The 125888-nt window shown below is 43.6% G+C and overlaps 9 protein-coding genes and 1 non-coding gene across 14 annotated transcripts in view; 7 read left to right on the top strand and 3 right to left on the bottom strand.

Annotated features, from left to right (window-relative positions):
- kif3cb (kinesin family member 3Cb) overlaps window positions 1–2104 on the bottom strand; it is a 4697-nt gene extending 2593 nt beyond the window's left edge. The window contains exons 1-4 of the mRNA XM_076300152.1: window positions 851–2104; window positions 635–802; window positions 396–497; window positions 121–243 (exon numbers count right to left, since the gene is read on the bottom strand). Coding sequence (XP_076156267.1) covers window positions 121–243; window positions 396–497; window positions 635–802; window positions 851–2083 — 1626 coding nt within the window. The 5' untranslated portion in view covers window positions 2084–2104. The remainder of the gene's footprint in view (window positions 1–120; window positions 244–395; window positions 498–634; window positions 803–850) is intronic.
- Window positions 2105–3737: 1633 nt separating this feature from the next.
- Window positions 3738–6596, top strand: LOC143139329 (proton-coupled zinc antiporter SLC30A1-like). Its single transcript, XM_076299935.1, has 2 exons — window positions 3738–4395; window positions 4559–6596. The coding sequence occupies exons 1-2, from the start codon at window positions 3831–3833 to the stop codon at window positions 5425–5427; spliced, it is 1434 nt and encodes a 477-aa protein (XP_076156050.1). The 5' UTR covers window positions 3738–3830; the 3' UTR covers window positions 5428–6596.
- A 1175-nt stretch (window positions 6597–7771) lies between these two features.
- rmnd1 (required for meiotic nuclear division 1 homolog) lies at window positions 7772–11727 on the top strand. The gene is made up of 12 exons (XM_076299936.1): window positions 7772–7896; window positions 8292–8726; window positions 8856–8964; window positions 9061–9136; window positions 9373–9412; window positions 9547–9647; window positions 10030–10136; window positions 10244–10308; window positions 10419–10495; window positions 10609–10729; window positions 10931–11047; window positions 11428–11727. Exons 2-12 carry the CDS (start codon window positions 8298–8300, stop codon window positions 11458–11460), a joined length of 1275 nt encoding a protein of 424 aa, XP_076156051.1. The 5' UTR covers window positions 7772–7896; window positions 8292–8297; the 3' UTR covers window positions 11461–11727.
- Window positions 11728–11969: 242 nt separating this feature from the next.
- zbtb2a (zinc finger and BTB domain containing 2a) lies at window positions 11970–14782 on the top strand. Its single transcript, XM_076299937.1, has 3 exons — window positions 11970–12081; window positions 13008–13201; window positions 13335–14782. Exons 2-3 carry the CDS (start codon window positions 13029–13031, stop codon window positions 14584–14586), a joined length of 1425 nt encoding a protein of 474 aa, XP_076156052.1. The 5' UTR covers window positions 11970–12081; window positions 13008–13028; the 3' UTR covers window positions 14587–14782.
- A 24632-nt stretch (window positions 14783–39414) lies between these two features.
- Window positions 39415–42366, top strand: stx11a (syntaxin 11a). The gene is made up of 2 exons (XM_076299225.1): window positions 39415–39619; window positions 40975–42366. The coding sequence occupies exon 2, from the start codon at window positions 40980–40982 to the stop codon at window positions 41844–41846; it is 867 nt and encodes a 288-aa protein (XP_076155340.1). The 5' UTR covers window positions 39415–39619; window positions 40975–40979; the 3' UTR covers window positions 41847–42366.
- A 686-nt stretch (window positions 42367–43052) lies between these two features.
- On the top strand, window positions 43053–43135 carry trnal-uaa (transfer RNA leucine (anticodon UAA)). Its single transcript has one exon. It is a non-coding gene; the product is annotated as a tRNA-Leu (tRNA).
- Window positions 43136–45626: 2491 nt separating this feature from the next.
- LOC143139579 (utrophin-like) lies at window positions 45627–76277 on the top strand. The gene is made up of 17 exons (XM_076300153.1): window positions 45627–45770; window positions 52439–52638; window positions 53077–53230; window positions 56921–57038; window positions 57270–57517; window positions 59077–59098; window positions 60198–60258; window positions 61660–61721; window positions 63781–63855; window positions 64966–65167; window positions 65839–65924; window positions 67239–67396; window positions 69939–70105; window positions 70526–70637; window positions 71013–71149; window positions 72658–72696; window positions 75884–76277. Exons 1-17 carry the CDS (start codon window positions 45627–45629, stop codon window positions 76077–76079), a joined length of 2181 nt encoding a protein of 726 aa, XP_076156268.1. The 3' UTR covers window positions 76080–76277.
- Window positions 76278–84507: 8230 nt separating this feature from the next.
- On the bottom strand, window positions 84508–91783 carry fbxo30a (F-box protein 30a). The gene is made up of 3 exons (XM_076299226.1): window positions 91593–91783; window positions 87340–89989; window positions 84508–86467 (listed from the first exon to the last, which is right to left on the bottom strand). The coding sequence occupies exons 2-3, from the start codon at window positions 89944–89946 to the stop codon at window positions 86264–86266; spliced, it is 2811 nt and encodes a 936-aa protein (XP_076155341.1). The 5' UTR covers window positions 89947–89989; window positions 91593–91783; the 3' UTR covers window positions 84508–86263.
- Window positions 91784–102264: 10481 nt separating this feature from the next.
- shprh (SNF2 histone linker PHD RING helicase) lies at window positions 102265–121462 on the bottom strand. Of its 5 annotated transcripts, none has more exons than XM_076299228.1 (30): window positions 120149–121462; window positions 119682–119811; window positions 119054–119272; window positions 118579–118660; window positions 118240–118390; window positions 118017–118119; window positions 117401–117660; window positions 116821–117195; window positions 116215–116436; window positions 115534–115785; window positions 114887–114965; window positions 114554–114717; window positions 113601–113857; window positions 112752–112873; window positions 110679–110767; window positions 110391–110483; window positions 110149–110256; window positions 109841–109983; window positions 109281–109454; window positions 108941–109003; window positions 108491–108716; window positions 107559–107696; window positions 106812–106913; window positions 106375–106446; window positions 104960–105148; window positions 104658–104750; window positions 104312–104398; window positions 103984–104162; window positions 103677–103757; window positions 102265–103518 (listed from the first exon to the last, which is right to left on the bottom strand). In XM_076299228.1, the coding sequence occupies exons 1-30, from the start codon at window positions 120830–120832 to the stop codon at window positions 103407–103409; spliced, it is 5049 nt and encodes a 1682-aa protein (XP_076155343.1). In that variant the 5' UTR covers window positions 120833–121462; the 3' UTR covers window positions 102265–103406. The 5 variants fall into 5 exon arrangements, with proteins under 5 accessions (XP_076155343.1, XP_076155344.1, XP_076155342.1 ...); XM_076299229.1 differs by having other exon boundaries at window positions 116821–117192; window positions 118579–118663; XM_076299227.1 differs by having other exon boundaries at window positions 118579–118663.
- A 3678-nt stretch (window positions 121463–125140) lies between these two features.
- Window positions 125141–125888, top strand: part of grm1b (glutamate receptor, metabotropic 1b) — a 25398-nt gene continuing 24650 nt past the window's right edge. Inside the window, exon 1 of the mRNA XM_076299938.1 lies at window positions 125141–125855. Coding sequence (XP_076156053.1) covers window positions 125141–125855 — 715 coding nt within the window. The remainder of the gene's footprint in view (window positions 125856–125888) is intronic.

The raw sequence follows: 125888 nt of genomic DNA on the forward strand, positions 1-125888 counted from the left end.
GTAGTTTATGGAATATTTTTTAATATGGTTATGGTACTGTAACTTAGCAGGTGCTTTTGTCCAAAGCGACTTATAGAATATGACAGTTTTTTTGTTTAATATCATAATTTCCTTCTCCACCTTTTTCAGTTTCTTGGTCTTAAGTTCAACCTCTTGCTGCAGAGTTGTGAAGGTTTCCATCAGCTCCACTGTTTCCTCATCCTGCTCAAACATCTGCTGTTGCATCTCCCTCTCCTGTCTCATCTGCCCCGATGAGGACACAAAAGAACACAGGGAGTGTGAGATGGAGGGAGGAAGGGAAGGAGGGAGGGCAAGAGTGACTCAGTCAGTCAATAAAACCTGCGTCATCAGCCATTTCAGCACCAATGTAACAAGCGTACAGCCTAGTTTCTTACCTGCTCTGTAATTTCTTGCCTTTTCAGTTCCAACATTTTCTGTTGCTCATTAGTGTGGTCCACAATATTCTTACCACCGACCAACAGCTTGCTTTCCATAGACTGGAGGAAAATAGAAAATAAGGTTGGGATAAACAGATTTCACTGATGGAGAAAAACTAACAACCAAACTTCTAACGCCTCACCCACAGGATTCATGAAATGTTTGGACTATGAATCCACATACCCAATTCTCTCACCTTATATTTCTCTATGATGAGTTCCATGGCCTCTTGCTCTTTCTGTAGCTCCTCTACAGTCTTCTCATTCTCTTCAGGAAGCCGGAACATCTCTAAGTTCCCATTTACACTTTTCCTGTACTTGAGTTTTTCCGCTTTCCTCTCCGTCTCATCTCCATCCCTCTCCTCCTGTACGGTCTCCACCACGTCCACGTAACCCCCTTGCGGCTTTTCCACCTCCCCGCTGCTCAGGCTTCTCTTCATCCTCATGCTGTCTCTCCTCTTCCTCCTCCTCACTTTAGCCAGCATCCCTCGCTCTTCAAGTTGTGCTTTCAGACGGGCAATCTCCTCCTGGAACTCCCTGAGCAGGGCCTCTTTGGGGTCCTCATTTATGTGCGGCTTGTTCTTGATGTTCTTGGCCCGGTTGGCGTACCGCAGGGTTGTGATGGTCTCCTCGTAGTTACAGGATGCGGGGCCAATGGTGGCCACCATTACTGTTTTGGAGTTGCCCCCGAGAGAGTCCTGCAGCAGCCGTGTGAGTTTGGAGTCTCTGTATGGGACATGGGTGCTTGTGCCATCCACCAGGGCTGATATGACATTGCCCAGAGCAGACAGGGACAGGTTGATCTTTGCAGCTTCCTTGAAGCGCTTTCCTTTGGCCCCGGTCTTACTTTGACGCTCGCTGCCTGCCAGATCCACCATGTTAAGTTTTCCTACACGGATGTGATCTTCACCATCCAAGCCTGTCTCACTGCATTCGATGGTGACAATGAAGATGGCGTGTGACCGAGAACTGCGCTCATTCATCTTAGTGAAACCTACAGACCGAGATTGATTCCCTAAGTCCATCACATGTTCAATTTCTTGTATGCTTTTGGTCACTACTGACAAGAGGTCTTTCACATACACCCCAGAATCAGGATTCTCTTTGAGTTCAAGTTTCTTGTTGTTGTCTTTGCACAACAGGTCCCGGATCTCTTCCTGATAAATTTCTATGTAGGAGACACGCACTAGATACCGTTGGTTTTGAGATCTGGATATGTGTGTGAAAATGTGATGAAATGAATTTGGAATGACTCCACGCTTTTCAGGCTCTGGCGAACCCTGCATTGTGTATGTTTTACCTGTCCCCGTCTGTCCATAGGCAAATATAGTTCCATTGAAACCAAGAAGAACCGAGTCCACAAGGGGTTTACATGTGTAGTCATACAGGTCAATTTGGGAGGAGGCCGTGTCATACACCGCATCGAATGTAAATGTTTTCATGATTGCACCGGGCTGCGCCCTCGGATTACGCACCCTAAGCTGTCCCAAATTGACATCTACCTCCACTATTTTCTCATGATTCATCGCCTCCTCTTTCTTTTGCATGGGGCGGCATCGAACTACCACCTTCACCGTTTCGCTGTTCTTAGCCATAGACATCCTCCGCAATCGAATCATAACGTTATCTGAACTCTTCCGCGACATGTCAAAATAGTATCCTATCACAATTCGCACAATAATATGATACCTCTGAGTCCGGCTTCCTCGCTGTCTTTAAGGAGATGTTAGATGCATTTCCCCAAAAATATTTTATGTTCAAGGGCGATGGTCTCCTCTGTGGCATGGTATCTTCGCTTATATTCCAGTGTGAACTGATGAAGGATTCTTGAGCATTTTGATTCTTGATGCTAATATCTTCAGCTGCCACGGTTATAATTGATAAGGAATATGGTACAATGAAAAGGATGCTACAGGAAGGACCCAACGCTGACAGCCCAGCCCACCTCTGTACCTCCGTGGTCCCCCTTGCTCCGCAGACAATGGATAGGCTGTGAGGCGTCTCATAGCCCACGCCCTAGGAATACTGCTATAATAAATCTAATGGAACCGTCATGTGAGATTAGCCTTTTGTAGCCTAGGCTACCCTTTGCATGTGTATTTTTGTCTATGAATTAGGCTCGCTATATGTAGACAAATAAGGGCATCCATGCGGATAGAGCAATATTGCAACTAATAGCTATATAAGCTATTAGTGCTAATAAGCGTGCTACTTTGGTATAATTTGTTCAACACCTTGATAGCAAGATATTTCAGATTTCCATTGCATTTATAATTCAGTTTAGGCTACAGCCATAATACTTAATTGGCTAAACTAGTTTAACACACTGCATGCAATGCTATTGGGTGTGTCATGGACGTGATGGTTTGGGTCCAATTGGCCTAGTAATAGGCTGGGTCTGTTGCTATTTCATACAAGTAATGGGACTGGCATTTGATAATCTGAATTTAGTCAGGCCATATGGAGTAAAGTTTATCGTTCTTTCACCTCAGCAGCACATTTGCTAGTTCAGTGTTTCATCCACTTGAGCTCATATAAAATAGGCCTATGTTATACCCACACAAAGAAAGCTGTGAGTAGGAATGCTTGTTCTCAGACCAGAAAATGAATCAAAAGGCTGTGTAATTTATTTTGAATTTATTTTGAATTTTATTTATTTAGACTTTCGACTTGCCAAATATCTATAGCAGTCCACCTCTTTGTTGTTGACTAATCACTCGTGATGAGTTTCTGAATTTTAGCCTAGGCCTACTGTCAATTTTAGACCAAAAATGTTAATTAGGCCAACGACTAATAAACAGGCAACATATTTTGAAACGTTTTGCTTAAACAAGTCACTATTTACAAGCTTCTTTTCGTTTATCTCTTTTTTACGTCAACAATAGCATATAGGCCTAGGCCTACATAGGCTATTACATTTACAAACAATTGCTTACTGATATCATAGGAGCCCAAGCTGTCCATAAAGTTACGCAATCTTTGACCAATAGAAATCCAGGAGGGTGTTTCTCGTGCTCCGTGTGTAGAACTTCATCGGATCCGAGTGCAAACTGCGACTTCTATCCCTGAACTCAATGAACTAGGACAACAACGTCTGAGTGGCATTGACTAATGCGTGTGTTTATTTGGTTGTGCCATAACTTTTAATATTGGCGTATTTCGTGTAATTTAGAAGAAAAATAGGTTGAAGAACTGCTGCGTCGTTTGAATGGCATGATTGTCAGTCTCGCGAGTTGCCAATAGCGACCGGATAGTTTACTTCTTACCACATCGTCTGTTTCCAAAGCTTAAAGCGAAAATCTATCCTTACCACCAATAACAACTTGCCAGGGTAAATTAGCTCGTTTTGAGGTTAAGTTTAGTTGCTGTCACAGGCCTATTTTCTGGTTTGAAATGGCATGGGAACCTAAACGCCGGCGGCTACTGTGCATGCTGTCGCTAACTTTTGGGTTTTTTATTGTCGAAGTTGTGGTCAGTCGAATGACAGCATCTCTTGCCATGCTTTCGGACTCGTTTCACATGCTTTCGGATGTGATAGCTTTAGCTGTGGCCCTGATATCGGTGCGCTTTGCAGAAATGACACAGTCCACTGCTACGAATACTTACGGCTGGATCAGGGCTGAAGTGATGGGAGCTTTGGTTAATGCGGTGTTCCTGACAGCTCTGTGTTTTACTATCCTGTTGGAGGCTGTGGAGCGCTACACAGTCCCTCATGAAATCGAAAATCCTCGGGCTGTCATCTGGGTCGGTGCCGCTGGTCTTCTTGTCAACCTGTTGGGTCTTTTTCTGTTTCACGAACACGCTGGACATGGGCACTCTCACTCTCATTCCCATTCTCACCGGACCAAGACGAACAAAGTATCAGAAAAATCCAGTAACACAAAATCCAGGCTGGATGGGTCATCAGAAGACCTGTCCTGTAATCTAGTGGTGAACCCCGGCAGCGAGAAGAAAAGTGGTTAGTAGTTTTGACAATTAAATAACCCAGCCAGTTTGTTACTTAATATTAGCCTACATGTCTGCTTTTGATTGTTAACTTCCTTAAGATATAGCCTAGCTACAGATTTTTTTAAAAACTTTAACATTTGATAAAATCTGTTATGTTTTTTCTTTCTTTGTAGCTGACATGCTCTGCAATGAGGAAGTAGAGGTGCGTCTTAATGGTGGGGTGCATCTGGAGGACCTTGAGGCCACTCAGGACTCTGCCTCTCAGCTCAATATGCGTGGTGTCTTCCTTCACGTGCTCGGTGATGCTCTGGGCTCTGTCATTGTGGTGGTAAATGCCCTTATCTTCACCTATGTGTGGCAGTCATGTCCTTCGAAAGGCCCTTGCAATAACCCCTGCTTCAGCCAACACTGCCCGCATCTGATGCCCCTTAACGGGACCTCTGACTCAGAGGTGCCCTCTGCTGGACCCTGCTGGGTGCTGTACCTTGACCCCACCCTGTGCGTGCTGATGGTGTTTATCCTGTTGTACACCACCTTTCCGCTGCTCCGGGAGTCAGCACTCATTCTGCTGCAGACGGTGCCCAAGGAGGTGGACGTGCGGTGTCTGCGCCAGCGTCTGCGCAGCCTGGAGGGTGTGCTGGCCGTGCACGAGCTGCACGTCTGGCAGCTGGCCGGCAGCCGCATCATCGCCACGGCTCACATCAAGTGCCATGACCCCGATGCGTACATGGACATCGCCAAGCGCATCAAGGGCATGTTCCATGACGAGGGAATCCACGCCACCACCATCCAGCCTGAATTTGGGGGTGCCGCCGCAGCAGAATCCGGTGATGCCTTGTGTGAGCTCCCATGCCGCATCCAGTGCGCCCCAAAGCAGTGCTGTGGGACTGGAACCATCATCGCGTCTGCAGGGTCCCCCACTTCCCGACGAACCTCAGACTCACAAGTCCAGTACCAATCCCACACTGGGACAGCAGTGACTTACACAGAGGGGCAGGGGGCTGAGGTCAAGTTGCAGAGAGACGTAGAGTCTGCTGTGTGAAACCACTGAGATGGACCTTCACATTGATTTTTAGACTCATACATGCTAAGTACAGATATGCTTCTTTTCTTTCTTATTTTGGTCTGTCATCCTCTCCCTGAGTATCAGATGCCTATCAGCTGGGATTTTCCTCTCCGAGCCTTCAGACTTATGACTCAGACAGGCTAGAACTCATGACTGGAACAACAGGTGACGTGAATGTGCCTTCCGGGCATCATGTGAGATGACAACAAGACAAGCCATGAACTGGGCTAGATAGATGAAAGAAAACTTTTAAAGATGAATACTCTTTCAGATTATCTAGTTACAAGCTACCTCTTTGGAGTTCATAAAGCTACTGTGCACTGATGTTTCATTAACAGCAATACTGTATCTGAAATCTAGCCTTAACTGCGTGATTGCAATCTGAGAAACTTAGTGTTTAATTCATATACAGCTGGAAATGCTCTTGTTTGCTCAGATATCTTCTTCTGTTATCCTTAACATTTTTATGCAAGATACTATCTAACAATAATAAGGATTATATATTTTCTGTCAGTAATATTTTCATTTTTATTTAGTTTAAAGCAAAGTGTAAAAAAAAGCAAGTGCCCATGAAAAATCAGAATGTCATCTAACTCTATAGACCTGAAGGAAGCATAGCCTACAACCTAATATTCAGAATTTTACCTGATTCAAGATCTAAAGAATATAACTTAATTTCTTGGAAATAATTTATTATACAACACTGTGGGACAGTGTGTTTAAAGTTACATTATTTAAAGGAAAACTATGCCACCATTTTGAGATTTATTTTTATGAGCAACTACTTTTGGTATTACCTTCAAATGAATCTTAATGATGATCATTATTCGTAGGCTATGCACTGTGTAGTTTCATTGTAGGTTGTTCTGGTGAGAACATGCACTAAAATGTAAGACAAGCCTTCACAGCCAATGCCAATGACCAGAAGGCACCAGCTCACCAGAAGGCACAAGTTAGCATGTTAGTGAGCTTTTATCAGTGCCAACTGGGCAGTCTGAGATGTTTGCAAAGTTTTTGCCTGCTTTTTAGATGAGTGGCTTGTCAGTTTTAGACCAAAATTCCATAATGATGCTTTAAGTCAGTTACCCACACCAAGAGTTTTCTCTTGGCAATTATGTGTAATCATTAAAAAAAATCACCATTGATTTATTTTTATAGTTTGAGTTGTTTATAAGTTCCTTTTAAATGTGAATGACTTTACAAGGACTAGTTTGCTAATTAAGAATGTTTTAATGAGTTGAGAAGTCAAATCTACGTCCGAAAACAGTTTGTTAGAACAGTTGCAATCTCTCCAGCCTTTTTACTTTATATTTGCTTTTGCTGAACAATAAAGAGATTTTATTTCATCGGAGTAATCTTGTAAGTGCAGAGAAGATTCAAGGCTGGCATGTATTGGTCTGGTCAGTGGTGTATTTTACAGCTGAGCAAACAAAGTGTTTTTTTTCTCCTTTTTTTTCACAGATGGACCTTGAGACCAGCACCATGTATTACTGTTTACACAGTTACCGAGTATATCCACTCAACAGTGTGATCACTATTACCGGCTGTGTCTCAATCTCTGTCCTGATTCATCTGCAGCCTTGCTGTGCTAGCATATGAGTGGCTGGATGCAATCAGTTGTGACATTTAGAAAGAAAAGGCTGGGGATCAAGCAAGAGCAATAGGTTTACCCAGTACAGTCTGATGCAATCACTTCAGTGGTCTGTAGCGCTCTGTGTGCTAAAACAATGGAGAAAGGCTTTCATTCAATCTACTTAAGTCCACAGTCCTCCAACCTCTCTGGGCCACAGTAGCCTCATATATTGCTCATAGTTAGACAGCAATAATTGTTTGTCACTGTTTAGTTATGTTTGTATAAACAGTGTTTTTGATATAGTGTTTCTAAACTTTTGAAAGCAAATGGGAACTTGATTAAACTCAGGAGGAGTTTATGTCTATGATTACTTCCCATTCTCAATGAATATCTCTTATCAATCGAATGTGAATAGGTACCCCACAGCCTAGAAAAAGGGATCTTTGAATAATCTTTGAATAATGCAATAATGGTGCTATGGTTGCAATGTAAAATAAATGTATTTTCATTGCATTAACCTATGAGCCAACAGAAAAACTAGATATCAAATGTGCAGTAGCCTATACTTCTCGGAGAACGGCTGTACAATAATGCAGAGCTGTATATCTTCGGTTCTGCAATAATAGATCAACTCTGCCACGCCGTGGTAAAAATGGCACATTCACAAAGATACAGCACCTCGCCTTCTCTCTCCGATACAGTAGGCGGCGGTATGAACCTTCCAGTTGGTAAAAAGAAAGAGAAAAACTAAATTGTTGGTGCTGTCTGGATGGATGCTGGTGTTGTAAACTGTCATTTATGCAGTTGAACCTGGCATTAATGCAGTCCATGAAGTATCACAACAGTTTACAGTGTCCTGAGGTGTTAGCCAGGTATGTCGCTCAGTCTGCATATGTTGGCAGCATTAGACACAACACTGACAGTTGTTTGCAGATGAATGAATGTTGGCAACTGACCTGACCTAGCTGGTCTGGCTAGCCATGTTGACGTTAGCCAATCAGACTGTTACCTTACTAACGTTATGTTATTTTAGTGTTTTCTTGTACTTCCTGGTTATCCATGTGTTCGGCTTCCAAAAAGGAGGGTTAGCCCCAAATTAATATTGTCTTTGACGACATGCTTTGCATTTCAGACTCGAAGCATGTAAGGTAGTTTAGCTAAAACAAGTCAAGGTCAGTTTACTGTGAACCAACCAGACAGACAGTCTTACTACGTACCGAGCACATTACCCTTTTCATAACGCTACCCTTTATTCGTCAACTTGCAGGTAGTGATGTCTGCTCGGTTTCTATGGACGTTTTTTACGCCTGTGGGCAGGAGAGGTTTGTGTACTCGTGCTCCAATTAGTTGGGGGACGTCACAACATATTCCTTGTGTTCGGCGCGAGACTACGCCGTACCCAGGATTGCCTAAATGCACCCGCCCCCTCTACGTACGCAATTACAGCCCATTTGGGACTACTGCACTTCAGACGTATGGATCGGTACTACAACCTCTGTTCTGCAAGGATAACATAAGCCACAGACCTTCAAAGTTGTCAGAAGAACCATGGAGGGCATGTCTGATGCAGATGCGTTTCAGATCAACTATTGCCACCAAATCGGTGCTGAAACAGGGAGGCCTGCCTGCTAAACGGACCGTCAAAGGTGCAAGAACGAAACAGCCTTCCAGAGTAAATCAACCATTGCCAGAAGAAGACCCGGTAGGACTCCACTTCTGCAGCGATTCTAAGCATTGCTCTGTAGTATTACCTCTTTTGAAAACCAACCACACTTGCATATATTGGTTGTACGTTTTACTGTCTGTCTGTGCCCTGATCATTTTCTTACAGGATGTAATGCAGTGCATTGCTTTTGCAACAGCGGACCAGTACCATTTGCCCACTCTCTGCCACGACTTAATAGCCAATGGTTTCTATGAAATTACAGATCTGCCAAGAGGTTGGTGTGTTAAAACACTTGACAATGTCATGTTTAACAACAGAGAAAATAGTTTTGGAGAGAGACTGAAATTAATTTAACATGTACTTACTTCAGATGCCTCCAATGTGCTGGTGATTGGAACGGACAACATATTGAAAGCTAATGACCATGCGATGATGTTCTTCTTCAGGTACAATAATAATTGTATGTACTTACATGTTGATAACAACCAAGGGTATCCATCATTACAATTTAACTTCCCATTACTATGACCAGGAACTGTCACTGCATGCTTCCACACAGTGTGGTCAAAACTTAAATTCAACTTATCAACAACAACAAAAAAACATAGCACTTGCATAGAGAATGGGGGAGTCCCATACAAGAAAATCTGGTATGAAAGTAACTGTTTATTTTGTTTTGTAGGGAAGGGTCTGTGGTTTTCTGGAATGTTGAGGAGAAAACTGTAAGTGTGTAACAATGTTATATATCTGAGGGTATGGGCTGCAATGTTATCAAATGAAAGTCCACCCTTGCAATGCATGCCAATACGTATAATAGTTTATAAGTTGTATCTCAAAATTGTTCTGACTTCTATAGATGAAAGCTGTGATGCGGATCTTGGAACAGCATGAAATTCAGCCATATGAGGTGGCTTTGGTTCACTGGGAAAATGAAGAGATCAACTACTCTATTGGGGAGTATGTAATATCAGTGTATCAATTAATCTATTGGATAGTATGTAATATCAGATCAACTACTCTGTTGGAGAGTATGTTATGTCAGTGTATTAACTAATCTATTGAATAGTATGTAATATCAGTGTATGAACCACTCTATTGGAGAGTATGTTATGTCAGTAATATGTAAGTAAATAGTTCAGTTCCAGTCACATTACATTATTTGTCATTTACACCACATTGTTGCACTCATGCATGGATATTTAGCAGAGAGTTTAATCCAGAGTGACACTGTACAGTTTAGTAATACACTTTCTGTGCTCCCAAGGACTCAAATACGTTTAGTGTACTTAGATCCAACCATGTTTCCTCATGTGACATGATCATATTTGCCTCATCCAAGGGGAAACTCCAAGCTTCATCGTGGGAGTTTTCACCTCAACGGTGAGATGGACTATGAGCAGTTGGTTCTGGAAAAGTTTGCCTTCTCCAATGCCCTGTCTCTATCTGGTAAGAGTTGAAAGATCCCTTGGTAATTTTTTAAATGTTCACAGATTCTCTTTGCATGGCCAACACCGGATGGGCAAATTATGTCTGACACTTCATCTCTATCCTAGTTAAGTTGGCCATATGGGAAGTCTCTTTGGACAATTTTGTGGAGTCAATCCAGTCGATCCCTGAGGTACTTTGTAGGCCAACTTGTATTGGTATTTGGTGGAAGAAAACAATAATTCATACTTTTGCAGACTTTTTTATCCTTTTCGTTTTAATCTGGGTGTTTGTTCTTCACAGATGCTGAAATCAGGCCAGAGGGTCAAACTGTCGAGGTCTGAGGTCCTGCAGAAGATTGGAGAACTTTTTGCTTTAAGGTATACGAAAGCCTTACCGTAATACCAGTCACTGAGTTAGCCTAACACAGGCCATACACTGACCAGGCAGAATCATTATTGTTTGTTTGAAATAGTTTGTTTACTCCTTGAAGGCACTGTATAAACCTAAGTTCTGACCTGCTGATCACCCCAGACTTCTACTGGGACAGAGAAAACCTTGAGCAGCTGTATGACAAAACCTGCCAGTTCCTCAGCATCAACCGTAGGGTCAAGGTAGGGTACCTGTGATGGGGGTGACTTTGTGGAAAACAAAGCACTTAGTTGAAAGTTCTTTGTTCACTGTTATATACATTACATTTAGGGCAGATTTACCAAGATTGTGAACTCAATACTAACACTTTATGATTCACACATTCATCTTGAGCTGTTGCTCTGTGTTAACTGACCTTTCTAACTGGTCCATGTTTGCTTTAGGTTGTGAATGAGAAGCTGCAGCACTGCACGGAGCTTACTGACCTGATGAGGAACCACTTGAGTGAGAAACACAGTCTGAGACTGGAGTGGATGATTGTCATCCTCATTACCATTGAGGTTAGACTTTCCTTTCTTCCAGATTCTATTGTACACAGGACCACATGTACAACATGCAGTAGTCTACCGTAGTGGAAATACAATTGTGACTGTTTGGCATACCCTACAGTTTTACGTTATGCAGTATTTAAAACGTCATACTGACTTTGGGGCGATAGTATGGCATAAACTCAATTTGATTATTGTGTAGATAAAGTTTCCAGATATGGTTGGAGGATGTACTGGTAGTGTTTTTCATCTGTTTGTTCCCTGTATTTCATCAGGATACAGGGCTTTCCCATTTTGAAAGTAAACCTGTAGAAATGAACATGTTCACCCAGATATATAAACTGTATTTAATAAACAGCTGGTGCATGACTGTTCCCATTTTTGTCTTTTAGGTGATGTTTGAACTTGCCAGAGTGATCTTCTGAAGAACACTTTGTGGCCTGGGCACAAGACTTTGTCATTTGCACAACCTTGTTTTTTTTTTGGGGGGGGGAGCTTTGGAAGAATAAATAACTAAACTATCTATTAATGTACTACATTTTTGTTTTTTTGTTTTTTAATCATTATGATGAATGAATGACATCCACAATGTTTGTTTTAACAGGTAATTAATTATCTGAGGTTTTCTCTTGTTTAGGTCTCTGTCACTACTACTAATAAAAATAAAAAACTAAGTTACAAAGTTCTGACTTAAAGCCGACAGGCTGATGTTATTCACCTTCGAAAATAATAAATACACATGTATAATAATCATGATAACACCATGGCCAAGCTAGTATGTTATTGTGAAATGGTGATTGTTATTATATAACTGGACCGTGCTTGGGAGCAGCCTGGGGCGCGCGCGCGCGAGAACAAGCGGTTTTTGAGGCGCCCTGAGCACACTCAAGACGCGCGAAAATAGTCATGTGATCACAACGTAAATGCTCCGGAAAGCCCAAACCTCCACCAGTACCTCCGTTTTACACAGGAAAAGAACAACTTGTTACAACTGCTCTGCTCTCCTGCCACAGTCATATCATCTACATTTGACGAACTATTATAAGGTATGTAGAAAATATTTAAGCAACTATTAAAACTGCACTGATAAGTGAACGCATCTCCCATTGTGAAACAAACGAGGCATGCCTCCCTTAACGTTTCCGTGCTATGTAAATTTCTTGTGTTTTGGACGTCTCTAACGTAGCTAAATAGATAACGTTTGGGTAACCTTAACTCAAACCTAATAACTTTACCAGAATGCAGTCTTGTCGCCTGACATTTCCAGTGAGTATCTGATGGTTAGTTTGGACATCATCAGTGACTTTGAATACATGACGTTAACATAATGTAACGTTACAGTGGCAACACTGTTGACGTAAACGTATGTTAACGTTAACCCTCCAGGGACATGATGTTTACATTATGTTACTTTTTAAACTTAAATTGTAACTGTGTGCCTGATGTTCTCGCAATATTTACATTCTTACAAGCTAGCCGTCCCATAGACAGTAAAATAAAGGAAAATACTGGAGTCCAGGGGGTGAACTGTAACTTACATTCGAGTGCATGGGGCTCCCTTGGACTAGGTTAGCAGAATTTAAAATGGTCCAAGTGATTCATTTACCCATCAAGACACTTCCAGAGAAGGGACAGCCCCTCTACAAGTACAGTCAGTGCATTCAGTGGAGGTGATGAAGTCCGAAAAAATCTAATTATTGCGATGAAGTCTATCGGAAGTTAGCAAGATCTGCTAGCAACATTATTAAAGCAGCCTCAACCTGTATGAAGCTACGTCAGAACATTTCCTGTGTATACAGTCGAGGTTAATAAAACGTAAATAAAAGGATTTTCCATGTGTTGAAATTAATACATACTTTATTCTCTGTATTCTCCTCAACCTCCCTTAAGTTAATGAGTACTCATTGAAGAATATTAGGTTGTTGAGTACAGACTGTTACATTTCCTGTGTGTGTGTGTGTGTTTCACTTAGTACATTTGCAGGGGTGCAAGGATGGAGCTGGCCCATCATGGTCTGGTTCTCCTACAAAGGCTGAATGCTCAAAGGGAGTTTGGCTTCCTGTGCGACTGCACCATCGTCATTGGAGATGTTTTCTTCAAAGCTCACAAAGCTGTCCTGGCTGCCTTCTCTAACTACTTCAGGATGCTTTTCATTCATCAGGACAGGTACTTTTCTGATAAGGACATAACCATTTGTGTACTGCTGACTTACAACAATTAACAACATAGATAGTTTGGAAAGGCTTTGTTAACTTGCCATGGAATGTTTAGTTATTAAGGATATTTTTCTCTCTTGAAGTGAGTGTGTACGTCTGAAGCCGGCAGACATCCACCCAGAGATCTTCAGCTACCTCCTGAACCTGATGTACACAGGGAAGCTGACCCCACAGCTTATCGACCCAATGCGACTGGAGCAGGGTGTCAAGTTCCTGCATGCTTACCCTCTTCTGCAGGAAGCCAGCCTGGACCTGCAGCCCAGCGTGCAGTCTGCTATGCTAACCAACTCCCTGTACGGCATCCAGATCTCAGAACAGCTCTCCAGTAACTCCTCGCCCCGCAAGCGAAAGCACCCCTCCTTCCTGTCCCCTGAAAATTCAGCCTGTGTTCCCAAACAGGAGCTTGGAGGTGTGGAGATGGCTGTTTGCGAGTCGCCCCAAGTGTCAGCGGAGAGGAAGGTGTCCTATAGTCCCACCGCCCCCTCTGCGTGCCCCCCACTACCATACGTGCAGGTGGGCCTGGCTCAGCGCAGCGCCTCCCGCAGAAAGCACTACACGTGCAGGCTCTGCAACAGCCTGTTCACCCAGCGCAGTCAGTTGAGGGAGCACATGGTCCTGCACTTGCAACAGGGCTCCCAGCAGGGGGAGCATGCGAGCTCACAGCCCCAGGAGCAGGAGCCGGTTGGAAATAGAAGTGGAGACGTGACGCCTGACAGCTCTCTCGCTGAGCCCGAAGCAGAGGAAGAGACGGCGCGCGCTGACAGCGATGTTGTCAACAGTGACGGGGAGTTGCCGGCCCTGGTGGTTCAGCAGGGTGGAGACTCTACACCCCCGCCCTCGGACATTGCCGATATCGACCGCCTCGAGGAAGGGTCTGCGGTGGACGCGGGTGGGGATGCCAAACGCCGGCGGTTCCAGTGCCCGACCTGCGGGCGCAAGTTCCTGCAGCGGAGCCACTGGCGCGAGCACATGTACACCCACACGGGAAAGCCTTACCGCTGCAGTGCGTGCCACAAGTCTTTCTGCCGTGCCAGTCAGGCGGCGCGCCACACCTGTCGCCTGCTCTCCCAGGACGCTTACACCATGGTGGACCCCCAGTGCCTGCTGTTGTGTGACGGGGTAGACGGCAGCCAGACAGAGGCCCTCTTCTTGCCCTCTAGCCGGCCATATAAGTGCCACTCCTGTGCCACCCCCTTCAGTAGCCCGGCTGAGGTCTTCAAACATCACTGCAGTCAGGCAGTGGCTGCGCAGGGTTTTGTACGCCCACAAGATGCAACCCAGAGCAATGGTTCAAGAGATACAAGCCCAGTACGTCCTGATGGTGATGAAAGCTGAAAGCCTTGGGTCAAAAATTATTTTGTTCTTGTGCCACAACATTAACAGGTTTTCATGTAAATTGATTTTATGTTCTCTTCATTCAACATAGTATTTAATTTTTGTATTTACATCTTTATATAGATTCTTTTTTTGTCTGAAAACTGTTAATATTTTTGATAAAGTTTGTTGATAATAAACAGATTTTTGTAAATAATATTCTATGTAACTGTGTTTGACTCTTCATCTTATATAGTGATGTGTAGCTCTATATTATGTAGCTCTAAGTTGCTCAAAAGTGCTCACCTTAGAGCAGAGCCATTCTTCATAAGCATCCACTGACTTTTATTAACCATGTTGACATAAAATAAAATTGTCTTAGCTTAGTCCTTACCATGCCCTTGTCAATTGTGTCCCAAACATGTTAGTAAATTATTATTACATTACATTTAGCAGACACTTCTTATGGCTAAATGGTTAACATAGCACATACATCTACTGTGTCATGTATGGGGGGATAAGGTCCATAAAGAAATGGCTGGGTGAGTTTGGTGTGGCCTGCACAGAGCCCTGACCTCAACCCCATCAAACCCTTTTGGGATGATTCCAATCCAGGCCTTCTCTTCCAACATCCGTGCTCAACCTCAGAAATACCCCTTTGGATGACTGGGCAAACAATCCCACAGAGACGCACTCCAAAATCTTGTGGAAAGCCTTCCCACAGGAGTGGAAGCTTTTAAAGCTTTCCTATGTCTACAGTTCGAATGGGATGTCAAATGTTCCTGTAGGTGTAGTGGGATCTAGTAGAGACATTTACCTATGACAGAGATTCTCAACATTGAGGTATGAAACCCAGGATTGGCGTTTCTAAGGCAACGGGACTACTGCTTCGCCATGCGATGTTGAATTAAAGCAGGACCTTCTATAGCACAGGATGCCTGATTCGGATAACCCCTGGGCCTGTTTTTTTGACCCATTAACTTTTTACTAGTTATGCTCACCATGCTTCAGATCTATATAATTAGGACAACACCTATTTTCTGTTTCTGCAAACCACTTGCCTCTTTTGTCCAAGTATATATATTTTTTAATTATAGGCACAAATATGCAAGGATCATTTTATTTAAATAAAACATACAGTAGTTTGAAGTTTATTAACAGCGTGGAATCTGAAAAGTTACAGGTACTGTTTTGTATAATATTTAGTTATTTGTTAATGTGTCATTTAGGATGCTTAGGTATACAATTTGTACAAATACCATATGATGGATACAATTTAGATGAGATACAAAATGATCAAGGAGAAAAAAATCAATCAATCCTTGGCCATACTCCCCTGATAAACCTGCCATTTCTGACAGATATAACCTCTTTTATGCACCCACATACACAGACACAGAGTGTCTTTGAATAAGGAGTCGACAGATATTACATATCGCTGCTCCCCTTCCTCATTCTCACCTATAAGTATGAGATATATGGTTCAGAGAAAGTCATATGTGAGATATGATCTCACAAAAATGTGAAGTAAATTTTTACACTTAGTTCAGCCAAATACATCTTTTGTATTTATCTCATTCAAATGTCATCAGTGTTTCAAAAGCAGTGGTCAAATAACTGTTATGAATTATTACGCAACATAAAAAACAATCATTATTAATGTAGAATTTGTTCACATTACATTATGTTGTAAAATAATACAAACTAAATGAATGCATTCTATATTTGAAGTAAGGACTCTTAAATGAAATTACCAATTAAACAACAGAATGCTTGTTATTATGAACTTTGGTTAGAAACAGACTACCCTGTTGGGTTGCTGAATGAAATACATAATTAATCCTCATTAGCGTGAGGACAAAATATATATATACTTGACACAAATTCCTGATTAAAGCATTTCTGAATTAAAAGAAACAATCATTCTCCTCGGTAGAGTAAAAATGACTTTCTAATTAAATTTGAAGTCAACAGAAATTGATACGATAACCAAACAGTGAAAACTCTTCATCGTAGTCATGTGCACTGCTGATAGTGCAGTTAGATAATCACATTGGCAAAACCAAAATGGCAAATCTGCACAATAGCTGCTTTCAGAATATTGTCCTCTGAGCTGAGATGAACTCTGTGCCAGGGTGTTAAGATGGAGTCCTTGGTCTATCTTGCGAAATTCAGCCAGGCAGTTCATCTGATGGTGTTCTGAAGAACATTGGGCGATTCACCTTCCTTTTCCTGCATTGAACCTGTGTCGGGGACAATTTAATTTGATTTAAATCTGTGGTTTCTATATCTCACATTAGCTGCATACAGTAACAGAGTAAATATGAAAAGAGGTACTCACCAGCTTGGCTGCATTGAAACAACTGCTTTTTAAGTTCCATTGAGGGTGGAATCTGAATTCTCAGCAGCATCTTGGAATTCAAACTCGGATGAGGTTTGCAGCTCAGCCGCCGGTCCTTCTTCGGCCTTAAGGCCAGCTGAATCTTCCTGGGGTCGGACTTCCGCTGTCACACTTCCCTCCTCTTTGGACTGAATTGGGTCACTGAATTCAGCTTCCTTACCACTGGTATCTTCTGCTTGCTCTTGAACACATTCAACGGTCTCAATTGAAGGTGTGGCAATAGCGTATGCCACTTCTATTTTAGGGATCATGTCATCCACTGCATCCTCCCATACATCATCCTCTGTTTCTGGTGTGTGAACTGTCTTTGTCTTTGGAATAGTCACTTGCTGTGGGATTTGGCCCATGACAGCTGGCTTCTCTGCTGTTGCGGCAGGAGGGGCAGTCTCAACAGGGGCAGGGGCAACAGGGGCAGTTACAACAGGGGCAGTTACAACAGGGGCAGCTATAACAGGGACAACAGGGGCAGTTATAACAGGGGCAACAGGGCTAATTACAACAGGGGCAGGGGCAACAGGGATGTCCACTTTAGGGGGCTCTGGGCTATGGGACTCTTTAGCTATTGTAGATGTCACAGTCACTGTCACTGTTACGTTCACTGGAGAGACTGGAGCAATTGGAGCAGGGGTGTTTGCCTCCACTATAGGTTTTTCTGTCTCCACAACTGCCATGGCCCGTACTTCTGGAGTTGTTACAACTGCTGTGTCCACTTTTGGGGGAGAAACAACTTCTGACTGTAATGAAGAAACAATAACAGCTGGATCTACCTCTACTTCGGGCACAACCACACTTGGCGTTTCTACCACAAGAGCATTTGCAACCACTGCTCTCACATCTGGGGCAGCTATAACAGCTGTCTGAAGTTCTGGCACAGGTACAACAGCTGCCTGTACCTCTGGAGCAACCGCTGGGATTACAGCAGCCGCAGCAGTAACCTCTGTGCTAACAACTGGGGCAACTGCAGCCACTGTGCTTGCTACTGGGGCAGGAGTAATGCTTGTCATTATAACAGGCGCAGGAGTAACTTCGGTGATGACAGCCTGGGCAGGAGTAATATCTGTGATTACCAATGGGGAAGCTGTGACATCTGCCCTTTCCTCTGGGGCAGAAGTAATGCTTGTCATTATAACAGGCGCAGGAGTAACTTCGGTGATGACAGCCTGGGCAGGAGTAACATCTGTGATTACCAATGGGGAGGCTGTGACTTCTGCCCTTTCCTCTGGGGCAGCAGCAACATGTATTGTTACCTCAGGGTATGCAGAAACTTCTGTGCTTACTTCTGGAGCAGGAGCGATCTCTGCACTTGCCACTGGTACACCAGCAACTTCTGCAATTACTTCAGGTGTAACAACAACTTCTGTGCTTACCTCTGGGGCAGCCATAGTCTGTCCTGTCTGTACTTCTGGAACAACAACAACAGCAACTTCTTCTGGTGTTGATACAACCTCTGTTGTTTCTTCCAGCTTAGGTGCTACTGATGTTTCTACAACTGCTGTTTCTACATCTGGAATGGCTGCAACTGCAATTTCTTCTTCTGGGGCATCAGTTATTGCTGTTTCTTTCTCCAGTGCAGTCTGCTGAATTGTCTCTATGGCCAGCTCATTTTCAATTGACATCTCAACTTCCATGGCTGCGACAGTTTCTGTTTCTTCCTCCATTTTTGTATTTACATTTGTTTCAATCTCTATTGCTGATTGCACTGGTGCCTCAATTTCCACCGCAGATAGCACTGGCATCTCCTTTGCCATTTCTTGCAATACAGGTATTTCCAATTCTGGCTCAGATACCACTGATGTTTCAACCTCCAGGGTTGTCACCACAGGTGTTTCTACTTCTGGGGTAGGTTCCACTGGAGTTTCTGCCTCTAGCTCTGTCACTGCTGTTGTTCCAACTACCAGCTCTGCTGCCAGTGTGGGTGCCTGAGTTTCCTGTGCAGTTTCAGTTATGGCTTCTTCTGGAGATGTTACAGATGTTATCTCCACCTCTGGTTCAGTGATAACAGGTGCTTCTACTTCCTGAGCTGTTACTTCTGATGTCTCTGTTTGCAGTGCAGCGACAGGTGTGTCCAACTCTGGTTCAATTAAAGATGATGTTTGTACTTCCACAGCAGTTAAAAGTGCTTCTTCAGCAACAGACTCAGAAGCTGCTGGTTCAGCTGGTATTGATGGCGCAGTTTCCTGTGTTTCCACCACTTCTTTAACTGCTTGGTTTTCTGTCTCAGTGGCCTCTGCTTCTGCAAATTCGGAGGTAGCTTTTTCTTCCTTTTCCACTGATTCTACTATGGCTTCGGGAATTGTGGAGTCTGGAATTGGCAGGTCTGCTTCTGTCTCTGTCATCTCATCTCCTTGAGTAGCTGGCTTTTCTTCTACAATAGCATCCTCTGGTGCCTTTTCAAATGGCAACGGAATGTCCTCTGGAGACATTGACTCATCTCCAATAGCAAATAGGTCTTCGACCTCCACATGCTGAATGATATCTGGAGCACTCAGGGGGGCTACCTCTTCAGCTGATTCTGCTTCTTCTTTCTCAGCCACTTCCAGTTTGGTAGCTTCCTCCACAACAGCAACCTCATCTGATGATCCTACTTCCAATGTTGACTCTTCAACAGGTTCTGATGACTGCAATTCTGTATCTTCTACTTTAACTTGGATTTCATGATCATCTGCAAAACATACTGCATGTACATTTTCCATTACAACTTCTTCAGTGACTGACTCTAGCACCACAGAAGTAACTGTATCTAGCACTGGCTCAACAACATCAACAGTCTCTTGGAACTCTGTAGATTGCACTGCTGGTGCCACAACTGGGATTAGAGCTTCAGGCATCTCTGAGCTTTCATCTGTTGAAATGCCTAATGTTGAAGAGACAACTTCTTGCATTTCACTTTCAACTAGTTCAGCAAGAGTGTCATGAAGAATATCAGCACCTGTTGTCTCAATAGCTGAGATCTCTTGCTCTTTCTCTCCTTGAATAGTCACTTCAGCTAGGATAACTGGCTCTACACATACAGCTTCCTCTACTGTTGAGTCCATGGGGCCTTCCATTGCAGGCCTTGGTGTGTCTTCAGCAATAACCTGCCCTTCCAGATACTGGACTTCTCCCTGCACTGCACTGGTAATGGCGACATGGATTGGTACAAGCTCTTCAAGGCCATTGACTAACTCTGTCTCCTGCTGATTCTCCGTCTGAATCACATAGGGCATCTCACCCATTTCCTCACCATCTTCTTTTTCCACATCAATGGCTTGACCTGCTTCAGCTTCTTCTTCCCTGTGGTCCTCTTCATGGAACTCAGTTCTTATTTCTTTCACCTCAGCTTCATGTAGTACATCCTCTGTAATTCCTGCTGCTTCAGGTTCCTCGGCCAAATCCTCTCCAGCGACACATTCAGTAGATACAGCTTCACTAACCTCAGATGGTGCCTCAACCACTGTCATGAGAGGCATTTCCTCAGTAACACCTATGTCTTCAGTTGAAAGACCTATGCAAATGTTGGTTGCCTCAAATTTCTTGTGTGCAATGAAAACCTTTGTCTCTTCACTAATAGATGTTCCTAACAACTGTGGGGTAAGAGACATAGCTGCCACTTCCTGTATCTTTTCATTATCTGTTACTGATAAGTTACTTGAAATTATGCTGACAGTTTCCACAGCTTCCTGCAGGACAATGTCTGTGTCCTTAATATCCCCCTCTGAGGCGACTGGTGTTGAGGCACCTGAGGATTTTGGAGACTCTGACAGGTGAGAGACTGCTGTCACAAAGGAAACTTCAGTCGGTGGCTCAGCAACTGTGAATGCTTCAGATGTCCACTCTGCAATGTCCTCTGCAATTGTGTCATCTTGAAAAGCCTCCTCACCAATAGGTGTTACAATGCTCTCCTCTGGTATGTCACTGAGCTGCTGATGCTTGGTTATGTAGTCTGTCAGGTCCTCAAAATCTTTCGGAACAGTTGCCACAATTGGAGGGCCAATGTCATGGTGAGGTGGGGGCAGTTTCTCTTCAGTTTCCTGGGTAATGTCTGTGGGCTCCTCATCTTTTGGTATTGTATGCACCATGCTTGGTTCGATCACATCAAATTCAGACAAAGGCACCACTGATGGTGTTTCATCATCTTCATCTTCTGATCCAGCATCTTTACCAGCCTCATCAGATGATGTCTGTTCCTGTCTTCCATCAGACCTTCGCTTCTTGCGTCCTGAGATTAGTTTCTTGACTGAAAATGAAGTTTCATCTTTTGTGGTTTCACCATCAGATGGGATTTGCTCACCTGATTCTCCTACTCTTAATTTCCTCTTTGGGGTTACAAGTTTCTTGAGGGACTTCCATGTCGATCCCCCATCACCTTCAGCGGGACTGCCGGACTGTTCTAGAGAGGAAGAAACATGTTCATCATCTCCTTCCAGAGAACTTCCCAGTGGAGATTCTGCAGTCTTTCCTTGGTCATCCTCAGGCCTGCTGTCCTTCTCTACTGCAACCTCATCCTCTGAGTTTGAACCTTTTCTGCTCCTTTTCTTTGTAGATCCTCCACATATCAGGGCCTCCCAGGAAACAGACAAATCAGACTTCTTTTTGGGCTCCTCCGGACAAGGTTCAATTTGCTCATGCTCTTCACTCGGTTTAACCTCCTCTTGAGCTTCAGGGGCTGGGGTATCTGCAGAGGGCTTTTCTGTTGCTTCATCTTCGCTCTCAGATAGACGCTTAGTCCGTTGCCTTTTAGGGGTGACAAGTTTTCTGAAGGAACTCCATGGCCTTTTCCTTTCCCCGTCTGAACCTCCTTCACCATCAGACTCATGTTTAGACTCATCCTTGCTTTTGTCCTCTGGAGGGGAGATGGAGGTTCCCTCTTTTTTTGAAGTGTCTGTGTCTGTTTTGACCTGTTCTTCGGCAGCATTCTCACTTGGCTCTGGTATTTTTAGTTTTCTTGAAGAGAGCCTTGAGAAAAGTCTCTTGAGAGGACTACTTTCAACCTTTGGTTTCTCTTGAGACCCTAACAGTTCAGCCTCACTTGTTTCAGCAGGGGCATCTTCCACTTTGCTTTCCTGGGCAGGCTCTGCTGCTTCTTGTTCCACAGCTTTTACGACCTCCTCTTTATCAATTGTTTGGAGCTCTTCGCCAGCAGCCTCGTCTTTTGATGGTTCCTCTTTCTTCTTTTTCTTCAAAGTGGAAAAAATCCCAGTGGTGAAGAATTTTTTAATTGGAGACAAATCCTCCTCCCCCTCCTCTGGGCTGGTTTCTTCCTGTGACTCAGAAACACCTTCTGCAGGTGTCACCTCTTCATTGAGAGATGATGTGTCTGTGGCCTGTTGTACTGTTGCTTCATCAGCTTGTAATGGTTCAACAGCAGCAGAATCAGCAGTCAAATCAACACAAACAGGTTCTTCCTCAGACTTCCCCTCTGCATCTTGCTCTGTGGTGATGGTGCTAGTGTCTTTGGAGTCATCAGATTTCACTAATGCCTCCCTCTCATTCTCATCTTTTGATTGATCTGGTTTGTTTTCTTCTGCCTTATCCTTAGTGACTGTGAATTTTAATTCAAAGAATTTGATTATTTTCTTGAAGCCGACTTCTTCTTCTTCAGTCACAGTTGTGTTTTCCTCTGCCTTGTTTTGTTCTGTTGATGGAACATCTTCAGAAAGCATAGACCCCTGTTCTTCATTTACGTTGATCACTGCAGGTTCGACGTCTTGGATTACAGATGGACTGTCTGCTTTCAGGTCTGAGGCAACTGAAATGAGCAAAAAGATATACAATATACATTATAACAGACCGATGAGCCTTAAACACATCTTACAATTTATGTTTATCTGATGATTTAATGCAGTTTATGCTTTAACTGTGATTTATTAATCGTCAGTAACCACTACTGCAGTGTCCATAAAAAGTGCAAACAAACACAGTGCAGGTGGCATTGTCCATCGTACTGGAGTGGTCAAGACCTGTTAACTGTTGTCTTTTAATTATATTTTTAGCATTTCACATCCAAAGTATTTCATACTCAACACTGCACTTGATCCTCAGCAACCACAAACACACACACACACACACACACACACACACACACACACACACACACACACAGTCATACAGATGCTAAAGGCATGTAATTTAATTCTTTAGTCACCTTCAGATGAAAATGAGGTGTGAATGGAAATTAGACCTAGGCTACCTACATGATGGCATTGGAGACTTTATTTAATTTACTATATTTAAATAATCTACACTAAGCAAGGTCCAGTGCTCACCCTCTGCCAGGTCCTTCTCCTCACAAAGACCATTTAACTCCTCAGCTTGGTCCTCTGGGGCTCCATTCAAGCGGGATATCTGTCCATTCTTCTGTAGTAACTGAATGAAATAGAAGAGAAGAAATATAACTGCCACTCCTCTGAAATAGTCACTATGGAGAAAAACAGGTACACTGTATCTGTCACTTTTTCCTCCAAGAGTGTTAACTGAGAAATAAAACCCACTTCATGCCATGAGCTTATTGCTGTTTGGCTATTCCCATCATCTTACCGTCTCGATAATTACAATGATAAAATTACAATGATACTTCATTGGCATGATGTCTTATTAACACCACAATGTCAAACCAAAAAACTCTGCAATTCCTGTGACTGACATGACAACTGGACCAGTCGTACTGCCCATCAGTACCACTTTGTTTCACCTAAAAAACTCTTGTAGAAGCACATTGAAAAGTAAGACTTCAAGATTTCAATGCACATTTCCCCACTATTGAAAGGTGTCAGGTCCATGCAGCAGTGTTGTAGTACTCGAGTCCAGGACTCGGACTCGAGTCCCAGTCATGAGCTAAATTTAGAGACTCGTGACTTGACTTGGACTTGAGCACTGAATGACTCGAACTTGGACTCGGACTAGCTATAACTGTAATATGTCATTAGAATATTATTTGGTATAGGATTTTAATATCCAAATTATTTTTAGTATTAATATTAGTGCAATGGAGTGTTACTGCTTCATGTCATACATCACGTCATGTTCCTACAAAACGGACGTTAACTTTAATGGCGCCAAATGCCTGGAGACATGAATGCCCCGAAGGTTGTCAGTTTTGCATTTAATAGTGTCTCGACTCGGACTTGACTTGAATGAGTTGTGGACTCGACTCGGACTTGACTTGGATTTTTTTTTTTTTTAATGATTGGACTTGACTCGGACTTGAACACAGGAGACTCGAACCTGGACTCGGACTCGAGGCATAGTGACTTGACTACAACACTGCCATGCAGTAGAAGAGGAATATAGGTCACTCTTTGGCTGTCAAGGCTACCACTGCCCCACTGACCTGAGTTCCAGTGCAGCAGATGTAGGAGTTCTTTTCCCTCCAGAGAAGCTCAATAGGGAGAAGAGAAAATTACCTTTCTTACTGACTTTAAGGCATGATAGTCATGCCTCCAATTATATGAGGAATAAAAATGATTGGTGACAATATATGAATCACCTATCATATTTTAGGGGTATAATTCATATATGTCATAATGCATACGGACATCAATTTAACAAGTTGGTAAAGAAATGACCTAATTAATGACTTATTGCTGTTGTAAATGCTCTTGGCCTTACTAGAAATCACTGAAACCACTGTTGGAAATCATAATGATGGGCAAAATAAGCTTAAGCAATCAGGCTCTCAAAAAGAATAGCATGGTGAGTTGCATGAATATTGCCAAAATAAGCACCTCGGCACAATGTTTCCAGCATTGTGACTTCATTGAAAGGGTATATATCACACCCTGTCAATATGCATGTAAGGTTTGTTGTCCACTTTTAGGTGGTCTGGTATGATGCAAGCCAGTCAACAATGACCAACTCATAGGATACTTTGTTTCAAAATCAGTTTAGAAGACTTAACTTCAAGCAAATATTTATTTTGTTAACCAGGTAGAAGCTATAGTGACCGTTGTTAAAATAGTTTGTGCCATTTCCACTAGGAACACCAGGTTTAAAGCAAAATATATCTAAAATAAGCATATCTATTACATATTTTGATATAAAGCTATGTTGTATATATAAAGTTGTATTTTTTTCTGTCCTCTCATAATAGTAATCCCAGAGCAACTCTTGCTGATTCAGCAAAAGAGGCTGCCTCTCAACCAAAGTCTGTGTCTATCAATAACAAAATCTGCAGCATTCCACAGAGTGACCCTCAGTTAACCATGGAGCTGTTCACTCTGAAAGATTAGACATTTTTTTTGATGCAGAACGTTTAAGCAGCAAATACTAACCAGAAAAGATGGAGTGCAAAAAAGGATAGGAGAAATGCAATGACGTACATTTTGTTGCACATTCACAGCCATTCCACAATGCAATAATTCACTGGAAATAATCTTAATCTGCTCACAGTAATAGTAAAGGTCATTGTGGGGAGTAAATACAATGAAATAGATGGTTATGATTATGGTTATAGAATTTGGCAGACACTTTTGTTCAAAGCGACTTACATAATAAGAATCTTACAATACTTAAAATTAACAGTAAACAGTTTTTAAAAGGATAAAATGTAAGTGTAAATCAAGACCACCTAACTTCCTACGGCTGAAATTCTACTTAACAGGCCTGTCACAATTAGATTGCCGCATTAGATTCAAATGACATGTCTAACACTGCATGTAGCATATTCCATCTGAAGATGCGATGAATCATTACCACCATCATAAACAACAAACACTGCAAATATTGCAAATTAATATTCCTTGGAAAGATTCACTCTCTAAAACAGCACCTACATGATTAACAGGCCATTCTGAGGTTCCATAGCCTATTTCCAGGCTTGATATGAAGGACTTGTAGCTAATTAAAGAAACTGAATAAATCAATAGAGCTGTGCTATCCAAACAACCCACAACATCCACTGAAAGCTCCTCCTGAAAGACTTCCTGCTAAGCCATAACCCATATCGCCTCTCATCGATAAGGTCCCTCTGCAGACTTGTGAGAAAAAAGATCTACCCTCTGTCACCAGGAAGGAGGGGAACGGGGGTCTTTCAGCAGTCGAACACGTCAGAATATAAATCCCAGCAGGGAAAATGTCCCCCTAGGACTTGTTTGCAGATGAACTCTTGTTGAAAATGAAACAGTCCCACAGTGACTATTCTTTGAAATTTGGGGAATGTTCTAAAAAGGGCTGTTATCTAACTAAAATTATTTTGGTCAGGGAATCTAATCTAATCTACTTGCTCAAAGCCTGTGTTTTACAAAGTATAATAGATTTATTGAATACAAATACTAACAAACAAGCATATTCACACTTTTTAAGGGCTCCAAATAAAAAAAGTGTATCACTGGGATCCTCAGTATGGCACAAGCTGACAGATCAATAGCATTAATGTCTTTTCTAGACCGGTGCCCTAAAATGTCTGAAAGCTTAAGTGCTGCTATATAGCAGACAATCTGTGAAAGTAAAAACAGTTCAAAGAGCACCACTTCAACATGCTCTTTAAGTCCACCCATACCCATCTCTGGTGAAAGGCACATTCAATAAACAAGCTTCATTTGCAACTGCATTTTAGGTTAGTGCTTCAGACACAGGCAACTGTGAGCCCCTAGTCTTACATTCTTATTAACAATGCAGGCTTTGTGAATATTATAATCTAAGCTGCTAACCATTTTAAATCACTGGTTATCCCCTCACTGACTGTCAACAATGATTTTGAGAAATATTTGAGAAATAGGCCTAATCAAACACAACAGAGGGACAGATGTAGGCCTGCTGCATCTGACACATTCTATCAGGCTACAGTGTCTTTCTTCACATTCCCAAATAACGAAAGCTGTCCGACTCCACTAAACACAGCAGTAGACGCAAAGTGAAATGAAACATTGCACTGCATAGTCCTTTAGACGAAAGGGGGCATTTTTGGCACCCTGTTCTTTTCTCACTTTGCGTAGCCACGCATACTCTCAGGCTGCTGCAGCATCAGCACCTACTGCCAAACCGCGCATCACCGCGGACTTCTGCCTGAAGCAGCCAAGCGATAGGCTATTTGTGTCCGGTGGGAAATACACGCATTATGAGTTCTTCTTCTAACATGGTATGCATTAAATATGTAGATATGTTGTTGAGACTGATCGCATTTCATTGGCTAATAGCCTAATGGATAGCACTGCAAATTCGAGGCTGAGTTAAAAACTTTCTAACCGAGCCCACAGCAAATAACAGACCAAAGACGTAATAATGTTACAGGCTGATGTCTACATATAGCCTGCATGATTATGCTTAATAATTACCAAAATGGCATGATGTATTCTGCCATGAATGAGAAATAGCCTAAACAAGCCAACAAACTAGACAAAATCATTCTCATACTAGCCTTGGTGTTCATAAAATACTACAGTCTACTGTCTTTTACATGCGATAAAAATATTATGTATCCCTCTATTTACCTTCACTTCGAGATTTTGCTCTGCCTGCTCCGCGTTCACCTCCACATTATGTTCCTGGACTTTCGCATCGTCCTCGGGCTTGCCGTCCCGCTGCGCAGATTCCGCCGCCCCCATGTTAAAAGCCCAATGCGTTTAGTCACCTTCGTCCAGTGAGCCGTCCAGTGGCGATGGCAACGGAAATCCAACAGCCCAGTTTAGGCAATGGCGCGCTCCAGGACAGTCGAACTCACAAGTGATGCTTGTGGTGGATCTGCGAACTCTTTTAGGAAAGAGCCTCCCCTGACTGTCATCACATGCACAGAACTCAGGCACGCCTTGCTGCATCACAAGGAGGCAAAAACAAGAAGCTGGGACGACAGCCGGAAGTCTACCGTGGACCATCCCACCTAAACTTATTTTCCTCTCCGAAAAATCTGTTTTTAAAAATATGGTTTTACCTCATCAACCTGACTTAAAACGCTGAACATGTATGTTTGTTGATCCAATGTCAAGAATTGTCAGTGCATAGAAAATCATACATTAGTTAGTTTTGATGGAATTTGTTTTCCCTACAGCCATTATGTATTAAACACAAGCATTACACATGGTGTGCTTAAAAGCAAGTGCTGTTGGTGAGACATTTTCTTTCCTATGTTGGTCAAGTCTACTTCTGATAAACTTTTGGTGAACATGTGTGATCTGTTGAATTGACCTCGGACATGTCAAAGTGCAAAGGCCAACAAAAAAGCAAGATACCTTAGTGAGTTTGCAAGACAAACTGTTGTTGCTTGTGAGAAGCAGATCTTATTAGAGTAACAGCTTACTCATGACTTGCTGGTCATTACATGGAGCTTGTGTCTCTTCAGAGATCCGACTGAATCGGCTGAAGTATATGCATCGTACCTTGAATTGACAGACATCAGACAAGATAACAAAGTTGGACGGTTTCAGTATATCCTGACAGTCTCACGGCATGTCCAGCTTGTCCTGCCTCAAGCTGAGACAGGCCATTGGAAACATTGGACCCCTCACATGCTTGACCCTTAAATATCACTTCCTGTTCAGATAGATAGCATCACCCACAGGCACCTGACCTGGGGTAAAGGCCTGGTTCCAGTGTTTGTGTGTGTGTGTGTGTGTGTGTGTGTGTGTGTGTGTGTGTGTGTGTTTATGTTGTATCAGAGACATCAGGTACTACCTTTGGCTACCTGTCCTCATATGTCCTTGCTACACCAGAGACTTTCTAATGAGGAGACACAGCACTCAAAAAATCCTCCATAGAAATGCATGGGGTTAGTTTGTAACGCCACTATGGTAGTTGTCTACACATATCCTGTCCCTTCCGTGGCAAAAAAGTAGACATGTGAATACATTGTGTCAATCATGTGGTGTGTTGTGAATACATCATGCCAATCATGTGTTGTGATCTCGCTGCTGGAGCAAGGTTGGTGTCGTGAAGCCTTAATTGCGCACGCACATTTCTGCCGAAATAGATGCCTGATAAGTTTCCAAAAAGTGTTACAATATGGCCACTGAGTGGAGGGACTTGCCTAAAAGGACTTTGGCTACACATGCCAGTTTCTTCCATTTTTGGATACAGGTTTGAGAAAGAGACAGAGAGAGAGAGACAGAGAGAGAGAGAGAGTAAGAACAGAGATGTTGAACATAACTAAAGCAGAGGAGGTCCTTTGATTTCTTCACTCAGTTGATGAGAGAAAAATAACACTGAAAATCTTTAAAAATCTCCATGAAAGATTAGCTATTGGGTTGATCAAGGTGTGCTGAGTTTTATGTAAATACAGTCAGGCAACCATGTAACTTAGATTCTACACAGATATGTTGCTTTATTCTTTATATGAGTCATTTTTTCTTTATTCTTTTAGGACATGTTTGACTTGTGGCTCCAGGTGGATGCAGTTTTTTAGCCACTGCAGGTCCTTTAGAAATTGTGCCGCCTTTCCGAAGTTCATTTTCATCATTTCATTGCTTTGTATAATGAAATTATTTCCAAATCGTCACAAAGAGAACCAGTGTATTTTTAATGAAGCTTCTTTAAATGGGCTAAGTAACTTGTAGCCTAAAACTTTACAGTGGCATTTATTGCAGTCTTGCATTCTTTGCTCATCATTTGGTGCTCATTGCAACGATGGGACAGATTCAGATGAATAGAACTCCTTGTGACAGAAATTGAGACTTAACACAAGACAAGAACTGGTTCAGGGCTTTCTGACAGACATGGTGTGGACTTAAAGTGTCCTTCGTAATGAGCTCAAATAGGAGTCAGCGCCCTGGTATGCCAGCCACGCCGATAATAAGCATGACGGCTGCATAGTCTAGGTCAGAGGCGCCAACAACTTTGCTGCACTATCACTCCTTGCAATCTTAAGAGCTTTCATGCATGTTGCAAAGCAGGAACCATCTCTGAGACCTGAAAACAAATGTCATTAGCAGACATATTGCGTCATGTTTAGTTATATTTGATCATGGAAATAAAATAGTTAAATATTTGCAATATCACATTATCAATTATATTGTGTAGTAATGAGTTATGAGTTAGTGAACAATAATCATTATTGTCATAAATATAATTTGTACCCCATAACTGACTAATGGCTCCAAAATGAATGGAGCCTGTAAAATCAAGTGAATGGTGCTGGACGTTGTATGTTTACAATGACTTGGCACAGTTTGTCTAGCCCCAAAAGAATGGCATCCTCTGTAAACAGGACAGAGCAGAAGTACTATAGAGATGTACTGTAGTCACATCCAGTGCATATCAGCCAATCACTACACTGTAAACAGTGATGGAGACAGTCCATCAACCTTTTCTGAGGAGTCTTTGCTGCAAATTAATGGAAAAAAGTGGTAGGTAATGCATGCAGGGACCTGACTAATTGGCTATCTGAATTACTGGGCCTCAACAGTAATTTCCAGTCTATTAGCCCCACTGTGTATAAACTCCATGGCAGTTTTGTATGCAAATAATAATTTAAAAAAAAAACTGACAGCTGACAGCACCTAATAGCCCAACATATCAGAATAAGACTGTGCTTTAATCAGAAATAAAAATAAAAATAAAACATTCCCATGCACAGCCTGCCCACATGTATTAACATCATAGCTGAAGAAATTCTGCCAAATCAAAGTATAAACCTTGTTTAGATTCTGTAAAAAGGGTGGGAAATCCTCAAAAAATGTAATTGTAATTTTCCTTGAATCAGTGGCTTTGATCACCTAAAGGCTTAACACATTCTTATGTCATTGCCAGTCTGAGTGTCTTACAATAGGTTCCCAGAACAAGTTTATTGTTGTGGTAAGGATGAGTAATCTTTTAAGTTTGAATTCTCTCAGCTGGGAAAATGTATTCTGGTTGCCTATACAGGACCTTTACCATTTATTCAAACATAATGCTATTAATTTAGTGTTTCTTAAAATTAAAAATTGAAATTGAGCTTTCAATGGCTGAGGTGATTATGGTAAACTACACCACAGCTGAATAACTTTATGAATAGTGTAGTGTAACGCCGAGGCCCATCTACTCTCTGTTGGACCCATCTCCCTGCATGTTTGAGAGAGAACATGGCTATTGTGTGTTTGTGTGTGCATATATTATATTTCCTTCTTATATTGGAATATGTCAACCAGACCACTTATGATGAGTTGTTAATGGGTATGTCTGGGACAGGATGATCAGGTCATTTATCGAGGTGTGGGGTCACGGGGTGACTTGCAAGGTGTTCTTGTCAGTGCTGAGAACAGTAATCTAAGAGTGATACAAAGATGTTAAGCAAGTGTATTTACTGTATTTGTTTAGTTATCAAAGAGTGTTTATTTGGATAAGTATTCGGGGGTTTGTTTCTGTTAAACACACTTCCTACTGTTCCGTAGGTTGTTATTAAATAGGCAAGGTGAATCACCCAATTCACCTCCAGCCTCCACTGTCCTATGTCCATCCTTGGGAAACAGTTGAACGATGCTACAATATAAAATATCTGTCAAAACCTCACAATTCTTTCAAAGCCCAAAACCTGCCTGTGTCAAACTATCACACTCACACTGCATTCAACTCATGACATTCTAATTTTGTCTGGCAAGGAGTTTCTCACATTTCACTGAATCAGTCTTCTAGGGCAAAACATGAAGAAACACGTACATTAGAAACTACAGCACATTATTGAAGTGAACACAGATTTACCTGTGTCACGTAAGAAGAACTTACTGTTTAGAAAAGGGAATTGAAAATGGCAACATATTATGTAATGGGAAATGAGCTTTGAGGGAGTAGGAAGTCTAGACTGATTTTGGAGAGAAACAATGTGTTTTGTCACAGAATCTTAATGGCAAAGACCAACACTGCCCTGCCTGCCTTCCGGACACAAAAAGAAAAACAGAATTTTGAAGTACAAAAACAAATAGTTAAAAAGTTAGAAGAGGAGATGATTGCCTCAACACAGAGGGAATTAAAATCAACTGACTGGTCAAATGTTACGCTGGAGAGAAACAGTCTTCATCGTAATACAATTTAGAGATTAAAAGCAGCCATGTGAACCGAGCATCACAAGATCGGTAAACAAACCCTGCTCACAGGGGCCTGAAACATTCCCTCTCATCCTGCCTCGCTCCACAGACAGAACTGCCATAATTCAATGTTCATCAGCGGACAACATTATTCATCTCTCCCTCACAAAAACATGACCCATGGCCGTATATAAAGTACCATCCATTTGACATATAAAAACGATTCTGTCATTTTAAGAATGGAAAGTACTAGGAGCAATAGAGTGTAAATGAGAGTGGTGATGTTTTTTTTAATGAAACCACAAATAAGCCACATCCAAAGATATCATCAGTTTGCTCCCTGTTATAGGGTGCTGGTGATGTTCTCTCACAGGTTTAATACCAGCATCCCTAAGGATGGCTCTTGCACAAGGCACAAGGCTCCTCCCTCTCTTAAGGAACTACAATCTCACTCAACCCCCCTCATACAGAGACAGAGGATCTGACTCTCAAATAAGCCTTAATTCCAATAATATTTGAGATCTGGCTCTTTATCGCTCGCATTCTCTGGCTGGATTCTCGACAGGTACTCGGCAGTTACTAAGTAGAGTGGGTCAGACATTAAGACATGAAGCAGTTATGTTGAGCTTTACTGAAGAGTTTCTCTTTCTTGTGTACTCCTCACTGTAGCATCCTCATTGAACTGGATGCCTTAACTTAATCCCCAATGCCTTCATATCCTTATGTATGCTTACTCTACTATCATGTGTCACTAAGTTCTACTCCAGCCGCCAACTACTGTCCAGAATACAGGAGCCCTTATCAAACTTGTCCTATTCAAGCTATCTCTCTGACAGATCTCTTGCTCTGTACACTGTTCTGTTTTTAGAGTATTTTGCTGACTGCAGAGCTAGACTACTGAATTAGTCGGAAGTTTGAAAGGTCAGCACATGATCTAAAAGAAGCCTTCCCACTCCATAAAAATAGTAACACTCTCACACAGAATATACTTACATCTGTCTTAATTAGCATAATAATATTGTGATGTTCTCTCTTGTTGCCTGCCTTCATCAAAAGTTGCAGACATATGACAACAATGGAGACATATGAACTCTACATACCCTATGTCAACTACCAACCTACCTAAATGTATGTACTTTCAATATTTTTTATCTGAATAAATTTGATAAAATCATTATGATTTCAAGAATATATTTGTTAGCAAGCACTTGTTCAGTATTATGTTCTCCCACCACAGTATAATGTGATGTCAAAACTCAGATAAAGATGTGTATGCCCCTTGTGTTCACATCCTGATCTTTTAAGTAAGTATACATTATTTATATGGCACATTTAATGTGACAGGCACAGACCCAATAAGCTCCAAAAGAAAGAGAATAACAAAACAAACATGACATCACCAAACAATAAAGATTAATTACATAAACATAAAAGATGGAAATGAAAATACATATAATAACAAGTGAATAAAAGTGAATGAAAAAATAATAATTAAAATGATCAATAACAATACATAATAAAATGTATAATAATAATAATAATAATAATAATAATAATAATAATAAGTAAGGTGACCTGGAAAGACACACTAAGTCTGCCTGAAGCTATAAAAAAGTAACAATTTTCCTTCGTCACCTCATTGAGAATTCCTGAGTCTTTTCTCTCTTCCATATTCCTACCAAGTGTTCTAGGCGATGAAGAAGAATTGTATAGTCAATAGTGTCAAAGGCTGCACTGAGATCGAGAAGTACCAAGATGGACACTTTGTGGTTTTCTGTGGCCATTTTAAGATCGTTCACAACTCTGACCAGAGCTGTTTCAGTGCTGTGGTTCATTCTAAAACCAGACTGATAAACATCAAACAAATTGTTATGAGACAGATACATCCACAGTTGTTTGTAAGCAACTTTTTCCAATAATTTACCTATGAACAGCAGATTTGAAATTGGTCTATAACATTCACAGATGACAGGATCAAGATGTGTTTTTCTTCAGCAGTGGAGTTACAATGGCTTTTTTTGAGGCAAGTGCGGAAGATTCCAGACAGTAAGGAGGTATCTAGGACATCAGCAGCCAAACAGCTAAATACCTTTTTTTTTTTTTAAACAACTTGGTAGGCACTGGATCAAGAACATGTTGCTGAACTTAGTTGCTGCAGTTGAAAACCAACTCACCCTTTCAGTTGAAACATTATTGCTGGCACCCTACAATCTGAGTCCTGAAACTATAGTTGGATCAAATTTGGATTGAAGGAATCCAGTCCAGACAACAATTATACAGTGATCATCTCTACAACAACCTCTTTTTAAAGGGGGGTTCACCTAAGGTGACCTGGAGAGACAGATTAAGGTTAAGTGCCTGAAGCTATGAAAAAGTAACAATTTTCCTTCATCACGTCATTGAGAATTCTCTCTTTTATATTTCTTCACATATCCTTATTCATATAAGCATATTCATATGTCCAATAAATACTTCTGTTACAGTAACAACATAAATGTTTTTTTTTATTTGTTTTTAGGAAGTGAAACAACAAGTGCCTCAGGAAAGCTAAGCTATCCTGGGAACACATGACACACATGAAACCTAATGAAATAACATGGACACTGGTGTTGCTGTGCAGATCCCCTACCTCTGCTAATGGGATCAGTTAATTTGAGTCACATCTCACAGCCGCACTAACCCAAAACAGCTGATGTTTTCTTCAGACATTACATTTCTTGAAAGCTCCTGCCGAGGCCGCAGGTCGCACATGCTGATGTGCCCGATCGTGGCCATGCTGCTGTGCTCAGGTGTGTGCGTTTATGGACGAGTGTGTGTGTGTGTGTGTGTGTGTGTGTGTGTGTGTGTGTGTGTGTGTGTGTGTGTGTGTGTGTGTGTGTGTGTGCGTGTGCGCGCGCGCGTGTGTATGTGTGTGTGTGTGTGCATAGAGAAAGAGATTGAAAGAGAGAGAGTGAGAGAGAGAGTCTGTTTTCCAGTGTGTAGGAACTGCTTTGTCAATAACTACTAATTAAATTAGAACAAGACACGTGTTCTGTGTTTCTAATTGTATTTGTTTTGTTTTGTTCAATTAGCCTGTGTCCAGTCAGATTACACACAAGTGTAGTTGCAATTAGCAGTTTAGTCCTTTGTCTTGAGATAAACAGTACTGGCCAAGAACTTTCCCAACCAGTGCTGTACTAATCAGTGTGACTATATTACGTAATGGAATGCCATGGTCCCGAGTTATCAAATGGAGACTGAATTGAGAGAATTAAATCTTAGGTTGAAATCTGGCATGAAACTTTGAAAGGGCAAACAAGGCAACTGACATTACAGCACTGAACCCCATACTGCCTATCTTGCAGGGGCATTGAAGCCCAAAGGTTTCTCTAAGCGACTGAACTCACCCTGACCAAAAGACTGTCAATAAAGTTAAACTATATGCGGGGAAAAGGCAAATACAAATAAAAGGAAAAATACCTACAGTATATGTATGCTCACAGCTACCACACCTGATTGGAAATGTACCATTATCAGTCAACAAACTCTATTGAGACATATAGGGTGTCTATAATCCATTTATTCAAAACTATAGCCACTGCATTTTGCATTGTACCTCGGTTGCAAAGTGTTGAAGTGACACTATAGTCAGTGATCCTTCCTTGAGTGCAAGCCAATGGTGGGGCCTGGAAAATACAATAGACTTGGGTTGTAAAATAATAACCATTGGCTTCACTTAACCCTGGTGTTACTCAAATAACTTTTGAAGATGAATATAACCTATAGTGTAGCCTATCATAACCACTAAAAAAACTAATGTTGTACCCAAATTGCAAAACAAACATTCACATTCTGTATATTCAGTGAAGGCTTGGTTGTAAAGCCAACCCATGAAACAGTCTGCGGGAAACTTGAAGAACACAGTCAATATCATTATAAAAATGTTATATTCATAACTATTAATATTGAATGATAACATAAATGAAGTTAAATCCCAATCTTAAATTGAGGTTTACCAAGAAACAAGTGAATTATTCCCCTGATAAGATCATTATTTCTATGATTAATTTCTGGTCCCACACTGAAGAGTCATGTTCTTGTCTCTGTGGAGGTTTTGAAGAGTGAACGTGCCCAGGCTTTGTCACAAGGTCTGCGCTCTCACACAGGAGTAGCAGTGTGCTGTCATTAGGGACGGAAACATCCAAACGTAATTTTGATAATTCAGTAACTGGCCTGCCCATGTGTGCATGAGGCTTCTGCTGGAGAGGACCTGGGCATGGGCAGTAGGACCTGACCAGCTGTCTGAAGACATGAGCTATTGGTATTCTCCCCAAATATTATATTGTGTGTGGGTGGAAGTTAAATGCTGAGATTAAGCAGGACACATCCTCTTGACGTTTCGGTTGACATCTTTTGTCTTTATTCTTCATATGACCAGATACATATTTTTGCTCTAAAGTTCCTTCTCTAACCGTGACTAATGACAGGTAATGATTTTCCATAACAACTCTTGAATACTAATATGCACCTGCTGAGCGCATGGAAAAGGCCTTGATTCAACAGCAGTAAACTCCAGCAAACCCTGGCATTTAGCCACTTTGCCATTTCCCTCTGCATCAATGTAGAACTAGTTTAGTCATATCAAGTTTAACATTCTTGCATTCTAATGTCTTAGGCCAAAAGGGTCCTTGTTCCCCTCATCATGAGACTATTTCATCCTTATGTGCAACGGCAGCAAATCATCTCAAGCTGAGAGTGTGGTGTGGAGTGGCAGGTGTTCTACATAAATCATGATTTCTTCACTAATAGCAAAACCTTTACATCTCATTCTAACAATCAGTGAGGAGTTGTCTAGAACACACTTTGAAGGTCCTTGTAGAAGGAAAAGTTGAAGAAAGTTTAAGCTCAAAACATTGTACTTTTTGTTTTAGTTGTTGGCAACTTGACCTGCTACGTCTTTGATGAGTAAAGATAACATAACGTACCATACTGTAGATGCAGGGTACATTGTTCATAGGATTAACATTTTATTTTCACAAACATGCAGAAAACAAGAAGCCGTGGTCCAACTCAATTGTAAAAAGATAGGATGGTAAAAGGATACGATAGCAAAAAATAACCTGGGCACTGATGCTCCTCTCCTAGGACATACTCTGATCAAAATAAGTCTCATCTGACCTCCTGGATCTGATCAGATTAGGATTAGAGTGCTGCATGACCTTTTGAAAGCCATTCCTTTTCGCCATTAGATTGTTCACTGATATGAATATGTTAATGCGTAATTGACTCTAAAGTGTATATGTATGTATATGCAATAAAATCGATGAAGATGGACTAGGTGTGCTAAAGATGTCTAGTCCTGATTAAAGGCAAAAATATGAACAGTTTTTCCCCCCGACAATCTGATGTTCATGGTCATTTAGAACTATTTAACGAGATTAAATGTTTGTGCCTACATTTTGGTCTGCAGCCACCTCTCCCAGGATGATGGTTCTCATTATCAGGTCATTCAAATTGAATTACCTACAAAATCAGTTTTATGTACAGGAGACTACATCCAACAATCGCCTATTGTGACTATTACAGAAGTTCCCAAAGTGTACACGCCTTAATGCTCAAAACTGAGGTTGTTTCATTAGAAAACAATCTGTGATGGTGTATCGCAATCACTATTGCCCTCTTGTGGAGCAGATATGAAATTTCTCGGGTTGTTACCATCATGCAAGAATGAATCAATTTTATCATCAAACTTTTCCTTTTGTTACATTTTTCTGGAGGCATCAAACTCCAGACAGTATAATGTATCATCACTGCAAATTATTTATGTAATATAAAGATATTGTGGTTGATATTTGATAGAAAACAGTGTTTTCTTTCCTTGGGAATTCAGGATGAGATAAATACTACATGGGCCCAGTATATTCAGAGGCTCTCATCTTTAATCCAAAACCTGTCAGCAGCCTTACCCGGGTCCCTCTCTACTCTCTCTGACTAGGATAACAAGAACAACTGCTCCCTTGTATGAGCTGTGTAGGTCTACTCTTACTTGGGGATTTTGTTTTTTAGATTTTCATAGAGAGAAGAGGCATCCAAGTCACACTGCATTTCCAAGTATGAAAGATCAGTGTTTGGTTTTATTTTCATAACAGGATACATCTGTCCTCCCAGTTCAATGATCCACTACATCAGTGTTTTTCAACCTTTTTTGTGCCACGGCACACTTTTGACCCTTAAAATGTCCCACGGCACACTAACATCCTGTGTGAAGAAAAAATAAGCATACCATAGCCTAAAATTTAAAATAATACACAGATATGGCCTTATTATGGCTTCTATGCAAGACCTGCTCAATAAAACAAGCGCCCTCTGTTTCATTTGTAGGTGACTATATCTAATTTAATTGTTGTTATGAACTGGATGTTATGATTCTGTGAATACTGGATATGGGGCCCCCGTTGTACAATGCCTGCATACCACAAATAGTGCAATCATACAATCAATGAGAGCATGTGGTTATAAATTATTTGATGCAACAGTTGCTTTTCTGGACCAGTGAGTGACATTTGGGTAATTTTCTGCGGCACACCTGATGATCTCTCACGGCACACTAGTGTGCCCTGGCACAGTGGTTGAAAAACACTGCACTAGTGTGCCCCGGGACAGTGGTTGAAATACACTGCACATGACCCCTGATGTGAACAAATCTAAGCACTTGCACTGCTCAGCTTGCTTGTTCAAAACACTTAAGGTATTGGTTAATCATTATTATCTCATGCAGGCCACAGTCAAATCGACTGTCCATAACCAAGACCCACTTCCTCAGTGAAAACAGCCCTGATATTTCACTTCCTCTCACTGATTAGAGGAGGCCGCCCCCATTACCGAATCTAAATCGTATCAGATCATATGGGGTAGGCCTAATTTATTTGCAAAATTGCATAGTGTTTTTGGAACCTATATCCGATTGTCTTGAAATTAACATGGTTGGTTACATCTGGGAGAAGTTAGGATGATTTAATGATGTACAATGAGTGATGCACTGCAGCACCAACCGAATATAGGTTGGTAGCCTATTGGTTAAATGTGTATAGCCACTTCCTTATTTGCTGTGAATATCTTAGAACGGGCAGTTTTTACTTCCTTTAGTAGCTTAATAGGCCTACATTATTGTATCAACCGAACTACATACAATTTCAGATAATCAATTTCTACATTTAAATACACCTTATACTCACCTTCATTCCTAAATCAGACAAATAGGCTTGTGGTCCGAACATATTTTTAAAGCATAAAAGTCGTTGTCACAAATTGCTATAGGACAGCTTACTGTATATTAGCAAGTTGTCTGTGTCAAACGGTCAGTTTACAGCCATAATTGTCGGTTTGTAAAATCCCACTGCGCATTTCTCTTTGGACCGTTAGGACCATAGCCACCATCACCAAGATAGCACCATCAACTGGCACGTGCAACAAAGATGACAAAGACATTACCAGAAAACGTAAACGCACTTGGTAACCTTTATGTGTGTGTGTGTGTGTGTGTGTGTTCATATAGGCTAGATGCCAGTCTTGACTGTAACAGACAGATGAGAGATAGCCGTGAGTTGATGTCGTGAGTGGGGGTATTACAGCAATTTCGGCAACTCCCACTTGACAGTTGTTCCGTCTTATTTCCTGCACCTAAGAAAAATGACTGCAAAGCAAAGGGGAAATGATACACATTTGTATCTGTTGTAATAGCCGCAGAATAATCGACTGAGCATGAAATAAGGTATGTTTTCCACTGTCATAAAACGACTTTATGGTAGGCCTTTTGTAGTCTACGTTGAGTAGCCTACACTATTTCCAAACATTGTATGGCTGCTGGCAGATCATGTAGATGGAAGTTTTTGAAAATCAAAATCGTTACTAAGTAGGCTACTTTATCTTGTTTACTCAAGTAGGCTAAATTGAAATGGACTACCTCGCTACGAATGTTCTGCCAGCTTTTACAATGACATCATCTAATTGATGGTTTCCCTAAGACAATCCGTTTATCATGCCATTTCTTTCATGGCAAATAACTTAATCTGCTGTGCTTTTAACATTGTAACATAATGTCGTCTATGTATATAACATAATAACATATATGTATAATAACATATACTACATTAAGAGTTCTTATCAAACAAAACCACAACTTGTCAGATCTTTAGGCCCTGTGTTTGCATGTCCTTTATTGTTACATTCAAGGCAAGTGTCTAGTTTTTCACTTGATTGACAGGTTTTGGAAATATATGTTGATGAAAAAGTAGTCTCAATTTCCATGTAAGCTATCTAAATGTATATATGTGCAAATTTCGCTTTCATTGCCAAGGGTTTGTATTTGAGAAAAGACATAGGGAAGTCCCCACCCAACTCAGGGGTGTTTTTGGATGTGTCACGAGGGAAATGATGCATCACTGTGGTAACATGAGTTGCTCTCCCCTGCATGGTCAGATTAGGAAACTTTGATGGCTTCTGTCTGACTTTAAAACGGTTTCCCAAATGAGTGATACTAGGGTCTTGGTAGGCCATAGTTATTAATATTTTGTTACAGAACTACATTCAACATCCTGCTGAAGACATTCTTGTGCTGGGCAGGGATGTATAATACAGTGATTTTGGCTTCCATCCATTTCTACTTCACATTTGTCATTTCAGAGAGGGCAGTGAAGACGTTTTTTGTGCCAAAGCACTCATTATTCTTATTTTTTTATAATCAGTGAGGTTATTCCTGTTGAAATATTTAGTATGGACCAAACGTTGCTGGTTTACCGATAGGCTATGTGCTAATTATTTCTGGGCAGTATTGATTTATGATGGCAGTAAGGAAGCATCTCTTGATCTCTTAATGTCCGTTACTGTATTTTGAACATGGAAAACTGTACCAAAAACTGTGCAGACCAAGATGATGAGGTGTTTTGAGTACACTGATATCTGCCCCCATTGTAGAGCAGTAAGAAGATAATTCAGTGTAAGTTGAATGTTGATGATAGAACACAGAATGCAATTACTTAAACAAACAAAACAGTGTGGACCAACATGATTTCCAGGTTGCTATTGTTGTCATGATCCCAATCACTGACTCTCTTTACTCCATTGCAGACAGGATGCGGGATCGACTGTGTGAGCTGCACTCAGCCTCCAGGCTAACAGATGCGGCTGTGGCTGTGGAGGCTGGACCTGAGGATACAGAGCAGGTGGAGGTGGTGTTCGAAGGCGAGGAGGAGATGGATGAGGCCTTCAAGGAGGTGCAGGCCATGCACAAGGAGATTGCCCATCTGCGCATGGAGGTGAAACAGCTGGGGAAGCAGAATACACGCTTTCTCACCTCCATGAGACGCATCAGCAGCATCAAGCGCGACTCCAATTCTATCGCCCGCGGCATCAAGGCCCGCAGCCAGGCCCTGTACGCCCGCCTGCAGAAGATGGAGGCCCGGTGCCAACGCCTGGAGCAGGAGCATGGTGCCCACTCGTCCCTGGCACGCATGGTGCGCGGCCAGTGTGCCTCCCTCACCACTGCATTCCACGGCGCCATGTCCCTGTACAACGAGGCGGAGATGGAGCAGCGCGACAACTGCAAGAAGCGCATCCAAAGGCAGGCTGAGATCGTGGGCCAGGAGGTTACCGGCGAGCAGATTGAGGAGATGATCGAGTCAGGGAAGTGGAATGCCTTCTCTGAGAATCTGGTGGCGGATGGCCGTGCAGCGCGATCTGCCCTCTGCGAGATCGAGAACCGCCAGAAGGAACTGCTGGAGCTTGAGGGGCGTATCCGGGACATCCATGAACTCTTCTTCCAGCTGGCCCTCTTGGTGGAGGAGCAGGGCACAAAGCTTGACAACATAGAGGCCAATGTGGGTAGCACACAAGACTATGTGGCCAAGGCAACAGTGCAAATCAAGAAAGCCGTGCGATACAAAAAAGCAAACCCCTGCAGACGTTTTTTCTGCTGCTGTTTCCCTTGCTGCAATAAATAACACTCTCTCTTATAGCAAACTGCTTCTACAAATACCCTTCTGCAATGAAGGGCAGATCTGCTGTGGTAGATTTGACGTAAATAAATGACTTATCACTTTTGACTAGAGAAGACAGAGGAGCACACTCCACCTCATGTTGACAAAGACACTTAGTGTAGGGCTAGACTGTATGTGATAAGAAACTGTTATGCAACTGATAATTAAGTTAGTGACATTAAGTTTGTATGTGAAAACATGTTGTGTAATCAAGGCTCACTTTATGTCTGCTCTTCTGTTCGGTTTGCATGTTGTACACCTGAGTGCATTAATGTGCATATTTTTGGAGGCCTTAAATGCTATTGGTAATACACAGATCGTCTCAGTTTAAGTCGTGAATATGTGAGCTATTTAATCCTTTTAATCTTGAGTTAGTGCTTGTGTTCTTAACCTGCATGAAAGTGATGCATGAGTTGTAGCTGAAACGGTCTTCTGGAGAAATGTTGCAATGAAACTTACACAACCTAACTGTGTCCTTTAGTAATGTTTTAAATAAGCTTATTTATTTAGAAAGTCAACAACCTAGAAAGCCAATCTGTTTTTCCCCACACATGTATGCAAAGCATTTGCCTGGCGCCAATGTCTTCTGTGGCATGTATGAATCTAAATTTAACAACAGTCATGGGAAGATAGGGCAGTGACCATACTACCGACTGTAACCCCGTGTTTCCGAGAACTTGACGCTCTCTCTTTGTATCAAGACGTTCCGAGGGTGGGTGTAAAACCGTTGCACTTGCAGAGGTTGAGAAATGCGAAAGTCGCCCGTGGTAACCGAGACATTACTAAACAACGCCAACTTCATATCGCTGACAACACATGAAATACCTCGTATGATGGTCTGGTCTCCACCATACAACTAACATTTTGCGCTAACTTGCGCTAACATGTAGCATTGTACTCTTAACATTGTACTCTTAAGGTGCAATTGTTGCGCGAAGATGTTTTAAAGTTGCAACATTGCTCCAACCTTTCAGTGATAGGGAATCTTTAGCCCCATGTTACAAATAGGGGAAATGCATGGGTGGCAACAAACCATGTATATTTCTGGTCATACTTTCGAACGAGCGAAAGACATATAGCTGACAATGTGTTCCATTTTCCAGAGGCTTCAGTGTCTAGGCTACTAGTTACAATTAGTGGAGTTTCCGGTGTCAGATCACTGTATTGTTAACCAGGATGGCCGAGTGGTTAAGGCGTTGGACTTAAGATCCAATGGACGATTGTCCGCGTGGGTTCGAACCCCACTCCTGGTAGCCTGAGATTTTAAAATGAAGTTTGAACTGCTGTCACGTACACCGGGTTATCATAGCATAGCAAAGTCACCGTAATTGTATGCAGCTTTACTGAAATGCGTTGAGTAATTATTCCATGTGAGTATTGCCAAATTTGAAATACACACCTCTGCTAGTCGACCTGAAATCGTCAGAAGCTAAAAGGTGCTATTGTTGTCGACATGCGTTAGCTTTCGATGGGGTAATCAGCCGCCACCACTAGATGTCAGCATTGCATTACATTGTGCCTTGGAAACACAAGTAGTCTACTAGAGAGAAGGCCTAGTTATAAAATGGTTATTCTGTATACCATGATTAAAGCTCCGTCAATCGAGTTATACAGTTTTTCTACTTTAAAAAAACCTTCAAAACCACCAATGAATCCACTTTAAAACCACTAATTACACATGCAACATGCTCTTCCCGTTGTGTAACAGAATAGAGCATAAAAAGTAGAGCCTACGTCTTCGGTGGATGGCAATGACAAACTTGTGTATGAGAGCATGTTTAATTGCACTTAATTTACAGAGGGACTTAATTGCGTAAATATATGGTCTCACTTTACATGGAAGCATCGCCCAAAGAATTTGTTGATGTGAAAAAGAAACACAGGACAAAAAGCTTTGAAGAACAAAACAACCTATAAACAACAACATAAGCTGCTCAAATTGTAAAATTATTTCAAAGATGTGCATACATTAGTTAAATTATCTTTACTTCCTCTTGATGATAATTAAATCCTATAAAGCTTACACTGAGGTAAGGATTAGGTTACAGAGTTGACTTCATTTAGTCAGAACATTAACATCAGCTTCTTCCCTGTTCTTTTAAAGAAAATCTAAAAAGAGCACTATCCAGAAAAGGAAAATACAATTTTTAACATAAAAAATATACAGCTGTTTAATAACAGCTTGTAAAATCTGGGAATGTAAAATTATCCTAGGAGTGCAATAAAATTGTATCCCCCATCATACCTAGTACACAAATAAGTGAGTGAAGGCTAAACCTAGAAAAAAGGGAAACATCCATGTCTACATGCATGTTGTACATGACCGGTTTTATTAAGTAGCCTACATAGTATGCTGCCTTAAGTAGTTTTGTGGGCCGATGGAAAACTGAAATCAATAACAGATATATCTGTGCCTGGGTTTCCTCTCTAGCCCAGGGGCTAGTCCAACTGTGACGAGTTGAGCGGGACTAGGGGCGTAGAGGCTCAGAGAGCTCTATTTGTCTAGTGAGCTGGCGTGAAAGATGGAGGAGAGGAGAGCCTGGGAGAAATGAAGCGAAAACAGGCGCGAGATGTGGATAGATGAGAAAGCGACATTGCCGCGGGAACTCCACATGTCGGGTGCATAGTCGCTTGGTTCACTTCCTCCACGCGAGTGGCAGGCAAGCGACTCGAATGAAAAATGAAACACAAATGAGAAACAGAGAGTGAGAGAGATAGAGTGTGTGTGTGTGTGTGTGTGTGAGAGAGAGAAAGGGGGATGCGGTAAAAATGAAAAGAAAATGGGAATCTGATTTAAGCCTCTTTACAAAGAAAAAGTGGAGAGATGGAGGTTATTTAGGTTCAGCAGAAATGAATATGCAGTGCAGTCCTCGACTGGTCCCAGACTGCGGAGCCAAGGGCCCTCACCTTGATTTAAATGCCGCTGGTAACTATTGAATCAAACTAATGAAATCTGTCAGGCACATTTACCATGCTCGTAAGGTATGTCCCCCTCTGATTTAAAAACACACAAATGACTCTTCAGGTGCAGAGGGTACAGTGCCTCACTTAGCCCACCACACACACACACTCTCCTCTCCCTCCCTCTCTTTCTCTCTCCACTCTGTCTCTCCTTTCTACCTCTTCCACCACTTTCCCCTCTGCTCTTCATCCTTCTCCCTCTCTCTTCCTTTCTTGTGCTTCTCTCCGTCCCGTCCCTTCCGCTCCCTCCTCCCCTCCCCTCCTCTCTTCTCCCATCCCTCCCTTGTTCATTCACATCTCCCTCTCCAAGCGGCGGAGGCAGAAAGAGTCGGTCGGGCAAAGGGGCAGTGGCATTTGCTGAAGCAGCTCGTCCCTCTTTCCCTCCCTCTCACTTATTCTCTCTCTCTGTCTTCTCCTCCGCCTCACCTTCACTTTCCTTCACTTGAGCAGCCTCTTGAGAACCCTGCTGTTTTGCCGGCTTGATGTCCCTGTCTCTGGACAAGTCTTCTTTTCAACCTCCACCTGAACAGGACTAGGGGAGCCAGATCGCCTTTCCACAGCTTGTGCATGCAGATCCATCTCTGGTGGTTATGTTTCATCCACTTTTAACGGTGACCTTTAACCCCAGACAGAAATCCTCTTAAGTGCTCCTGAAGTCTGGATTGTTGTGGGTGTTGGCAGGAGTTCAGGAGTTTGAGGTGGTGGTGTACTTTTTTTGTGGGATCTGGGATCCAGCCTATCTGACAGGACTTTGACTCAGGCTGCCATCCCCAGACTCTCGACATGAGGATTCTACGAGGTCTGGAGCGGAGCAGTGGAGGTGGCATCATGGCCCTGGTGCGGACCTCCCTACAGAAGGTGATGCTCTTCCTGCACCAGCTCCAGGTGATGGCCGTCACGTCTCCACGCTATCAGAGACTCTGCAAGGTGAGTGCCTGAGAATTAGCACCAGCAAAACTGCAGACTAATGTGATCTGTGGACACTGAGCAAACAAAGGGAAACACACTCTATGGAGTTGTAGAGGTTGTTGTCTCTATTCATGACTTTATTACCACAACATGGCAGTTTTACCTGTAATGGTTGTGATACAGTATTGATTAAACCACCATCAAGTGCACACAGATACATAAATAGTGCATACAGGTTGGCTTATTTAGTGTGCACTGTGAGGGAACTGTGTTTCTCAGGTCTAAGGGAGGGATAAAATGCACCCAAAGCCCTAAGGCAAGTTTGTGATGAAAGGCTGCTTGTGTTGGTGATGAAGAGAACTGTTATGGAACTCATCAAGTCAGCTGGTTCAGCTTTGCTGGGTCCTGTTCTACTTTGTCTATGTATCCAAGCCTCAGGACTCTTGAATCCAAGATTCAAGACTGCATACAGAAATGGGTGCTTTTGTGTGCTTGTGCATTCCCTGGTCCACACACGCAGACACAGACATAGATACACCCCTGTCTCCAGCCTCACACAGACACATGGGTACTCTCCAAATCTGTGGGCAGACAGGTCTGCGTCTCCAACACTCTTAGGCAAGACATGCAGAGGATGAATGAGTGCGAGATGAGAGAGTTCGCTGACCCTCCTTCCGTCTCCGTCTGGGTAGGTGACAGTTATGCCCCTAATGTGGGTGAGTAATGGCCCGAGAGCGGCCTTGGACACCCGCCAGTGACATCAACGCCTCATTTTATAAAACATCTTTTCGCGGTCATGCTCACGCCCTGCATGAACACTTCATCTCTCAAACTCCGGATTTCGCAAAGTTGATAGTCAGCAAAGTTTTGTCATCTCACTTTTGGCTTGGATATGTTGTTGAGCCACGCTCATCAGGTTACCTTGGGCTCTTTGTATATCTTACAGCATAAAGGTCACAGTTCATCATAATTCCAATAGTGTAAGTCTAAAAGCAATTTTTCCTCCAAACCTCTACGAATGTTGCAAAATTAGACAATATAGTTGTGAAAAAGCTATCTTATGCACAAGTAAAAAAAAAAATTCTACTCTTGCACTGACTCCTTGATTATGCTGTCTGGCTAGCTCCAGGGTGTGCCACAAACCTTAACAACACTTCAGAACTTCCTGAATGTGCATATTATCAATTTGGAAGAAAAAGTCCTTCCAAGCACCATTCAAAGGTTGAAACAGAGTTGTTTACACTAAGCTTTGCCAAACAGGAGCAGGCAGCCGCTGCTAGGTACAAACCATCATTTATCTCCTGTTGCATCCCCCTGCTGCCACCTTAATGAGCGCTTACTAAGAGCACTGCATGACAGCGCCGAGTGTAGCAGTCATCAGCAGTGCTTCATTAATACAAGAGCCCTCATCGGTGGGGATGTGTCACTATACATTGCATATGGTGGGGTGTTTTGGCCATATCATGCAGAGTTAATTGGTGAACTGCTGCTTGGTTGTTGTCTTAATAGGGTGATCTGCTGAATGGGCAATCCCCCATGGATCCCCTGTGAGGTGTTATGCTGGCGCAAAGCCCTCGAAAACTCTACAAATGGATCGGAGTTGATTGATTATAAACAAGGTTGTGATCCCCATTGAACGGCATTGTACGGGTTGCGAAATGCTGTCCTGGGATAATTTTGGATTGCTATTGCAAAGTTCTGCGGTAAATGGTGTTTGGCTGTCTTCTCTTAATGTCTCTTTTAATGGGCTCAAAGGCTCATTCTCAACCAAGCATTTGGCTAAGCACGGAGCTTATCTATGCTGTGGAAAGTTTTTTTTTATGACTCTCTGGTTGTTCTCACTTTTTTCATAGACAGAGACCAGCTAGTGGAGTGGGTATAAACACTAACCGTATGCAAATGTCCACTTAAGCCTGTGCAAATATCCTTCAGTGGGCACAGCTATGTTGGTGGCAATCAGGAATTTAATGTTTTCATTGCAGAGATGGCCCCCCTCCCTCACGCATGGGGTCATCATTAAATTGGCCCTACTTAAATTCCTGATATTAAGTGTGTTCCTATGCTGAACCCATTTGCAAAGTTATGGGTGAAGCAGTAATCCTCTTAAGTAAAAAGCATCACAGAGTTCACTTTCCTCTCCGCCTGGAATATTATTCAAATATATCTAAATTACATTTGAATTATTTTGCCTGTGCCAGGGCAAAGTGACATGAGCCAGAAGAGGCTTTGTGATAATGGGCTATCAATGAGCAAAAGAAGGTAATGTATGCAGATGCTTGTTATAAATTAAACATGAATACAGAGCACACATCATATTGGCCGTTTCATAAAGCAGGAACAGCCCTTCTGACTTCGAGAAATTGATACAGTACGTGGGGAAAAAATAAAGAATTGTGTCGGTGCTGCCATCTAATATAAAGTCTGTCTAAAAATAGAGTAATGCATCTCAAGGGGAATATAATAGCCAGGCAGGTTGCTGGTTCCTGTAGTGGGATTGCTTGCCCTGAAATAAATGCTCTTTGGCTCCGGGCTCTGACGGAGATGAAGGACTAATGATAAACAAACACCAAGGCCCAGGTTTCACTCTGACTATGCCATTACCTCGAGGAATCGGCATGCTCTGCATATGTTAGTCAGTGGGCTCTCACCACTGCGAAATGTCTGGCGAGGGAGAGAGAATGGCCTGGCACACAGGTGCTAAACAAACAGAGCGATAGAGGGTGGGGTGGGGGTGGCGTAGGCTCTGCAGACTCCAGCCCATCTGGCCCTGAAAGCCCGGCTCCAGCCCAGCCACATCAGAGTGCCTGACAATCTGCTAATTTATACTGTACCTCACTCTCAGAGAGAGTGTGTGTGTGTGAGAGAGAGAGAGAGAGAGAGAGAGAGAGAGAGAAATAGAGAGTAGGAGAATTTGAAATTTGAAAAAAGAAAGGGAGAGAGCGAAAGAGAGAGGGGAGAATGGGACCGGGCGATGCAAAGTGGGACAGAGAGAGTAGGAGAAACAGAAGTAAGGAGAGCCAGAAGGGAGAGAGAGGAGTGAGAGAGTCAGAAAAGGGAGGGAGAGAAACAACAGAGTGAGATCGCAGAAAGAAAGACAGGGAGTGACAGAGTGGGAGGTCGGGGAGGGTGGTTTAGACCAGAACAAAAGGAACGGGCCCCGGCTGTTAGCTTTAATCAAGAGCATGAGAGTAAATCTGCCCTGACACTTATGTTGTGGAGCTGGCCGTCTCTGTGGCTCCACAGTAAAGTCTTTATTAATCACCCCCTGTGATACTGCAGTGCAGGACGTGCCCACAGACCATGATCACACAGTTGTTTTATCAAGTATCATATCCTGAATATGGTCACGGCCTCATGTCGGTCTCATTTCCTGACTGTGGTCTTGTTAATTTGAGAGAGAGATAGGCGTGTGCCTCTAGATAGAGCTTCAAACCATTTCGTTTCATCACGCTGCATGTTTTTTAAGTGTCAGATAGATGTTTCTGTTCCTTTTTAATCCCATCATCTAAAGAGTTATCAAGAGAATCAGAACAAGCTGTACTGTATGCTGGAAAGTATGAGTGATCTGTCGTAGTGCACCAGATGTGCAAGAGTTATGCGTTCTTTTCTAGTGCCTTGTTGCAATCTTTGTGTGCATCCATTGTTCAGAGAGGTGAGGCCCTCTGAGAGGCTCAGGGATAATGAAATCAACACGGGGTGTAGCACAGACTTGACCATTCTAAACTTTATTTTCCTTGTCGTTTTTCATTTCACACTGTGTCAAAGTATTTGATGGGTTTCGTACGAGAGAGGGGTATTAAATCAACATGTATTTAAAAAAAAAAAAATGTTTGGTGGAAATGAGTCTAAGAACAGCAGATGGCAATGGACAGGTCTTCAGAAGAGACATCAAAGAGCCCAATATGAACCTTGAGCTTCCTCTGTGGGGGGAAGGGAGAGACACCTTCACAAAAAGACACAAATTACACAGGACATTAAAAAACGATCAGGTCCTGGCAAATGTCGGCCTGTGATTTGGCCCTGACATTTAGCAAGTTCGTCCCCTTTTTGCCCACTGTGTCTCTGTCAGGGTGTGAACTGGTTGGCGAGAGGGCACTTCAGACTGTGTCAGATTTAATTTCATACTGCTAATCTTTCTTGTAATTGACTCATTACACTTTGGCCTTGAGGCGGGCCCAATGCTGCATTTTCAGTCAGTAATGGCCAGCTTAGATAAACAGGGACCAGCAGACGTCTCTGATGTCCAGCTTTTTGGAAGAGGCTGTCAGACAAGATGGTTAGAGATAAGAGTTTCCAGGAAAGAGAGGCCCAGGTAAACCACTTGCATGGGGCTGCATCTGAGGCCAGTGTCTGTGTCATCACTTTTCAGCAAATAGGTGGCACAGGCTGAGGGAAAACTCAGAAGATGGCAGACTCATGTGAAGCTGGAGTTACACAATAACATAGAGAACTCCCCTAAGGGGTCAACTACAAACACAACGAGACATAACAGGACTAGCTACAGTCAAAACATATCATATGCACAGCCAAATGTTATGATCTCATGGGCTATTGACTAGAATAATGGACGAATGAAAGTTGATATTTAACTTTATGTTTTTTTCATTTAAACAGCAAGGCATAAACTGTATTAGTTCTGAGCAAATTCATAAATGAGTTTTTGCATTATCTATGTTCTCTTTGCCCAAACAATTTCCTCTCCAGTCTAGACACAAACTGTTGTTAAATGTGTACTAATGCCTGATATTATGAGAGGTCTTGGCTCCCATTAGGATTGGGTTTAGACGAGTTCCTGTCTAGACTCGTGGACTCACTTTAAGACTATCTAAAAATATTTGGAAGAATACTGTCTAATCACATAATATTGGGTTGCAGTATTGTGCTATTTCCCCATTGATTATTGCCTCATAGAGCTTGCTTCTGTTCTTAAGGGTTTAGGTTTTAATGCCAGAATGAAGAAATAAAATAGTCAAATGTGAATGACTCTCTTCCTCTTTCTCGTGTTTCTCAGTCTCAGTTAGTCTCTAAAGTCCAATCCAACACACACACACACACACACACACACACACACACACACACACACACACACACACACACACACACACACACTGCAATGGCAACTGTAGCAGTAGTTGCTCCATTCTTGTGAGTGTTGGTGTGTGGTCAGTGTGTGTGTCTAATATGCGTGTGTGCGATAGGTGTTCTTGTGTGTACATGTTTCCAAACAACTAAGTGGAATTGCATTGTTTGGTCAGGGCAGGGTGGGGCTAGATGACAGCGAGATTGTATTGGCAGCTTAATGGACTCAGGAATATAAATCCTTTGAGTCTCTGTTTCCTCCTCTCCTCTCCGTTTGGACTGTGCGGCAAAAAGCATTTTACTCTCCACTCTCTCTCCTTCCGGAGAGTCCAGTCTGTTATCGAGACTACCCCAAGGATGTAAATCACGAGTCGTGCAGGTCATCCAGCACCCTGTCCATGGCGAGGGTGACAGAGAGGGTGGGCAGAGTGAGACAAAGTGAGTAAAAAGAGAAAAAGGGATCTAAGACGAACTCAAGAGATGTGCTTGCCCAGAAGGCATTTTTAGTGGCTGGACTAATCGTCAAGACTAATTGACTCATCATAAATCACAGCCATAATGGAGATTGCGTGTGCAGGGAGACATTTCGTCCAGATCCACCCATTCTCTCTCTCTCACATACACACACTCACACACACACACACACACACACACACACACACACACACACACACACACACACACACACACACACACACACATGAGAGTGCCAACGTAAGGGCCGAAGCCATGAGGAAAGGAAAACAGCGATCAGGACTTTTAGTGGCTTTAGAATAGGCTGACATTCACACCGAGTCTCAAGGAGATAAAGTTCAGTTTTGTGGCTGGTAAATTAGATGAATATGTGCTAATTGCACTCCCTGAACTTGAGAGAGATTCCAGGATAACTCACTTTGGGTGGTATCGATCCCTTGTTCTTATTCTCCCCCCAGGCTGCCCTGTGTCAGTAACAGCACCGGTTGCTGCTCCCTTTAAATAAATGCAAATGAAACGTCAGCACTCCAGGCGTAGACGAGACAAACCATTTATGGCCAGCTCAGACCATGCTGGGAAACGTCCACCAAGTCTCACAAAAGCAGACACACACACACACACACACACACACACACACACATTCGCAGAGGTGGGAGACTGACAAAGAAAATGGCAGGTCTCCCAGATATGCTGAAGTTGCTTGGACACCAACTGGTCACAGTCACCTTAATAGGATTGCAGGTATCATGACACCTGTCATTCAGAGACACTAACAGGAAATCACACGCCTCCCCCAGAGAGCCAGACCACAGGGATACACCTTGAGCTTCATTCAGGTTTTTCTCTTTACTTAACATGAGTGAAATTTGGCAAAATTCGGTCCATTGGCTTCAAATCAGCTGCTGTTACACAGCTCTACCATGCTAGGTTAGAGATGTCTGTGTGTGTCTGTATCTGTGTGTGTCTGTATCTGTGTCTCTGTATCTGTGTGTATGTGTGTGTCTGTGCGCACTCGTGCGCGTGTGTGGTTTTTTGTCCTGACGTCCAAGTGCATAAATATTGTATTATATTAACAAATGACTTTGCACTGTACGGTTAATACAATCTTGACCAGCTACCTTCATTGCCCTCAGGACATGCAAGCTGAGATAGACGCCCATGATGACATCATCAAGGACGGAACAAATGGATTACAGACACACACCAGCCCACAGCAGCCAGACGATGGACTACAGACACACACCAGCCCACAGCAGCCAGACGATGGACTACAGACGCACACCAGCCCACAGCAGCCAGACGATGGCTGCAAGGACAGCACCTCCAGCAGCAGGTAGGGCCTCCATTCCATTAGGGCAGCCGTGGCCCACTGGTTAGCACTCTGGACCTGTAACCGGAGGGTTGCCGGTTCGAGCCCCGACAAGTGGGCCAAGGTTGAAGTTCCCTTGGGCAAGGCACCTAACCCCTCACTGCTCCCCGAGCGCCGCTGTTGTAGCAGGCAGCTCACTGCACCGGGATTAGTGTGTGCTTCACCTCACTGTGTGCTGTTTGTGTTTCACTAATTCACCGATTGGGTTAAATGCAGAGACCAAATTTCCCTCACGGGATCAAAAAAGTATATATACTTATACTTATATACTTACTTATTCATATACGCAAAAGTTTCTCCACTCCTGCTGGGGACATTGGTTCCTTGGAGCTTGACCTTCAGTAATAATATTCTCTTCATTGATTTGGAAAGAGAGCGCAAGTGACCTTAACCATTTCCCAGAGTGCAGCTGGAGGGTGGCGTGGAGAAGTGGGCGGGACTGATGGCCGTTCTTGAGGAGCTGTGGGCGTGGCTTAAGCTGAAGGACGAGGAGCTGATTGGTCAGAGACTCTCAGGCGAGACTGCTCCGGGGCAGCAGCAGCAGGACCCATGGAAGGTCAGTGCACTGATGTGAGCATGCACACAGACCTCAGCACAACGCCTATAAGAAAGGGGAGATTTTTTGTTTTCAGCTAGAGGGGGTGCATCGAAGAAATGAATGAACGACACTGAAGCAAAGAAAGTGCTACCTTTGGCCAAAAGGTCAGGGGGAGTTCAGAACAGAGAAGAGAAGTGAAGTAAAAATAATTTGTAAGTCCTTCATGCTTGAGTGATTAAGCTGTAAGCGCACTATTAATGACCTGAGATGCTACTTAACATGCTAATATGATTTAAATGATGATCATCATCAGATGGGTCAATATCCACTTCTGCAACAGAGGCTGGAGTCCTCTCCCTTTCTTTCAGTTCTCATAGCTACCCACAGCACTTCTGGTAAGGGCTCTGTCTGATGGCATGCAAACAATGAACACTCCTCCATCCAATTGCCTCAATAAAAGAATGAAAGGCATTGCTGGCTCAGTGACAATTCTTTAACATCACATAGTCACAGCAGGATGCCAAGGAACAACATTTATTTACAACATTTTCAATATTACGGAACTGCGAGTATTGCAATAAATCAAATTGTCTGTGTAACAATACAACCAATCTTTTGCTAAATCATCTTTTTTCCCCCTCCTGATGTTTTATTTGAATTCACTGGGCTAATTCTGCATTGACCGATCTCTGATTCTGATTTTCTTAAAAGCACCAGCTTGTAATCAACAGGATGTTTGCTTCCCTTTTAAGCAAATGAATTTACTGTACGGTATTGAGCTGCAGCTGTGGGATCACAAAAGGAACATAAACCCAGAGTGCCGTCTCAAACCCAGTGACTCTCTCAGGTGCTGGGCTCTCTTCCAGAGAAACAACCAGCCTCTATACATTTCCATTTCAATTTGTGTTTATCAGACTTTTACTGATGCATTTTTCTGTCCATCTGATGTTTAACTTCTCCCATCGATCCCAATGCACAGTGTAAGCATTCCTCTGGACCAATGCTTTTGGAATATTCTTTTAGTTCTCAGCTAAAGGAAGAGGCTTGATCAATAATACAATATTTGAGAAAATATTAAAAAAAACATCAGTAAAAAAAGAGGAGAGTCTTCAAGAATGTCTTCAAGGTTATTAATAGTTCAAAGAGCTGTCATGGGTTTTGTCTGTAGGCTGTGGGTGTCACAGCTCTGGTTATATTGGGCAGGGATTATCTCCCTGCTGCCAGAGAGTGGGAAAAATGCAGTGAAGTTAATGGCAGGGGTGCACATTGCTTATAATGCAGGTGAGAACCTCTGGACTGATCCACCTTAGGGACAGTCAGTGTGCAGAGGCAATGTAACCTTTTCTGTTTCCTCCGCCTCTTCAGCTGTGAGTACAGAGAACTCGCCCGTACTTTACTGGAAGTTTCACTCACTCACACCGAAACGGTTGTGCTCACAATTTGAATTTAAATTCCCAAAACTGAGCATTTTGAATGTGTTTGCGTTTAATGTAGAGCATATTGATTTAGCTGCCTACGTTCTTAAATTCACTTCAATAATAGCTGCAAGCTGTTGCTACTACAAGAGCTAGCCCACACATAAGAGACCTACTTCTGGATGTGAAAATATGAATATATGAAGGTATACAATTGAGACATTAATATTCCTTGATGTTTGGGCTATATAGCAATGTATGAGCAGACTACTGCATTCTTATAACTTCAACACACAGGCTTGAAACTCTAGGGGGATAAACAACTTTGCTTACTTTCTTCCTGTGGTCTCTGGCAGAAATCTCATTTGCTGATGGCAACCGGTGATTGTGCTGCGCTCTGGCAGAGCATGTGAAACAAAAGTGTCTGAAATTCAAATAGCTGCAAATGCAAATGTCACTCAAGGACATGACTGGCGTCTAAAGGCAGAACTTGTGGAAAATTTCCGAAGGAACGTTACTGTGGTATCCTACTGCTACTGTCTGTTTAATGGATAGCAGGTAGCAACACTATGGCACATTTGAGGAATATTTTATAGCCACTTAGTTTTTGTATCCCATTCAAATTCATATGGTAAAGTGGAGGACACATACTGTAAACACACCTGTAATTTCCATTACATCCAAAATATGTAGTTCTGTTGTAGTTCTGTGTTAAAGGAAAGCTTTCACAACATGATATCAGCAACAACATCACCAAAAGACACCAGTTAGAATGTTAGCAAGCTTAGCTGTGTCAGCTGGACTTGTTTGTTTGGAGGTGTTTTTCTATTCCTTTTTAGTAGTTAACTCACTTGTGTTAGGCCAGTGTGCTACTTGGGAATTGAACCTTTAATGTTGTCAGTGTGCTACTTGGGAATTGAGCCTTTAATGTTGTCATTCAGCATATCTTGCTCTGCCAGTTGTGCTACTGTTACAAGTTGTGAGCATCTTCAACATTTACCAGTGAGGTGGTGGAGCCGAAGAGAGGAGAGGAGAAGCTGTACCCTACAGAGAGCAGCGGAAAGGTCAGATGTTCAGAGGATTCCATCAGCGCATCCCCAGCAAACAGACAAATATATGTGGAGCATTCCTAACAAGTTCCGAGCTCTGCCCTTTTTTGACCCTGGTGTGAGATTCTGGGATTCGACATTTTTGCGGTTACCATCTGCTGTGCCTGTTTTATTCACCAGATCACAACCAAACTGAACCCAGACACTGGGGCAGCGCTGCAGTGCTTGAAGCTAAAGTTTTCAAAATTCTCCAAATTAAGTGAGACATAAAATTATGGAATGTGCTGTGGAAAGTTAAGGCGTTTTGTAGCCAAAGTGCACTGGAGTCATTGGCTGTCGGGCGGCTCAGTGTGATGAAAAATGTAGTGTGGTCTGCGCACTGAGTGCAAAACTTTAAATCCCCCAGGACCACCTGTCTGAGAGAAACTGCTGACCCTGCCTCGGAGACACTGCTGTAAGTGATGCTTCAACTCCCCTCCTAAATCTCGGAGAAGTTCCCAATTGCTCTGTCCAAATTTGATTTTATCAGCAATGTTGTGTCTTATCGTAAAAGCACACACATAGAGGGAATATTATCAAAGTAGTCCCTGTTGCTGTCCATAAAGTAAAACTAAACTGCAAGCTCTCTCCAAAGGGCTGCTTTTGCTATGTCAAGGTCAGCAGCACATAACAGTGCATGTAGCCAAAAACGCATTTTGAATTCCACTTCTTTAGGGAAACAATTTGTTTTTCTTAGTTTACCAGCCATTAACTTTCTTTGTATGGGGACCTCTTTTATCTTCCAGATGAAGATGTCTGCTCTGGCTTATTTGCATAGAGATTTATTTTGTTGTCCAGAGCCCGAGCATCAGGCAGTCTTTTCTCCCTCAAAATGAGTGAGGTGATGAATTTGTCTGCAGTGTGGGACCGACCCGAGGGTGTTTGTATGCTGGGACCATGAGGCAGTAGTATTCCACTGGGAAAAAGCCCCTGGTTCCTTTCAGATGTAAACTTCAGTGGGTTTTTTTCCATCCACAACCTGGTTGCGCTGTCAGAGAAATTAGAATGATTAATCCCTTGTGACCTTTCCTAATACAGTCAGTGCCATTTATGCAAATAATTGAAATGCATTTTTAGAAAATCATGTGGGCCTGGATGGTGCTTAATGTCAGTAAATACCAGTGAACCTGAATTAACTTCAAAGCAATAACCTCTCTCTCTCTCTGTGTGTGTGTGTGTGTGTGTGTCTGTCTGTGCCTGTGTAGAGTTTACTCACTCCAAGAGACCAGGACACTGACAGCTCGAGAGAAAAGGTGTGGCTGTCTCTGACAGCTTTGCCTGCACAGGCTGAGGACGGACTAACCGGTGGCCAGCCAAGTCCAGGTGCGCCTCTATGCCCTGTCTCTCTGTCCTTCCACCACAAACACGCTTGCCATTAATCAAAATCACGTCCTTTGGACAGAGGAGTATCACCAAGGCACCACCATAGACAAAAAAAAGAGGCGTCAGTGCTCCAACAGGTTGGGTTAGCTGTCCAACAACTACTTTAGCAACAGCTGACACCCTCTTCCTTGTTGCCCGTCCGTCCCCGCCATCTCTTTGTCCCTGCTGCAGATGTTGTTGTTGAGGAGCGCCCCCTGTGGCCGACCAGGGCAGCGCAGGAGCAAGAGGCCTCCCTGGAGCAGGAACAGGGTTGGCAGCAGCAGCTGCACTGGGCTCTGGCCAGGCTTCAGGAGCTCCAGGACGCGGTGGATCGGTTGCAACAGAACCTGGCTGAGGGAGAGGAGGCAGGAGGGGGAGAGGGTCACCCCACAAGGGTCTCACCCACTGACCCAAAACTGGAACACTGGGAACAGTCCACTGTGAGTTTCAAGAGGCTTTCATCAATCATCTGTAATAACATTTGGAGTAAACAATTAAAAACATAAAATCATAATCATAAAATAGCCCCCTTAACTGGATTATGCACATTTACAACTTGTAAATGTTTGGTAAGGCCAAAGACAGATGGGGGCCTGAGTTCAGAAAGGGAATTTCTCTTTAATTCAGTCTATAGGTTCTTAAGAAAGAGTTCTGTTTAAAACCTTTTCTAAAAACTGCTGAGGTACATTACCATAATGTTAAAGTATCACTCTTCAAAGACAGCATTATAGAGGAGAGAAATGGTCAACTGAAGCCCACTGCTACTTGATGCTACAGAGATTAATACTGTCTTTGTTTCCCTTGTCATTGGTACCGGCAATGGTACAGGGACTGCCTACTAACAGATTGAGTTAAAATGAGCAGACGTCAACAGTGACATTTTCTGGGCCAGCGTGAAGCTGCTCAAAGTCACTGCAGATAATTCAGATTGACCAAATTCTTGTAGTTTAGGAGAAGGGAGCTGCAATGAACGCCAGTGGAAAAGCTCTGTTTGAATGTTGCTTTTTGTTTTTCAAGGGAGATGTGGAGGGCTCTGACCCAATTAGTCACGTAATGCAAGCAGTGAGGAAGAATCCAGCACTTACCATTCAGCTGACCCCTGGGACGTCTATAGAACTGCACAACTTGAGCACACGCTGGAAAGCCCTTCCGGTGAGGGTCATCTGTATTCACCAACTGATCATCTAGAAGCCCTTTAGGACAGAATATCTTTGTACAAGATAATAAAGCCCATCCCGTTCATGCATGCCTCTGTGACAGTAATGCTTGAAGTGAAAGCATTGATAGCTTTAAAATCCCTGTGCTATGTCTGAGCGCGGAGAGTCACCCATTGTTTCCTAGTGTGTACATTATTTAATGTCCTTGTCTGGCCGTTTTGATGAGTGTGTGGCTCAGACGGCCCCTGGAGACTTGGCTGGCGCAGCATGACGACCTTCTCCATTGATTCGGGAGTTTGGAGGACAGCGATCATTCAGCTCCCCAGAGATCACTTTAGCCCTTACAGCCCAGCGCGAGCTCACCTCTGTCTCCAGGGCCGAGAGTTCTCAGAACCCCAGCTCTCACACTGACAGAAAAACCTCCATCAGACATTTTTGTGGATCATCGATTTTTTTAAGGATTTGTAGTTTGTGTAACCCAGATAGCAGAAGTCCTGTGTGGTCACCTGGCTGGTAGTGGTTGGCACGGTGATGTTTCTCTGACACCTGTGCAGTGTGAGGAAGGGAGTTTTCTGACCCGACCCATATTCGGATGGGTCCTGTCTGGTTCGATCAGAGGTGTCTGGCTGTCTCATCACGGATCCCTCCGGAGGCCGGCCTTCACCTCTCCATATCCACGGCATTCATCATCTTCACTTTCAACCTTTCAGCCTTCCGCCTCTCTCTCTCAGCTGATGATAGCCATTTTGAATGCAGTTCTCTTGTCTTCTGGCTTTGCCATTGTTTTCAGCAGACCATGACAGGATTTGTTCTTTTGTGTGTGTGCCTTGTCCTCTCTGCAGACATCTGCCGAGGATTTAGAAAGTAATTTCTGTCTCTCCTTGACTGCCATCAGGGAGAAAATGGAAATGGACCCATTAGGCCTCTGCAGCCGACACCTCTGTCCCAGGAGTTCCTGTCCAGTAAGCACAACTACTAACACCCCAAGTTTTTATTCATCCTGATTTTCCCCTGTGATTTTAAATAAATATTAATCATCCATTGAATATTCAATTATTCATTCAATTCAACTAACTAAGTATTTGAATTTTATCTTGACCATCATTAAATATTTACAACTTAATTATATTTGCTGATGTGGTTTAATGAGGAGATTTCAGGTTAAAATATTAAGAGCTGCAGATAACAGCTAATGCAGCTTAATATCTAATGGTTAAGCTCTATTTTTCCACTGTACTGTAGAAAGTCTCTTTGATGTCGGCAGCCCAGTGTTTGTAACGGCCCATGTCCTTCTCTGGACAGATTTTCCCCTCAGAAACGAAATGACGCATGTCCTCTGTTTACCCAAGGCCCGCCCCGCGACATGACAGGCAGATTGATTAGAGGGTGTTGGGCGTCGTGCATACAAATACCTGGCATGTGGGAACCAATCAATACTCTCGCACTGTGGGGGCGAGAAGCACAGTACGCCACACAGGATCCGTGCCAGAAAAGTCACCAGGGGTACAGCCATCATATCTTGTCAGTGAGGACTGTTGATCTGACCTCTAAAACAGTATAGGCAACTCTAAACAACTTTATTATTAAGTCACCAGTCATGGGGATGCAGTTTAGCTCAGTGCAGTCTTCTGCTCCTCACGGGCCATCAAACAACATTAAACTTTTCCCTCCCTGCTTTCCCCTCAGTCTCCCTGCTTTTGAAGTAACATCACACATCCCTCTTTGAGTGTTGGCTTGCTGGCAGACATGCATGGAGGGGTGTGTGACTCAGGCTTCCCAATTTTTAAGACCTGCACCCTCCAGCCAAATAATGGGCTTGTCGGGCTGTTTTCACTAGTTAAAATTCACAAGATAGCAGTAGCAGTTCCCCCGAAAATTTAGAGTGGAATAGACCTCCCTAATATTAAGAGGCACTTTCTGTGTCTCCCATAAATACTCGTAAACACTTCCTCTCTTTTTGCAGCTTCGGTGCAGTTCCCATGGCAACGGGCAGTCACCCAGAACAACGTTCCATATTACATCAAGTGAGTTCTTACCTTTGTCCCTTCCATCATCCATCTCCCTGCGCTGTTGTGCAGCATGGAGGATTACAGCATCAGCCAGGGCAGCCACTGTGTTTTGCTGTGTCATTGCTGTCGTGCACCCACAGGGCTTTGAGTAAAACATCTTTTACTGTGGCAAAAAAAAGAAGAGAAAAAGAAATTCACAACAATACTTGGCCCACCCAACGTATGTGATGCTTTATGAAGGCATATATTGGGTGTGAGTGATGTTTTTTATGTGCGGTGTAAAATGGTTGACTCAGCGCAACGGCATTAAAACTGAGGGTTAATCAGGGGTCAGGATGACTCCCGGCTGAAGAGACAGAGTACCCAGCCATGTGGTGTTTGGGTTCAGTAAAATATAAATCTTGCATCAGCGGCGGCCCAGCCCATGGCCCTAATTTACAGCACTGCTGTTAGTCCCCCAATGAGTGCTTTTAGCCAGTCTCCATAAATGACAATGCAGTCCACTAAAACATTATAAAGCATGTTTTTTATTCAGTGGATGAGCGCATTTAGGCAAAGTAAATGAGGAGATATTTTTCAGAATTCCACACTATGAGGTTAACAGAAGTTGAAGGAAGTCACCATACAGTATTTTATTGTTTTGCATTTCCATAGCTTTTTTGTAAGATAATAATAATAATAATTAGCCTGACGAGCCAGACCCACATCAAGATGTAGGGTCTGGGAACTTACAATCCGAGGGGCGGGATAAACGGTTGTCTTATAAATTTCCTCAGCACGCAATAGGATAGCTACAACTCATGAGTCCCATGCATTTTTCCACCAGCAGAGCTAGTTGGCTAGTTGATCAAACTTGCCAATTATAAAAAAGCTTAACTCGAGTCGCGATTCAAAGACCGCTGTTCACGAGCAGCAGCATCGATCTTCTTTGTTTTCAAGTAGCAGGAAATTCATGCGTAACCGTCGCCGACTCTATTTATGTGATTGGCCTGATAGAAGTTTAATTTTTCCAGCACGCAAGCCAATGGAGAGTTGCTAGACTACCCTTGCTGCCGCTAGGGTGCGTCTAGATTTCTAGGCTAAATAATAATAATAATAATAATAATAATAATAATAATAATAATAATAATAACCTTTACTGTGGAAATTTGTCTTTGGCTTCATAGATTAGTTATAAGACACAAATGGACACAATCAATACACAATAAATACAGTAATAAATAACACACACACACAACACAGACAGCAGAGGTTATATGGAAATATAAAATATGCAAATACTATTTGTAAACAGGATATTGCAGAGCTCATTGCAATTGTATAAAAAAATCCAAACAAAGCACATCTATAAATCATAACTTATTAGCATCTCATTTTAATTTACTGTTTTCCCCCCTTTTCTGTACCTCTTTACAGTCATGAGCTGCAGACCACCACTTGGGACCATCCAAAAGTGACACAGCTGTTCCACTCTATGGGTAAGCCCATTAAATTAACATGAACAAATATTAGGTCATACATCTTTGGAGAAAACGAGCTTGAACCCAACACTATATTTATTCTTTTCTGTCTATGTATGGGAATGTTTAAAGTTCTGTTAACAACTTAAGCTACCGGACTGGATTCAGTTTTAATGTAATAATGTGCTGTTAAAGAGCCTTTGTGTTATAGTAATAAAGTCTTATCCTGTACCTAGATTTGTGTAATAGCAGGTCTATTTGCCATGCTTAGATGGATTCCATTTCCTGTGCTCTATGGACCTGGAAGTGGCCCAATTACCTGTTGAGAAGTGGAGCACTAACTTAATTGACTTTAAATTGTGATGTGGCTGACAGTCTGTCAGGCATCACCTTTGCAAGAATTCATCTTGCTGAGCTAGCTGCTCTCTTCCACAGTGGCAGTACACCAGGTCAAAGGATTGACCCTTCACACTGTGGCTTGGGGAAGACACAACCTGTACAGTTCAGTTGTGCCTGAATTGTTTTCCCAGTTGAATTCTGTCTAAATAGTGTCTGATTTGGGGTCAAAATGAGGGCATAAATGTAACTCTCCGTGAAGATAAAACACAGCCTGAAGACAACCTGTTGCTAATACTGTATTGAATACCATGATGAGACGCAGTGAAGTGGAGGCTGGCATAGTACCAATCACCTTTGCTATTTTTGTAGACAAACTGCACTACCACTTTAATATCCTGTGGAATCGTGGGTGTGCGATCAGTTTGTAATGTTTAAAATGCTCTCCACAATAACCCACATGACAACAACAACACACCCATATCCACAGGCATGTCTCCACATAACCCACATGACATCAACAACACACCCATTTCCACAGGCATGTCTCCAGGCATGTATTCATATGTTGTGCATGACTGAAGACATCTCATCAACTGTGAATTAACAAGGTCTATCTTATTAATCATATCATAATATGTTTTGATGCAAAATAATGTTATGTTTATTTATTTATAAAGAATAACATCAAATCAAATAATATGAAAATACATTTTCATAGATTGGTGGTTATTGGATTCTGGATTATAAATCCAATCCAGTGATGTCAGTGGCCTGTGTAATGGCAGTGCTCAGTGATGGGGATAATCCTGACAGTGATGATTCCTCCTGGTAATTGACTCTGGCGCTGTCTGTGTTGGGCCATTCAATAACACTGGCTTGCTTGTGGGCACGGGACCACAGTAAATAACTTGAGCTACAGAGGCTTAGAGGCCATACGGATGCAGAGCATGTCTAGCTGTGGAATGAGATCTGTCCCTGTGATGATGATGAAGTTGTGTCACTTGTGCAGCATGTCTTACAAAGAGGCGACAATATATTGCTACACTAATAGAACTGAGTTGAAATTCCTATGCTGTGAATTGAATGAGTGAAGGGTCTGCCAAGGAGCCTATGATGTCTCGCTCGGGTAACATGATTCAGAGAGTACATTGTAATACAATCCTCTGTTCTTCTGGGAGATTTCCACAGCAGACAAAGGGTGTGGGATGTGTGTTAGAACACCCCCCCCCCCATATCATACAGTCAGTCTTTACTAAATTAGTATTCCACTTCTCCAAATGCAGCCTTAGAGTGCTTACATTTTAGAAAGGGAGTATGAGGACTACAAATATATTTAACATGATATGCTGCTGGCTATTTTAGTGATGAATTTGGTCCTTTAAAGATTACAAAGCCAACCCAGACAGACTGGGCGATGTCCAGATCCATAGAGCATCACCTAGGGGTCATCCCTCCGTTAGTTATACAACAGTAATGCATGATGATATTACATTTATACATATTTTTCTCCTTGTACTCATTCCAGAAAATAGTTCATAAGATTAAAATGCAGAAACGAGATGCATGATTAATGTCTTCAAGATTACTTGCTGGCATTACCTGCTGTTGGTACTGGCAGCATTTCTAACTTTTGTCAACAAGGCAACACACTCCACTAATCACTAATGCCAGAAATGTACAGTAAACAGAGATGCTGTTGTTTGTCTGCATATATCTTCCATGTGATGTTGCCCTCCAGCTGATCTGAACCACGTGAGGTTTTCCGCCTACCGAACAGCAATGAAGACACGCAGGCTGCAGAAGGCCCTGTGCTGTAAGTGATGCCTCCCTGCTATGCTCTCCGAAGCAAATAAAACAACTTGCAACACAATCGATATGTGCAATCACTTATAACGGGCCAGAGAGGTAGGGGGTCACAGCCAAGATCACACAGCTATACTCATAGGCTTCAGAACAACTCATGCACCCAGATTAACAATGGCACGGCGGATCTCACATTCCTCATGGCAAAAAAATATGAAGAAGCATTTGGCACATAATTAAGAGCAGCAGCCTCCATTAGCTATGGTGAGTCCCTGCAAATCACTTGAGGAGGTGAAAAACAACTCAGTCAGCACCCTCGGTGAAGTGCTCACACAAGAGAGTGTGTGAGCTGGCTGTCTGGCTGTTGCAGGGCACAGTGAACACACAAAGCTACAATACATAGCCTTGCTCATTAAGATTTTCTCTTTGCTTAATAATTATGTCTGGCTTTAGAATTATTCCACAGAGTTAAGGGAATACATTACCTGGTCGTTAAAGGGAAGACAAATTAACATAGCATTAGTTTGTGTGTTTTTGATAGTTTTTTGGCTTTTGCATTTAGATTAAATAGAAGAAAGATGTTGAAATGTGGTGAATTTACTGTAAAATGAGCTGCACAAATCAAAATGGCTTTGAGCACAAGGGTGCACATTCCCATCACCCCCCACCCCACTCCCCAAAACTAAACATCTCCTCACATCTCTTACCCCACACGTCCTTCTTATCCATACTGGCCAGCGTCTCCCTTCAACTCCCCGTCAAAGATCTCAGCAGCTGGCAGCTGGACCCAGCGAGCCAGAGCGCTGTCACATTAAGGAGTCCCAGGCGCGACAGCCAAACAGGACTTTTTAATTAGTGAACACGGGGAGCCCAGCGAGGAAATGAGGATTCATCCATTCAGCCTTCCCCACGCGCGGGCACCATCATTGGACTGGCCCTGATTGGGTTATGCTCGGATAGCTTTCATTAATATGCGTTGAGTGAATGTCATTAAGGGAAGGTCCCTTAGGAGGTCGGCAAAAAGAGGAGGAAATGAGATTTTGCGTTGAATTAGGTGTGTATGTGTGTGTGTGTGTGTGTGTGTGTGTGTGTGTGTGTATGTGTGTGTGTGTGTTTGCAGTGGACCTGTTAGACCTGGGCATGGCCCAAAGTGTCTTTGACCAGCACCAGCTGACCCAGAACGGAGAGTACCTGGACGTAGCTGACATTGTGAGTTGTCTGGGGTCCATCTACAGCAGGCTGGAACAGAAGCATCCTGACCTGGTCAACATGCCCCTCTGTGTGGACATGTGCCTAAACTGGCTGCTGAACGTCTATGACACGTGCGTGCTCTTCTGCTCTCAACACTACATTAGACTGGAACAGTATATGGGCCATCTTCAAATGAGGATTTTTTTAAGAAATTCAGAAAGGTTTATAATAAATTCACGGATATGACAAAGACTGCCAGTGCACTGAACATCTGTACCAATATCTTTATTGCCATGTAGGATCTTAGAGTTATCATACAATTCTATTGTTATATTGTAGGAGGACAGTAATTGTATTTCAGTATAGAAAGTCCTTACTACACAAATGGTGAAGACAAACTAAACCAATATTTTTTTCAAATAGCTTTTAAGCAATGCATATTGATAACAGATTGCATGTCAACAACTGCAAAATAAAAATGAAAAGTCCTTGCTATAATTGGTACTTTGTAAAATGACTGATCTACAGATAATGCCAAGTCTATAACATCCATATACATAATCCAACCATGTCTCTGGCTCTTGTATAGTGTAATGTATGGTTTAGGATTGGCTGCCAAAAGGCGATTGTGTTAGATGTGTTGCACATGAGTTATGCATTTACTCTCTGTAGCTTGAATTTTAAAGGGCACCTTGATAAAAAAAAGATGTTCCACAGGATAAACCCAATCCTCATAAAACAAAATGAAGTGCCTGTTCAACAAAAGCTTTGGATGGTTTCATGGGGTCATTTTTCTCTGCAGAGGAAGAAGTGGGAAGGTGCGGGCGCTGTCCATGAAGATCGGTCTCCTTTCGCTCTCCAAAGGACACCTGGAGGATAAGTACAAATGTAAGTTGTGACATCCTTATAATTCATGAACTATCGGCTTGGTCTTGCAAGGTGACAAAAATCAATAGACTAAAAGTATGCATAGAATAGAACAGTAGAGATGTGCCATTTGGAAAATGTTGACAACTTAGCTGTGTTCATTTAGCAAATGCTTTTATCGGAGCCAATTTATATTTATGTACATTTATGTTTTATGTATATGTGCTTCCTGCCTATGAGCCCATGTCTCTGCCAGTCCAGTTATAGAAAATGTCCAGATTATGTTGAGACTGCTTTTCTGCATTTCTCTAGTTCAAATCAGTGCTGTAATGTCAAATTTAGCTTAAATGTTTTCCATCACCACCCAAATGAGCTTTCCTCCCCCTATCCAATTTCCTCCATCGGAATAGTGTGCTCTTGACTATTAGAGTCTCAATGGGGTTCTGCTGCTTCCAAATCATCCCAAACAGTACATACAAAGTAAATGAAAACGTTAGAGAGTGCATGCATTTTGCCACCCGCCATGCGAAACAACCCTACATGCATTAGATAAGATCAAAATTGCCTGTGAACAGATGAGGCGGGAGAAAGGAATTTTAAAGAGAAAGGAACATCAGTGGCAAGTGATGTGCATCCTGATGCTTTCGGATGTCTGAAACCAGGACGGCTTTATACATGGGGTTGCCCTAGGGAGACGATTGTTAAAAGTAGTTCATTATTTATCTATGCAACTTTTCAATCATTTCAGTGTTTGGAACCATTGAGTTGACAGGGATATAGATCACTTTGATTCCACTGATATTTAGCTTTTTGCTCTAAAATAATGCATCTTCTCTTCCATGGCTGTTGGGATAAAACTAATAGAATTTAGTGCTCCATTTTCTCTGTCTTTGTGTGTTTCTGCTGGTGAACATTCCATCTGTCATAGCATACATGTTTGACTGTGGGAATCAAGTGTTTAATATGGTGCTAGAGCATTATTAACTAAGAGATACATCCAGCCTTTCTTGGTTTTTATCAGATAATTATCAAGGGAGAACCACTCACTGTGTCATTTATTCTATTCAGTTGTATTTATTCTATACTTTAACTTGTGATTTTTTATATCTCTACTCATTTGCTACTTGATTGGGGTTTAGGATTCTCGCCTGCATCACTATACATTTTGGTGTTAGTGTTTGGAATGATTTCATGTAGTAATTTCACCATTACTATTCCTGCATGGATGGTGACCTCAGATCCATGACAGACACTATATGAATAAAGTCATTATATACCTGCTGTCAGGTGGATGTGCCCCCTCCTCACCTCTGACCTCTGACCCCTTCCCTCTAGACCTCTTCTGTCAGGTGGTGGCCCCGGGGGAGTCATGTGACCAGCGGGGGCTGGCCCTGCTTCTGAGCGCCTCCCTCCAGATCCCGCAGCAGCTGGACGAGGCGTCCGCCTTCGGGGAGGGCAACGTGGAGCCCAGCGTCCGCAGCTGCCTCCAGCTGGTAAAGCGAGAGCCCAAGGCGCCAGGAGACCCCGTTAGCGAGGGTCACCTGGCTTCCGTTGCAATTTTACACCGACAGCATCACAAGTAGGGACCCCTAAAGCTTCATATAGGCATGCGACATCGATATGCGGCTCCTTCACCACTGGGGACAATCCAGTGACAGATGTACAGACCGTCTCTAAGACAAAAAAGAAATTCATTTATGCAATTTCTTTCTGAGTAAATCCATACTAGCCTACTGTAATATTTTGGCTGTCTGCAGTTGAGCACGCATCGCTGCTGTTGGTGTCAACCCCTTTGCGGACCGAGATTAGATTATTCATAAACGAGGAAACTGCGTGTGTGAGAGAAAGCAACGATGCCGTTGGAGGCACTGGAGATTAACTCAAGTTGTTTTCAAGGTCTTTATAATGAAAGGAAAGAAGTTCTAGAAGAAAGATATTTTCCAGTCAGTTTGTTCGAATTCTCCCGAGTTAGATAAAGTGCATATATTGGGCCACATTTCATGTGGTGTCAACAGGTATATTCGAGAGCTTTTTGCAACCCTTATTTCCTTGGGGGAGTGAACAGGAGCCAGAACCTCTCTATTTGGTCTCATAAAATGGCAGTATGGGTTAAAGCGAGAGATATTTTCTGCTGTGAATCGATTGCCTTAAATTGAAGTGAAAAGATGAAACAGAATGGAAGTAAGCCGCTGGGAGGAGACGGCATCACACAGTCTGTCCCCCTCTTCAGGACGTGTTTGTACAACTCCTCACAGCCACAGGGGAACTAGCATCCGCTTTGGGAGCCCAACAAATCCCAAAGATTTATTCACAGCCCTACCCATAATGCTCTCTGATGAAGTGCTTATGACAGAGAGCGCCCTGGTGGCTGTATTGGAATATTTATATATCTTGAGACGACTCTTCTCTATGTCACTCCTGTGACTCCCTCTCTCTCGTTCCTTTCTCTCCCTCTATCATTCCCTTGATTCTCTCTCTCTCACACACACATACTCCTTCTCATTCTGTCTCCTGCTCTCTCTTTCTCCTTCTCTTTTTAAGTTTTCCCTACATCTCTCTCTCTCTGTGTTTTACTCTCACCACACCACAGCTCATTCCATTTAATGTTGCATGTAATGAAAGAGGTGCCTCCTGATAGCCAAGCTCTTTATGGCCTGCCGGTAATTGATCCATAACTGGAGTAGCAGTTTTAATGCAGCTTTAGGAGAGAGGGGAACGATCTGCGTCAGTGTGATAGAGCACAGGGTTAAAATTAGCAATGGCCCCTACGCTAACCCCTTGTTAGCAAGGTTACTCTGGGACACAGTCTGAGTTTGGAGATTTTTTTTAGAAAGCTGGCATATCAGTTCACAACAGGCGTGGAGTTGGCATGTGGTGTCAGATGTTGTTTCAGCGCCGTCTTTGTGGCATATTGAGAAGCTATTATGTTTTCATTTCGAGCAGATCCTCAGATTTCCCTCCAGAGTTGCTCTTTATACAATTCTCGTGCGTGACATGAGAGAGGCGATAAAGCTTCTGCCAAGCCAGGTGTTTTCAGAGAAGGTTAATTGCAGTCGTGCTCACAAATAATGAGTAGCCAGTGGGAATTGTCTGATTTTTTCCTCAATGTGGCCAGTGTGTTCTCTCTGGCTACTGCCAATGAAGGTGAGACAAAAATTTCCAAATTCCATCAAATGCCACAGAATGTAATGGATCGCTGGGTTACTTACACTTCACTTGACAGTATCGACATCATAGATATATATATATCTATGATTGACTTAGGAGTGACATGACGTGTCATGAATGTGTCATAAACAAATCATAAACGTTTATGACATAACGCTTCTGTTATTAAGTGACATTCGGTTTTTGTCATAACAAATTAGAGTTAGGATTAGGGTTAGAGTTAGGATTCATGTATCATGACAGTATCATGTGTTCATGACAGTGTCATGTCACTCTTATGTCGATACTGACAAGTAGTGTTACGATCGCTGTATGAATTGCCTTTATCTTACGGTATATAGTGGTCAAAATGTATAGAATTTGCAACAAGTTGGGACACACATCCAGCCTCAGTACAATAACACTTTTCCTGAATTTGTTATAATAAATTTTATTTGTTATAAATAAAACTTATTTTGTTGTGGGTGCAGGATATGTTCAGTCAGGTTTGTGAACCTACAATCTGCTGCTTTGCTTTACAACTTGAATGCCAGTATGGGAGTTTGCAACCTGGCTAATACTATTCCTTGGCACGCAGTTTTGCGCATTTTTTCAGCCAGAATAAGATGCAAGAATGATTTAACCATCTCTGTAGCATGCTTAGCAATTCCACTGAACAGCTGCATAACTGATGTCAAGGGGAAGCCAAAGCCGTTATGAGTTTAACAGACTAAGTCCAGTTTTACCAGACTGGCTCAGGAGCTAATCCCTAATTGCCAGCTTTTTGTCAGCAACTAAGATAGAACAAAACTTTATATTTTGTTCTGCGAAGACACGATTCCTCTTGACCGCCAAACATGCCCAGCGAGTGTGTCGTGTGCCCTGCAGGTGGGCAGTGATGGGGAAATTGACCTGGAGCAGTTTGTGGACTGGATGCAGCTGGAGCCCCAGGCCATGGTGTGGCTGCCGGTGCTCCACCGGGTGGTGTCAGCCGAGAGCGCTCGGCACCAGGCCCGCTGCAACATCTGCAGGGAGTGCCCCATGCTGGGCTTCAGGTACAACCTGCACAGCACAGCCTGGACCTTACTGGACAGTGAATCACATCATTATAGACACTGGTTCTTTAGACAGTGTGTGGGTTCACCACTAAAAGAAGACTTTTTCACTTCAACATTGCAATCTCTGTAGTATAAGTATTCAACGTGAGTACAGTGTAGATGTAAGCATTCAGCAACAGTAAAATGATGGACAGCAAAGCCTGGTCCTCATTGAAATATATTTTGCTCTACTTTACACACATCCCTGAATGCATAAACACACATCAGGCAGCTTCAGTTTGAAGGCAGCATTAATCAGCACACGACAATCAAATTAATCTGTGGTACAGGAGTCGTTTATTCTTCATGAATTGAATTAGATTTTTTGCCTCTATATCTTGCTGTTTTACTGAAGTCTGTTTCATATCTGTATTTAAGGTATCGCAGCCTGAAGCACTTTAACTATGATGTGTGCCAAAACTGTTTCTTCTCGGGAAGGACAGCAAAGGGACATAAGCTGACCTACCCCATGGTGGAGTACTGTACCCCAGTGAGTTTTCGCCGCAACTTCCTTTCTCGTTTTTTTCCTCCTTTCACTACATCTTTCTCTCTCTCTCTGTCATGCTGTCTACTTTTCTCCCATTTTCAAAAGGTACAAGTAAAGCTGACCAGAAGCATTGACTTCAGATCATATTAGACGGAAGCATGTTTTTTTTCCCCGCAACTGCAAAACGCCTTAGTAACCTTTTACAGACTTGCGTGTTCACCATGTACAAGCTTAAGTGCTTTAACATTTTAAGAGCTGAAAAGGCAAGAACAAGGGCAAGTCAATTCAGGCCCCAGACAATATAATGTGCCAATATGTATTTCACACAATTGGCCCTGCATTCTCCACAAGTTAAAAGCTCTCTCTCTCTCCTTTTAGACCACTTCTGGAGAGGATGTGCGTGACTTCACCAAAGTGCTGAAGAACAAGTTTCGATCAAAGAAGTACTTTGCCAAGCACCCACGACTGGGCTACCTGCCAGTGCATCTTTTCCTGGAGGAGGACAGTATGGACATGTGAGAGCTGTGGGAAGCATCATAACAATACGCAGAGGAAACCTTACAGATATACTCTACAATGCATTTGATCTTTTTAGATTTGTTTTTCTTATAATATTACTGTAAAAAGGTTTTCCAATAATCTAGCCAATCTATGACTTGCTCCACCATATATAACCATAAGGCCTACAGACAGACAGATAGATGGATGGATGGATAGATAGATAGATAGATAGATAGATAGATAGATAGATAGATTATGCTGAGGTATCATAATTGCTTTCATTACTTCAAGGTTATATTGGCTTATGGGATACTTCTCATGGGTACGGACATTAATTTTAATATAATTTTAATGGCAAAACTAGTTTATTTATGAATATATTATTTTAGTTAAAATGCCAAGCATAACCAAGTGTAACCTTAAAAACAACATTGTGGTTTGAGTCACTGTGGCCATGGAATTTTATCATTCTTTGCTGACTTCTTTTTTTCCCTAAAAAACCATCCACCATAAATCTGTGCTTTTAGAGCACAATTCCTCAATTCTCAACTCCAGTGATATTTTCAGTGCTGCCGTATGACTGGCACTTGACTCCGACTTTCTGTGAAATGAAATCCCATCCGTGGTGAATGGGGACGGAGAAAAAAAAAACCTCCCGATTGGCTCCGTGTCTTTCCATTGATGCGTCCATGTTGTGTCTCCGGCAGCCCACGTCAGGGCTATTCATTCGCCTCCTCAGCTGTGGCACTCCTGTGTCAACGAACAAATGGCTCCTTCCCTCTGGTGGATTTGCATGTAATTACAGAAGCAATCAGGCGTCTGTTTAGGGAGACCAGCGGGGGAAATGAGAGAACAGGACATTTATCATTCTCTCGCTGTTTAGTGTCCTTTCATCTTCAATTGCAACAGCTGTTCTCCTTTCATCTGTCCTCTCTGTCACATATCTCTACGCATACAATTCTTTTGTTGTTGTTTATGTGGTGGAGTTTTTGTTTATTTTTTATTATTTCTGTGAGTTTTGGAATTTTTACATCTTAAATGTTTCCATGTGCAATATCCAATACAGTTTACTTTCATATTCAGGAGCAGAGAGTTTGTATCAGGTTGTGTCTGATGTGGTCAGCTGGCTATATTTGGACATGTATACGGGCAGGCGGGCAGGCTGACACACAATTAGACAGACAGGTTGACATGCAGGTAGACAGGTAGACAGGTAGACGAGCAGGCTGTTGCGCTCATGTGGCCTGGCAGCCGGTGGGTGGAAGAGTAGGTATTCCCCTTGCGCATTAATTCAGTGTGTGTCTGTGTGTGTGTGTGTGTTTGTTTGTGTGAATGTGTGTGTGTGAGTGAGTGTATGTGTGTGTGTGTGTGTGTGTGAATGTGTGTGTGTGAGTGTGTGTGTGTGTGTGTGTGTGTGTGTGTGTGTGTGTGTGTGTGTGTGTGTGTGTGTGTGAGTGTGTGTGTGTTTAGCTCATGCTGTGGCTGTCTCCTCTAACATTTGCTCTCTATTTGTGTCTCCCAGGCCAGTCCCTCTTCTCCGCATGTGCCCAGAACAGTACGAGTGAGTGGGACTCTCATCTGCACCTGTCATACATACATGTCTCATCTCCACATGCTCCTCTCATACATGTCTCACCTCCACATGCTCCTGTCATACATACATGTCTCACCTCCACATGCTCCTCCCATACATACATGTCTCATCTCCACATGCTCCTCTCATACATGTCTCACCTCCACATGCTCCTGTCATACATACATGTCTCACCTCCACATGCTCCTCCCATACATGCATGTCTCACTTCCACATGCTCCTCCCATACATACATGTCTCACCTCCACATGCTCCTCTCATACATGTCTCACCTCCACATGCTCCTGTCATACATGCATGTCTCACCTCCACATGCTCCTCCCATACATACATGTCACACCTCCACATGCTCCTCTTATACATACATACATGTCTCACCTTCACATGCTCCTCTAATACATACATGTCACACCTCCACATGCTCCTCCCATACATACATGTCTCACCTCCTTATGCTCCTCTCATACATACATGTCTCACCTCCACATGCTCCTCTCATACATGTCTCACCTCCACATGCTCCTCCCATACATACATGTCTCACCTCCTTATGCTCCTCTAATACATACATGTCTCACCTCCACATGCTCCTCTCTTGAGGAAGCACAACAACATCAGTGTTGTAAATATGACATTGCATGGGGTATAAATGAGTAAATTGCATTTGTTTGCTTTATAGTTAGCTCTCCCAAGGAAGTTATGTTTTCAGAGTGGTCTGCTGTTCTCTTGGTTTGTTTGTGTGTGTGTGTTGGATTGTGCAAAAACTACCAGCCTGATTTTCATGAAACTTGGGCCAAGGAAGAAAAAACCATTACATTTTGGAGTGCATCTGATTCACAGGCTGACTCGATATATTTAGTTTCACTTTCTCTAATGTTGCAAGATACAGCATTTGGCCATGGCAGAGCTCCGTGCCCTTCAACTTGTCCTTGTGCCATTTTGCCTCAGGTGTAGGCCAACCACACATTCATTTCCACACCACACTGACCATGAATAACTATTTATGACCATCCCATACCCACTGATCCACAATACACTTCTCCATTAAAACTCCAGTATTAAAAAGTTTACAAGACTCATTTTATCTATAGATGCATGTATTGCCATACAAGGGCTCTTAGTTTGGTAAACAGTGAGTCAGTGAATGGTATAAGGCCACACGGCCTGTACACAGTATGGGATTCTGCTGACTCACTGTGCAGATGGAGGAAAGGACACTTTATATTAGATTTAAAGAGCAGACCTAATTTACTGCCCATAAACACTTGTTATACTCCACACCATAGTGGCAATTGTGCTATCTCATATATCACTGCTATAAACTCATCATATCCCCTTTTTAAACCCCTGATTTTTTGGCATATCATATATATTTCAACAAATCTCCATTGTTTCCTTATTTGGATTTTACAGCATCCCGGATAATCCATTGGGCAGATTCTTCAGATAAAAAACAACATTAAATGCATGAATGAGTCATCAGCCCATGTAGGTTTAAACATGTGTTCAAGAAATTGCCTCAGCATCCCTATCATTATCTCCGTCTTGAGCTGAGCCAATCATAATAACAGCCTTTAGAGAGCTACTTTATCTGAGACGGTTAGTCTGAGAGGGTGTCAGCTGTGTCAGCTGTGTCTCTGTTTTGTTGTTTTTGTTTTGCCTGGTCCCAGGATGGCTCCGATAGCGGGCTGGGATCGTGCTGTCTCTGTGGAGTCCGCCTCAGCCACGGGAGCAGGAGGGGGGTGAGTCAGACCAGCGCACGGACAGACGGACAGTTAGCGTCTGGGCGGTCAGCAGCAGGGGGGTGGGGGGGTGGTCCAGGGCCATCACGAGTCTGTGAGGTCTTATCAAAATCCTGCACCACAGTTTATGAGATTTTTGCTTGTAAAAGATCATCATTGTTGCTCCTGAGCTTGTGTTATTTCTTTCCGTTCCCATTATATAATAAAAGCACAACAGGGAACAGGGAACAGCAGAGAAAATAAGGGTCACGCTAGGGCTCCTTCACTGTTAATTCACTCTCAGAACATTCCTTTTTAAACAACAACGAAAAAACACAATTACAGTCCACTCTCTACTTCCATGTGTCATGCTTTGAAGCACACTATATTTTGGTCAGATTATGGTGACTTGTGTCCCTATTCCAGATGGGGGTTATAGGGTGAGCTAATCGTTAGAAAAAACTCATTTGCAGTCAGGTTTTTATCTCAGTTAGACTTAATTAGTTGGATAGAACTCATATTCCACCGAAGCACCTTGTTTAATTTTGCCTTATCGTAACTAATGAGAGTATTCATCACCATAGGCTCCAGATAGCGCCCTGTTGGCGTGCCCACCTTTCCTCCCTTGCAAGTGAAAATCCTAGAGCCAAAACTCCTGAAATACCTTCAGCCTTCTCGCTATGCTCTGCAGGTGCTCAGAGCAGCGGCCGGCTAGTTTGGTGTGATGACTCAGTCAAGCAGCAGCATGGACATGATATAGTAAATCCAAATTCAAAGACATCTTACATGCACACATCACTAGAAAGCTCCCAAGTGATGGCCATTTTTAAGTAATGGCATACTTTTACAATTCCAAAAATAAGTAAATAAAATATGTTTTATGTATGACTACCACGTTAGATAGCCTCCTGCGGTCATCACTGTGGTTTATAAGGGTGGAGGAAATCACTGATCCATAACAGTGACTCCAAGGCTTTGTGAAATAGAAGCCAGTCAGTGTACAATGGAGTTTGAAGGAAAAACTAATTAGATTTCTGCATTGATTAAGGGATAATTAAGGGGTTTGCTAATATCACATACCAACACATTAAAGAGAAATTAAGGGAGGGTCTGGTTCCACATTAACGATCCCATAATGCATATTAAAAGAGGCATTACATAATTTCAGGTTAAATTAAGATTAATGTTACTATATTTTGAGAAGTTTTAAGGACTTCCTGTTGTTTTGGATAAACAAGTACGCCTATTCCATCTCATAGGGGATTATTTCGTCCAACTCTGTGGATTCTTATTTACTTGTGAGGATTTGGCTATTGTTCAAATGAGAGATCTCCCTGGAATCCAAATCTCTGTCTTCTTTTATTTCTCACGTCCACCTTGTCACTGTACAAACAAACCCCCTCTTCTCTCCCCTCCCTCCATCCCTCCCTCAGGTTTCAGGAGCACGAGTTTATCCTACCAGAGACGCACACTGCCAGCACGTCCTGCAGTCCCCTCCGCCCACAGCAAGGTGACCACCACAAACCCGCCCTCAGCTCCAGCCCAGTCCAAGGTCAAGCCATACAGAGGAGCGAGATGCCCGAGGAACCAGATGGGCTCATGTCTGCCCAGGAAGAGGAGGGTTGTTAATACAAGTCGAGCTGAGTTCTAGAATGTTCCTGAGCGCAAATCGTTCCGTTGCCATTTTCGGATGGATTTATTGAACTAACAGACAGCAAGGTCAACCAGGACAAGTGACTCTGAGGTGTAAAGAGAGTGCATTAAAGTCAACATCAACTACGCAAACCCAGACTGTTGTGGTGTGTTGTGACGTCAAGTTTAACTGTGTGTTTGGTAATGAGCATTGGAATTCTACTGAAGTTCTCTGTTACCACCCAATAAAGCAGTAGCCTCCCCAGCTAGCAGTCTTAGCCACTGCAAATGACTTCCCGGAACTGGAGGAGAATGTAAAGTATGGGCACATATCCCTCATGACTGCGCTCAGGCGACTGGCTCTGTCTTGCCTGTCTAATCAGCACATACACTTTGTTTTCTCATTGAGCACTAGAAAATAAACCTCTCATACATTCATATGTCTCCAGCAGAATCTCTCCCTCTGACATACTTCCTTGGTAGAGATGTACTGTATGCAGAAACAAATTGGTCATTTGATTAATTTCACTTCTCTTCATCACTGCTAACTAAGGCACGGCATATAAATCATATGATTTTTTTTTACCAATGAACAATCTTCAGACCAAAATGCAAACTGGTTTATTGTATTTGGCTCAATAGTCCACACTCTCATGAGACACAATGGTGGACATACAGTATATTGCAGTGGGTAACATGAGAGCACATGGGCCTAAGTCATTTTTGACTCCAGGTCACATGTGGGAACGAAGATATGTTTAAGAAACAGTAATGAACTGATTTGTACAAATCACGAGGATCAGTAAACATCATTGAATAAGTTAATCAAAAATCAAAATTGGACTACATCAGCTGAAAACTATCTGAATTATTCGTTCGGAAATGCATGGAGTGTCTAACTGCATCCCTCAGCCTGAAGCCAGTCTAATTCCAGAACCACATGGGTGTGCAGTTTAATTACACTGCCTGTGTGGTTATCTTTCCTAAAGGAAGACTGACAGGAAATTCATTACAGGAGAAATGTGATACTTTTTACACCAAAGCAATGGAAATAAGGGCACCTCCACAGTGATGTTTGGGTACCATAAACTCACACACACAAAAAAAAAAACTTCACACACCTGAAGGACCACAGCTCTAGGGACGCAGGCCTTTAGCAGGAGATGGAAAGACAGATTTATCGCAACACTATCATTGCCTTAAGCTCCATACACACACTCACAATACATCATTGGGCAAACCATTAGCTTAAAGCCGCGGCCCGAGGCTCAGCAGCACCTCATTCATTTTTGCGCGGTTTAAATGCCTTCTTACCCTCCATCACCATCAGCAGGAGAGCCAGACACCAGTGATGGGTCTCTTCCATTCCCCCCGGGGGGGCAGTCAGATGGCAGCGAGGAGCCTTAACGCTCTCCAGCCAGGGTGACAGCAGCAATGCATCAGGGCTGTACGTTACCCAGAAGAGTCATCCGAAGTAGTGAGGAGTTATTAGGGTCTCGGCGCGAGTCAGACGGAGGTGCAGTGGAGAGTCCAGAGCAGAGTCGGCCATGTCGGGACGGGCAGCTATAAAGACAAATAACGTTGTTTTAGTAAAAAAAAAATGACAAAGTAACATATAAACAGGTGTGAATACAAGAACCATTTTTCAAGGGATGTGGTTAACAATGTGGCCAGTTAGAATATGTTATGTGGCCATTTTAGACAATAAATAAGTCAGTTTTTACTTCAACATGATTACTTAAGTATTTAATTATTTGCTCTATTACATTTAAATGGAAAATATCATCCAACTGTACTTATGAGAAGGAAGATGAGCTTGACACAGCTTATGCGGTTATCTACGGTATTTTATATTAGTCTACAGTAGCTTGATTATGGTCATAATATTCATGTTGTGACATTAAAGTCCCAAGCTGACTTTCTATACCATAGATTCAGAAATCTAAATGTGATGGATATGGGGGGTAAATGCCACCATGGCCTCAGTTCAGTTATGTCTGGATGAGGACTGTGACCTTCTACATTAATAATCCTGGCAGAGGGCCACAGCAGAAGACCATGATGAATTTAGTCCATTAATTTCACAGGCTTTGATTGCATAATAAAGGAAATGTTTCTTTTAGAGGTCTGCTAAAGGGTTCTTTGGGAAGGTGCAGGTTATTTTTGGAAGGGTCTTTTTGTATTTGACTTTCACACTGGGTGGCCAAGAACAAGCAGAACAAGTCAATTGATTGCTGATCTAACATTTCAGCCTTTCTGACTTCCTCCTTGGAGAGATATAGAACAAAAATCAAAGACACATTTTACTTCACAAGTCGATTTGGTGTAATTTGTCTGTCCAATCAGAGGTAGCTGAAGACTGTGATGGCCTTCACCGGACAGCTCTTGAAAACCCAAAGGGGAAAGCGGAGGGAAGCCGCCTTCAGGTACATTAATGTCACATCTCTCTGGGCTCCTACAGGGCTGACATAGACTTCTATACATATCTATAAACATGATGATACTGAGAGACGTGTGTTGGCATCACAGGGGGTGATAGAAAACCTATAGAACCAGAAATGCTAAATAAAATCAAATGTTCCAGTAAAGTTAGTAACATTTGTAGAAAATTGTAATGACAGCAATCAACAGTTTCAGAAGTCTTTACTATGAGCCTGTGAAACTGTTATTTGGCCACCACAAAGCTGCAAACCAGTATTTCTTCTTGGTTCTGACTGCTGACAGGTGATTGTGGTCTGTGTCATTACATCTTCTCTGATGGATGAGGTCTCGTGCTGTGACTTTTCGAGTAAATCTCACAGAAGGAGAAGTTCATCCCTCACCCCACAGAGAATCCCAAACTTATCCCTGCTGTGTGGCTAATGATGTGTGAATGAGAGAGTGAGAAAAAATCCAGGAAAAACTATACAGCTGAAATGGCTCCTTCTAAGACTATTACCCCCCTGACAGAAAGTTAATCTTACAAAACAAAAGTTTCACTAAGACTGGTGTGCATTGCCGCAGGAGAAAATAAAACTGTTCCAGGTGATCACTGTTCAGATTTGTAAGTATCCAAAAAAAAACTATTGCCAGACCTAGAAAAAAATATCCCTTTTCCTCTCCCACATGGGCAAATTTCCATAGACTGGCTATTTGCAATCACCTTAGCAAACATTTGCTCTTAGGTCTCTGAGCCGAGCCATCAGAAATTCATCTCCACTCCCTCCAAGATAGAAGCCTCCTCATACAATACTCTGACCTCATCTCACACCTCTCTCGCTAGCTAAGCTACAGAGGAGGTCAAGGAGAGTCATCTGCACCCTGTAAGTGAGTGAAACACAAACACACACACACACACACACACACACACACACACACACACACACACATACACGCAGACACCTCCCCAAATGACACTTAACTCCTTCCCAAAGAGTTCTGCATAAATGCTGATTGCGCTGAAAGCCCTAATTATGGTGATAATTGCAGTTAATGGATGGCTAAAGAGGGGATCATAGCTGCATCTTGGCCAAAGACCATAAATACAAAATGGAGGGACTGGCGGCGCACACCTTCGGGACTTATAGCGCATATACTGGAATAAGGTTTACATTATTAATATATATACATTATATATATATCAGCAATATAAAGACATGTTATAAAATATTTACATTATTATCCCTAAAATTCACAAGCCAAATTACTTTAATCAAACACCTATTAATAAAGCCTGTCTCAGGATGAAAGATAAACTAAATAAAACTTGGTTGGATTAATTTAAAAAACAGAAAGGACAATAAAACTGACAGTATCAGTGAGACTGTGAACTGAGTGGAAATAAGAGGGCTGGTCCATCTCTCTTGAGTATCGGGGGGGAAATACGTAGATTTGGACAAACTAAAAAAAGTCCATTTGAGCATTAGCACGGTAAGGCTCCAGAGAACAGACAGTCGACTGTCATTCATGTCAGTGCTGAAATATACTGTCATTCTCAACATAAGGCAATGGCATTCATACTGTAAACATTCTTCATTCTGAATTAACCAAAGATCTTCACAGGACTCAATAACAAGTATAAATAAACTTTTTTCCCATCCAAAAAAGCTCATCTCAAAGACTCATCATGTGGTTAATGATCACAGACATTCATAAACAGAGCTCACAGACACGTCTCAGTCAGGCCCTTCTCCTCTTCTACACACACACACACACACACACACACAGACAGACAGACAGACAGACAGACAGACACACACACACACACACACACACACACACACACACACACACACACACACACACACAGACAGACACACAGACACACACACACACACACACACACACACACACACACACAGACAGACACACACACACACACACACACACACACACACACACACACACACAAACACACGTCCCCTGCAGTTTCCCACACACCCACAGGCTGCGTTCATCTGAGCTGACGTCTACACATCACCCTCCCACCGTTTCCCCCCCGGCACTCGTCTGTCTCATCCCCCCATCCCAGCTCCCTCTCCTTTCCTCCTCCTCTCCTCCACTCCTCCTCCTCCTCCCTGGGGAGAAAGCAGACAGGTTCCGTCTGGAGCTCACACCGTTACCCAGGAGGCAACAGGCAGAACGGCGTAATGGCTATCCAAGACAAAGAACAGTGTGTCTGCTAGCTAGACCAAAGTATCACCTCCTTCACCAAAGGAGTGGTGTACTGTTGTGGATGTTGCCAGGCAATACATCTAGAGGCCATTCAAACCTGTTACACTGATTTTATGGCCATGGGGGAAATAAAGCAACAACAGTCAGCCTGCATATATAAACCCAGATGCATCGGAGACCGTTTCTGTCACGTTAAGGGACAGCTCAACTCTCAAAACCTTAATCAAATTCGTTCAGAATATTCTGTTGAAAAAGGTTAAAAGAAAACAGTTGTGGCATTTTTCAAAAACACGAACTCATAAATATCTTGCATGATGCATCCTGCTGTGCTACACTACATGCACATTATGTATATCATTTTCATTTGAGTGCGTCATTGTATCAACAACAACACCACTATTTCTATCATGTCCCTAGGGGACCACAGGATCTAATATCATGTTTTTTATATTTCGGTCTAAACAACACGCACCTTTCCATTAGACAGCTCATATAAACTCAGTGGCAAGGAAGTAGATGACAGTCATCAAAACCAGCAGTATTACCCAGCCCCATCACCATAAAATAAGACGAAGAGAATTGGCTTTACCATAAAATCAGAATATCTCATGCATCAAATGAATCTGTTTCTCTGAGGTCATTTCAGATCATCCAATATGTTCTCTAACTTCTTAATAACTGCAAGTGCAAGTAAGAATCTATATGGGTGCAAAAGTTTTTGTGTCAGTGTGAGAAAAATGTCTTGTTGACGGCTGTGCTGATGAGGTAAAGATGAGGACGTTTTAACACTGGCAACAACTTACACATTCCCAGAGTGCATTGCAAAGAGTGCCAATGCACGACCACACCTCTCCCTGGGGGAAGCTGCTGGGGACAGTGGAGGCCAATGCAGACTCCAGACGTCCCCTGGGGAGGTACAGGTCACTGATAAATGCCCACCACAGACTACAATGAAAACGCAATTATTTCAATGAATGGATGGAGGGTAGGTGGCTGAAAGCGTTATTTTGTGCCAGCTGAAAATGACAAACAACCAGCGAACAAACAACCAAACACCTGTTAGCATGCTGAACACCAGCCAGAGAGCCACAGTCTGAGCAGGCAGTTTAACGAGGACTGCCCGACGGTCAGACGAATTAAACCCCGCACCACTGCATCTATTTCCCTCTCTCTCTCTTTCCTCAGGTTTCTTTACCTCCGACTCTCCTATCTCCCATAGCACGCCCTCCACTCCCCTCCTGGCGTCCTTGGCCTTGTTTTCTCTGCTGCTCTGCCCTCTTTCTCTCTCCTCTTTCATCCTTTTAGTCCTCTCTCCTCCTCTCCTCTCCCTTCTTTCTCTCTGCTCTCGTCTGCTGTGGCTTGGCTCTGGGAGCCCATCTCGTTGCCACCCAGCCACCAGATGAGTCTGTCAGAGAGGAGCACGCTCAATGGGCTCCAAGGGGCCACGACAGATTTATCATCCTATTAGTATGACTTTCATATTTGTGTGTGTGTGTGTGTGTGTGTATGTGTGTTTGTGTGTTCCATAAACTTTATGAACTCCATAGGCTAGGAGAATATGAGAACCATAACTCTACATGTTATTGTTTGGCTGATAGAAGGGGGTGAAAAGAGGCATTTTTTCTCAGCGTAGTGATATTAGTGAGGGCATGGGAACAATTTAAAGAGACAAATTTGGCACAAATGTACATTTTATTTACACTTTTGCAACACAATGATGACCTGTGAGGCATAATTTATCCACAAAACAAATGTAATTCTGCTATGTAAATGGGGAAAGAATTTACATAATCATCTGCATACTGACATTTCAGCAGAGCTGTTGTCTTGTTGTCTTATTAAACAGGCTAAGTTTGTATGTGCAGTCGGAGTAAACTCATTTCCTCATTCCACATTCATTTAGACCTATACCACCATCTAATGGCAAATACAGACATTGCACTTCCCAGTTTTCAAAGGCTGTTCGATAGGGCTGTAACGATTTACGATTCGAAACCGAAATCGCGACATTCATATCCACGATACTGTGTCGCGGTGTGAAAAGGCAGAATCGCGACACACCCTTTCTAGTGTTTCACAGTGCTTTGCAGCTTATGCGGCCGCAAAAGCAACCCACAACTCCCGCTTTACTTATCGGTAGCCTACTTTGTCCAAAAACAAATAAATAAATAAATAATAATTTCATACCTCTCCTTGCTTTCATTGTAGACTATGTGTGCAACTTTACCAAACAGTATAGAAGTAAACCCCCTCTCCTTGCCCCGCTCTCTCTCGCGCTCCCTCCCTCTCACTCTCCCTCCCTCTTCTGCTCAATGAACATGCGAGACTTAAATAAAACATTCACAATCGTGAAAGCAAGGACGCATAGACGACTAGCTAAATTACTATTAAATCCGCTTAGCATCATTAGCATGCTGCACATATTTGTTTAAAACTCTTGCATTGAAGTTGACTGATCATCTCAATACCAACGTTTCCCAAAAGGGCCTGTCCCAAGGAGAACAAGTATTACCTTGAAACTTAAACACACATGGGGAAACTGAACAGTCCAATCAGTAGACTATGATAGGCTAAGCTATATGCTACTTTGTTTACAATATTTCCAGGCCTCAACCAGACAGCTGAATTAAAGAGGTAGAGTTGTAATAAAAAATAGTAGGCCTAGGCTATATGCTAATCTGCATAAAGTGTGCCGTCATAAATATCAGTCATTCAGAAAAATATTTTTATATCAGGATATAAAATAATAGATATATTATATTGTAATCCTCTGGTGTTCTAAGGGAGGCTATTAAAATGTTATTTAATAAAATGTCTAGCCCCCACCCCCCCTCAAAAAAAAAAAAAAAATCGAGATTCGTATCAAACCGTGGGTCAAAAATCGTGATACAAACCTAATCGTGAGGTTGGTGTATCATTACAGCCCTACTGTTCGATTTCTAGGTAGACACAAGTTTTATGCATGCATGTTATGTAAGTGACAAGGGGTCGTTCCGATGGTGATATGTACTCAATCATAAGAGCGACCTGCTCTTTTCTGCAGAGACTAAATTATTGTTCTATCTTAATTATATTGTTTTCATAATCGTTGGAAGACATAATTGAAATGTGATTTTGAATAATTGCACAACCCTATGGCAAAAGGAGCAAAACACTTCCCAATTACAGTATATTTTCACTCATATTTTTTATAATTTAATTGTTTTTGCTAAGCAATTAATTTGCTTATACTGAATAATTTCACTTGAATAGTAATTAAAACATAATAGTTTTCCAACATACGTCATGCATCGCTGATGGGTATTACACGCTGACATTACAAATACGGTTTCTTCAGTTTATGTTGCTCCAACAATTCACTGAATTAAACTCTTACTGGTTAGAAAATATTTTTCCACTATCACAAACTCCTTAATATCAGAATAATCAGGACATAGGATAGAGTTTTAAGAACCTGAGACAACAACCAGACAATGTAAAAAGATTGCAAATAGTTTTTTATTAAACCACACATGTGTCAACATGCATTAAACAAGTCTAGTACCCTGAAGACACTTTAAAGGCTGTGGATCAGTGGCCACCCATCTGGCGTCAGAGAGAGAGGGACACAGAGATACACAGAGACAGAGAAGAACAGAACAGCAAGCCCACTCCAACCACACTACTGAACTCTTAACCCTGAGCATTGACCTAACAACAACCGCCATCCGTTACCAAACCCTGGCGATGACCGTAATCTGTCACCTTTACCCAAATCCTGTCACCTTCATCCTGCCCGTCCCCCTAAAAAAAACAAAAAAACGCTACATTGACCTCTCTTGTACATTCGCTCCTCTAAGTGACTCTATGCCCAGATAATGTGAAGCCCTTTCAGTGCTACCGTTTGGCTTTCAACACAGGGTTAAAACTCTGGAATGGTTTAACAGTGAGCAGGTCAGAGAGACATATACAGTCCCTCAGATATCTGAAGTTAATCTGGCTAACAACCCCTGACTACATAGCTTTACTAGTCTGCTAGTCTGGAGCAGAACACCTGAATACTACATGGCCTTTCTAGTCTGCTAATCTGGAGCAGAGCGTCTGAAGACTTGGCCTCACTAGTGTGCTGGTCTGGGGCAGACACCCACAAGCTCTATAGCCTTGAGTCTCGTCTGGGTCCTCTACTCCCTTAAGAGCAGTCCTCTGACTGCCTCTCTGATGGGGAGCCAAAAGCACTAGTTGTTGTTGACACCACCGTGGAATACTGAAGACTGCTTACCGCAGAAGGTCGGTGGTCTTGGAGTAGTCAGTGGAAGACAAAAAGGTTGCTAGTCCTGACAGGGCCACTTTGTATCAACATCAGCTGGTAGACAGAAAATGGGGGGCATGACGGGGACAATATGTAGTTTGAAGGTGTTGTTAGATAAACTGTAGGCACAGACAGAGCAGAGAGCTAAGGGGAGAAGAGTTTGGGGGGTGGGGCTTTCTCAGTGCTCACCACCACACAAGCTGATGCTGGAGTCACAAAAACAAACAAAACAAAATAATAACGGTAAACTTCATATCGAAAAATCCAGTAAAGTGCTAGGTGATTCTCTCTCCTCTAAACTGTATCAACTGTGTACTTCAAGTCAAGACACAAGAACTGTTGGGGTTCCAAAACACCACAGGACCACAAAAAAAAAATATCCATCAGGCAGACACAAAATAAAACAGACCTACATCACACTAATGATAATATATAATCTTAAAAAAGAAAGAAAAACAGACATGACTTCCTGATGTTTAGCCAGTCCACACATAAAGTCCAACTTGACCAACGAGTCCACAACACAACACTGCCTTTGGACATTATAGTTTCCTTCTTAAAAAGAATCGAAATAATCAAATTTAAAAATCCATGAGCTTTTCAGATTGAGGGTGCGTGCGTCTCAACACAAGCACGTATCAATCTTAATAGAGGCGGCTGCTACATGTGTTTTAATCACACCATGCAAGAGTATAAAACATTACAGTAATAATTCGGCATGGCAGAGTTATTATTAAAGGTTTCTGCCCAGCTCAAAATCAAGTGTTTTCTTTTTTTCTCTCTCTCTCTCCATTAAGGCTCTGCTTTCTACTTCATTTATTGTTGTATTACCCATTTATTCTTCCGAGTCGGCACAGTATTTTCCTTAGAAAAAATATAATATATATTTTTTTTAAACCTCAAAAACGGCTATGTTTTATTTACACATCCGCAGAGTGTCAGAAAAAAGTTCATAACAATCTGCTGCAGCCCACAGTCTGAGTTCTGTGCTGGGAAGAGAAAAAAAGAATCATGATGACACAAGAATAACTTGGAAGATGACCGATGGAGCAGCGCTGGGCTTTGATGCTTTGAGTGAGCGTGAAGAAGTCCATGATTTTGACCGCATGATTCTTTGCATTTGCTAGAGTTCAGAAGATAGTGTTTGCATCTGCATGATGTGTTTTTTGCGACAGTTCAACCGGAGTGTTTGAATCTATGTGTTTGTGTGTGTTTGTGTGTGTATGTGTGTGTGCGTGTGTTATAACACTGGCTTGAGGACGGAGCGGAGTGAGCGTCCCTCACGGGTCAGCTCACGGGTGAAGCACATGCAGGGCAGGGGGATGGCCTCCTCGCGGCGGGCAACCATGTTGAACTTGCACGTCTTCAGGTGGTCGGCCATGCTGGAGATGTTGGCAAACTTCCACTCGTTCACCGTGCCGAAGGCTGTGCTGAACCGCCACACCTGAGGTCAACAACAACACAGATTAACCAACAATAGAAACTTTTTTTTTTTTAAAGCCTCAAGGTGTGTGGGTGTGTGTATGTATGTGTATGTGTGTGTGTGTGTGTGTGTGTGTGTGTGTGTGTGTGTGTGTCTTAAAAGTGAGCACTGTTCTGGAGCCAATGGGTTCCTATGAGATCTATCTATGAATGGCTATTAACACTGGCTCTTGTGTCACCAAATGGTCTGTGCGACTGCTAAGCTCAATAGAGGTTCTAGAGGTTTCTTTTTATATGCATCGTTTTAAGGAACACAATGAACTAATTCAATGACAAACAACATTCTTAGCCAAGAGGATTTAGCCTCCAGCCTGAGAACAACTAAATCTTGCATCTTAGTTATTACATCACATTTGATTTATTTATATTCCTTAACACACTTGTAATACAAAGCTTCTTTCACACAAACACAGAGACAGACAGACAAAGTAACACACACACACATAGGCCAGTGATACACTGCTTTAACCAACACGTATGCAGCACGTCTGCCACGCGTATCCAGCAACCATTCAGTGTGTCGGTTTTGCACGTCCTCAAAACTTAACCTGACGTGTAGGCAGGACGCAATTATCATCTGAACTGCATGATAGTATTAGCACAGCACGTAAACATGCAAGACCGGCTTTATTGACTACTCTCAGACTAGTCTCGTGTGGTGTGGAGCGCTCCAGTAACACGTGTAGTACCCGCTTAATACTTGGGCAAGGTTTTGTTTACCATACAGACAAGCACAACGTAGAACTTACAAAAACGCTTGGTCAAAAAGCAAGGCTATACACAGTCAGTCAGACAGACAGACAGACAGACAGACAGACAGACAGACAGACCTACCTTGTCTTTGATCTGCCAGGAGTTGGAGCCGTTGGGCTGGCGGACCTTCTGCCAGAGCAGCACGACCATGCCCCTGCCCTGCAGCAGACTGGCACACACGTCCCTCATGGTGTGTGAGACGCGGGACAGCTGGCACAGGCTGAAGCCGTCCAGGAAGCTGGCCACGTGCTGGAGGACCTCGAAGGGCAACATGCTCAGGTGGTCGCACTGGTTCCCGTACTGGCACGTCTTGCGCTTGGTGCCGATGCGGTCGGTGGTGGCGGGGGAGGGCAGGGCGGGCACGTTGAACTGCACGCCGAAGGAGCCCAGGTGGCGGTCGTGGACGATGCGCGAGCCCTGCATGGACGGGCAGAAGCGCCGCTGTGAGTACGTGCAGCCGTAGTAGGCCAGCGGGCAGCGCTGCTCCATCCAGCCGTTGAGGCCGGCGTGGATGTCGCCGTGCACGTTCTTGAAGTGCGACGAGAACTCGTCGCGGCGGAACAGCTGGCCGCACACGAAGGTGAACATGGAGCGCTGCTTGGTCTGGTAGCGCGCCACGCACTCCAACACCAGGTCCAGGCGCAACGTGTGGAACGGGCTCGGGTTGGACAGCTGCGGGCTGGCGTGGTCGCAGGCCGACGCCGAGGCGATGTCGCCCACCATGGTGTTGGTGGCCAGGATGGCCGACGGGAAGGAGAAGGTCTGCGTGCCGAAGTCCATGCGGTAGCCGTCCACGAAGCGGCTGTCCGAGATGCCGCGGCCGCTCGGCGAGTCGCCCAGGCAGAAGAGCAGCGCCGCCGTGATCAGGTCGATGCCGTGCAGGCCCATGGGGTCCTCCGACACCTCCAGGTCCAGCGTGTCCACCGCCTTGTCCTCCATCTTGCTGCGGTACCCGAGGCGGTAGCACGGCACGGCTCGGCGCCCGTTGAAGTTGAACACGCCCTGGAGCACCTGCAGGCTGTGCAGCTTGCGCTCCAGCCAGCGGTCAGCGCCGTCCCCACCGGCGGCCCCCTCCCCATTCACCGGCGGCCCCACCGCCACCGCCGCGCCCTCCAACTCCTCGCCCGCCACCTCCGCCACCAACGGCTGCAGCTCCACATCCTCCAGCTCCTCGCCCACCACTAGCGGTGGGAGCTCGGCCTCATCCTCCTGAAGCGCCCCGTCTTCGCCCGCCACCAGTGGCTGAAGCACTTGTTCCAAATCCAGGGCAAGATCGTCCCCGTCCACCACCACCAGTGGCTGCAGCCCCTCCCCATTCCTGTAGAGCCCTTCCCCGACCTCCTCAACCATCCCACGGTGACTGGTTAAGGGGAGGGCCCTCTGTTCTGGATGAGGGAGGGCCTTCTGCACTGGCAGTGATAAGCAGGGGACAGAGAAAGTGGCGTGGTGAGCTATGGCAGGCTCCACCACCACCACGGGCCTGGAGTGGAGCACCACCTCTGGCTGGTGGTCGATGGACCCGTTCTGCCCGCTGCCCTGCAGTCTGTGCTGGCTCCGCCGGTGGTGATGTGCCCCTCTGCTCTCGGGGCGGTGGAAGCCATTACACAGGGGCTTCTCCTTCCTCCGGGACTTGACACACTGCATCTCTCGCTCCTCCGCGTCGATGTCTCTTCCGTCCACGATGACCTCGATGGCCTTGCCGAAGCCGTTATGGCTCTCCCAGCTCATGCCGTTGGCGTGGTTGAGGTCCACCCCTCCCACTGCCCCCAGTTCGCATTCTGAGTCCGAGTCGCCTTCCTTCATCTCCACGTTCTCTACATCCTTGCTGCCGCGCCGACACTCGCCGTTGACCTCTCCGGCAGAGTGTCGTGTGCCATTGCGCGGTTCCTTCTCGGCCAGGCTGTCCATGAGCAGGTCGATATCCTTGTTGGCACTGGTCAAGATGTCCAGCGCCGCCGCCAGGCTCCGGCTGGTCTCCACTGAGGCCTTGTAGAGCTCACTGTACGACTCCTGCTGCATGTCCATAAGTCCGCGCGTCAGGTCCACCGATGAAGGCCTCGGAGTCTGCTGCTGTTGTTGTTGTTGTTGTTGTTGTTGAAGTTGCTGCTGCTGTTGTTGTTGTTGTTGTTGTTGTTGTTGCTGCTGGTGGTGGTGGTACTGAAGTGGCTGTTTCTGGATCAGCGGCTGGGGATGGCCCTCGTCTTTGGTGGCTCTGTTGACGGTGGTGGTGACGCGGAGCGACTCCAACAGCATGCGCTGGTCCTGCAGCGCCAGCGCCATGTCCAGCTGCTCCACGGGCTCCGCCTCGCTGCCGCCGAAGCCGCCGTTACCGTTGCCGCCACCGCCGCCACCGCCTCCGCAGCTCAGGTGTTCGTAAGATTTGTGGTCCGCATAGCTGACCGGCCAGCGGTTCCACTCCATGGTGCAGCACACCACGCTGGCGGGGCAGATGCTCAGGTGCTCAGCCAGGCGCCCGCGTGGCAGTGTGAACGGGCAGCCGAAGCCGCTGTTCAGGCAGGGCACCCGCTCCAGCGGGCAGAGCAGCCGGTGCTCGCCGGCCTTGCAGGAGTGGTAGACGGCGCCGCACACCAGCGGGCAGCCCATCAGGTCGCACGAGGACCCCGGCTCTGGCCGCGTCATGCACCTCCGGTTCACGCATGTCAGGCAGTGGGGGTGCAGCTCCTCCATCTGGGAGTCTGGTCAGCTTCAAATGAAAGGCCGCTCACTGTTCCTGGAAAGGGGCCAAGCATTAAGGGACAAAGAATTAATGCTACTGTGATGGGGGGAAAAATGTTGCTATGATATGAACATTGTATGAATGATTTGTTGTTGCAGGAATGTCTTTCTAATATTTTATCCATGGCAGCATTTGAGAACAGGCAGCAGGGATTTCTAGTTGACCCAATTTTATGGGACTGAAATTCGAAAGAGCTTAGTCCAGGTAGCTGCGGGAATCCCCTACCAAGTCTTAAAAAAAACTGTATGGACTCATGCTCTGCCATGCCGCTGTGTGTTTACAAAGTTAAACCTCTCAGTTGCAGTTGCCACACAACATTTCACAACACACGTCTTAAATTGCACAGTCACGCCTGTACCTCGAAGACGGTAAAGGGGGCAATATCAGTCTTAAAAGCCCGGATCACTATGTGACACAAAGCCAAGAGTGGTACTGAGCAGCAGAACATGCTATTTTAACTGTGTCAGTGTGATCGCAGAAATGACACGAGTGGCTTACTCGCATTTCGTCTCACACGTGTCCCTGTCTAGACACAACTTAATGACAAAGTGACCTGAGAAATACTGGACTGGACTAACAACAATCAGAACACAATACAATGCAACATATCCGGTTAAAGAAATGCACTGTCATGTAACATGATGTAGCCTACACACGTGCACTACCGTTGACAGATTTTACACATCAAAATACATTTTTACCCAATACAAATGTCTAAGGTAAAATTAAATCAACACCTAACATGACCGTACAGTCCAAGTAAAGGATAATAATAACGATAATAACGTTACTAGTGAACAAGAAAATTGTCAAACAAGGAATACACAGTTGGTATTTTCGTCACGTGATCAGACATGCAAAACAAGTCACTGCGGCTCAACTTTGTGGGGATACAAATCTTGGCGAGTAGATTAAGGTTGCAGTTGATGTATTCTAAGTTGGCACAGAGTTTCCCAACTTTGTTAAACCTATTAAAGTACTTGACAAGATTTTCTTACAAACTACACTAACTGGTTAATCAAATTGTTAGAGAAAACACTCAAAGATTCAAAAGGCTGTCTTATTAACAAACCATCACATTCAAAAGAATTTTGAGATTTAAGATCGCAGATGCTGCCCTGTTCCAACTGCGACCGGTTGTGTCATCGTACCCCACATAAGACTAGGATGTTTGCAACGTTACAACAGCAAGTACAGAGAATGTCTTTATATAGATGTTGCTGGATCACGGCTGCTAGTCCGCTAGCTAACAAGTCAGCTAGCCAGATGGCGACATGGTTTATTGATACTGCGAGTGAACATTAGCAACTTACAAAATACTCAACGATAGCTGAGAGTAAAATTATACATATATATATATAAAAAAACAACTTTTAACAAGTTACATTAATTGTCATGTTACATTTCACAAAGTGCAACTAACGAAACCGGTCACTTATATACTGACAAAAGCATACAAGGCAGCTATCTATCCACTGAGATTGTGCCCAAACTTTGATTCCTGCTAACTGGCTACCTTAGCTCAATAGCAAGCTAGCTAATTCTCAAGCTAATCTTTATCCGACACAGAATGCCGACAAACTCGCCAGTTTCTTACCGTGATTGTGTGACACGCTTGTTTGTAGAAACGACAGTATTATTTCGTATCTAATCGTTAGGGTTTAATGTGCAACGGTGTTGCAACACCGCTAATGAAAGCTGTACACTTATGACTATGTTACTTATCAATCCCCTCCGTTGTTTTCCACGTCTCTCACTGATGTGATAAAACCTAGCAAAGTTGTTCGTTAGCGGTACCTCCCGTCGCCTTTGTATTGCGTCATGGCTCACTTGACGAAATCAACTTAGCCCACTAAACTGCGACAGGGAGGCAGTAACACAGCCACAACACAACACTGTGCAACTCTTGATGCACCACAGTTTAACATGTCCTCCTGTCATCCTTTTGTCATTCTTTTTTATAGGGTGAGTGAGTGTCCTCTTGAGGGTTATGTCAGCAGTGATCACCACATTTTGGCCTACCTTATGAACTGATTCACAATTTCTTTTAAATCACTCAGTCAAATTTAGTAGGCTATATTCTTTGACAAACTTGATTGGGTCAAAAAGGAGACTAGACAACAGTTCATGACACAAATCAACCAATGTTCTATCAAAGGCTTTTATTATGTCCCAGTGGTATTGTACATCAGGCTTTATGAAATTACAAATATCTTGGCAACATCACTTGGCTGTGTGTGGGATGTTGATGCAGAATTGTGATTTTCAGAAAAACTGTACAAAAGGTTTAAAATGAAACAAAATATTTTCTATTTCACTTGTTTCATCTTGTCTATCTGTGTACGTCATGTCAGCATGCATGACACATCTAACTTACACACCATTATGTACAATGAAATCTGCTTGTATGTGTGTAGTTCACGAAGCCACCTCTGATAGGCGGTGTATGTTGGACAGGGTGAGCTGGGCATCATTGGGAGGGTACGAGCGCCTACTGCGGTGCCAGAGTCGGACAAAAACTCCTGTTACCAGTAGCAGTACAAGCAGTAGGCTTCCGAGCACCACACTCTCTAAAGAGATAACGGTCTTGCTGTCTGAAAAACACAACACACACACACACATCACAAACTGCAATCAATATTCGGTTTCATGTGGGAACAGAACTCAGCTTAGTAGCCTATCCACTCAGCTTTATAACTTCAGAATAAACTTTTGAAGGATCCAACATGCGATGTTTATCAAAAGTGTTAAGCAATATTGATGCAAGCAACGACTGTAGTATACTGGTACGATGAGTCGATCAATAGTGTGATAGGGAGAAGGGGCGAAAAGCAACTCACTCAGACCAGTGTGGTCACTGTTGGCTAGCAGTCTTCTGATTGGTCCATAAGATACTGTATGAGACATGGTGACATCTCTGCGTGTTCTGCTTGATGCTTCCTCTCCAGAGCAGTTCTGTAGAAAAACAAAGAAGGTCAGCTATTTATTAAAAAAAAAGGATCTCACAGTCAACATGTATTCTGACATAACCCAAAAAATTACAGAGAATTTCAGACACCAAACAACTGAAATTTGTCAGAGGCTGATAAGGGAGTATAATTCAGAAGTTAAAAACAAATTTAACTAGAGCACAGGGCAACATTTCATGTAAAAATGAAAAATAGGAATCACTTCTTCATTGTAAAATCTCAGAATTTGACTGTGTGGTACACAAAAGTAAGATATGTATGTGTTGTATCTTAATTGTGCTGTGTTGTAAATTTGATTATTTTCTTAGAAAGACCTGACAGGAGGCTCACCGGTTGGCAGACCCCTGCAGGGCTGGGGCAGATTTGGACGTTGCAGTGGAGGAAGACATCGGTGTAGGAGCTGCCCACAAACTTGAACATTTGGATCCTGAACATGGCATCTGGTCCTTGACCATTCTTTAACACATCCAGGGTAGATTCACTTCCTGGGACAGGGCAACTGCAGAGAAGAGAAAATCCAATAGTTCAAACAACAGTCACTAGGCACATGGTACACTTGTGGCCAGGCAGCTTCCACAGACCACAGAAAGACATCAGGCACTGTAACATAAATCACAACACATACACCAGACACCAGACACAACAAATAAACACAGGTCAATAAAGGACCATTAGAAGTGTTAGCAACAACTGACATTTCGCATACCTATTTTTCATACATCAATGGTAAAAAATATTCACACTCCAATGACAGATGTCTCATCAAATATGTGTAAGCCAAACCTCACGTTTCACTGACAGTTTCATACAGTCTATAGTTTATGGTGTAAGGTATATGGGTACATAGTCAGTTAAATGTAGATTAATATTGTTTTTCACTGCAGTAAATAAAAAGGTATGTTTTTAAAAACATGTTGTGAAAGCTTAAGCAATAGACTGTGGACACTTGTATATCAACTAGTCCAGCAGTGTCACATATTGGGCAATACCCTCACTGACTAGAGTTCACGGCGGTTAGCAGAACAACAACGCGCTGAGTAATGCAGGGTCCCGAGTCTCAGTGAACAGACATGGCAGGCTATTTCTTGGCCATGCCCTTACAGGCCCACCAAGGCTTGCCTGGGCCGTCAAGGACACACACACAGCTGTTAGGCAGAAATGCATATGGCAGGAGGGGATAGGTCACATGACACACACGCCACTGACGTTTTGTCCCCGGCTTGCCTAGCAACCCCACTGCATGCGACATGTTTCAACAACATCCTCCGAGTGAGCAGATGACAAGTGGGATTTAAAAAAAACGTCAGTAACCGGAATAGCTTCATGACTACTACGTGTGTGTATGCGTGCGTTGTGCATTGTGCACGGGCACTGACCTCTCGTGGATGAATGAGTACTGTATGTTGCTGTAGGGGTCACTGGTCGGTGTGGCCCAGCACCTTTCGAGATGCAGCGTCAGATGAGCTGGTATCTGAGATAAAGGGGAATGAGAGAAGTGTGAGAGAGAGTGAGGGAAAGATAGAGAGCGCCCCAACAGATGGTCAGGGAGCTAAACAGTCAGGGACCCAGAGAAAGTGACTGACTCAGTGGGTAAGAATTTGTGCTGAGTCATTTGATGTGCCCTTTGAGTCTAACAGTGTCTTTGTATGTATATATGTGTGAGGGAGAGAGAAAACAGAGTGAGAGAACACAGATAATAGTGGTCACCATCAGAACCCTTACATGGCCATAAACTGTACTTGCCTTACTCCATGCTAGCTCTGAAATGTCAGTTACAAAAATAACCACATCTTCAGTGACCACTTGGTTCATATTCATCTCTAGTTGTTTTTTTCCAAAAGCTTCAGCTGCTCATATTTCAGGTTTTCATCCAAAATCTTATCAACGTGAAACTCCACTAAATGTCTTCCAAAACCTTTATAGATATATAAATTCTTCAGAGTAAGACTTCAGTGGAATTGAACGAAACTACTAAATTGTGGAGGTTTTTCCAGGAGATCTAGGATCAAATGGCCAGTCACAGGTCTTCCCTTGAACGTGAGCTTGAGTGGGTGGAGGCCCATAACCCTTCAAAGAACACCACAGGCCATGGTAAAATCAGGAATGTGTTGTTGTATTTCAACAAGCATGAAAACCCACACAATATCAGTGCCACACGACCTTGTAAGACCACTGATGCATATGTTCATATCGCATACATTTCATGAGGAATTCAGTTAATAATAAGGCAGACTGTCACAGAGTGGCATCAGAATTAATGAAATGTTGTGCATCTAATGTCTATTTTGCTGATGTAAAGTGTGATAAAGTGTATAATAGAATCTGTATGTGTTTTTGTGTGTGTGTGTGCAGGAGAGCGAGAGAGAGAGAGGAGGGGACACTGCTACAGAGGGACAGGGAGCAGAGACACCTGACCCAGGTGCTCATGTTACGTCTCTAATCACAGACTGGGTTTGTTTACCTTTGCCAGCAGCACTGAGTGTGCTTTTGCGTCCAAACAGATGCTTACCGCCCTATCACGCTTTGTGAGGAAACAGATAGCTGCTCCTTACTGTATCAGATGCCCAACCTGTCACTCTCGGAAAGAGCGTTCTCAAGCTTGACCCCACAGAAAAACCCTTTGAGGAACCTTAATACCTATCTACAGTAGCCTACGTGGCTGCAATCAGCTGCATCCCTTTACACTGAAGAAGCATGCAATCTAGAACCCAAATGGAAAGATGGAACATTTTCCATATTGCATTTGCTGCCAGCTGCTAAAAGATTTATAGCTGGAAAAAAAGAGGCTAGGCTGAAAAATATTTTAGAAAGTTTAATTAAAACGCTAAAATGGCTATACAAAGAAGATTCTGGACCTTGAGGATTTTGCCTAAGGCTAAGCAAAACAACCAATCATAGAGTGTGCATGAGAAGAAGTTAAAATGTGACCAACCATAAATACTTTGACATAGATATTGTCATCAAGTCCAAGGGAGGGCACTGTAGTCCATTTGTCCTGGAAGTCCTGGTCTTTATATAGCAACATGGCCACAGAGAAGTTGCCATCCTCGGTGTTCAGTGTAATGGTCCTGAAGGGGGAAGATACCTGTAATGCATTTTCTTCTCCTTGCGGCATAGTTTTCATTAAAATACTTATTCAAGGAGAGTACATTTGAAAGATTTGTTTCTTGCAGAATCATGTTTTTAATTAAAATGCTTATTATGACTGAAGGCAGAATTGTATTTATTATTATTTGAGTGTATTTGAGAATTTATGGTGGAAAATGGCCAAACACTGGAAAAAATGCTTCTCTCTTCCTTTCCTCCACACTATCCAGGTAATCAGTGTTTGACTGACACTCTAGACAGATCTATGATCTGACTCTCAGATCACTGATTCTGAGTCTCACAGAGAAATCCCAGAAAAAGAGCATGTCTGTAGTGCTGCTCGGAAGAGCCGTTGGGGAAGAGTGGCCTAATTAAGACATTTCAAGCAGAAAAAAATTCCAATAGCCCCACATTATTTTGAGTAGCCTTGGGTTCTTGGCACTTAATTAATTTGTTATGATTAATAGTCATTAATTAGTTAATCACAGTGTAAGTAAGGTTAGGATTAGTAATAATATGAATATGAATATGACCTGGTGTAACACTCCGGCTGATGTTCAGGCAACTCACCTGACGTCCACTCTGACCATGTTCTCACCGTTGGGCTGCTGGACCATATAATTGACAGGGTAACGGCACCCAAAGGTGATATTGACATAACTTCTAGTGACAATGTCTGAATTGTTGTTGTGTATGGTGTTAATGAACATGATGTTTGTGTCATCTGAGACCTGTGTGGGAAAAGAAAAAAAATTTCTCAGACAAAAACTTTAAAAGATCCCTATACGGTCAAGGTCGTTTCCAGGGCTACCGGATCTGTTTGTGTCTGAGCTTGTGTCTGTGTCGTCAGAGAACAAGGCAGTGGTGTGGCGTCATAAAGCTTTTAACTTTAAACCATCCTTGTTGCCTACTTTCCTTTCCTCTCTTTCCCACCGTCTCACACACCTTTGTTATTCAGACACTAAGGACACGAGAAAAACACAGACATGGGGCACTGACTTTGACAATGCCATAAACTCCACAATGTCCCCCTGCAGACCCTATCGAGGCCCCTGGTCATTCCTACAACCTGGGGATTTTTATGACACACCTGTAAATACTCCCCTCATAATCACCCCATCACTCCCCTTTACCAGTGCCTGGTATGCAGACCACTACTGGACACAGAACCAGGATTGGTTTGGGTGGTCATGGGGAGGCAGTTAGTCAGGAACAATGTGACTGCTAATAAAACCAAAGAGATCTCTTCAGATGATTTGATATCTGTAGTCCCTTTGCATGAAACAATGCAACACATTTCCTCAGTAATTAATGACTTATGGCAAGAAAATTGTACGTGTTTTAACTTCTAGATGATTTTGAAAGTGCAATATTGTGCATAGTAAGACCAAACATTTTCAGAATTTTTTCTTCCATCTCACTTGCAATATTCAATCCAAAGCAGGTTTACTGGCATGCACAAGACTGGTATGCTAAAGCCTTGTAAAAGTCTGTGCATGAGGGAGGGAGGGCGGGAAGGGGGGCAAGGAGGCTGGATTGGTCTGGCCCCCCCTTAGTTCCACACAGCTATGTTAACCTTTTGCTGGCTTTACAAGAAATGCCTGCATGTGTGACCCTCCTGCTCTCAAGGACAGATTTATGCCTGGCTGGTAGAGAAAGAGCAAGAGAGAGAGAGAGAGCAAGAGAGAGAGTGAGAGAGAGATGATGAGGGAGAAAGAAAAAGGGAGGGAGGGAGAGATGGATGGTGAGTGGGAGAGACCCTGGTCCCAGTAGTGCTTAACTCACTGTATGAGCTGACCACCGTGGGCAGGTGGCACCGTTCGGGCAGAGTGGCTGAGTTATGGTGCGGGCTATTCAGGGCGACTGAAAACACCACTCATCATTTCCATATAAATCAGGGTAATTTAGAGCTGGGCAGCGACTGACCCTCCCCAGTGGCTCTCATGGCCGCCTGGACCTACGGAGGGTAACAACACTCTCCCCAATCTCAGGCGTGAGATACAACCATCAACTCTCATTCTCTCCTGCTCCTCTTACATGGTAAACTACTCGCCGTGACTCACTCTCCAGTCCCGAGGACATCATACACCACTCAGCTCACTCACTCTCACTGTCCGCTGAGGGGTTGCGCAGGCCCATCGACTGTCATGGGAAAATACATCCATCAACTCCCTCTCTCCTCTTCATGTTAAGGGGAAAGATACACCTCTAGACCTGTACTCGGAGGATAGTGCAATTGAACCCGCACTCAGTCCCCTCAGGGGAGAAATACCCTCTTCAGGCCCCCCCCTCCACCTCACGCTCATCAACTCCCAGTCACTGCTGTTTATGGGTTAAATAAAGCCGGCCACCCTCACCATCTCCCCAAAGGATTGATATAAACTGCTCACGTCTGCCCATGGCAAAATACTCTTTCTAACCTATGTCCAGCCAAGATCTCTTGTCTTCAAAAATACACTCTGCTAAAGTCTCCAGGCAATGGACACAAAAATAAATAGCACTTAAACATATCCCTTTTCCACTAAACCTTAAAAATGTAATCCCCCATCTCCTTTGGCATGGAATAGTTCAAGAAATTTTACTGTGAACTGGATCTGCTGCAATCTGTTTAGCTCAGATCCACAGTCTGATTTACTGTGTGAGGGAGACTTTCACTGGAGGCGTACAAAGACCTGTACAGTAGTTTGTCTTCATGTTGTTGGTTCTGAATGTCCTCTTTTACGATCAAGCGTTGTTCCGATGGAATATACGATGCTACACACGTCTTGTTGTTAAGAGACCAGCCCCTCACAGTAGTCCACACTCCACTATGTGTCCTTGGTCTAGCAGTCAAGTTTTAGTGACCATATAAATCATTTTAAATGTCTAACATATGATATGGGCATTTTATTTTGTAAGAAGAATATTTACTGTGAGTGTTCCACAGTCTGTGAGGTTTGTCTTGATACTGAAGACATAGTTGTCACCAATCTGCACCCCTCGGCACTCCGGATCATTCAGGTGTAAATCCCAAACCTGTGGAAAAGAGCCAAGAGAAACAATGGGAGTGTTTACCTTAATGAAATAAAAGGTCATATGACATAACATAGTCCATTAGGCATAATTATGTTAATACTCTGGAATGCTGTTCATGCATGCTGAGACATTTGCTGTGAATTAGAGTACTGATGTTTCTCACTTACATAAACAGGAGGGACTTTATTGAGGAAGAAAGCACTGGGGATGATCACTTCAATCTGGTCGTTTGTGCAAAGGACTGTCTCATTCAGATCTAAATAAGCACAGGGGAACACGACAGTCTGGATGTAGAACACAGAGATTGTCCTCACTGCATAAAACATACAGCCCCTAAGAATTGGCAAATCTAGAAATTCAGGTCATGGGTAGGAACATTTTCAGATCTAAGGTAGAATAATAAAGCAAAGCGAAACATTCAGCTCTGAGAAAAATCACCGATGACTTAAAAGAATGAAAATCACAGATGATTTGATTTAGAAAACTAAGAAAATATGGGCAATTAATAAATAATACTGAACTAAATCATATTTGCACAAAAGAGGGCTGTCACTCTTTAAAACATCCTGCCTTGTTAAACCAGCCAGATTAAATGCAGCATAATAAAATTAAGTTTAAAGAACCTAGAACTTGAGGTTGGTTGAGAATGCCTAGAATGCCTTTCACCTTGACAAGTTATCCTTTGTTTTTTTATTACAGATACCTACTCAGTCCCATAAACCCTTACTCTTATTTACATTTTCCAACATCACCTAGTTTCAGGTGAACCTAGTTTCCAACATCACAAACATGCAACATCTGCATGCTTGTTTCCAAAACAGGTGAAAATGACAATGACATTTCTACTGAGTCATTGGTAGCACAAATGGAATGACCCTAACGGTGCTAAGATGGCTTCACAAACCCTTCAAATGACAAACATCATCACCACTGTGGTTGTGTTTTCATTTCTTCTGGCAGGAAAATAGGGATTGATGAACATCAGCACTCACCTTCTTCTTCTCCCTCTGGTTGCGCAGCAGATCCTGCTTAGATAGAAATCCAGCATATTTGGAATCACAGGGAACACTGACCAGCCCTTCCAACAGAACTCCAGAAGCCACAACATCTACAGGACATGCAGCAATGACCGTCTACCACACTACCAGCTCCTTCAGCCAGGGGAATGAGAACAAGCAGCAGGACAGTAGTGGACTCACCTTCCATCTCTTGCTCCAGCTGCGCAGCCAACACTGATATCCTAAGAGCCAGAAGGCATCCCGCCAGAGCAAGTGTGACGAGAGTCATCCTCAAAGACCAGACTCCACTCCTCTTCTCACTCTCTTTCGGTCTACCTGTCTGTCGTTCCTTCTTCTCCCTTTTAAGGTCTTCTCACACTTCCTGTCTACCTAAGCTTACTTCTTCTCTTTCAAGTCTTTGCCACTCTGGATCTCTCTCTCTCTCTTATCCGTTCTCCACCTCAAAGAGCAGCCGACTCCCTCCTTCTTGCTCCCTCAGTCTCACTGTCGGGTGGAGTGGGGGGCCCCTTGTCCAGCCTTAAAACAGCAGCCTGAATGATGTCCCCCCTAACAATGAGATTCCTTGCATGAATAGTGGGAGCCAGGGGGAGTCCAAGGTAACAGAGCTCCACCAGGAGCGGCTTAATGGAGAGGAGTAGAGGGGTGTGTGTGTGGGGGGGGGGGGCAAAATAAAACCGCCGGGGTGACAATCAAAAGGGGCGTCACTGCTCCTCCTCACGCCTGGGTCACTCGCCAGTCCAACAAATCTACCACCAGCCCTCTGCTCAGCATGCATGGGGCAGACATCATATTGGGGGGTGGTGTTTTGTTTTTTTTGTGGGCCCTTTTTGTCTGCAAGGGCTACACAGTAGCAGGAGCAGCGCTTTTGTTGTTTTTTTTTTTACTGTTGCGGGAAGCACAGCTACAAGCATGAAAAGAAGTCCTGAAACTGAGTCAAGGGTAGTTCGCTGGCAAGAGGAGCGTATGAGTGTATAAGAGAGGATGAAGGTTAGAAGATGGAATGAAAACAGATCGCAAAACCACAGAGATTTTGATGATCTTAACGTCATACGTATTTAGACTGGGAAAACAACACAAACACATACAGTGACTAGTGCAGGTCGAACATGGGTCTGAGACATCTTACAATTTCAATTTACCCCAAATTTATTGGTAAATTACAAAGTTACACATTCATTGAAAATAAAATAAAAGTATAATCCAACTGCACAGTACATGTTCAGAGTGATGTGTAAAGCATGGAGCATCTGGGTGATACTTAACGACAACATCATCTAGCACGGAAATTAAGTCATACAAGTGTAAGGTGCTTTCCATCTCAAGCTTGGTCAATTAGTTGCATTGCCTGTAAACCAGGTTCAACAGAATGAATTGCAGGCAAGTAGAGGCAAGTCTGTTCATTTGGTCATTATTACTGTATATCAAACACCATATTTAAATTGCATTTCCAAACATTATCATAACAATCTAAGACATGTCTACGTTATACATCAGTATGTGGTCTGTAGTGTTGTATCACAAGGTCATGATGGAAAACTTCTAAAAAGTGTTTGAAAATGGTGATAAAGATTCTGAGATTCCAGTGTGGTACTGCTGGTATTTGTATTATTGTTGTTGATGTTGTTGTTGTTTGTGAGCTGACATTCATAGAGACATAGCTGCATGAACCCCTTGCCTGTTCCTCTGTATTCATCCCCTGACAACATCTCCTGGTGGAAAACATGTTTCCATTCTCCCTTTCCCGCTTTTAACGAGACTTCTTTTACGGGAGCCATTTCTTTGCTCTCAGTGAATCATGCGGCCCCTTTTTTGGAGGGCGTTTTTTTTTGTTGTTTGTTTTTGTCCTGCAAATCAGAACTGCTAAAACACAGGTCTGGCTCCATTTGAGCGCCCAGCCCTCTAGACAGCCGCTGAGCGATGCTACAGACCAAAGCAGGAGAGAAGACTCTTCAAAGCACCGTCTAGCTCACTCTGTTAACACACACCACTTCCTTCCTAAATGCAGTTTACAACGCAGCATTAACAGGCCCGGGCTTTGCAGCGCGCGCGCGCACACACACACACACACACACACACACACACACACACACACACACACACACACACACACACACACACACACACACACACACACACACACACACACACACACACACACACACACACACACACACACACACACACACACACACACACACACACACACACACACACACACACACACACACACACACACACACACACACACACACACACACACACACACACCTCTGTTTAGTGATGTCACTCTCTCATCGGGAGCCAATATCTGTCCACTGACGTTAGAATAGACACTGCCTATCAAGACCTTTGTTAGCCTGTTTGCCAGGGCTGTACAGTGCAACACATATGTAGCACAAGTTACAAGAAAATCAGTCTGTGCTATGGAAGATTTATCAGCTTAGCACCGGTGACAAATGTTTTCTAGAGTGTAGATGATTAACCTCTGTAGCACCAGGAGCAAAAAAAGTTAATATACAGCCCTGTTTGGGGTTGTTTGTTTGTTTTTCTCATTTCTAGGGGATTTCGGTCATTTACATAATCTTTCTAAAAAGATTATCTGAGGCTCTTATTTTTTCCCGTAAGTCTTTGGAGTGATGAAGCAGGAGAACAATAAAGAGAGTGAACCCAGATTCATCAGCTCATTTGCCTCTGTGCCGGAGTCTCGCTAGAGACGTGATCACAAACAGGTTTAATAATCTGATTGGGTCTATGCTTCATTAATTAGGGGCAGCTTACATGGTCAGTGTTCCCCAAAATGTCTTCAATTCATCTTCCTTCCAAAATCCTTTATCCTCCTTTTGTGTGTGAGAATCTGAGATTTCAGGACATCATGAAAAGGTGACCTGGGGGGGGGGGGGGGGTCTCAAATACAACCAAGCCCAGTTAAAAAGCGCATGAACAGACTCATTTCTCTGGTATACAGCACCGATAGAGATCTACTCAAGATCTGGTCCCTCTACACTCAAAACACCAGTGAATGAGTGACCATGTGGAACATCAATGGTGAAACTGATCTGGAATAAATAGCAAAATCACTTAGAGGGGGGACAGGTGAGTTTTACATAGCCAGACCGTCTGGAGAGACTCCTCTCATAAAAATGCCCTTTTCATGCACTGGCACTACAAAGACACTTCCTTGGCACTTTGATCATCATTCACAAATTCTTTTCTTTCATCCTTCGCTCTCTCTCCCTCTTTCTCTCTCTCTCTCTCTCTCTCTCTCTCTCTCTCTCTCTCCTTTTCTTCAGCCTGTCTCTCTCTCTCTCTCTCTCCTTTTCTTCAGTCCTCCAGGCTCTCGCGCTCCTCTGCATCCTCCGTGAAGAGCTCCGCCAGGTCAGCTACAGTGAAGACGGACGCTTCAGAATGCTTCATGGTGGCGGCGGCGGTGTGGCTGCGAGACAGGGGGCGAGCAGAGGCAATTTAGAAGGAAGTCGATTTAAAAAAAAAATAAAAAAAACGTAACATCGTAAGCCTCTGGCTTCACAGCCAGACACATGAAGACAAATGAAGTCTAGGGGAGAGAATATGGCGATCCGAAAATGACCTTACCTCTTCTCAACAGTCTTCAGCATGGCCTGCATCTTCTCCTCTATGGTTGACCTGATGAGGAACCTGTGCACAAAGGTGGGTCTAGAGAGAGAAGGGCAAAAACAGTAAGGATTTTGACAAGGGCAAAATATACAAACAAAACAGTCTACAGTTAACATTTGACAGATCCTCTGCCAGGCAGGGAATCTTACAGGGTCTCATCTCTGTGTGCTGTATGGTCACTACTTGACTATCTATATTTATGGCCATGCTTTACTTCACTTTATAGACCAAAACACCCAGGATGAGGGTTCTCTCTGAGACTCACTTTGTCTGGCCAATGCGGTGCACACGGCCAATAGCCTGCAGCTGATGGGCTGGATTCAGTATGGGCTCCACCAATAGCACATGAGTTGCCTCAATGATGTTGAGCCCGTTGGAGCCAGTGTGAAGTGGCAGCAGCAGGATGTTGACCTTCTCCTCGTACTTGAAAGAACACAGGTTTTTCTGCAAAACACACAGATTCACATACAACTGGTCATGCATTTTACAGACACAGTTATTGGTTAGCAGAGGACACACACACACACACACACACACACACACGTTATACATACAAACAGGCTATTTGTAAGATACATAAGAGCCTCTTAAACCTGAAAATTGTGGATGCCATTGATCTGGGAGAATTCCAGGTTGTTGTCAAAAAGCGCTTTGGCGATGATGTCCAGCACCCCCTGCCACTATTGAGAGAAAAAAACAGAGGGAAGGGAAAATAGAAAGAGAGAGAAGACAGGAGTCACTGTTACAAGAGAAACCACATCACAATGTCATAAAGAAGTCAGACTCTAGGCACAGCGCCTACCACGCCATCACATAAAACTATAACAGAGACAGAAAGCCTCAAACCAACCCTGGATACAGTTTGGGGGGAGGAGTGGGCTGTCTGTTGTCAGACTCTAGTGCAGTATGACGAAAGAGAGGGATGGGTTGATGCGTTACCGTGGAGAACACCAAGGACTTGGCTCCTGGGTCCGTCATCTGAATCTTCTTCAGGACTCTGACCACAGCTTCCACCTTGGTGGAGTGACTGCCCTGTTTTTTTAAGAGGAAGACCACGTCAGTCCCAGCAGGACGCCACCATTAAAAACATTCCCCGTCAAGCCATTACTGTCAACAGTCAAGCCATTACTGAGGCTCCATCCCATCCCGCAGATTTGATCTCTCTCAGCTTCAATCTTCTTCCCCTAAATGCCATTGCCGCCCCCCCCCCCCCCCCCAGGCTTCTGGCTGCCGTGTCTGACCTTGACGGGGATGTCCTCTCCGGCGCCGTTGTTCTGGGTGGTGAACACGTAGGAGATGTCGGTGTGGGAGGTGGTCTGTCTGCAGATGGCACACTTGATGGCCCTGCGGCGAGAGCCCACGCTGTACTGCTCCATGATGATGGCGATGCACTCGTTACAGAAGCAGTGGCCACAGGTCAGCACAGCCCACTGAAAATACACACACACACATTTACATACAGACACACGTGCAGTTGTACACACACACACGAACACACACACACAAACGAACACACACACGAACACACACACGAACACACACACAAATTTACACAATACACAGCTGTTGCTACATTTTCCATGGGTAAGCGGCACTGCAGTGAAACCGCTAATCACCAGCTTAATGATGACAGTGATCTACATACAGCTGTCACTCTGACTGGGTAATTAGTGGCAATGGGAGTCGAGCCAAAGCCTCTGCAGCTAGTCAGTCTGGCCATTAACACAAGGACAAACACAAACATATGAGTGTGAAACCACACGAAAGACTGTTGTTTTGCACAGCCACAATACACACAATGAACAAAAGGAGCTTCTGTGAGGATAACGATGAGTGGGATAAGACTTCCACGGATAAGTGTGAGAATGTTCTGTTCTGTTTTGTCCTGTTAAAACAGACTGTAAGGCAGGGAATGGGGTTACATTTTACCCGCAGGTGTCAAAGACAAAGACAATCTGTGGTATGAATGACACTTTGTGCCAAGCTCCCCCAAAGCTTGCCCGTTTTAGCATTCTTTGTTTACTCAAAAAAAAAGAACAGACAAATAAAAGGTTCAGAAACCGAAACAGTTCCATTCAGCCATAATTAGTCTGGTGGTTCAACATGAACGTAAACAATGGGCGGATTTTGCTCGGGCACTGCTGAGGGCATCACGAGTGTGGCCTGAGGACCCTCGAGCAGCACAAAGGTCCGCCGCTGGGAAAAGCAGCTTCGATCAGGATCGGATCCACAATGTCAGTTCCATTTCCCCTCAAGTGGTACTGAGAGCAGCGGGGGTGGGGAGGGGACTATGAGCTCTTAGCTATTCAGCTGACGGAATAGCCATTCCATTTTCAATCAGGCCACTGAAAGGGGAGACAAACTCCACACTGACCTAACCTCACCCCTGCCTCGGTCATCATTACTTTCCCAGACTCATGAAACAGATGAGAAAATAATTAGCCAAGGGCTCTGTTTGCCACTGGTCCTTTGGTGTGTGTGTGTGTGTGTGTGTGTGTGTGTGTGTGTGTGTGTGTGAGAAAGAGTGAGTGAGAGAGAGAAAGAGAGGATGAGAGAGAGAAAGAGAGAGAGAGAGGATGAGAGAGAGAGATAGAGAAAAAGTGGATCAGAGAGAGAGAGAGAGAGATAGCAGAGCAAAGGGGATAGAGAGTCTTACCTCCTGTCCAAGGGAACGGGCACAGATGGGACATGGCTCTGGGTTGAGCCCTCCTGTTGATTTATCCTGAGACTAAGAACACATCATGACAACAAGCATTAGATCACTGCTCACTGTTCTACAACCAATTAGCCACAACACAGGTCAGAGCTCATCAAAGCAAGTCGCAGCAGAAACAGAGATCCACAAATACACAAATGACACATGTTTTTATTGAACCCTCTGAAATGGTTCTATATAGAACCTTTTGAGGGTGCCATATATGTACCAAGTTATAGAACCCTTAAAAGTTCCATTTAGAACCTTTTGTTTTAAGAGTGCAGAGCAAGATTACATCATCTACATCTACTACTACTACTACTATTACAACAACATGTTGTGGTGTGGTGTGGTGTGGTGTTGTGTGGTGTGGTGTGGTGCTGTTGCCCTGGCCTCACCTTCTCGAGGTTGGTGAGGTAGAGTAGCTGGCCGAGCTTCTTCTGCAGCTGGGATCTGGCCACGGCCCGGTCATTCAGCAGCTTCACTCGGTTCTGATCCACCTGCAGATTCACAGCAAACCCTTTTACCCTGGAGAATCTCGAGCCTGGACAGGTCCATTTAGGACATACCTATTTTTTTTTTAATAATTATTTTTAATTGTATGAAGTTATTAGGGTCAGCACCTTACAACTGAAGATACCATTCAAACTAAATACTTGCAGAGGGTATATATAGCTTCTTAATAAGAACTCCTTAATAGTCTGGACAGGTCCATTTAAGACACTCCTGATAGAGATAGCTTCTTAATAATAACTCCTTAATAGCTTCTTAATAATTCCTTTAATGCTTGGTACATAACTGTGTGTGAATTAGATGTGCAATTAGGAAGTTCTGAGACATATTAATTTGTTATTATGTCATTAGATTAACAAATTCTGATTGACAGTTGTTGAGTTCAGTGTCTAACCCACACAGATTCCTCCATATACTGCATAGATTTATAGCATTTAAAGGCTATTTGTATCCTGCAAGTGTCTATTACCATCAATAAAAGACCAACAGACACGCACTAACTGGAAATTCCATATGAAGTAAATGACTGAGAATATGTAAACAGCAGCATGTTTGCTTCCATCCTGTAGTCCAATAACAGAAGTGCACTGACCAGACTAGACTGTCCCGTATAGGAAGCAGGATGGGTTTACCTCGTGTGGTTCTATGATGTGCAGGACCTTCTGTTTGGGCTCGTCGGGCAGACGCACGCGCAGCCTCTCGGTGGCCATGCCCAGCTCATCGATGGCCGACACGTGGTCCCGCAGGGTCATCCAGTACTCATGCAGCACCTGCAGCCAAACACGGAGCATCACACACAGTCCAACACTGGGGCTTAGGACACATGCAATTCAGGGTAAGAGGAGTTAAAAAAAAAAAAGTACAACGTCAATTACTTCTGACTTACCAAACAATTTTTGGTAACACTTTACTTGACAGTATCGACATAAGAGTGAAATGACACGGTCATGAACACATGACACTGTCATGACACATGAACCCTAATCCTAACCCTAACTTGTTATGACAAAAAACGAATAACAGAAGCGTTATGTCATAAACTTTTATGACTTGTTTATGACACGTTCATGACAGTGTCATGTCACTCTTATGTCGATACTGTCAAGTAAAGTCTAACCCAATTTTTTCTTCTCTTTAAGATCATGGATACAACAATAAAGATGACATTAAAAGATCCAACTCATTTTCAAAATAGTTATTGATTAAGTTGCTCTTATCATGCAGCCTACAAAATTGAAAAGAAAAGTTTGAATTAAAAAGTTTGGCTTAATGACTCGCAGCCGAACAATGTTCTTTTTAAATTAAACGTTTGAAGTTGTAATCCTAAATTAGGCTAAATGACTAAATGATATATCACTGATTTTCAAAATCCTTACTGCTGTTAAGTTGCTTCATTTGCTATGCCTCACCAAAATCAATGAGAAAATGAAATGGATGACTTCAAAATCAGTTACACACACACACACACACACACACACACACACACACACACACACACACACACACACACACACACACACACACACACACACACACACACACACACACACACACACACACACACCTTGTACTCTTTCTTCCAGGACTCGAAGAGCTCCATGAAGGTGCTGGCCTCCTCCAGCAGCTGGGCGTCCAGGCGGCGGGTGCGGGCGAACGCCAGGATGGCCTTGAGGGCTCTCTCCGTCTCGCTGGCTGCCCACAGGCCGCGGCTGGTGGTGGGCAGGCGGTCGTCCACCAGACCCTCCTCGTCCTCGATCATCTCCTCAAAGATGGCCGTCTGACCTTTGACCCTGTCAGGTTTAACACAATTGTCACGTTCAATCATATAGAGCAGCTGCATTCAATACATCACAATAATGTAATTATAATAATGTAATGCAGGTCAAATCATTGAAAAGCACCAATCCTACAACATCATGCAGGAACATACAAATGATAGTGTTGTATATTAATAAAAATACACATACAGCGGTCAAAAGATCAGATCATGACCGTAAAGGGTTGTTTTACTCACGTGTGAGAGAACAGCTTCGATTCGTAGTCAGTGAAGAGCTCGTCAGCTTTGCAGAAAACACAGCTGGAAAAACAGACTCAGCAGTCACCACAGAGCCCATCTGATCAGCTTTAACTTAAGTCACATTTCACTCAGATGGAGGCTAACCACACTCTCAATCTGCACATCCTCTCCTACATGTTGAGTTCCATCACCCAGATGTGTTAATTAGAACAACCCAAATGAAGATCTTATAAGTACTGTAAAGTCGATGGCACATAGTCGGGGGGAAAAGACGATTTAGGAATTCTGCTTTCTGACACGACATCTTTGTAACATTTGACCAATCAGGATGTCTCACTTGTTGAGTGGCAGACGGACGGGCCTGAGATGACACATAGTGGCTTCCTCGATGATGGCCTGTGAGGGCGAGCCTTCCAGCCTCTTGACCGCATCCTGCACCACCTTCTGAGACTTGAGCAGGTCGTCCATCTGGGTGGTGAGCAGAAACTGCAGGCCGCGGCCGTCTCGGAACCTGAGGAATGAGACGAGTCGGCCATCCGTCTTACAGATTTGTAATATGGCCGTTTCTCTCGGCTTCTCTCAGAGGGTTGTGTGTGACATACTGCTCTGTCTCTCTCAGAAGTGTGCGCCATTTGTCTCCCTCTTCTCGTATTGAAACAATAAATATCCTTAACACTGTTGAACAATCTTTACCTTCCTGAGGTTCAAACACTAAACATCTAAGATTACAAATGCATTTTGCACATCATGATGAAGAATTAGGACAGGGTAGACACACACTCTGATCTCTTTTAACATTATTTATTCAAGACCGACGTTTTGGCAAGCAGCCTTTATCAAGGTACATCATGATCGCACTATATGGGGTGGGTACAATACAGAACAAAGCAGCCTTACTTGTCTGCCATGGACAGCTTGTTGGCCTCCTGCTTGTAGCTGCAGGTGAGCTCATTCTGGATGCGCCCGACCAAGTCGTCATCCATGGAGTACTCAATGGCCTGCGCTATGACCTCCATCCACCAGGGGGAACGCAGGTTAACCTGGAGAGAGAGGTCCAGACAGAGAAAGACTCAGTGATCGGCAAGGGAAGGGTCTCTCAACCCTTCGGTCAGTACTGAACTGATATCATATGGTTTGCATATTGCTGCATTTATGAGTGAAGGTAGACATTTGCCTTGTTTGCATGTGACTGTGGAATACTTTACTTTGCGTTTGAGTTCTTTGATGTTCTGGAGCACTGGCTGCAGGTTCTGCTGAGCTTCCGACACCTCAGAGTTAGATTTGGTCATGTAGTGCTGCCTTAGCTGTTCTGCCTGAGAACGCACGCACGCACACACACACGCACGCACACACACGCACACACACGCACACACATAGATTACATCCACCCTCTTTATAGATTTGAACATGTGATCCATCTTATCGCACAATGAAGCCATTTCTTCACCTCTTCTTTTAGTCGGTCATCCCGAAGGGTTGGGGGTATCCCATCATGCTTTGCACTGAGCAGCTCCATCAGGTTGTGTGTGGCATGGAGTCTCTGTCAAATCAAGAGTTCAGATGAGCTGCAGCTGATACAATATATTTACAATACATTTCAGGTAATCTAGTGATGGGTAATATAAAATGGGTTAAAGATGTGTAAATCAAATCAAATGTATTTGTCACTTACAATCATACAAGGCACAATATTATATAGTGAAATGCTTAGTCTTTGTGTGTACGCTGTGATTACCTGTAAGGAGTCTGTTTTCAGTCGGCCTTTATGTTCCTCTGATGATCGCAGCACCTCTCTGTACATTTCTACCGCCTCCACAAACTCATCTATCACACACACACATTTTCATTACAGCTGAACTCACATCTCAGAGTTTCCAAGACTATGGGCCCTATCATGACATTCTAAAGTGCATCGTCACTCGTCAAAAGTCTATTCAAATTTAGTAGGATGTCCAGTTCACATTGGGAGGGGTTTCGTTCTCAAAAGTAGAGCGCATGGCGTAACAAGGTGTTCCTAGGTCTTTTAATCAGTCATATGGGTGTGTTTGGGGCGTAACATCATTTTAAACCAATGAGAATGGCATCTGTCATTCCCTTTAACGGCGCAACGCGCGATATGTCAAATAAATGCATCGGTATTTTGGCATTCAACGGCGCATTTGAAGGAGGCTGCTTGCGAGACCGTATGGAATAGTCATTCTTAAACCATGCTTTACTAAAACCTAGCATAGCCTTCACGCATTTGCACTCGTCTATTATTTGAACTCATTGGCAAAGTGAAACTAACTTCACCAAGGAGTCAGTCAACGACAAGACAGTTATATGCAGTTACTTTCACTATTGACTGACAATGGGTTACCATCGAAAACATAGGCTGGAAAAAGCAACACTTACCCTAATGTTGCTCAAATGACTGAATAAAACAACATTTATCCTGCAGAGGAGTTGCTTATATCTTGTGACAGTGCGTCTTCAGCTGTGCCCCATACGTCTCTCGCCTCTCCCCTAATCACTTTTAACCGTCATTACCAATTGGCAAATGATGGTGAATAACTACTCATCATGAGATGTACAGTATTTCGTAATATCTTTATTCTAATTATGTTTCCCATTTGTAATGCTTTGCATGGACGTGCGCTGGTGTGCGTTCATGAATGATAGAAGGATGGTGCGTGCACCTGCCAATATGACTGTTGACATGCGCTCTTAAAATAGCATATGAACAACTCGCCATTGACTTCTGACCAGGTTTAGGTGGTGTATGATAGCGATTTTTAGACAATGCGCCAGGTCCCTCCCTAGGTTGTTAATTGCCACACCCCTGGGCGCAATGCTTAAAAAATAAACGTGCAAAATAACGAATTCAACTTCGCGCCGGTGAATAACGAACTTTACGCCATGCGCTGGTGACCCAAAATATAGCCCTATCATTCATTCACTCTTTTATGTGAAGTCTGACAGTGCTTGAATGATGACAAATGACATGTTTTCATTTGATGATGGCTGCTGCCGCGGTCTGTAACCCAACGAGAACCATCTCTGGCCACTAGAACCCTCAGGGAGGAACGTGTCATCCCCGGTGGTGCTCTGGGCTACCTCGAAGCTGCTGCTCTCATTACCCAGGAATCCCTGTTCAATCCCAATCCTCAGCCTCCCCCTGAGCAGAGCCTGCAGGCAGGCTGGGCACGTTGTCAGAGACACACACACACACACACACACACACACACACACACACACACACACACACACACACACACACACACACACACACACACACACACACACACACACACACACACACACACACACACACACACACACACACTCCTCCGTGACGATGAAGAACGGCCTGCCTGTCAGCGTGTCATAACTCCCCATTGCTCGCACTCTCACGCCTGCACACTCAGCTGCTCTCTCAGTGCTCAGTAATGCTGCCGTCAGTCAGGACGTGTACAGGAAGCCAGTCATCCTGGGTGCCTCTGATATTTCAACGCTTTAACGCAACGATCAGGACAGGAAAGACGCCCACACACTGAAGATACTCAATGCAGCAAAGCCTAAACCTGCCGGGGACTTTAGTCTTAGTTTAATCTAAAGTAAGAGCTGTCACAAACTAGAAAAGCAATTCCACAATTTAGTGAAATGTTATATGTATGAGCTGGTTATATATTTACTCAACAAATTGTGCATGCACCAGAATTAAGTTGTGCTGTTGCAGGAAGATGATAAATGAATGAAGATGCATAAAAATGTGCGTGTGCATGTATGTGTGTGTGTGTGTTTGTGTGTGTGAGTGTGTGTATTGTACCTCTGATGATGTGGATACCAGCCAGGCCATTGAGGGCACACACCAGCTGCCTGTGGGCCTCCTCACACTCCACACGACACTTCTTCTGCAGGGACTTGAGCAGCTCCTCCATGGTCATGGTGCTGCATGCACACACAGGAGGCAACATAAATAAAGCAGCCTCATAAGCAGCCTCACCAGCTCAGCACACATAATCTAATTAGACAGGGAGATATTGAATTAGGCAGACAATGAATGATCTACGTATACGCATCCAAGTAAGTGAACAGTCCATCGCTTTGGTCGGGTGGTGTACATATCTCTATAATCTTGTAGTCATCAAAGCATCAAGACAGTTCAAGATCACAGTAGGACATCCTTAACTGGTCTGAACCAACTACACAAGCTAAACAGATATCAGCACCAGATATGCAGCTTTAGGAAAGGTTACGGAACTTTAAGTGCCAGGCAAAGAGAGAACTTGGCCTGCCCATGGAGGTTACGGAACTTTAAGTGCCAGGCAAAGTGAGAATCTGGCCTGCCCATGGAGGTTACGGAACTTTAAGTGCCAGTCAAAGAGAGAACCTGGCCTGCCCATGGAGGTTACTGAACTTTAAGTGCCAGGCAAAGTGAGAATCTGGCCTGCCCATGGAGGTTACGGAACTTTAAGTGCCAGGCAAAGTGAGAATCTGACCTGCCCATGGAGGTTACGGAACTTTAAGTGCCAGGCAAAGTGAGAATCTGACCTGCCCATGGAGGTTACGGAACTTTAAGTGCCAGGCAAAGTGAGAATCTGACCTGCCCATGGAGGTTACGGAACTTTAAGTGCCAGGCAAAGTGAGAATCTGGCCTGCCCATGGCAGCGCTCACCTCTTCTGGAAAGGCAGGAACTCTCCACGGACGGCCTGAGGATGGCAGCAGGCCTGGCGCAGACGCAGCAGCGGGCACAGGATGGTGCTGACCGTGCGGCGGTCCAGGCTGCTCAGGCGCAGTGACCAGTCGGAGATCTTACGCAGCTTGTGCAGGGCGTCCTGGGAGCAGACCTCGTGCTGGCGCTGGTAGAAGTGGCTCTCCACGGGCGAGAAGCGCAGCCAGTGGATCTCCTCCGTCTGAGGGGGGATCTGGATCTGAAAGATTCAAACACAAAAGATTTATTTGGTATACTATACATATCATATAGCCTACATACTACTACTACTACTATACATTATCTTATGGAATAGGGAAAGGGCAGTTATAGAAGCCAATTAAACAGTCCATGTTGTGTAGGAGATTAAAGGGAAAGACAATAGTAAAGGCCTTTTCACCAAGCTCTTTGAACTTGGACCTTTTACATTCTGTGACATAAAATGATAGCATCATTTGTGAGGGATCTTTTTTTTCTATCAAAAGTTTTGTCTCTACAAAGTGTAAGGAAGTTACAGAAATACAGCAGAGACAGACAGAATACCGAAAAGGCAAGAGTTGAAAGGTCAATCAGTATAAATGCAGATCCACTTCAGATTGAAAATGTCACAAAATTGACCACGAACCAAAATAACACTCAAGAGCATTCACAGAGCTGGCCTGCACTGACCTCTTTTAATCTCATTCCATCTTCCATGGCCATATCGGAGCCTCAGTGGCACAACCTTAATTACACAGTAGCTATACCATATAAATGTCAGGGTATATTTAACAAGAGAATCTCTATTTCTGTAGGACCTTTACGGGCTATAGCAAGAGTGCACAGAGAGACAAAAGCCTGAAGGCCAGAGAGGAGTTGTCCATCTGGGATAGATGGAGGAGTGGAGAGGGGGGGGGGGGGGTGACCCCTGGTCTACCTGGTCGATGACGTCTTTCTTAGCGGAGCGCCACAGCAAGCGGCCCATGAGGCTGTAGAGGGGCTCGGTGTTGCCGCGGCGATAAGGGCGATACAGCAGCTGGTCCCACCAGTGCTTCACCCAGTACGGGTCAACACCCAGAAACAGCACCAGGCCATAAAGATCTAAACACACACACACACATACACACACTTAGAATCCATTAAGCAAAGAACATCTACAAATATCTGTACGTGTGTGTGTGTGTCACAATCATATACATTGATATGCATTGTTTTCTGAATAATTCGTATTCGTATAAAGTCTTGCACAGTGAAGTAAATTGCCACTCACCTTCCAATCCCCTCTGCACAGGTGTTCCACTCACGCACCAGCGGTTCACAGAGGACAGACGCAGGGCCATCTCAGCAGCCTAGACACAACCAACCACAGAGCGCACACACACCATTCAGCTTTACAGGCCATTAACACACACACACACACACACACACACACACACACACACACACACACACACACACACACACACACACACACACACACACACACACACACACACACACACACACACACACACACACACACACACACACACACACACACACACACACACACACACACACACACAGGTTTGACCTCTTCCATAAATCAAAACACTAACACTAGCACCCCATATCAGTTACAAACATTCACACACTATATCAGTTACAAACATTCACACACTCTACTACACTTGAGCACACTCTTGACACTATGACACACATAAATGAAACATTATCTATATTTCAATGGAGAGCACTAGAGAACAAATTGTGAGAATATGAGGTCGATCTCTTTCCCCTCTCTGAGGGCACTGTACTTGAATGTAAAGTGTTCTCTACAGTCATAACTCCAGCAGAGGATAAGGATGGAGGGAATAGATTGGAGCTGTCTGAGGGCTGGCCTAGCATGAGAGTGTTGAAGGGAGGGAGAGGAGTTACTTTAGCAGTGGTGCACTCCACCATCTGGGCCTCGTCCAGGCAGACGCGCCACCACTCCACGGCCACCAGGGGGCTGGGCACGGCCATGTAGCGCTTGTGCGTGCGGAAGCGGCGGCCGTCCTCGCTGTTGCTGTGGGGCAGGTCCACGTAGTTGAGCTCGGAGCGCAGCACATCGTATGTGGTGATGACCACTTCCTGCTCGGCCAGCACGTGCGGCTGGATGAAGCCGTGCCGTTTTACACCTTGGTACACCTATGATAGAGAATAAAAGGAGGAGGAAGGGAGGAAGAGAGAGAGAGAGAGAGAAAGAGAGAGAGAGAGGGAGATAAAGCAAGGGAGAGAGAGAAAGAGGTAGAAAATTAAGCAAAAGTTGCCAAAGAAAATGTAAAAGTTCATATCTTCACATGTAGAGATCCAAAACTATCAGACACTAATGGAAAACTGCAAAGATCAAAGGTGAACCAACAAACAAATGAATCATACAGGTTCACTATAGTGTCATTAACCTCCACAAAATTATATGCAAGCTCAGTGTTGTGTCATGGCATGAATAAATAAACTGTCTGCAAGCTGATCCCACTCAAACACACACGCACGCACATCCTCTTAAGCTCTCTCTTCTTCCCAGCCCTCGCCCCCTCAGCCTCTATCCTGCGCCCCCATCTCTCTCCTCTCCCTCACCAGCACGCGCAGCGAGGAGGAGCGGATGTGGCGGTTGATCTCCTCCACCCACTGGTGGCAGATTGAGCTGGGCGAGATGATGAGGGTGGCACCGGTGCGCACGGGCGGCATGGCCACCAGGCAGTGCGGGCAGTAGAACGGTGTGGTGTCCTGGCTCTCCTGCTTGTAGTTGACACAGTCTGCATGCTGCCACAGCAGACAGTGCAGGCACTGGACACGAGCCTAGATGGACAGACAGATTGGATAATGCTTTCACATTCATATGGTCACAAACTTAAAACAAATATAGGCCTATTCATACAGCCTCTTTGACTCCGATGAAGATGCTGTGCATCAAAACTGGCATCTATTATATGCTCAAAATTGCTATTTGTGTGCTCTGGTCCTATGACTAAGAAAACGACTGACTGTAAACATTGTGATCTTGGCGTGCTGCCGAGTTGCACCGCACACTGACCAAATGAAAGATAAATCAAAGACAAACATGCTGCAGCAGTGGAGTGCTGGAGTATTAGCATGCAGGAAACGTCTTCCATTGCCCTCTAGCTATCATTTGGGAGACTGGAATCATTTTTGTGGATCAAAGAAGGGCTCCGAAAAGCTTACCTTATAGTCCAGCAGACCTGTCTCCCCGCAGATGCACTCAAAGTGGTAGTCTGGCTCAGGGACAGAGGTAGGGGGTGGGGGGTCCTTCACTTCTTCATGGGGGGGTGGACACCCATCTTCAGTTTTCTCCACCTGCTCCTCATCCTCCTTCTTCTCCTCCTCCTTCTCCTCTTCAGGGAGCTGGTCTTCGGTGCTCTCTGCTGGAGGGTCTTGGTTGGTCGAGTCTTTCTCCTTTTTGGTTTCCTGAGCTTCTGGGACAGGTGCTGTGTCTGTGTTTAGATCTCCGGCGAGGTCAGAGGTCACCACAGCATCCATGTCCCGAGCAGAGCGTCTGCGTGATGTTCTCCGAGGAGTGACATCCCCATCGGAGCTCTGCTGAGTGGATACAAAACATCAAAGGAACATCAATCACACATTTTCTCAGTGTCAACACAGCTGGACCAAACGAAAGCCAGTTGCAAACAAAAATGAGAAACATTAGAGTGTCTTGGAGTCAGTCCTTTTCATCACTAAGATGCTATTAGGACATTATATCAAAAATGTGCATAAAATGTAAAACTACTTTGATTAGGACACCTACAGGCTTTTGCTTGACTGGTGTCTTCTTCTTTGTGTCCTTGTACTTCTTCCCAAACTTGAAAGACCCTCCCAGGCCTCGACCTTTGACCTGCTCCACGAGGTCCTCGCTGATGAGCTTGGCGAGGCTCTTTTTGATGTGACTGCGGTTCTTAATGGGGTCGTACCTGAACATCGTGCGAAGATAGGCGAAGATGGCATTGATAGAGGCTCCTTTACCCACCTTCATCTCTTTGATGGCAGTGAGAATCATCACACGAACAGCTAGCGCAGAAATGAGTAAACAAGTAAGAAATGAATAACATTATTGTTGTAGTTTCTATCTTTTTTATTGAGGGAAACTAAACATCCAAGAATCTCAACAAGCACCAAATCATTTCTAGACAAGAAACATTGATGCAAGCCAATAAACATTCCATGGGACTGGCCCAATGTAGAGACTATTGAGACTGTATATCTATCAGACTTTAGAAGACCTTTAGAAACTTTTCTTTTAAATGTTTCATCTATTTATGATCAAATCTTTTCCACTTCTGCCAACTGAGACAACAGCAGCCCACAGCGAGGTTATGTCAGTATTAATAGCTGATGGCATTTGGCTGTCTCTGCGTCTGACTCACCAGGGTAAGAGATTCTCTCCTTGGGTTGGGGCTCACGCTTGCGTGGTGTGCCATTTTCCTTCTCCGGTGGTGGGGGAGGCACAAAGTAGTTTACTTTCACTCCCTGGTATAGGAAAACTTAAATCAAACAACGCTGCTTCACAAATCCATTTAAGCACATGAACTGGTGTTGGAGCTAGATTCTGAATATGACAAAGCTCAAAGGCTCTGGCTGACAGCTCACCTCAGGCAGACAGGGGGCGCTGTTCTCCAGGCCCTGCCTTGTATGGAACAATATGAGGGCCAGCACTTCCACAGTCTTCCCCAAACCCATCTCGTCCGCCAAGATACCCCCTGGCCAGTCTGGCCCAGCCTGAGGAAACTCCAGGATCAAACTACAGGAACACACAGCATCCAGTCAAGAGCGGCAAAACATGCATGTGAAAGAGTCAAAAACCAAAATGTCAAAAACCATGTGTACTGATTAAGTGATGGTAATTTTTGGCATTATTCTCGGTTATTCAAGCACAGTCTTCTCTATGAATGGTTATGATTTAAAGTGAAGTGGTATAGTAGATCTTACCAGCCTGTGTATATGTTGTAGTGCAGTTTCTTTCCACACAGAGTCACAATTTCACGCCACAGGAAATGTAATGATGGTTGATCTGCTAAAGAAACAAAGTTACAGTGCTGTCTTCATGTAACAGATCGCTAAAACAGGGAGCAATTCATAAGTTGAAAAAGTAAAGCACAGGCACAATAGTAGTCATGTCATGTAACAAGATAACAACTGTAATTAAAATACAGCTGATTAGCATGTGTGTCAGGGAAAAAAATTATGGCCAACAGGTAAGGCCTCAACTATTCTTCTGACAGGGGTTTGTACAATGTGGACATGGACGAACATCTGGGTTTCGCCAAACTATACTGCTGGACTCGTCTCATTGCAGTCAATGAACACAAGTCCGAACAGACACAGAATTTAGATGCTGCATGGACAGTCCGTATGGACAGTGCAGTTGATGAAAGTGAAAGTATACTTATTATATAAGTGTTACCTTCAGAGGCACTGCTGTTGTACTTCTCCCTTTTGAGCATCCAGTTGACCGCCTGACTCTGGTAGGGTCTCAGCACAGGCACCAGGGCCTCATGCTGCACGTCCAAGCCCTCGCCCTCCACCTCACGCTGGTGCTGATGGCGCACGCTGTCGTACAGCTCCTCCACGTTCTGTCGCTCAAGGTCTATGTCGTCATCGTCCTCCGCATCCTCCATCACCTCTGCAGGCAACACATTCAGCATCCAACGTGCAAATCAGTGGGCGTCATGCAAAAGCCACAAAGAGACTCTTATCTAACAGACTTATACAGTAATTGCTCTCAGAGCAGCACCTGACAAGTTCACCTGTTCTCACATTTTGTGACACAAACAAAAACCGTCAGGCTTAAATAAGTCTCATAACACAGTGTTTACAGACACAAGCTCCAAAAAACATTTTATATTTTTCTCTTACTGGTTTCAGTTACCAAAAATCCCTATGTTGCATGCCACTATTATAATAAGTAAGTGTTCTTGTATGGATCATGAAGGCCCATGTGTACTTATCATTGACGTGATCACAACAGATTCTGAAAGGGAAACAAATAGAAGAGGGGTATATGTACATCTGAAGTAGCATAGTCTACTCACCTGGAATGATGAAGTCATAAAAGTGCTCCATGAGCTTCTGGATCAGCTGGTTTGCCTTCTTCATGCGGCCACTGCCTTCACTGAGGAACTCAGGATGGCTTAATCCAGCCTCCAGCAAATAGACTGGGAGCTGAATGAGAACAAACAGGGTTCAGGGTATGCTGCTTCAGACAGTGCCTGTGGATCCAACCTCCTGGATCCTAATCCTAATACACCTCTTCTACCAACTGACAGTCTCACTGAAGTCATATGATGTAGCCTAGTTTACAGTTCAAAGCAGTAAGCCTAAGTGAATGTGGTCTCTGTGAACTGCACCCATGTAGACACATTGCAGTGTAAGGATTTAAGTACTCTGTAAGGTCCAGCCACTTTGAGGCCCTTATTCTTTGGCCCTGCCACAAGAGCTACCATTTCATGCAGTAGGCCTACGCAAACATTCTGTGCTGACCACATATCTTAACACACACCTTAATATATTCCTCTTCAGGCTTGAGACCGAGCTGGGCGATCCTCCTCTTCTGAAGCCAGTCCAACTCCTCCAACTCTAACCTCCCCAAAGATCCTTCCACTGGGCACATGTACTCCGGGCTCTGCTCCTCCTCATCAAAGTACCCATCCTCCTGATCACCAGACGCACACAAGCACAACCTGCCACCAGTCCTCTGAAGTGTCCACTTCTGACTAGCCTTCACTACCAGTGGGGACTGGGCACGGAGGTTAAACTCTCCGATCTGTACATACCACGTCTCATCCAATTCGCGGTTAATTAGGGGTAGGATAACGGTATCGTTTGTGACACTCTTTGTCGCGCTACCCGGCTCCGAGCCAGGCTTAATTCGAGGTGTATAGCTGACGCTAGGGCCAGGAATCTCTTCACTTATAGAGGAAGCATTATAACTGGAACCGATGAGGGCGTCCTCAGAGAGTGCTACCTCTGACTCGTCTGGCTCTTCGACAACAACGCGAAAAGATTTCGAACAACTAGGTTCCTCAATGGAGAGGGGTAAACATTCTGCTATGACATCGGAACTCTGTGTCGATAACTCACACTCTACCTCGTTCCTCCGGTCCTCATGCATATTCCAGTTCAGTCTCTTCTTTGCCTCGTCATCCACCTTGACTGGTGGTGCTCTTTTTCTTTTGTTACTCATGATGATATTTTTATGAGGTGACTGAAAAGGTGTTTGCGAAACTTTCCTCCAGAGTGGTTTCTTCAACCATTGCACGTTCTAACTGAATTTTCTGAAGGTTTCTGATCAGCATCCCAACGTATCTCAGAGCCACATTTGCACTGTTGCGGAATGAAAGTTCTGCAGATACAGGTGTGTATCGTGTTCCAGCATCCCACCTGTGGTAACTGTCAGTAGTTTCTAACTATCGACTCCATGAAACGTGAGACCTCCATCGCAGCTGAAAAACTATTGGAAATCCATTAACAATAACAAATCAACAATCCCAGATAGTGCGAAAATACATGCATGCATTAGCCCAATACTATCCAAAGTCAGCTCACTGATTTGTTAGTAACGTTACTGAGTTATTCTAAGGTTAATCTAGCTAACGAACTAGCTAAATTTGCCAGCCTCAGTGTCTGTAAGTAGCCCACTTATTTGAAATGCTATGCTACTTACGGGCTAGATGCATTATATTTACAGTTACATGTCATTTTTAATCCACACCCGTAGCCACTTCTTCACTATCCTGAGGAGAAATTATGTAGAGTTGCTTATGTTGGGCAAGCTACTTCTTTGTTATGATTTCGAATTCATGCATTCCGCCGCCATCGCAGTCCTCCATTTTTAAAATATAGGAAGTGACGTAATTTAGTAAATTAGGTTACTAACATACCAGTAACACCAGATGGCAGTACAGCTTCTTATAATCCGTAATAGGAGTGTGCTACCTGTCTTTTTTCATACAATTCTTTCTACATTTATCTAGTAGGCAGCACATAAACGCGCGTTGTGTCTGTAGGCTTACCTGTCAGAATGCACAATGAAACACCACTTAATGGGCCTTCACAGAACAGCTAACATTCCTTAAAGTTATTTTTGTGGGCTATGTCTGTTATTAATGTATGTTTGACAAAACCAAGTGAAGCGGATAGGTTGTAAATGGGACAGAGCCGCATGCTAAATGGAGCACAAACACCCCAGGCCATCAGAAGATGATTCATAATTTAGAGTGCCGCGTGGAGGTTAAGTGGACACCCCACCTGTCCAAAGCCCACTCGTCACAGACACTTTTTTGAGAACCATAGGCCTACTCTCCTATTTCAGGTTTATTAGGTATTTTGTACTTCATACAAACACAAAGTGGTGAACAATGAAAACTAAGAATTAAAAGAATTAAGAATGAAGTCATGTCCGTCAGTTGTTCAAGGAAAAATAGCTTAAAGGGGTGGTTCAGGATTTTGGACATAGGACCTCATTTCCAAGTAAGCAAGTGTGATATTTATCAGTGGAGACCGTTTTCAACACGTTTCATTCAGTCCTTCTAATTGCAGAGTTCGCAGGTGCTAGGCTAGCGCAAGTCAACGGTATGTGCTAGCCTGCCACTAAAAACAGTCTTACCCACTCCACCCGAGGCAAATAAATGATAACGCCAGACTATCGATGTAAATGTCTGTATTGATAGTGTTATTTCTAACGTTATTCTATCCTTGCATTTCAACAATCACATTACATTTTGAGGGACTAGTTTCTTAGCAGCGGCGGAATTATACTTCTCCGGTTAGTAGTACTGCGCCGAAAAGTAAACAATAAAGCGCACTCCAATGGGGATACCTAGTAGTAGCCTTGGTAATAGCAGTCCGCCGCTGAGTTGCAAAATGACTACTAACAACTTCAGGGACCAAAGTATAACTATTGCAACGCGATGCAAGGGTAGTTGTATTTCTTACACTATTCTATCAACACAGACATTTACATCGATAGTCTGGCGTTATCATTTATTTGCCTCGGGTGTACTTTGGAGTGGGTAAGACTGTCTTTAGTGGCAGGCTAGCACATACCGTTGACTTGCGCTAGCCTAGCACCTGCGAACTCTGCAATTAGAAGGACTGGATGAAACGTGTTGAAAACGGTCTCCACTGATAAATATCACACTTGCTTACTTGGAAATGAGGTCTTATGTCCAAAATCCTGAACCACCCCTTTAAAGCCTGCAGAAAGTCAACAAACCATGCACCGCTGCTGAGAACTGAAATTGCTCACCTCAATGTCAATGCAGAGTTTGACAGATTGTTTTATTATTATTAATGAAGTACAATAACCAAATAAAGCAACTATTTTTGAGGAATGACTGAAAAAAGTAATGTGTGATAGGTTACTCTCAATGCCCCGGTGGATATCTCCACTCTTGGGTTCACTGCTTTCCTCGTCACCATTCCATCATGAACGTGCAATGGGCCAGTGTGGTTATTGAATGCCAGGGCTAGCTTAACTCATCAGAAGATCCATCAAAGATGGATCATTCACCACGCCACTACTGCAGAAACGGAATCCCCTCCTCAAAATAACGGAATTCTGGGATGGATCTGCTGTGATGCAGATACCTTGTGATGCAGATCCACCTAATGTAGTCTATTCACCATGTCAGCTGCTGGACCTAAAGTAGGCCTGAAGACAGCTGACACTCTGCGACAAATAGCATGCCATTTGGACAGCGAAATCAGACATTAAACAGCTCTTCAACAAATGCAGGGCAAAGACAAAGACTAATTTGTCAATCCACAAGTATGCCCTCCACCTGCAGTGAGTTCAAGACAATTGACTTGTTGCAAACAGCGTTTCTGTTGCTGTGCATTAATGCACCCTTTTCCTCATTTCTGCCCCCAGAGAAAGAGCAACTGTCTCTCTCGCTCGCTCTCTCTCTTTCTCTCTCTCTCTCTCTATCTCTCTCTCTCTCTCTCTCTCTCACACACACAGAGAGAGAGAGATAGAGAGAGAGTTTGTTTGTATGTGTGTGTGTGTGTGTGTGTGTCAGAGAGAGAGAGGGGGGGGGGGTACAGGGCTGCAGACGAGAGCAAATGACAAGACAATAGGATTCACAGTATTCTCATTCTCCCCTTAAGCACATCTCCTTTAGTGTGTGTCCTTAAATGTCTGCTTTAAAATCTTTCTTAATTTCAAAACAGTACTAGCCTATTCCTATATCGCCAAACTGCGTATTTATCATTTGGAATTACCAGGGCATCCATATCAAGTCCTTTGCATATTGCAGTAGAACATTAAATGTCTGTTTTTTTTTACCCGACTCTCAAGCTCGTCCGTTATCATGCAGTGATAAGGGACTGAATCATCACTGCCATTTTCAGCAAAATGTTGACGAAATAGGGCCTAATATCCAAAAATGTTACGTTTTCATCTTTTCAGTGAGACCCATTACACCGGCAATTGGGGTCATTTTGGCTTTTGCGGTTGCTCTGACCCGCTTTTAAGATGCAGTGATTAAGAAAGAGAGAAGGGGGGCACCACCGCTCGTTTTTAGAGTGGCAAAAGACGACGTCCCCCTCTCGCGCGCCAGAAGCAAAGCCGCAGTTCGTAATTGTGAGGCTCGGGAGGCAGGGAGGCATGTGGTGGGCTCGCACCTCAGGTAAGTACACAGTTCCTCTGAAATGCACTTAATTGACTGCAATTAATCCTAAACAAACTGTCACGTTTTGTCGTCTTTTATGTAGAATATACTGGGGCGTAATTAATCCCATTCATGATGTTTAATTAAGCTCTAACTTAAAGGGTGTTTATTAGACAGTAAGATTTTGAAAACCTTCGAATTTCACAGGCAAACGTTCACATTAGTGGCGTTTATAGCCTAATTTTAAAACGTTCCATTATCTATGTAGGCTAGTCAATTATGTCATTTTGGCTTGCTTAAATTATACCATGAAACGGAAAGAGTGCATTAAATAAACATAACAAATTGAACATATTCTATTTAGGCACTGTGATAGGCTATAGGGTGAAAGTGAGGAGAGTGAATAAACAGAACGTCTGAATGAGACAGGAATTGGATTGCAAGGGAGTCTAAACATCTGCAGTCTCAACACTTCTATTGAGTTCAACCTGCTCCGAAGACTAGCGCTGTCCAGCGTGCTGAAATCTCAGAATACCCAGTTCATTTATTGCTGCTCTCCTCGGACAGCTGAGTATTTCTTCCGACTATGAAGGAATGCTTCAGGGTTATTTGGCTTAATGGAATTTGCTACACCGCGCAAGTTTTAGAATGAGGTGACATCCAGCGGGCACGTCGTCCATTCAGGTAGCCTATTCTTTTGGTATGAGAGTGAATTCAGAGCTCTTTGACACTGTCATTAATTCACATTTTCCAACAGGAATTTTAATGAAGAACAACATTAAGACATCAATCAGGCGATGGTTTTCTCCTCAGTTAACTTGGATACAGTGAACACCCGCGCTGCTTGACGACCTTACGGATATGATTTTACCTCTGATGCGATGTGGACTGTGATTAGTATGAGCGCTATCCTTGCTTTACTTTTGCCGCTGGTGCTATTCGGTGGATTCGCTTTTCCAAAGAACATTTATGAGCGGTCTGTGATGCCACGGGCTGCCACACGCTCCGTCGCCCGCATGGACGGTGATATCATCATCGGTGCCCTGTTCTCTGTGCATCACCAGCCCTCGGCCGAGAAGGTTGCGGAGAGGACGTGCGGAGAAATCCGAGAACAGTACGGGATCCAACGGGTGGAAGCTATGTTCCACACGCTGGATCGCATCAACGCCGACCCCAACCTTCTCCCCAACATCACTCTGGGCTGTGAGATCAGAGATTCCTGCTGGCACTCGTCCGTGGCTCTGGAGCAGAGTATCGAGTTTATCCGAGACTCCCTTATCTCTATCCGCGATGACCAGGACGGCTCAAAGTACTGCATCGACGGAACTCCCTCTAGCCAGCCCCCGGCTACCAAAAAGCCCATCGCCGGAGTCATTGGCCCGGGATCGAGCTCTGTGGCTATTCAGGTGCAAAACCTGTTACAACTTTTCAACATCCCTCAGATCGCTTATTCAGCTACAAGCATAGACTTGAGCGACAAAACTCTTTACCAATATTTTCTTAGAGTCGTGCCCTCTGACACCCTACAAGCTAGGGCTCTTTTGGACATTGTGAAAAGATACAACTGGACATACGTGTCTGCGGTTCATACAGAGGGTAAGGCCCAGTTACCACTTACACACAGTCTTA

The sequence above is a fragment of the Alosa pseudoharengus genome, unplaced genomic scaffold, assembly GCF_046254945.1.
Source record: "Alosa pseudoharengus isolate Yale_2024_CS ecotype anadromous, Long Island Sound unplaced genomic scaffold, YU_APseudo_1.1 YU_APseudo_1.1_scf_22, whole genome shotgun sequence".
NCBI lineage: Eukaryota > Metazoa > Chordata > Actinopteri > Clupeiformes > Clupeidae > Alosa > Alosa pseudoharengus.

Coding starts and splice junctions, on each gene's coding strand:
- LOC143139329 (XM_076299935.1), top strand. CDS start 3,831: ATGGCATGGGAACCTAAACGCCGGCGGCTACTGTGCATGCTGTCGCTA. Junction 4,396..4,558: donor CGGCAGCGAGAAGAAAAGTG/GTTAGTAGTTTT, acceptor CTTTCTTTGTAG/CTGACATGCTCTGCAATGAG.
- shprh (XM_076299227.1), bottom strand. CDS start 120,832: ATGAGTAACAAAAGAAAAAGAGCACCACCAGTCAAGGTGGATGACGAG. Junction 119,273..119,681: donor TTATGACTTCATCATTCCAG/GTGAGTAGACTA, acceptor TGTTGCCTGCAG/AGGTGATGGAGGATGCGGAG. Junction 106,447..106,811: donor ACCTCACCAACCTCGAGAAG/GTGAGGCCAGGG, acceptor ATGTGTTCTTAG/TCTCAGGATAAATCAACAGG.
- rmnd1 (XM_076299936.1), top strand. CDS start 8,298: ATGTCTGCTCGGTTTCTATGGACGTTTTTTACGCCTGTGGGCAGGAGA. Junction 8,727..8,855: donor CATTGCCAGAAGAAGACCCG/GTAGGACTCCAC, acceptor ATTTTCTTACAG/GATGTAATGCAGTGCATTGC. Junction 10,730..10,930: donor GCATCAACCGTAGGGTCAAG/GTAGGGTACCTG, acceptor TGTTTGCTTTAG/GTTGTGAATGAGAAGCTGCA.
- fbxo30a (XM_076299226.1), bottom strand. CDS start 89,946: ATGGAGGAGCTGCACCCCCACTGCCTGACATGCGTGAACCGGAGGTGC. Junction 86,468..87,339: donor CCTGGCAGATCAAAGACAAG/GTAGGTCTGTCT, acceptor TGTTGACCTCAG/GTGTGGCGGTTCAGCACAGC.
- stx11a (XM_076299225.1), top strand. CDS start 40,980: ATGCGGGATCGACTGTGTGAGCTGCACTCAGCCTCCAGGCTAACAGAT.
- LOC143139579 (XM_076300153.1), top strand. CDS start 45,627: ATGAGGATTCTACGAGGTCTGGAGCGGAGCAGTGGAGGTGGCATCATG. Junction 57,518..59,076: donor AACACTGGGAACAGTCCACT/GTGAGTTTCAAG, acceptor TCCTCTCTGCAG/ACATCTGCCGAGGATTTAGA. Junction 72,697..75,883: donor ATGTGCCCAGAACAGTACGA/GTGAGTGGGACT, acceptor TCCCTCCCTCAG/GTTTCAGGAGCACGAGTTTA.
- zbtb2a (XM_076299937.1), top strand. CDS start 13,029: ATGGAGCTGGCCCATCATGGTCTGGTTCTCCTACAAAGGCTGAATGCT. Junction 13,202..13,334: donor CTTTTCATTCATCAGGACAG/GTACTTTTCTGA, acceptor TCTCTCTTGAAG/TGAGTGTGTACGTCTGAAGC.